This window comes from Microcebus murinus, chromosome 8, assembly GCF_040939455.1.
Source record: "Microcebus murinus isolate Inina chromosome 8, M.murinus_Inina_mat1.0, whole genome shotgun sequence".
NCBI classification, from domain to species: domain Eukaryota; kingdom Metazoa; phylum Chordata; class Mammalia; order Primates; family Cheirogaleidae; genus Microcebus; species Microcebus murinus.
In genome coordinates, this window is record NC_134111.1 from 58671433 (window position 1) to 58815611 (window position 144179).

The 144179-nt window shown below is 36.3% G+C and overlaps 1 protein-coding gene across 7 annotated transcripts; it reads left to right on the forward strand.

The window, feature by feature from the left end:
• Nucleotides 1–67106: 67106 nt before the first annotated feature.
• Nucleotides 67107–104247, forward strand: ITPRID2 (ITPR interacting domain containing 2). 7 transcript variants are annotated; one of them, XM_012785802.2, is made up of 18 exons: nt 67107–67649; nt 67969–68014; nt 71394–71443; nt 72291–72347; nt 74289–74328; nt 74414–74512; nt 75741–75949; nt 76844–77544; nt 84768–84840; nt 88121–88209; nt 89574–90785; nt 92868–92945; nt 93025–93152; nt 93540–93690; nt 94735–94800; nt 95434–95898; nt 102111–102228; nt 103100–104247. In XM_012785802.2, the coding sequence occupies exons 1-17, from the start codon at nt 67445–67447 to the stop codon at nt 102213–102215; spliced, it is 3774 nt and encodes a 1257-aa protein (XP_012641256.1). In that variant the 5' UTR covers nt 67107–67444; the 3' UTR covers nt 102216–102228; nt 103100–104247. The 7 variants fall into 7 exon arrangements, with proteins under 7 accessions (XP_012641256.1, XP_012641263.1, XP_012641262.1 ...); XM_012785809.2 differs by lacking the exon at nt 102111–102228; XM_012785808.2 differs by lacking the exon at nt 94735–94800.
• Nucleotides 104248–144179: the final 39932 nt, after the last annotated feature.

Here is a 144179-nt window from a genome sequence, read left to right on the forward strand (position 1 = left end):
AATCAGCATGACCTTTTTCATTCTTGATCAACACTTGCTATAACAGCCTTCCCTGTAGCAAAGGGAAGTAACTAGAATCAGCAACGTGCTAAATGGTTGATCAGGATGTGGGGCCTAAATCCAGGCTTATACCCAGCTGGAGTACTTGGCCACCTACCTTATGTAATTTTAGGGATTTCAAAACCCTACATGTCTGCAGATCTTTTGAGCATTGATTTGCCATAATCCTTAGTCATTATCCTAAAGTTTAGATAGACAGGGGCCTTGTCTTTAGCTGGCTGCTGTTGAAGCACCATAATCATGCATTATTATTATTATAAGAACTACTTATCAACTTGAGCGCTGAGGAGAAGGGCATTTTACTGCACAGGGAGGAAACAGGAGTGAAGGAAGAGCATGCCAGGAGCCAGATCTCTACAACAGAACACAGTAACAGTAGGGCATCACGCTAGGAGGTCTATGGTATGGGCACTTGGAAAGCATTGTTGGTCTCCCCATGTGCCCAGTAATGGGACAAGCACTGAGAGGATAATAAAGATGGTAAGACATAGTCTCTGCCTTTAAAGTACTTTCAGTCTAGCTGGGGAATTTAGGCCCACACGACCTAGATAGAACACTGTATATAACTATTATGTTATGTGGTATAGACATAACTATGGATATAGAAGACACCACAGACTTGTCTGTAGACAACACTGTTAAGAGTTCAAAGAAGGGAGACATTAAATACCTCAGGATTGACAGCATTCTCAGAAACAGCAATGAAAAATTAAAAAGAAGAAATGAGAGTGGTCAAAGAAGGGAAGAGCGACGTATTGGCAGCATAATGTACCAGTACAGTGGTTGTGTGGAAGCAGTTGCCACAAGATGAGACAAAAATGGTTTTCAGCACAATGTGGCTTTGAGCTGGCAACAACTTAGAAGACAGACTTGAAGTTCATGTGGGGCCATGACTCATACAAAACTCTGTAATTCAATTTCCATATTTGTAAAAACAAGTTATGTGGAATTTACTTGTTACCCTCCTCATTCCTGATGTGTTTGGCTCCAATAGGTTATAGCAGGCATTCCCTAAAAGCAGCTACTATGTGCTGAATTTGGCATGGCATTAAGGACTGAATTAATGGAACCTGAAAACCCTACTCTTGCCCTATGGTGAATGATCATAATATAATATTGTAACCTAAAGACATTGATGATGGGCCTATCATTAGTGCATTCTCTGTAAGATGTCTGGGATGGAGTGTCGTGAGCTGAAACGCCGTGTCTTCAGTTACTTTACCTTTGCTCCTCACCCTTTTCTTCTTAAAGTTCTTATTTTTTCTCAAACTTTCTGAGTGAATCTTAGCAGAAAGGTTAGCAAGCTATATTTAAGCTTAAGTAAAAGAATGACATCTCGGGAGGTGAGGAATCCTGAGTTTGGCCTTTCTGAATCTTGAAGAGATACTGCTTTAAGGAGAGAAGGCCAGCTCTGCTCTTGGAAATATTTCACAGATAATTGCCAATATGTTACAACAAAACCAGAGTTTTCAAAGTAAAATAATTCAATTGGTTAGAACAGGCATTTCAAAAGAATAAAATCTAAAGAATTTAGGGAATTTAGACCCATTCCTAACACCTCAAACATCAGACTTACTTCTCAGAGAAAGCATTGCCAACATTGTCTTATAGAAGAACCTACTGTTATTTAATTTTAAAAAATTAGCTTGAAATCATAGAGTGAAAATTATAAGAACCAGAGCTGGCTCCTCTCAATGCTGAATTCTTGCTTTGCTGTTTGATGTCGAATTTTGGATAACCTTCGGATTCAGTGCAGTGAAGTAAGTCTACAACAAGAACAGGCTTGACTTGGAAATAACTTACTGGCTTATAAGGAATCACCTACAATTTCCTAACTTTGGAGGTAAATGAGGCATGATGCTATTGCTTGTTGTATTTGTTATCTGGGTTTTTTCCTAGCGCAAATAGATGTTGAATAAGAATTTCTTTATTGTGGAAGCTTTGGTGTTATTAACATAATTGACTAGGACTTGGAATTCTATGAAAACAAATGCTCTTTCACCAGTTCTTGCTTTGAATGTTTGTATTCACTGAATGCTTACTTGAGAATTTAGGATCTTGTTCACTATTGTTCTTTAGGATAACTTTGAAGAAAATATTGTTATATGAAACCATGAAAAGTATTATCATGGTTAAATAGCCCAGCTTTTCTTTAATACTTTTGTGAATACTTATATTTTATGAATACATGAGCCTGTTTGAAATATTTCTTTCCATTTCATATTCTTAAGTAGAATTTTCTGTATTGAAAAGTATAAAACTAAAAAGACCAGCATAACATATCAAGGGAAAAGGATGTCTATATGAAGTGTGGGAAAAGGTTCAGTAGATATTTTCTCTAGACATTAAAGAGATGATATGTCAGACAGTTCCTGGAACACGGTTTGAGCTTTGATATATTGTGCTTGGTTGATTGACATACTGAAGAAATGGTTGCCCTTCACTGTCAAAAGTGAACATAGGATGTGGAAAGTAAATAAAGTCTGAAAGGGCAGCTTGTGCTGTAGCATTTAAAATTCGTTCTCCCTCAGTAACCACCTCCCCTCAGCTTGGTTTATAAAGGCCTAGAATGTGGTGAAAGGAATAATGGCGTTTGAGCAGGGAAAGAACGAAATGAAAGATAAGATTGGAAATGAAAGTGGGGCTCAGAGTCAGAAGCAGAAGTGTACTGTTGGAGAAAGTGGTATAATCTCAGATTTGAGAAATCTGTGGGACTACAAAAAACAAAAAAGATATGAAAAAAGTAGAACTGGAATCTGAGTCTTTGGATCCAAACTCTACACACCATTGGCTTCTCGGATGTCAGCTCTGTGTTCCCAGCTCATGGCAGGAGAGAGGGTCCTGAGGGATTGTGCTCATTACTTCCTAGCCTTGGGGGAGCTGGAACTCTGAGGATATAAAGCAGTGACTGTTTCCTGATACTGTATATCCCTAAACTCTTTTTTTTTTTTTTTCAATAATCTAGTTTATTACCTTTACTAGATTTATTTATTTATTTGTTTTAATTATTTTTTTTATTTTGGCATATTATGTCCCCTAAACTCTTTGATGACTGTTTTTTCAGTTGCCTGTGGGATGGGGGGGGGCATTTCTGTAGTGAGGATAGCTGTTCTATGATAACTAGGAATTAGTAATTACTGTTATAAACTATCAGTGAAGCTTAATTCCTTTGGGCAGAGCTTTTGGAAAACGAGATTCGAATCCCAGCCTCATAACTAATGAGATGTCTGATATGTTGGGTACAGACTCAGTGTGTTTCATTTTCTCCTTTTAATAAATAATCTCTGCTGATGTCCTGTGTTAACATTAAATCAGACCAAATATATACAACACTTTGAGAGGAATCATGCATGAGATTTGTATCTGAGATAATACAATTTATTTTATGTTTAGCACAGAAAGAGCCTCAGACAAGGCACCTGTGTATAAATTATGAAGCATATGCTATCAAGAAAGTAAATCTTCAGGCTTTGTGCCTGGTTTTGTGGGAGATGGGAGGGAGTGCAGGAAATGAGAAAGGGACCAAATAAAGTGAAATGGCCATGAAGAAGACCAAAGAGTACCTTCTTACGTGATTCTCTTGAACATCAACTAAGATTGCATTTCTGTTTCCTACATTGAAATAAAGTAGATGTTTAAGGGGGCCTTCCTTCCTTATAACATGTTAGTTGTGTCAGTGTCTTATTTACTTACAATCTCCTTGAGGACAAAAGCCATGTCTCATATTTTCTACTCCTATAAGATACATCACAGAGCATTTTACACACAGAGGGTCAATGAACATCCAGTGTGTGAATATTATCTGTTGATTTTGTCAGTTGTTATGTGGATATAAATCTCTGGTCACATGTTATTAATGATAGTGATGGTAGCAGATAATAAAAGAGGACTAGATAGGTGGCTCAGAGGGCCATAGTTTCCATATTCAAAGAAGTACTTTGAAAGGTAAAATTGTAAGAACTGCTAAAAATTCATCATTTATATCTGGTCATCATTCAAATTTTTGTGCATTTTTTAAAAATTATGGTTCACTATCATTTACAAAATATATGCTCCTCAACAACTGAGCCTACATTTCATCATCTTTAGGATGATGAATGCCAGCTCTCTTTAAAACTGTGCTTTGAAATACAGTTAGTGATGTAATTATAGGCGTAAAATTGTATCTCTCAGCTCAAAGAGAACTGCTGAAAGAAAAGCAGCGCCTTTGTGTGTCTAGAATGTCAGCGTCATTATTTTTACAGTATACTTTTGAGAAACACTAATTTGTGAAAGAAAGCATCTCAGAAGGCAAATTTGATGATTTAAATTCTCTTGCCCAAAGTGTTCTAGTGATAATAATTGGAAGAAAATGAAGGGCTGAATACAGCTTTGTGCAACTTCTTCACAGAGCCAATGAAGTGATTCTGAATTAAACTTTCAAAATCTGAAAGAAGAAAATGTTCTATGCTTTAGACAGAAAACCATAGGGTGATTGGGGAATTAGGTAAAGGCAAGCACCACAACAGCATTCTAGTGAAGTTTCAATGGATCTAGAGACTGTCAGACTAAGCAAAATCTCCTCCCACATGGATAAAAACACTTGTAGATGGCATTCCATTTTTCGAGGCACACTTAAATAGCATGTTAGTTTATTATTGTCTGGAGAGTGATGCTAGTGAAAAACTTGCCAATTTGGCCCTTTTAAAGAAATCAAAACCTAAGTTTGTCTTCAAGTCAATCATTTTTTGATAACTAAACCACTTTGTGGGCAAATCTTCAAACACGGAAACTGTCATTTGCACTATGGAGACATTTCAAGAAAAAAAATGCAGCTGTGGTTAAAATTAAGGAAGAATTGTGAACTTTAGGACACAGATTTCTTTATACTGTCTACATAACTTATTTGGGGGGCAGTATTGGGAGGGACACGAGGATTGGGGGTTTTATCCTCCTCTTGTTATTATTGGCTCTTGCCTCTCACCCCTTTCTGCCAGTAAAATAACACTGTCACATTATATTAATGATAGTGATGCCAAGCTTCCTTTGGGGAAAAATTGAGGTCGGACTATCTTACATGAATCAAGATAGAGATAAGGAGAAGGTTGGTAGCAGTGTAAACATCACCAGTAGGGGACAAGTCGGGGAGACCAGCTGGAATCTGAGAAACATGCCTTGGTAGAGGCCTTGCCCACGGAACTATTTCCAGTGGCAGGAGGTGAAGATGTCCACGCGGCTACCAACAGCTCAGGGGATGGACACTGGGGGGGGGGCATGTCTTGGTCTCATAGTGAGGGCTTCTGTGTGAGAGGATTTCCTCACTCTGAGCATGTTTTCCGGAAGGAAATCACCACCAATACATATGTAATACCTGGCAAAACAAAGGTACTGAGGAATTAATAGTTCAGTGAACAAGTGTGAAAGAGTAGAGACCTTTTTCACTGTGAGAGTTAAGTTCTCCTCTATTAAGTTAATTTCATATAGTCAATCCAGGTGTAGAATGTAATTTACATATTCTTATTGATTTTCTTCTGCTATATAATATAGTCCAGGAATTCAATATGGATAACCCTGCAAAGGGAAACTATTTTGAGTTTAAAATAACTGATTTAATAACAGGATTTTATAAATACTAATGATAGCAATAACTCTCATTTGAATGCCTACCAAGTCTTACATACTCTGCTAAGCCTGGTACATGTATTGTCTCTTTTTGTGATCACAAATAACCAATGAGGTCAGGATTAGCAACCCCCTGTATACAGGAAACAGAGACCCAGATTGTTAAATCATATGCTGAAAGCTGCACAGATAGTAAGGGACAGAGCAAGGGGTTACATTCACAGCTATCTGATTCCAAGTCACACATTCTTAGACCCTAAATTGTCTTATGAGCACAGTCAATGAATGTTTTAAAATATTTTGAGACACAGACCCATTTCAGAATATGAAATATAATTGAAACAGTAGCCTCAGCCAATGCCACAGAGATCTTCTAAGGCTGAGATGGTCCTACAAAGATGTTCCCACATTAAGTAACATATCCTACATCAGTCAATCATTGGATATGGCTCACTGGGGCATAGACTTGGGCAAGACAGCTTCCTTCTGCTGAGAGCATGTCCAGAGTTGGACACAGCTGAGAGCTGTCAGAGCCAATATCACAGAAATCTGGAAAGTGCCCTGATCATTTAAAAGAATCTGGGAGGTGCTCAAGTGCATACACTGCAATCCACCTCTGTGCCACTCAGTTCTACTGGCCTCATGTAGTATATTCTCTTCACAAACGAACAGCTACTCTAGGACTGTAATGTGTCTCCTGTCCTTGGAAAGCTTTAAGAGGAAGTTTAGAGGGACAAGCTACAATGTCAGCCCCAGCCCCTGTCCCATTCCCTACCCCACCCCCAGAGCTGTTCTCTAGGCTGCACCTGGTATTTATAATCTCCCTCATCTATTAACTCCATCTACTAGAGTCCCCTCACCCTGACCACCTCACCTTCTCGTCTTGGTTGCTGACCTGGTAGGATGACCCAGAACCTTTGTCCTGAGGAGGTATGAGCCTCTAGTTGCTGTGCCCTTCTCGGGATGTGGCTTCTGCACATGTCTACTTACCATCAAAATTGGTCAGGGGACTACTGAGAGCCCTCCTCCCTTTTCCCAACCAAATCATCTAGGTGCCCAGCACATTTTCCCTGCCCCTATTATGTAGCAATAGCTCAGTGTTCTCCTGATGATTAGAGTCATCTGCATGGCACACACAACATTAAATACAGCATCCCTGAGGGGAAAAACACAGCCACTTGTTCACGTTCCATAAAAATCCTGTTTCTGAGATTTAGGTGAAAAGACAACACAGAATTTACCTGTAGTCCCCAAGTCTTGGCTTCCTCCCCTGAGCCCAAACAACTCCTTTTCCTTGGGGACTTGGATCGGCCATGAGGTATTTATTTCTAGCCCTGCCCTATCACTTAGGTACTGGGCAAGTTTCTCCTCCTCACCCACACAGTGCTAGTCATCCATGCCAGTACTGCCACTGCTCCAGCCTAATCACACAGGGTCTCCCCACATCAATTTGACTTGTGATGTGTGGGTTTCTGGGTGGTCTACAGTTGTCCCTGGCTTAAAGATCACAGCATTAGAGAATATGGGGCCTGAAAAAATAAAATTCTCACCAGTATCTTCTATCATCTTCTCTACTCTCATAACCAAGGCTTACTGCTGGGTTAATGACACCTACACACAGGGAAAGAGCAGCAGCCCCTACCTGCATGACCTCTGCCTCCTACAAGAAGGAGCCAGAATGTCTATGGAGCATTTTGCTAGTAGGGATGACCTGTCTCCTTGGTTTCTTCTTGACTCTTTTTTTTTTTAACCTTAATTTCCAGATGGCTAATGATAGACACCCATAGCACATGCCATTTGCTAGAAAATACTCATATTTTCTGTAACCAAATTTGAAGAGGGAGGAGGAGATACTTTTCATTTCACCTGGTGATTCTCTGCATTTTCTCAAATGTGCACCATACAAATAGGAACATCCTAAGTTAAAGGTGGTTTGTATTTGGATGGTTACAGCTGTTCTCTCTATAATCAGATCTCTTAAGCTAAAGGTAAATTAATGGACACAGTCTCTCACTAAGGCTCCCCACTTTTTCTAGGTATCAGGCCAGAGCTGGAGTTTGGAGACCATTCCCTGGGACTCAACCTGCAGGGAAGCTGAGTTACAGGGGAGGCTGTTCCACCAGCAGCATCAACTTCATCTTGCCAGGTTTCAACTAGAGCCTCCAGTTCAATTCTGCCATTTGGTTTGGTTCCATAAAGACATCTGTCACCCCTCTGTCTTCTCTTCTTGAATAAAGCTTTGCTAACAAGGAGAATTTAGATCTCCCATGAGTTCTAAAGGTTCTCTAATAATGCCTTACTGTACAGTGCTCTTGTAATAACATGCTTCAACTGAGCCTGATTTTCCAAACTGTTCAATAACACCTTGTCATATGGCTTATTGCAAAAGACTCAAGTATTAACACATTTCCAGAGAACTTTTCTCCTTCCTGTTGGTACATGGTGGGCAAGAGGATTTACAAGTCCCAGCAACTCTCCTCAGTATCAAGTACACTTTGAGATGCTGTCAAGGATTTCATCACAGAAGTGAAGCCCTGGCAGAACTGAGGTCATGTGCACCTCCTAATGCCAGGCCCGGTAAACTCTCTGTTAATCTCCACATCCCTGCCCCTGAAACCTGTCGCTACTGCAACACAGCATGCTCTCTTCAAACTAAAAAATCCTTCTGTCTGCTCCCTGAACTGGACTGCTTGAAAATGTATCTAGCTAATGATCATCAGGTTGGCAGCTTCTACTGGGGTACCAATGCTTGCCTGATAACCAATTCCGCAGATGTCCAGCATCTGAGGGACTGTCTCTCAATAAATGGAGCTTGGTCAGGACCTTTGATCAGGCAAAGTGCACTTCCCTTTCCAAAAAGAATGTTGTATTAAGGTAAACTTCCTAAAAAAATCCTCACCTGCAGTGTGGAATGTCTTGGAATCATGTAATAGTATGATACCCTGCTTTTTGCTTAAAATATTTGATCTTGGACAGTACACCCCTATGCAAAAATGGCACAGTTGATTTCAGAGTAGCTCTCTACTTTGAGCTCCCTGTGAGGCTGCTATAGGACTATTCCTTTAAGACTCTCAGAAGAGCTATTGTTTAAAATTGGGGGTCTCTGAAAATCCACAGGTAATAAACTTCCTATACTTTCCACCACTACATATCCAAGACCGCCTATGTTCTGGCCTCCAATAACATTTCACTCACTCTCCTTGAAGCCTTCATTGACAGCCTCTCTGAAGCTCACTGGTCCCAGAAACACCTTACCTCATAATAAATCCACCCAAAACCTACTTGTGTAAAACAACATTCATTTTGTTTTGCTCATGGTTTTGTTTAACAAATTTGGGTAAAAGCTCAGCTGTGCAGATCCTACCTACAGCCTCTCTTGCAGTTGTAGTCAAAGGTTGGCCAGGACTATAGTCATCTGAAGGCTTAACTGGGCTGGATGTCCAAGGCTCATTCTTGCAGCTGTCAGTTGACATTAGCTGTCAGCTGGGAATTCAGCCTGGCTGTCAACCAGAGAGCCTACAAGGAGGCTCTTAACTTCCTCACATCATGGCAGCTCTAGCACTGGTACTCCTTACATGGCAACTCAGAATCCCATGTGTGAGGGTTCATATGGACAAGGTAGAAGTTGTATCACCTCCTATGGCCTACCTTTGGAAATCATATGGCATCATTTGTCCTGTATTTTTATTAGTCAACATAGTCACAAACTTACCCAGATTCAAAGTGAGGGAATGTATACTTACTTACTCCTCAATGCAAGAAATGTCTAAGAATTTTACAGCCATTTTAAAACACCCACCACAAGGGGCCTTGCTGTCATGCTTTCTTATACATTACTAGCCCTTATGATAGTGCCAGACACATAGGGATGTTCTGTAGGCATCCATTGAAATAATGCATTTGAGTAAGGAAAGAAAAGGAATTCCGTGGGTGATGCTAAAATTAGTGAGACACCATGTAAAGTCTCTACCCCTCGACCTTCAAGAAGAGAAGAGCTACTAGTATTGACTACCTTGGGTGATGTAACCACTTGCCTGCTTAAAGGCAAAGGACTGACTCTAGTGTTCTCTTGGTCCTTTCTATTCTTCGAGTTTTCTAGGCCCAAGGGAGTATCCCACATTGCCAGATCTTTTATTGGAATTTTTGAAAAACAGGTTCCTATACTCCAAGAATATTGGAGTTATAATAACCGGGTAGCAGCCTCAAATAACACATGGCAAGCAAGTGATGTGGAAGAACAATTGATGTTGTTCTTCAGGTACACTGTTCCAGGGAGCAACTGTGACCACAGACATACAGCTGGATGTCTTTCTCCATTCCACATTAGTTTGAGTATAGTAAAGGCTTTTAATTTTCTTACTCTGCTGGATACAGAGAAATTTATCATGTGGAAGAGAGCAGCAGCTATAGCAATTATCTGCCAAGACCAAGTACCTACACTCTAAGCTAGAATGAGTTTTGGTAAATGCACTTTTTATACATCATACAAAGTTACAAACAGGACAAAAGCCTTAAAAACCTTTGTTATCGTCCCTTAACACCCCCACCTAACAAGTTACCATGTTTATAAATGGAAATATCTACTGAGAAATGTCAGGCATCTTGTTTGAATCCTCTGAAACAAAACAATTTTTGTGATGCATGTATAGTGATGCCAAGAAGTCCATCTGCCAGCCAGAATTTCATCCTTTAAATACCTTGTTATGGCAGCACAAAAGAACACAATGAGATTTGTTTAGGGTGTCAGTTTTCCATCTTTGGGCTAAAAGGATTAGGCCTAAATTGCACATCATTACATAAGACTGTGCATGAAAATAATTGCTTCTTTAGTCCTTAGAAGTACTTGATGGTACTTTGGCTATAAATAGCCAAAAAATATTAATTAAACTAAAGAAATTCATTCATAGAGTCCTAAGCAGTACATTTATGAGGAATTCCAATTTCAGTTGTTATTTATTTAACAAACAAAAGTAGTGGAAATTCTCAAGTGCAATTGTTTTAGGACATGCAGGGGGTTGAGGAGAAGCCATACAGTATGATTGTTAAAAATATGGATTGTAGAGTTAGATCTAAATAGAGAGGTTTTAGCCTCTCTGGTAAATAACTGTGACCTGAGGAAATTTACTTAACCTCTCCATGGCTCATTCTCCTCATTTGTGAAATGGGATAAAAGTACTGACCTTCCTGGGTCGTTTTTAGGATTAAATGAGATCAAGATGTAATTCACCTTTCAGTGCTTGGTACAGAGTAAATGCATAGTTAACAAGTCAGATAAGAGTGAGCACACACTTTTCATAGGTTGTGTGTGTGTGTGTGTGTGTTAAAGAGATAAAGAGAGAGAGGAAGGGAGGGAGAGGTGTGTGTGAGAGAATGAGAATATTTTGGGAAGAGCACATAGAGAATATTGTTAGAGACAGTATGGATGTGATGGTAGTTGTTAACCTATTGATGATGAGATAGTGAATTTTGAAGATGTTGGAATGGAACAGGAATGGAATATCAGGACATAGATGAAGATATATGTCCTTTATCTCCTATATATAGTATAAAGCAGAAAGTCAGAAGTGTTTCTCCTGTCCTCTCCCCCTTCTATTCCTACTTCAATCCGGCTTTTGCTCACCTTCCCTCCCACCTCCCACCCTGGCCCATGAACCCAGTGTCAGAGGTCTGTCCTTTGAACACGGCTCAGCCAGGCCCAGCTATCTACTAGGTGAAACAGCAGGAAAGCCACCAGCCCATTACTTGTCCTACAATCAACTTAGAGGTATTTTCATTTTACTATGGTAGGAAAATTCAGTATAATATACAAATAAAAGGGAACTTTGCTGAGAAAGAAGAGTTGAAGAAGGAGTAGAGAAAAGATTGAAGTGGGCAAGGCCCTTCTTTCCCTTTGAAATGAACTAGTCAGGTCATCTTTGTCTCTAATTCTTATACTAATAGGTTAGGCCATTTGGAAGAGAGACATCCTGCAATATGATGCAGTAATCTTGCCTTATTAGCTGGAATAATTATTTTCATTGCCTAAGGCTTATTTCTATAATGCTTTTTTTTCAAAAACTAATAATCAAGTCTAGATATGTATATAAAGAAATAGAGTACACATGAGAGATTTCTAGTTTTTTTTTAATGCTTTCACAAAAAAGTAGATTTTTATTTCACCTTAGCACCATTTTTTTTAAGAACAATTCTTCTAACACCCTTCACACAACCTTTTAAAATATTACTTATGAATCCATGCACCTTGATAAAATGTTTCCTGTTTTTCATTCCCCAAGGCTAACATGACATAATTATTAGCTTTCAATAGGGTTAAACAATAACTACCCATGCTTACCTTTGTGAAAGAAAGGAAAACAAATATACCTTGAAGCACTGTAACAGTTGAAAAAGTTCCCATACTTTAGCTCTTCTTTTTCTTTTTCTAAGAAGAGTACAGGGGAATTAAAAAAAATCTTTTAAATATTTTCTTCACCTCTAATGCTGAACAAGTCCTTTCCATCCCTAAATTTTAATATTTCATGATTTTTAGTGGGGTCTATCTTTAATCCAGTGGAGTAGCAGTTACAATGTGCCAGGTAATACTGTAGGTGCAGGAGATATACCAGTAAACAAGAGAGATCAAAATCCCTGCCACCTGGAGCTCACAGTCTAAGGGGGATACAGAAAATGAAAAATATAAGTATAGAATGGGGCGATGCATGATGAAGAGAAAAATAAAGTAGGAAGGGAATAGGGAATGTCACTGGGGTGTGGCATGGGTTGCGGTTTTAGTGAGGGTGGTCAGGGAAGGGATTTTGAGAAGAGGAAAGTTAAGGGAAGATGTGAGGGAAGTGGAGGAGTTGCTGTGTTTTAAGCAACAGTTAGCAGGCTAAGTGCAGTCAGCTGGGGGAGAGTGAGAAATCAGAGGTGAAGGGAGGCGGGCCTGGCAATCTACCATGAAGACTTTGGCTTCTATGCCATACATTAGCCGGCAACACAGTTACGAAATGGAAGGCCATTGCAGGTCTGCCTACATCTCAAGATTTATTGTCCACCCTTCATTCTATTCTCTGGCCTAGAGAAAGCTGAGTGTATTTACCTATTTGTCCTCCCAACCAATTGCATTGCTTCCTTTTGGCCACTTTCCTCCTTTCTCAGTTATCCAAATATTCCCTCTGCTAGAGAAGCAGACACCCAGCTACCTGTGTTTCCCTGGATCAGCAGTTCTCAACAGTGGCCTTAAAACTCACTTGTGTCAGTGCCAGGAACCTGTTAAAGTGCAGATTCCTTGGCCCCTCTCAAGGCATATTCAATAAGAGTCTTTGCAATTGGGACTTGAGGACCTACATATTTTAAAAGTTTCCCAGCTCACTTCTTTCTTGTGAAGTATGAAAATTAGAATCCTAGATTATAGAAATAGCATCCTTCTGATGGGTATCCAAGAAGTTTTTAAACCCAGTGTTCTTCTTATCTCCAAGAAGGAAAACTTGGAAATATTTGGTTTGACTTTGCTCTATTTCGAGTGACTATAATCTGCTAAACTTTTATTGCTATTTTATTCAATGCTTATAAAATATTTTGTGAAGCATTTCATCATTAAATACTATCCATAAAAATCACTTTGAAAGGTTCTCATAAATTTGTGAAATATGAGACTTGATGCTTCATTTGCAAATTTTAAATTATAGTAGGATTATCTATGCTTCCATATATTTTTATATGACAGCACTGATTTTATTTATATTTGTATACTAATGTTTCCATGATAAATTATTTTTCAACAATTTTACTTGTATTACAAATAAAGGTACCCAAAAGTTGCTAATAAATACATTTATCATGCTATGCTTTTATGCTGTTCAAGTTGAATTTTGAGGGCTTTCTCAGAGTTATAGAAGGAAAATGACTGTGTGGCATAGATTGTTATAGAACTTGTAATGAGGAATTCACCTTTCCTGAGAACATATGCAGCATTGCTTTCATATTACACCCAATCTTCTAGAAGAGAGACAATCGACTGATGTTTTAAAGAGTATTTGTTACAATTTCCAGAGTTTAGCACTTTCAAATAAATATTATCCTCTCAATTTTTTGTAGATTTCATAGGCTTATTTCTCCTGCACCAGAATTTGCTATTTGAAGATAATGGAGCAAATCAAGACTGTCAGAAATAAAGAAGAAGGGAGACACTGTCATGTGCCAAGCAGATAATAAATATTTAGCTGAGTGGCTGAATCTAGTCCCTCTAAATAACATTGGTTCATTTGGTCTTTTACTAATAATTTTGAATTTTTTAGAGCAGAGAGAGGGTTTAGTATTTTGACTGAGAGAGCTATATAATGTATTGGGCTGAGACCTAAGGTTAAACCTGCCTTTTGAGCTGGAGAGGATTAGATGATGGAGTCTTTATGTCCCACTTTGGCTGGACTGTGTTTATAGTGAATACACAAAAGCATGCATTTCCTGTCAAATATTAGGATTTGCAGCTGCTGGTTAAAAATACATCCAAAGGGGCGCCAAAAGCTAAAACAAATGGTCCATACATTTTAAGAATATAAGGAAAAAGACTGGTGGATCTTTTAATAATTGCATTGCATTGCATAAAATGTCTTATAAAGACTTGCAGAATTTCTGCTTATCTATGGCTTTGGTTAAATTGTTTAAGTGAATGTGTATAACATGAATGTATTTTTCAAAAAGTTAAATGTTTCACTTTTCAAAATAATTTTATAGTGTTTTTATCAGTAAACAGGCTTATAAAAGCTCTAGATATTAGAAGTATTAGATGACAAATAATCCATAAAAAAGGGAGAAAAATTATTTTATATTATATACCTCAAAAGCCTTTATTTATATTACTTTAGATTTTTACATAGGGATTATATAGGATTTTAGAGATCCTAAATTTGAAAAGAACCTTGAAATGTATCAAGTTTGGGAGTACTAATAACAACAATGATGTTTACAGCTACATTTTGAGCACTTATCATCTGCTGGGCATTTTTTAAAGAAGCTTTACATATGTCACCTTAGTCAATCCTTACAACAACCCTATGATGTAAATATTATTAACTTCATTTGACAGATATGGGAACTGAGACACAAAATGTTTAACAAATCTGCCTGAGGTAATAGAGCCAGCAAGTAGAAGAGTCAGTAATAAGACTAAAGAAACACTTGTAAAAATATCCCAGCCAGTTCTGTCCAGGGAAAGTGTACATAGCTGTCGAGAGTGTGATTTGAAGGTGCCAGCAGGTCTACCCAAACATACCACCTTCAGCAGTTGACAACACTGCCTCAAATTCCCACCAATAAAGAAAGTGCTAAGATGTTGTGCTAAGATCTTTTTGTGCTAAGATGTTGCCTCCAAAAGGATATATCTTAAGAATATTACCAGGAAGAATTGCTCATTAATGACAGCAAAATGAGATGGCTACATCTTGGGGTAATTTGGATGATAAAAGGAGAAAAAAGAAAACAAAAGTGCAGTTGGAAATAAAGCACCATAGTATACACTTTTGTTCAATCCTGGCAAAGTGGAAGAGTAATGAAGACAGAAATGCATCCAATTTAGCTTGGGTTGGATATGGAAATTATTCATCTTAAGTTGTCTTCTCATTTGGGAGACATAACCATACTGGATATTAACAGTTAAAACTTTACCATTTGCAATGGTTAAGCTAGATTGATAGCAAAAATTATGTATGTGTAACATATTTGCTTCAGACTTTCCTTTTGAGCAGAGATTCTTAAACAGGAGTTCACATGTGGAATTCTATTGATACATAAAATTTCAAATATGTATGTGAGAATACACAGCAACCTAAGATTGTCCACATTCATTAAATTCTCCTAAGTGTACATAAATCCCTGCAAACTGTCAAGTTAGCATAAAAACAACCTAGCACAGTTGTGCTTCTTATATATTACCTAAAATTAATGCCTGCTGGAGGTGGTCTTTAACAGCTAAGAGATTATGACATACAACTGTTTTGAATTTTGTATACTAATGAGTATCTGGTGCTACATTTAAGCTGCTATTTTAGAAAGCAAAATATAATTTTGAAAATGCTTAAGATGAGGATAACATTACATACCATTGATTTGCTAGAACTATCTTTTTTTGCCTTTCACTGTATTTCTGCCTTTCACTGTGTTTCTGGGTTTTAAGTAAAGAATATGCAACAGGGAAGTGAGACAGGGTAGTCAGTAGATGTTCTTAGGAAGGAGGCAATTGGAATAGGCAGCCCATTAATTAAAAATGCTTTCCAAAATGAACAAACTGATCTGACTTTCTTGGTGAGTTATTACCAGGTTCTTTTCAGTTCTTAAAACATTTTCTTACTCTTGTGTTTAACAACAAATGTGGGCCAATTGCTGTGAGTTAATTGAAAAGGATTGTTTTCCAGTTGCCAAGAAACAGCTCTTTTCTTACATTATGCAGGCCATTATGTACACAGATCAAGCTTCCTGATTTTTCTTTTAAGGTTTAAGACTATAGGCTGCTGTGATTTAGTTGTCCCTTGAGGAGAGGAGCGCAAATCAAGAAGGCTTTCAGGGGTGTTGTTTTATTTCAACCTACCAGGTAAGATTTGGATTTCGAAATGCTGCCTTCTTCCTGTGCTTAACTGTTCCTAAATCACTTACAGGCTTTTATGTTTAATGAATGAGTAGATCTAAAATAATGATTTTTACTTGAGATAGTTTGATGTAAAATCATGCTAAGTTGATTTTCTTCCAGCTGATTCTGAGAAAAGATGGAAAAAAGAGGTAGAGATCATAATAGACGTCTGTGAGACTCGCTCTAGAGTTCGCTTACTTGGTTTCAGAGTAGTAAGTACATGTAAACCAGGGGGTTGTGAGTGTGTTTAAGGTTGAAATATTGGTATTATTGCTATGGAAGCAAATATCATTTCTATTGAAGGAGAGATTTCAAATTTTGTTTGATTGGTTCCAACTGCAAAATGGGCTTTATATTTTAACTTCTAAAAAGATTAGTTGATCTTATACCTAAGTATAAGTTGTTTGTTTCTGTTAAGAAAAACACACCTATATATATCTTCACTATCTTTTTTCCTCTTTTCTCTTACCTATTTTCTTAATGATTTTTTTCTTAGCAATGAAGATAAAATCAGGGTTCTTGCACTTAATGGAGTGCACTATAGGTACAATACAAACAAAAGAAAGCCATCCTTCATCCTCAGGAAGAAAAATAGCATTTCTTGATTCAAAGTTAGTAGCTCCCAGGCTCTCAAACGAGTGTTCATTATAAGTACTAACATGGGGCAAGGTTTGAAAAGAACTGTGTTAGTTAAGTTTGTTGGGTCAAATCATTTTCCCATTCCTAAAGAGTTCATGCTTTCAAAGGCTTGCATTGAACTCTGCAATATTGTGAATGTACATGTAGCATCATAAACTTTATAGACTATAGGTTGAAAACAGGTGTTGCCAACTTTGTAGATGAACCTAGTTGAATGCTGTTACTGATCCTTTCTTTCAAAGACTTTACCTCCTGTCTTGCAAGCATCTGGGTTTCCTTAGAAACATATTTTCTTTAAAAGGAAGATCACCAAGATGGATACAAGTCAGGTCAAATATTTATTGTCTCATTAAGTAAGTTTCCATTTGTTCAGGATTTGAAGCCATCTGAGTATAAATATGACCTGTGTAATGTGAACCCTAGTTAATGCTGGAAAGAAATTATTGCAGCATACCTTTACCTGCTATGATTTGAGTTTTCCACAAGGTAACCAACACTGGTAAGGAAACTATTACATGAAATAACGTCAATGAAGTGATAGTTGAATATGAACATGCAATCCATATATTAATTTATTTTTTCCCCTATCCCAACTGAACTCCAAACATTCATTTATTTTTAAATCGTCAAACTAGAGTATCCTTTCTTGAATTCCTATACATTTTTAAAAATTCCTATATATTTTTAAATCAACTAAAGAATAGCAGTACCATCAGCTATCACAAATTGATTACACTACATTTTTTATTTATGTAGTAGTAAAATTGAAGAATCTCATTTAAATAAACATATGATTTGTGGTTATGTATGTTTGATGAGACTTAGCACCATTTTTAGTTTTGTTGGAACTGTGCATTTCTTTCCAGGTAAGATGTAATTACACAGTTCTGTTCTAGTTTACATTCTTTTCTTCACCTTGTCAAAAGTGCTCTTTGCCCTGAAAATATACCCTTTATATTATTGGTACTATGGTGCTTAAAATATTTATACTGGTAAAATTTTTGCTGAGTTCTTTTTTGCAATTGCTAGAGCAAGGTGACATGTGAATATGAGATGGGTAGAGTGAAGCAAAAGTCAGCCTAAGACAGTATCTTATAGGTAGATTTCTTCCCATATCTAGCTCACTGTTTCTTCTTTGTTAGTACAGAAGAGTTATTGTGACATTAATAAAATAACTGTGTGGGGAATATTTAATTGTACAACAAAAAGAAATCTTGATTTCATTTCTGAACGTTTTGTTGTTGTTGTTAAATATTAACTGATATTGATTTGCTTCTCTGTGGATTAAGAATTTTGCAAAAAAAAGAATGAAGTTCATCCAGGTTGGGATGGAAATTAGTCTATAAAATTTTTGTTCAACCTTAATTAGGGAGAGACTGAATTGCACTGATAGTGTAGACCACAGTGACTGTATACCATAAAATGATAAGAGTACTTATTGATTATAGAATCTAATAGCTTTGAAACTTTATTTTGAGGAGCCTTAGAGATTCCCCAAAGCATTATATTATAACAAAGATGGGTGTGAGGGAGAGGAGAGAATGGTTAGCTGTTGGTGTGAAGGAAAGAAACCATATTTTCAGCTAGCCTGTGCTTACAGACAGCCTAAGTCTTTGACAAATCCTGCATGGAAATCAAAGATATACTGGACTTACTCTATAGCATTACTCTAATCTACCATTCAAGAAATCCAGTCAAGTATAAGGTTACTGTATATATATATATACATATATATATATATATATATATATATATATATGAGCTCAAGATGGTTTTTGATAGTCAATTCTTCTATTGCAGGTATACAGCATTTCTTTCTTCTATAATTTCAGGGATCCTTACTAAGTAGTTCATTAATTTTTTTAAACTCACCTATACTTTTCATGTTTTAAAAATTGAGATATTTATCTTATGGTACACCTTTTAAACATCATTTCAAAGATTTCTAAAACTATCATTGTGCCTTCGATTGCTAATTCCCCACATTGATATGAAATTTACCTAACTTTAGAAATTCAGAATAATATGTATAGTAACAAAGTACTTTCTTAATCTGTGCTTTCCTAAAAATACTCTCTTTATAATATTAGACTATTTGCCTAAATGTAGGAGATAAATATATACAAAATATTTTAGTAATTTTGATTGTTTTGTTGTTTATACGTAATCAGTACTACCTTCAGTCTTACTCTGATAAGCCGTGAGGAAATTTCTTTTTTTCCTTAAAATTTCTGTTTAACTGGACTTTTAACTCCTCAGTTGCAATGATACAATTTCTGAACTACTCTTCTGTGTTCTCTTTTCCATGTTTGCTATACGCATTTCTAAAACCTGAGAGTACCCTCTCTCTCTTCTCTTCCTTTTGAGCAGTTCTCAGTTTGGCAAGGTCTGAAGATATTCTTTTTAGTTGTCACAACAGAGAGGGCGGGTACTCCTGGCATCTCGTGGGTAAAGGCCAGGGAGGCTACTAACCACCGTGTAATGCACAGGACACTCCCCACAACAAAAAAGCGTTTGATTCCAAATGTAAATAACAAATCCTGCTTTACAGGTCTCACATGCCTTATGGTAGCCAAATGCACAAATATAGGTCAGAATTTTTATTTTCAGAACATCTTGAAATTTTGCCTGATTTTATTCCTTTTATTTATAATATTGACCTCAGAATCACACCTACTTTTTCACTGAAGTTGCTGGAATCTGCCGTTTAAAGTCTAGGAATCATGATTGGACTGGGTTATCTAGTTTTCCCTTCCTTGATTATTACCAGTACCAAAACGACAATGGTCACATTATCTTTAAACTGGTGTCATGTCCATATTACTAAGTAGTGCTTTGTTTGGATGACTTGTGGATTAGTTCCCACATTGCTTCTACTTGTGGATAAAAAGAAGGATTCATTAAGGCAAGACAATAATCATCTGTTTAATCGCTGTACTCCTGGATTTCTATGTCCAAAGTCATTCTTTAATAATCATTTGTTCATTCTGTAGATACTTATTGTGCATCTATCATGTTCCAGGAACTGTCTTATGTTGGAAATTCAGCAATGTGTAAGATAAAAACTCTACTTTATAGTGATTATTTTCCAGTGGAAATCAGAAAATCCAAAATTCCCTTTCCTTCAACCATTTTTGATCCTGGTCTATTATGTGTTAGAAATAAAACCATCAACAACAAAAACTAGTGCACTATAAAAGTTGCAAAGTTTTGTTCATATTTTTTTTTCTATCACCTAAACCTTCTGTTTCTTGGGAACTACCAGAACCCTTTCATTATTTTTGAACTTCACTTTCTGCACATGTCACTATTTTTGGTTAGAACTTACTTGGTGTTCATTCTAGAGAAGACTGACTGTGAAGTTAATTTTAAATGAAGGGAAACGGAATTATTTGATGAGTTGAAATAGTAAGAATAGTCAATCTAGCATTTAGGAAAAAAAGTCATAAAAGTAAAGATGGAAAATTGAGACAGGAAAGAAGCCAGTCATGCCTGAATTTTATTTTATTTGCTATGCCAAAAAAAAGAAAGAAAAAAATGAAACAAGGTGGAAAGAAAAGAGAAGAAAAAAAGCAATAATGTATCTTTCCAGTACAATCATAACTTAGAGTAATTCTTTTTCTCTGGTGGATATCTCTGCTGAATTCTTATTCTTATTCTTACTTATAAGAATTCCTTACTTATTTTATAGTTTATTTCTTAATAGTCATGGATGAAGTTACTGTTTTCTTTTCTTTTTTCTTTTTTTGACAGGGAATGGGAAGCATAAGTGAAGCAAAGTAGTATGATTACAATTTTAATATTCTGATCTTGGTATTTCTTTTGATTTTCTTTTGTAGTTTCTTTCCTTCCCTAATGTTTCTTATCTTAATACATGCAGAAATATATATATTCTCCTGTTAAATGTTCTACTGATGTGTTAAAATGTTAAAAAAAGAATATATGATGCTCTTAAATTCTCACACTTTGTAAAGCTATCAATTTTAAGTAATCATTTAACTTACTAAGATTGCATTTTCCAGAAGCAGATTCATCTTCTCTTCAAATTAGAAATAAATTAGATCTTGCCCAATTAGGGATTAATTGGTATAAAAAATTCCAAAGAAACAATACAAATATGGCTACAGAAAGTTTTTAAAAATTCTGTGAGTATATTTTGGGAGCTTATTGAAAGTAGGAGAAATTCTAATACTATGGTTTACAACAGACTTTCTAGTGACAATTTTGAAAAAGAAAATTTAATTTTATCTTAAAAGTGTTAGTAGTAACTGACAGATTGCAACGAAATTGCCTTTGTTATGCAAGCAAAACAAAGAGGAGTCACTTCTTTTTTAAAGTCCAGATTTTGCCATCTATTAGCACTCTGAATGTGGGCAATTTATTTAGTTTCCATGAACCAAGATTTTCTCTACCATAAAAATATTTATCTCATAGTGTCATTATGAAAACTAAATACAACAATATAGCTTAGTACTTGCTACAAAGAAATTATGGAGTAGTATGCTGTTCCCCATTCTTTGTAACTTTAGGCCAAGATTATTATAATTCATTCATAGAAAACATTCTAAAGGAACTTTAAATATCGTCTATTGGACCACACATTTAATGCTTGAATAATTTATATAATGTTCCTTTAATCACTAGCCTATGGTTTAATAACTCTAATAAAACAAAAAGCGTTACCTCCTAAGGCAACAGACATTTGTAAAAATTATATTGAAACATGAAATTGCCAGTTTCATAGGTCAATTTGAAAAATTTCATGAGTCAATATTGACTCATTTCACATGAGTCAACCTAATACATATAATATAAAAAGTAAATCCTATTTCCCCAAATCTCCATGATAAAAGTCTGATATAATTTGATAAAACTAGACTGTAGATATACTCTATTAGCTGTTAAGGAACATTATTTAAATGACACCACTAGAGAGATATATAGTCATTGAGAGCCCAGAGCAGGGGTTAACAAACTACAGTTTATGGGCCAAATCCAGCCCACCACCTGTTTTTGTACAGCCTACAGAGTAAGAATTGTTTCTACATTTTTAATCAGTTGGGAAAAAAACCAAAAGGAGAACAATACTTTGTGATGCATGGACAGTATATGAAATTTAAATTTCTGTCCATAAATAAAGTTTTATTGGAACACAGCCACGCTCCTTCATTTACATATTATCTAAGTCTGTTTTTGTGCTACAGAGACAGAGTGGAGTAGTTGAACTAGAAAGTTGACGGCTCATAAAGTCTAAAATGTCTATTACCTGACCCCTGTCCTGGAGTCACACTGCCTACATTCAAATGCCAATGCTGACACTTCTTGGCTGTGTGATTTAGTCAAGTTGCTCAACTTTTCTGAGCCTTAGTTTCCATATTTTAAAATGGTCATAATAATAACACTTATCTCAAGGATAATTATAAGTGCCTAGTACATCACAAGTATTCTATAAATGTTACTGTAATTATTAATATTTTTGTGGGGCACCATTGTAAATGATTTGAAAAAAAAAAAACCCTTTAGAAGCTGAAGAGCTCAGATGAGCTAGATCGTTGCATCACCATGTTATGATATGAAGTCCAAACAATAGTCATTAGCATCCTGTGGACTTAATAGTAAAATGTAACCACTTGCTCATATAAATGGTTTTAATATTTACATCTCACTCATACCAAATGGATCATTTCAAGTTAAAAATATTTAAGCTGCTAAATTTGCAAATGCTAAGCTACAAAGTAGGGGCTGTTTTCTCCCTGGGACAATGAACATCTGCTAAAACAATTTGTCCAACAGAGCATTTGCCTCTGCTGGCCTTTTCCTTTTTCTTTCTTTCTTTTTCTTTTTTAGAAATGGAAAAAGGATCATTGTTTAACTTCAACTCTTCTACTCTTCAAAACCAAGAAACAGTTTCTCTTGGGACTAGATGTTTCTAGGATTTGGGGAAAAAAAGGAGAGGGGCCTCAGTTTTTTATTTATTTTTTCCTATTTTCAAGTAAGGGTAAGGGGAGTTTTATTAGAGTGCCATATTCTTTCTTTCCTTCTTATTTGAATATTGTTTGAAAGACCGCAGGCCTTTCTAGATGATTTTCAGACTTCTGTATTGAGCTCCACAGCTTTTTCTATATCTCAGAGAGACTGGGGGTGGGGGGTAGTGGTTATCAAACAGAAGAAAAAGAGGCAGGTTTTAAATTAGAAAGGCTTTTGAGAACTGGCTCAGATCTATTATGTTCTGTTTGCAAAGTTAGAGAGGTCTAGAGGGAAGATGATCCAAAAATCTTGAAAACAAAATCCTCCCAAAGCTAAAATCCAATAGCATCCCAAAGATAATGGGTGGTTAAGTCAAACTGTTGATAAACTTCAAGTCCACGACTTATCAGTTAAGTTACCTCTCCAGCTTTTCTACATTGGTTTCCCCAGGGAAAGTTGAAGAGAGGACACTTCAAGTACTCGGCTTCATAATGTGTATTTAAGAAGTCGGTGAATAATAACTACTAGAGTTCTCTGGGTAAACCAGTTTGAATTAAAGATGCTTCTTCTTTTGTTTCCCTGCTTTAAAGTAGAGCTTCTGGTCCTTGGGGGTTACATGAAGAGCAGTGAGTCATATCTGAAATGAGGAAGGGAAATTTGTCAAATTTCATGTTGATTTATAAGAATAAGCATAAAGGGTTGTTCACAGTATTTCGGGGGTGGGGTGGGGCCTGAGAATCAAATGTTTCGCATTGATTAGTTTCTATTCTCAATAAACGAATGAAGACCCTTGCTGTATTCAAATAGAATGGATTCTGCCATATATAAATTATTACCGATTTTTTGTTTTCTACTTATTTTTACTTAATATAATGATCAAGTATGTAAATAAAAAGAAAATGTCCAGCTAGCAAGTCAAAAATATTTTGTCACCTGCTCTGTATTTTGCGAGTCAGTTAAAATCTTTAGCATTCTTTGGTACGGAGGCTTAAGATGCGTGTGAGGCAGAGGGAAATTTTCCTCTGAGTGAACTGTTAGAATCTTTTGGATGATAGTCAAACACTTCTGTAATTTCCTTCACCATTTTTAGTTCCCTTTGCCAACACTTATTTCAAGTATGTCTCAGGAATGTCAGTAAGATGCCAGATATTATTCTGAATGCTGTGTTTTAATATAATATCAAGCTAAATTTGTTCCTAGAGAATGCAGAAATAAAGATAGAGTGGTTTTTTTTTTTCTTATCTTTTAGCAAAATGGAAAACTTTAATTAAGGACCAAATGGAGCTTTTGGTCAGTCTCCTACCTGTGAAAGTAGATTAGAAAAGAATTTTTATCCTCTGGCTACTGGCAGTAACAGATTCATGTGTGGTGGGGAAAAGAATTGAGTAGAAGGGAAACCAGAGTTAGACTTATCATTTAACAAATGACCAAATATTTGGTCCAAAGTCAATGGAGTTGTTTTGTCCTGATATTGGCATTCGAGTCCTGCTCATGTAAACCTTTTAGGTAATAATTTTGGTAATATTTAATACTTTAGGATCAACTTTCTATGGCTATTTCTTAAGTTGAATAAATCTGTGACTCAAAATTCTACTATTGTCACCGTCTCTAATTCAGTTAAGCAAGCATGTGAAGTTTGTTGTGTTGGCACCAACAAGCATAGGGAAAGAAAGAGCAGAGAGAGACCTTATGAAATCATCTTCTAATCCATACTAAAATCACTTAAAATTGATGGTTCCTAAGTCAAAGGTTTCCAAAGGATTCATTACACCTGCCATTTCAGTATGACTAGGCCTGTAACAATAAAAGGGCTTGCTTGCCTTTCTGATCAAGAATCATTGCAATATCAAACAAAAGATGAATTCTTTCCTAAGAAGCTTATGACTAATTCAGGTCTCTACAAGCATTCCAGGAACAAGATTCTTTTTGGTTACCAAGATCATAATAAGTGTGATTTTGGCCCAGAGGCTTAAAAAGCAAAGCACATATGCTGTGTCTCACTTGTTCTGTGGGCCATTTCTCTTTTTACTCTTATGCTCTAGATGCTTTATCTATCCTTGTTATATTGAAAAGCAAGTCCAAGTATTTTTAGCTGCCTTACTTGAATTAATCTAATATATTTAAACTAACAACAAAAATATATTTAGCAGAGAAAATCACCCTGCTTTTTATTTTCTAGCTCTTGTCCCACTATTTTTGGTTTTGTGACCTTGGGCAAGTCATTTAAATTCTCTGGATCTTAGTTTATTCTTCTGTATAAAATGAGAGAATCAATCTAGTTGACTAAAAGGGTTTCTTTTAGTTCCAACAGTCTTATACCCTGATCTATCATGAAGCAAAATTGAAACAATTCTGTGACCTTTATCAAGAAGAAAGGACAGTGGGAGGGAAATATGCTAGGAATGTTTTCTCATTTCTCCCACTCCCACAACTGCTGCGAATGGCTCAAGTTGGTGACCCGAAATGTTATTAATTATGTTAATTACTAGGGTGAAGTTTCATGCAAAGCTTATGTATTTGAAACTGAAGAGGAGAGATATTTTAAGCTGTAATCTTTTATTTTTCTCATTTTTGACCAGTTTCAAGGCTTGAAACCTATTGTTTTTGAATGGAATGCTGAATAACATATCATATATTAGTTTTTCAGGAAATAACAGCTAACTGAAGTTAATAGATAACATTAATATTGACCTCTTCCTTCTAATAAAGTATGATTTTTCATCTTTTTCCCCAAATGTTTGTGATAAATATGCCTACTGTTCTAAATGCCTTGTATTTCTCTTCAGCACTCCTTTGTTGAAACATTCCCGAAAAGTCCAAAATGCTCATATTCCAGTGATAAAATACTGCTAAAGATTTACTTTTAAAAATTCCATTCCATGCACACAAATAGAATATTTTCTCAAGTTTGACTCTTTATTGATGGCTTTGAGGATGGGGAGAGGAAGAAAGTTTTGTTGATAAACCTCCTACTGCTTTTCTTGAAATTTCCTCAAATAGCAGGCATATCCAGAGAGAACTATGGCTATGAGAAAACTATTGGAGAGGTCTGATAACTATAAAATATTCTACTTTGGTCAGACAGTATAATTAACAGATTGGGATAGGAAAAGGAGCTAGTTATGTTTCATTTCCTGTATTTTTATGTCTAAAAACAGAACTGTTTTGTCCACTTCTCATTTTGTGGAACTATTGCAAAAATTTCCTGCCATCACAAATGTTAGAGATAATGAGTTTTACTTTAAAGTTGTATGTGGAAAGCCTACTAAATTTATGCCAAAGTGCCATTGTCGATTTTGTTTAATATGAAAGATCTAGGAGAGTATCTTTTATGTTAGATAATGTTAGGAACCAGCCTTGGTGAGAAGTTAAATAATATTTCAAAGATAGAAAAAAAAAATCCATTTTAACTTTCACCTGATTAGTTTGGCAGGCTGATGAAGGTTAGGTTGGCTCAATGACACCACTGAGTATTGTTTGTTATTCATTGCAAATAATCGTGCATGCCAGATAATAGATGCAAGAAGAGCCAGTGACCAATTGAAATACTCGTGTTTGTATTTTTCTGTCACTACTGAAAAAATATAATTTAAAATTTCCCATACAATCTATAAAACCTAATTTATACAAAGTTAAAAATGTATCTACATTATAGAATCAAAATAATGTAAACAGTGTTACACCTTTTATTAGTGGAATGAATATACAAATTGAGAGAAGACTCCAAAAGTACATATGGCTTTTAACTTTAAAAAAAAACCAAAAAACCCTTTTTCTGATGTGTTTTCAAAGTACATTCTGTTAGATCTTATTTGAAAATTAAGAGTATACTATAGATTTAATCTCAGCAGGGGGAGAAAACAATCTAATTTTTCATTAGAGTTCCTGTGGTAACCACAGAGAGAGCTAGTAACTTGGTAAATACAGCAAAGTCCCCATGGACCTGTGAAAATAAGGGATATGTTTGTATAAAAGAGTAACCGATGAGGATGATTTTTAAGTATATCATTTATTTTCTAAACTGCCCTGCTTCAAGGAAGCCTCCTTGGAGAATAATTCAAACAATAAGAAAACAAAACTTTAAAAATAAAGATAAAACATGTTAATATATTAATGTTTTTTTTTTTTCAAAAAGTAGGCTTAGTACATATTCCAAGTAGAAAGAAACTAGATTTATACTGGAATTTAGACATTTTCATTAATTTAGGAGTCTTAATGAAGAAAAATCAATATATTGCTGAACTAAAAAGAGACTCATAAGATTAAAACTTGTCCAATATTATTTCTATACCCTGATAAATATTATTTTGTTGTTCTAACACTCAGCTGTTCCACCATTTAATTGGTACATTTCGTACATGATACAGATAATAGCTCTTTTGATACTCTGCACAATTAAATGTTTGTCAAAGATAACCTATATTCACAAATACTTCCATTTTTGCACAGAAAGGAAGAGGGAGAACATTCAGGAGTTAGAATTCTAAAAAAGACAATTAAAAAGATTCTCACCTAAGTGTTTACCCATGGATCGGCTGTCTTGGTAGTCCTAATGATCCAGCTTGCTCAGAGTTTTGCAGACCTACAATAGTTGAATAAAAATGGCCACCCTTTTCCCCCTACCCTGGGTCTCAAAAATAGTGCAACCTTGTTCCCTACTGCCATCTCCACCTCCCACTCAACTCCTCTTATCACTGTCCCCATCTATCCATTCTGGATGAGCCCAAATGGGAAGCACATGTATTCTCATTTATTCCTGTAAAATGCATTCACACCAGGCAGCTGGGTTGAAGATTTGGCGTATATTCTGAGATACAAGGAAGTTATATCACAGCACAGTGTGGACCATAGCATTAAACTGAACGTCAGACATCCCTACTCTTTAGTAGGATTGGCCACTTGCCAGCACTTTTGCTTAAGGCTTAGCTCTGAATGTCTTGCTGGGCCGTCTTTTTTCCTTCTGTTGCCCCCTTACTGCTTTCCCTCATCTTAGAACACTTGACAGATCCAACTCTAGCTGATGCAAAACATTCTTTTTACTTTGTTATGCAAGCGATATATTTTTCTTTGTCTAATTTTTAGCTCATTTTAGAAAACCTTCAAATGCAGAACCAAAGATGTCTTACCAAGATGTTTTTGCTAAACTAAGCAATTTTTTCCTTGGGGAATTCTGTCCCCTGTTGTTAACCTGTCCACCCCACACTGCCACCCCACCCTCACCTCAACACAAGGTTTTGAAGAAGACTTAACGTGTTCAAGGCCACTCAGCCAGCAAAGTATTAGGTTTTTGAAGGGCTCTTGGAAGAGACCTGGGACCCATTTCTCCCTGTTCCTTCCTGACAGCAGCCAAATCCCCAATCACAAGTAGTGATTCTATACTACTTGAAACGCCTCTTTCTATCTTCCCTCTGCCGCTACCCTAGTCTAAACCATCATTATTTTTTCACCGGTATAAGTGCAACACCCTCCTAATCTGTTGATGGGAGAAAAAAACTTGCCTTCTACCAACTTTGTTGATTGGGGGTGTGGGGGCAGCTGCAAATTAATTGACCATAGACAATTAACAGGAGAAAAGTTTATTTTCACATGCATGAGGTAGCACCCCATAAGAAGTCACTCCCTAAATAGTTAGGGGTGAGGGTTTATATACCAGCTTAATAAAGGGGAAGTTTAGGGCTTCAAATCATGGAAGGTTCTAATTAAGACTGTTTACACAATTTTTTGGAATGCCCCAGTGCTCAAGGCCAGTAGCCTCCCTGCCTAGAGAATCCCCTGGAAAGGTGATTTGTGGCAGCTGACTCTACTTCAGGGAAGTTCAGATGTTTTTCTGCATCTGTTGTAGCTCAGATGTTTTCACTTTGAAGGAATCTGTACACCACTTGGGTGGGTTGTTGATGCCTGTACCATCCCTCTACATCCAGTCTTGTTCCTCACAGATCTGTTCTCCACAGAACAGCCAGAATGATATTTCTAAAACACCTGATCATGGCACTGCCCTTCTTAAAAACACTTCAGTGGCTTTTCACTGCCAAGGATTATGATTTATAATCCTAGATTTACCAACTTGCCTAGTAAAGCTTAAAGAACAAAAGATAAAAATTGTATAAATCCAGCCTAGTTGGCTAGAGTTGATTTACATGGCAGGAAAGGTAAGACAATGTGGGTAAATTATAATGTGCAAAAGAGTTAGTCTTTAGTACCTTCCCACATCTGTGTGTGTTTCTCAGATTTAACTTCTAAAAATCACTGCTTTGGGCAATGTGCCAAAAACCAAATCTTTTTCTCTTTCCTGAAATTTTAATTAACATTTCATGCCTTCAGGGCCTTACTGAAATGCCTGGCTAATTAGGTTCATAAGCTTTTTCTTATGAGCGTTAATAAGTTAATATACTATGAATTTTCACATATAGTGTTTCTATTTTACTAAGTTATTTCATGACTTATTCCACAGGGTGACCTGTAAAAGGCATTTCAGACTCTAAAGCAACACACTGAGGGGAAAATTTGAGAAATGGGCTTTTGCACTGCCTATGAATTGAACTTGCCCTGGAGGGAAGAATTCTGTTGCCTTTGTGTAATGTGAGCCCCTCAGGAGTAGGGTTCAAGCTCCTCTATATAACCCTATTACGTGGCACACCTTCAGTGGACCAACGGTGGTATTTTGGTATCCAGCCTGAATTGGTATTCCTACTTGAATCAACCATACGGTTTTTTAAATAGCTTTATTTAAATAAAATTTACAAGCCATAAACTTCACTCACTTAAAATGCATATTTCAGTCGTTTTTTGTGTATTTACAGAGTCATGCAAGCATCACCACTATCTAATTTTCAAACATTCTCATCATCAGACCGGGTACCACTAGCAGGCATTCCCCATTCCTGTCTCCACTACCCCAACTCAGCACTAGGTAACAAATAGTCTATTTTCTAGATGTACAGATTTCCATATTCTAGATCTTTCATATAAAAAGCATCATAATATGTTACCTTTTGTGACTTGCTTCTTTTACCTAGCATAATGTTTTTAAGGTTCATCTATGTTGTAGCATGTATCCACCCTTCATTTCTTTTGATTGCCAAATAATATTCCATCAAATGGATATACTACACTTGCTTATCCATTCAGTTGATGGACATTTGGGTTGTTTCCACTTTTTGGATATTATGAATAATGCTGCTATGAACATTTATGTATAACTGTTTGTATAGACATGTTTTCAATTCTCTTATGCATATATCTAATTGTGAAATTGCTGGGTCATTTGATAATTCTACATTTAACAATTTGGGGAACTGCCAAACTATTTCTAAAGTGGCTACCCCAGTCTACATTTTCATCACCAATTCATGAAGGTTCCAATTTCTCTGCATCCTCACTGATACTTGTTATTGCCATCCTAGTGGACATGAAGTGGAATGTCATTATAGTTTAATTTACACTTCCCTAATAACTAATGATGTCAATCATATTTTTATGTGCTCATTGGACATTCCTATATCTTCTTTGGAGAAATTTCTATTCAAATCCTTTCTCCATTTTAATTGTTTTTTTTATCATTATTTAGTCATTAAGAGTTTTTAAAAATATATTGTGAATACAAGTTCATTGTCAAATATATGACTTGCAAATATTTTCTTGCATTTTGTGAGCTGTCAACTTTTTTGTTGGTGTCTTTTGAAGCACAAAAAGTTTTAATTTTGAGGATGTCCAATTTATCTATTTTGTATTGCTTATTCTTTTAGAGTCATATCTAAGAAGCCATTGCCTAATCCAAAGTCATAAAGATTTACTCTTGTTTTCTTCTAAGAGTTTTATACTTTTAGCTTTTACTTTTAGGTCTATTATTCTTTTTAAATTAAATTTTGCATAAGGTGTGAGGTAGGGGTCTAACTTAATTCTTTTACATACAGATATCCAGTTATCCTAGCACTATTTGTTGAAATCACCTGTGGTTTTAAGTCACAAATAAGGAAGCTATTAAGTTCACAGTTATGTTAGTAATTTGTCAATGAGTATCCTAGTAAGCAAATTCAACTCTGATGGGCTTCAGGTATCATTATTTGGTTCTGTAAATTTATGTACTGTACATCTATTCTTGCTTCTGAATATTTTGTGGGTGTTGTTCTTTAACTACCCCCAAAAACATCTCAAATGTTCGGATGCATTTCTTAGCTCCAAAGGAAATCACTTACTATATTTAAGGTGAAAATAGGTGAGAACTTTCAAAGTAATTAATCTTGACCTATAAAGAACTTAGCAATTTATCCATTTATTCCCTCTATAAATATTTATTGAGGACCTACTATGTGTTGTGAGTATACTATTGAGGCTATACTAATGAACAAAAACATAGTCCCTGTCCTCAAGGACCATGTTCTAGAGAAAAGTTAAAAAAAAAGATATGCAAATAGATACATAATAGATCAGATGTTGATATGTGCTATGTGTGCTATGAAGAAAATAAAATCAGAGTAAGAGGTTAGAAAGTGACTCAGAAAGAGATTGCTAGTTTATAGGGAGGGAGTGGTCAGAAAGGTCTCTTTTATGAAGGTAACATTTAGGCAGAAACTTGAAAATTTTATGGAACTATTTATGCAGATATACTAAAGTTTCATACAATCAGAGCAGTAAGTGCAGAGATCTGAGATTGTGCTTAGAAAGGGTTTTGCCATAATGGATTATACACTGTATCATACCTAAGAAGACTCAATTACGATGATGTTTGAAAATTCAATAAATGTTTAAACTAAGACAACCAACAAAACATTTTTCTACATTACATTTTGCGTCCTTGAAGAAGCATTATTTCTGATGCTGCAACTTCAATCCAATAAGCTTTATTCAATGCCTATGGTGATATTTCCCAAGGTCTAATCTGTGGACTACGTTTGTGGTTCTGAACTTTCCCCAGGGACTTGACAATGATTTGGGTAATTAGGGATATTTAGTCAGGCCTCAGTAATTTATGATAACTAGGTTTATATTTTGACAATACAGAACGTAGTCAACATTGTCACTGGGATGACTTAATTCCACCGAGCTATATGTTGTGGAATCTGGATGGTTTATACACATTCTACCTTGGGTGTCATCAGTTATGACACACTGGGTGTGTGCAGTGTGGTCACGTCATCACCTATGCCAAATACGGTGATTCAGTGACTCACTGGAGTTAAGGTAGGAAATCAGACATTGTTGCCTATGTACTGTGTTACTACTGCATATTAATAACCAGTGAGAAGACTTACTTGCTACAAACAATTCAGTGCATTTTACAGCCACTACTTTTTCTAGTCATTACTTTTCAGGAGCAATATCCTGAAAATCAATGCCCAACCTTTCTCTCTTCATCCTTTCCCATGTCTTTGATCTCTGTATCAGATTACCTTAGGCTGTTGGTCAATCCTTAGTGGCCTGAGTATGTGAAAGCAAAATGATATAATACCTTCCATATTTAGACTTGGAATATTCCAGAATGTCCTCAAATCTTCACATTTACTAGACAATCCTAGGTGTACTCAGACTTGTTCTCCATGTTTTGGCAGATAAAGCAAACATCCCTTAGTTTCAATATTTCCAAGTGGTACTGCTATCAAGTCAGTCTGTGATTGAGGCATATACACAGTAAAAATGTTTAAATTAAAAAAAAATTAAAATGCAGTTAGGGAATGCTTTCTTGCCTTTCCACCATATATATTTAGTTTCTATCCACCGCTGAAAGTAAAATAATCCTTCTTGCCCCTGACCTCAGTTAAAACTGTTCTTTCTTGCCAGCATTTCTTATGTCTTATTTTACACATTGAATTTTACAGATGCCCCTTGCCTGCCATGACTTATGTGCATATCCTGCCTGTAGAGGGTTCTCAAAAAGTATTTATTAATTTATTATTACTTAGAATTATTAGGGAGATAAATGATTCTACAGGGTTCAACTTTTCTGTTTGGGATTTTTGGTTTTGTTTGTTTAATTTAGTAAGACTTTGGTATAAAAAAATAGGAAAAGATGAATGGGAAGATAAGTTTAAAGTGCGTTATTCCTTTAGGAACATTATTTTTTTCAGTTTTACCTGCCCTATGGTCAGAAATAGAATTCAACTTTTTAAAAAACCATTGTGTTAAGTCCTAATGGCTATTTCCTTTAAATGTGGCTGAGGGGACAGTCTTTAAAGGGTGTTACCAGCTTTAAACTTTGCCAAGTAAGGAAGGCGGAGCTGTGTGAGAATGAGACTTTGTTTAATCAGGTTGTATAATATTTTGCTGAGACATGTTGGGAAAAGCAATCTAATATAATGTGAACTTAATATGAAATCACAGTCTAAAGTGTACCTTATAGAGATCTTTTGCCATCCTCTTGGAAATTTACATAGCAGCAATGTCAGGGAAAATTAACTCTATTTAATATATACATACAGGCCTTTCCCTAACATTTGTGTAGCTAGAAAAAGAGTACAAATACAGACTCATATCCAATATATCAAGTTATAAATCATGCTAGATATCTTTAAATGAGTATATTCTATCCTCCTACCTTAAAAAATATACCTCCAGGCAATGTTTAGATTTAGAATTCTTTGATTCCTTGCAGCTTCAGATTTAAAAAGTGGAGGTGCTAGGAGAGCCTGCCAAATCTCACAGCCCAGGCCCAATTTTCTTTCCACCCCAAGCTGCTGCTTGCAAAATGAGAGGTCTCAGGAACCTAATGTGGCCACCCTGCTTACATGTCCAAGCTCTGTCCAGCCCCTGCAAACAGCTGCCACCTGGGCATCTCTCAGCTTGTCTCACTTTCATACAAAGAGACAATCTGTGCTGGGAACAGACTTGGGGAAGAAGGTGAAACAGGCTCATAACCATTTGGTGGGGGATGGGAGGGGGGATGCTAGGATTGCGGGTAACCAGAGAAGCAAAGAGGAAAGCATGGCTCAGCTCTGCGTGGGCACAATTCTTTGTTTCTAGGATTCTTTGTCCTATTCAAAGGGTGGTAGACAGAGGAAGGATAGAGAGATTCCCTGAAGCAGAAGATGTAGAACAGAGGCTCTCTTTCCTGAGAAAAAGAGCCACACTCTGTATGTGTGCATTTGTGTGTGTGCGTGTGTGTATGCACACACATATATACATCAACTATGCCAAGCCCTGTTGCTTACATATCTTTTAAAGATATGGAAACTTTAATACATAATCAGGTATTGACTATCTTATCTGAGGGAGAGGTGTAATGGTATGGATGATCCAAAAGAATGAATACAACACATTTGTTGTTGGATGTACTATGATGATTAGTTGACTGTGAATATCTAAATACTTCATTATATGTGTGTGTGTGTGTGTGTGTGTGTGTGTGTGTGTGTGTGTGTGTGTATGTAACAAGACTGAAGCCCCTCTCAGAAAGGCCTGTAAGCTGTCAAGTTTCCCTAATCTACGTACTAGAGGATCAACTTCACCTTGCTCCTTGTTGCTGCACTGCACTGTGGGTATGAGGAGTGTTAAATGCCACTGAGCAGAGACTAGCAAAAGGCTGACTTGAGGATGCCCACTTCAGCCAGATTTCTCCTCTCTCATTGGTGGCTTCACTTACTCGTTCCTTGAGTGTCCTTGCTCTTTTTGTATGTGTGTTGAAAGGAATTTTCTTAAAACTTTATAACCCTTTAATCCCATCACCTGCCAACTTTGGCAATGGAGAGAGTTGAAGCTCAATCTTTAGTCTTTTGGACAAAAAATATTGAAGTCCTAACTGTATTTACTTTTGTGATAGGTTAATGTTGAGATAAGGTAATTAGAAAAAAATGGAACATGTGAGTAAAAAAACAATACTTTTTACATATGAATATGAATTTTTTTAAGAAGTAATGTTTCAGCTAGCATCTGTATTTCAGGAGTAGAGAAGCCAAAGACTTGAATGTAGGTAACAGGAGAAGCTGTCAAAGCCTAAAAGGGGCAGCAAAGTAACCCTTAGTAAAATGGCATCAGATGTTTGAGCAAATATTACAAATACATGTATGTGGACTATTCAGTCATAATGCTATATTTAATAGTCTCACTTAAAGTAGTGAATTGAATCTGTTGTGATCCGATTTGCCAGAATTTGCAATGAGACAAGGTATTTGATATTTTAAGTGATCCACAACCTGAACTGTGATCATTGTAACTATTTGTGGGTTTCCTTATTACCATGTTCTCAAATGTTTTATTACTCTGTGAAGAAGAAAGAGGTTAATTGGCATATATAAAAAAGCAGAGGAAGTAAGCAGGGGCGCAAGCTCCCTGGGGACAAGGATGTCCTGTTTGCTCACTACCCTATTTCTAGGACCTAGAACCTAAGTAGCCCACAGTAGCGTAATTGGTAAATATTTGTTAGCTAACAAAAGAATAACAGAATTAATGGAAGCAATTTATATCAAGTACCAACTCTGGCCCAAGGGTTAGTGGTTTAGTAGGACAGTGTTTAGTTTGCTTAGTGTTTTGTGTACAGTGTGGCATTAAATTTTCTGTTATAAATGAAGAATGAGGTTCAATGAGGTTCTATAATTCACTCAAGATAATCCAGCTTGTGAAATGATGGACTTACCTATCAACTGCTGTCATTTTATTTCTATTCCCTCAATGTTTACACATCTTACAAATTTAAATCTTGTTAGCTCTAATTGGCATTTCAAGTGCATAATAGGTATACATAGTCAATAACTTCCTTTCAAAGCTAGCAGCATGGTTTGAAATAGGAAAGTCAGTAGTTTGGGATCTAAAATCACAAAACTTTGTGCCCTAAGTGGTCTTGGTTCCTCTCAGTGAGAGGGAGAATTCCTGGGCCAACTTCTGACCTTTTTTGTGTGTCAATCAGTGATCAAAAGCCTGTGATGGCCACACATAGCAGGAAGAACACAGTAGGGCAGAAATCAAATGGCTTCTGCTCTTTACTGTCACTTGCTCTCCTGAACCTTTCTTTCCAACCCGCTGCCTTCCTGGACTCTGGGCTTCAGTTACCCAGAACAATAGTCCTTGCCAGCTAGCGCTTGGCCTTACCTGACTTCCCTGGACTCCAGCCTGGAGTGTAACAGCTTCGTGCCACTCCCAGCCTTGTCTCTACCTCCCATACCCTTCCTGAGGCTGGTTAAGTCAGTATCTGCCAGAACCTACCTGGCTAGTTAGACTCCTATGTGTGTTGTCTTAGGCTGGGTAACCTCAGAAACACCTAAGCAATGAATTGCAGAAAACCCTAAGAATTCTTTTAAAAATTGGAAAATAAATTAGCTTTCATTCTAAACTGTATTTTCTGTTACTGTATTATAATACTGCTGTGGGTCTGCCCTCTGTTCATATAGGCCTGAGAGATGAACTTTTAGGAATATAATGAGTATCTAGTGACTACTTTCTTTTATCTGCAGGTATCTGAGAGCTGCAAGAGGACTGGGGGATGTGTGTGTGTGTATGTGTGAATAGTATCACTTTGGGTTGTTTTGCTAAGGTGTTAATATTGGTTTGAGCTAAAATGGTATGATCTTGCAAAGAAACAAAATAATATCTTCATTGTAACTACTGATCAAGCCAAACAAATCTATATCAGATACTGTTCCTACTGTAAACAACAAATATCTTTACATGGGATGATATAGTGACTGCCTGGTTTAAAGAGAACAGTTTAAAACATTGTCACATATTTCTAATGTGTTTAGGGAATTGTTTCACTTGTCAAGGACAGTGACAAAGGTGGGGGGAAAGAAAATGTTAACTGGCCTTACCTAACAAGAGCTTCAGTGATATTTTCTATACTATTTCACTATAAAATGATGTGTATTCAAAAAAAATTCTGTTCTTAAATGTGAATTGTATTATTATAAAAACCATTTCAAAGTCCTAATGAGAAAGGTAATCAAAGTGTTTTCTAGTTTATAACCCGAGAAACTAAACAACAGGCAGATAAAATCTGGGAAGTTCTTCAACTGAACTAATTTGCTTAACATCTGATATTAAATATTTGATTAAATTTTTGCTCCCCAAGACTCAGTTTGGAATAATAGACAATGTTAATTTCAGAATGTTTCAGGCACTAAAGGTACTTTAATGTTGTCACTAGATTGATCTTTGTAGAAAGATATATTTTTAGAGTATGTCAGAACTAAAACTTGGCATCTGGGAGTTTTGTGAATTCACTTGAAGGTGCTATGGCATATGAAATGAGCAATGGAGTGGGATCAAGAATTCTACTCTCTTCTGGTTTTAGCTTTGCCAATAACTAGTTTGGTGAGCTTCGGCAGGTCATTTGACCTCTTCTGGTCTTAAATTTTTCTTTATAAATGAGGGGCTGGGCTCTGCTTTCTAAAGTCAATTACAGCTATGATATCATGTGACTTTTCTAGAAGTTTCTTTCAAAATATTGCTTGCTTATTTATGTCTGGGCCTATCTTAAAGGTACTACTGGACCTTATCCAATCATAGCTTCAGCAAACAATACAGCCACAGAAAGGCTACTTGCGTCACTTGATTTTATTTTTTCACACTCAAACAATACCTGGCAAACAAAGACAGGTTTCTGAATTGTGATTGGCACAATGATACATGGTCAGCTGCACTGAGAATTGAAGCAAACTATATACATAGTCAGGGTGCAGAATGAAGGTCAGGGCTGATCTGCATCTACCTGCATTTGTGAACCAAACCAGTGTTGTGAATTGTGGGACAAATGCCAAAATCCAACAGTTTCAGTCCTTTCCTACTCACTTGGCTTTTCTAGTAGAATACACACAGCCTCAGTGACTTTTTCTGGCTCTCTCCCTCCTAGATCTTCTAGGGAATTTATTACTTTGGTCCAATCTTTATTCTTTGCACTTCCTCATTTCTGTAACATCACCTAGCCTTCTACCTTGACTCTCACTCTCCTCTCTAGACCTTAAATTTAGTCCTAATACAAGACATATTCCTAAATCATTTGCTCTCCTGTGTTAGAGTCCCATTCCCTTAGAGTTTTCTCAACTTTAATTGTCATTAATATGTGGACATCTCCATGGTCCACATCTTCATCTTTGTTCACTTTTGTACAATTTAAAACTAGCTGTTCATAGGCTAAATTCTTTTTTTTTTTTTTTTTGAGACAGAGTCTCACTTTTGTTACCCAGGCTAGAGTGAGTGCCATGGCGTCAGCCTAGCTCACAGCAACCTCAAACTCCTGGGCTCAAGCGATCCTCCTGCCTCAGCCTCCCAAGTAGCTGGGACTACAGGCATGCGCCACCATGCCCGGCTAATTTTTTGTATATATATTTTTAGTTGGTAAATTAATTTCTTTCTATTTTTAGTAGAGAGGGGGTCTCGCTCAGGATGGTTTCGAACTCCCAACCTTGAGCAATCCGCCCGCCTCGGACTCCCAGAGTGCTAGGATTACAGGCGTGAGCCACCGCGCCCGGCCTCATAGGCTAAATTCTTATTCGTTCGCTCATTTATTCAACAGAGCACATACTATAAAGGGATTCTTTTAGGCACAATGAGGTATTTGAGGATTCATTTTTTTTTTAATATGTCATTTCCAGAAAGAATTGGTATGTGATGTGCCTTAATACTTGCTGGATGTTTAGAAAGCATTCTCAGTTTTGTATAGGTCTAAATTAGATATTGTATTTTTAAAAAGCCAATGGCTCGTGATTTGTTTATGATTTAGAAGTTATTTAGGGGAAAGAGTTTAAGAATGAGGCTTTTGGGTTTTTAGAATGTATTAATGTTAATTTCAAAGAAATCTTGCTCTTATATTAATATATGTAAAATACAAGCTGCTGATGTACTGCCATTACATGAAACATGTCTGTTGTTGAATTATAGATCCATTTCTATTCACTACCAGCAGCCCAAACCAAATCTCCTCATCTCTATTTGTTATATTATAATTCCTCTGGTCATCCATCCTTAAAATATTAGTGAAACCCATGGCTCTTCCCTTTTCCTCTTCCCCTGTACTTCTATATCTTGCTAGACATTGAATTCTATGGATTCTTGCTTCACATTATCTTTCAAAAGTACCCCTCTGCCCCGACCCAAGTCAATGTTCTCACACTCTTCATCTTGCAACACTGCAGCAGTTTTATAGCTGTAGTCTCAATTCCATGACTCCCTTTTGAATCCCTACCGAAACCTTCCAGCTGAATCTTTGCAAAGCACTTTACAGAACACTTGTATCATTAGTAGCTCTCCAATGACTACATAATGAAGTATAAACCCTTCAGTTTCAAGACCCCACACTGAATTATCTAATTTCTTCAAGAAAAGTTAGATTGTTATTTTTAGAAAAAGAAGGATTATTTACACTAAAATTTAATGTAAGGGAAATTTTGGTTCTTAGTATAGTTGTTTGTTTGTTTAATCTTCCATCTGCAAGTTTGTTGGGAAGTAATCTTTCTCTGGAGTCAAAGAGAAATAAGAATAGAACAACTATGGAATAGATTTTTAGAGCAAATAGACTGACAAATGGAACAAGGATGTAGAAAGTATTGGGATCTAGGATTCCTATCTGAGCAAGTTTGTGGACCTCCTAGATAACACCAGGATACCTAGAAAGCCTAAGGAAGTAATATCTTGAAAGGGAACATTTAATATCAAAGTCAGACTAGAAGTGAAGTAAGAATTTAATATGTTTATATATTAAGGCCTATGAGAAAGACTTATGGGTTATGGTAAGAAAACTATAATTATTCTAGATATTTGACATTGCTCCTTGATGTGGAATGAAGTACTTTAAAAACACATTTTAAGAAGGAACTGTCGTTAGCATGATTCTTTTTGAATACATACAATTTACTCTCAATTTCCTCTAAATAGAAAGCAAAAGTACTGCCTCATAAGTCTTTCTGAAGCTGAAAATACATGAAAATGAAGATCCTCAAATATAACATCCTTATCTTATCCAATAGAACTGAAAACTCAATCCAATTATTTGAACCACACTCTATAAGTTATAAAACAAGGTGAAATGCAGTGTAGAATTTATGACTGTTTTAGAGTTAAGCTGTCCAGGTTCACATCCTTTCTATGCCCTTATTCCCTATATATCCCTGAGCAAGATTAAATTACTTAATCTTTCTATGTTTTAGTTTCCTTAATTATAAAATGGGTACCTACATACCCCATAAAGTTGTGCTGAGCAATAAATGAGGTCATGCATGTAAAGTGCTCAGAAAAGGCACTAAGTACATATTTGAGTACTTACTACCAACTCTACAAAGTAAGCAGTGTTATATCTATTTCACAGATGATAAACCAAGCCATAGAGAGATTAAGACTTGCCCAAAGTAACACTGCCACTAAGTGCTACAGCCTCCACTACTCCAAAATCTTTGGTCTTTCTCCACCTTGCCTCATTGCTTCTGTATTGCTGGAGATACGATAATGGATATGACACAGGCCCTGATTTCAAGGATAATGCTTTAAATAGAAGGAAAAACAAGAAGTGAGTGGACAATTCTGCATAGGTGCTCTGGTAGTACTGGCAACAGGGCATTTAGCCCAGACTTGAAGGGCTGCGGTTTGCGGTTAGCTTACACAGAAGTTTGCAGCTACACCAGGTCTTGAGGTGCGGGTAGGAATTAGGTCATGGGCTTGAGTCGGGTAGAAACTGTCTTAAGCCAAGGAAACATCAGGCAAAGGAGTGGAGAGGTTGTTGTATGGGCAAAAGTGCAAAGGCTGTGAGAGGACACAGAACATGAGTATTTGCAATAGGTCAGGGAGGCTGGAATATGGAATTTGGGGGAGAGGTGAGGCCTCATTTTAAAGGGATAAAGTCTAAGCAGTTCTCTTTCACCAGCTATGGAAATACAAGTCAAGGAGAAGAGGCAGTACAAATGCATGTACACACTGCTACCAGACAGTATCCTTAGATGTACAGGCTCAGGCTTATATACATTGAAGCATAGATTAAAATCATTTTATATGTAATATGTGCCTCTGACTTGAGTAGGTCAGATGTGTCAATAGGTAGTATATACCTTGCAGGGAAAATAATTTTATTAACAATTGAGAGAAATCTCCCCTACTTCCTGCTTCCATGTACTCTTTCTTAGGAAACTTATCTACATTATGAATATATGTTCAAATTCCTTTGTTTCTAATAGGAAAGCATCTTCACAACTTGTGTGAAAAATATTATTTTTAGTGTTTAACCGTTTTCACAGCAGTAGATCATCTATAAGCCATGTTACACTCAGTGCCTACAGAGAAGCGGTAGTTTAAGGGTCACTTTAAACTGTACTCCTAAAGATAGATTACCTAAAGGTAGATTATCAGTGGGTTTCAACAGTCAGTACAAGTTAACTATTAAAAACAATTATCAAGAAGTAATTAAGGCTGGGTGCCGTGGCTCACGCCTATAATCCTAGCACTCTGGGAGGCCGAGGTGGGTGGATTGCTCAAGGTCAGGAGTTCGAAACCAGCCTGAGCAAGAGCAAGACCCTGTCTCTACTAAAAAAGAAAGAAATTAATTGGCCAACTAATATATATATAGAAAAAGTTAGCTGGACATGGTGGCACATGCCTGTAGTCCCAGCTACTAGGGAGGCTGAGGCAGAAGGATTGCTTGAGCCCAGTAGTTTGAGGTTGCTGTGAGCTAGGCTGATGCCATGGCACTCCCTCTAGCCTAGGCAACAAAGCGAGACTCTGTCTCAAAAAAAAAAAAAAAAAAAAAGAAGTAATTAAAATACAAACTTACTTGGGCACTTTAGGAAATTTCAGCATAGTAACGTCTTAACTATGAAGGACAACTCTGTACATGGAAAAGGTAATCCATTTAATGCCTCTCTGTATAGTTTGTAGAAAACTTATTTGTATGGTGCCAGAATGTTGAGAAACCATATATTTTAACAATATTATTATTAGAGACAGCACAACTCCTTGAGATGTGGTTTCTAACTGAACCAATAAAGCGTGTACTATGTGCCACACACTGTGCTAAGCCCTAATGAGAGTAAGATATAGTTGTCACCACAAGGAACTCCCTTTATATGGATAAAATCAGAAAATATTCATGCTGTAATAGGATAAGTAGTAAAATAGAAGTATGTATCAAATCTGTATTAGACTTGAGAATCAATAGAGGATATCCCAAAACCTGGAGAAAAGAAAAGTAATTAAGCAATTGGGTATAATTTTTTTTTCTCCAGTAGTTTGATAAGAAGGTTGAATCATGTTATATAGGTCAGGGAAACATCTGATTAGCACTAACTTGTCTAGTGTTTGATCCTAATTCAAATAAGTGATAACATTACTGGAATTGTTAGTTTTCTTATCTTTGAAACACCCTGGTCTCCCTTATTGGGGCTTTAAAAATGCAAATTTCATAATGTTTACTGCTTAATTAGAAATGTTTCCTTAGATTATGTAATATATCATAAAATATTTTTAAAGTTAAGCCAATAGCTAATGTGTGATAGTGTTCCTTGGAACACTTGATGTGGATATTAAGATTTATATAAAGATTCCTCCGTCTGAGACTCTGAAAGCTACAATATATATTTCTCTAAAACTATGAAGCAATTTTTTGCTGCCTTCAAAGCAGAAACATTTTAATGTCAATCTGTGAGCTACTTGTGGTATAATCTGAATTCTTTAATTTATTGTGAATAAAACACAACTTTTAATACCAACAGTGTATACATTAACATTTTAAATGAATATTTTTTTGGCTAGCCTGAATCAGAGCTTATATTTTCCAATTTACATGGAGAATTTCACATGTAGTGTTTCCTTGACTTTCCCATGTAAAGTTGACACCATCTTCCATTGTCAACAAAGCTGTTGATTTCTTTTTGCTGTTCTAAACAAAACAAGTGTCTCCTCTTTAACTCATTTCTTTTTTTCCCAACTTTTTAATTCCTAATAATCACATGACAGTGACACTGATTTTATAGTAAATCAGAGGGATTATTGGATATGGGATATATATTTCATTTGAACAACTAGTACCTTCCTGTTTTTCAAATTATAGAAGAGAAAATGGGCCTGGTTCCATATACTTAAACATACAATGTTAAAATGTACCAGATTAATTTCAAATACATTTTCTATTTATGCTAGAATTAACTATAATAGAGGGTCATAAATGACAGCTATGTCTAAGTCTCCTCATGTTAGAAACATAAAATAATTTTCATCTATTATAATATTAAAAAGGCATCCTGATATGTTTGAAGGTAAGTAATGCCCATTTTACATATGAATATTTCATGTTTATAATCTCATACTACCTTTCACTTATTGATGGAAATGCTTCCAGTTTTTAAAGTGCTTTGTACTTGCTTGATCCTTACAATCCTTACAATAACCATAGAGAACGGGAAATGTGGTTCAATAATCTTTGTTAATCAGAGAAAATGGAAAAAAATGGTATGTTCCACAACAGTGGTCAGCAAACTATGGCCTGAAGCCCAAATCTGATCAACCACCTGTTTTTGAAAACCAAGTTTTACTGGAAGACAGCCCTGCTCAGTCATTTACATATTAATTATGGCTGCTTTTGTGGCAGAACTGAGTAGTCGTAACTGGAACTGCAAGGCCCACAAAGCCTAAAATATTTCCTACTTGGACTCTTGTGGAAAAGAAATTTCTGACCTGTTATACAGCAATTTGTTCTTAAGAATCATATTTAAGAAACAAATTTAAAACAGTTTTTATCACCTTATGATGTCAAAATTAATAATAATGTGTGCTACATTACATGTAGATTTTCTATGAGAAATCTATATGCTGTAAGAGGTGAAATATAGAATTCCACAGAATTTAATGTTGATATTTTATTTTACAATAGAGGAAGCAGCAGCATGTCAGTTTCCTTTTTGTTGTTGTTGTTGTTGAGGTGGAGTCTTCTCTGTCTCCCTGCGTAGAGTGCAGTGGCATCATCATAGCTCACTGCAGCCTCCAACTCCTGGGCTCAAGAGATCCTCCTGCCTCAGCCTCTCAAGTAGCTGGGGCTACTTTGTATCACCCGCACCACCACACCCAGATAATTTTTCTATTTTAAGTAGAGACAGGGTCTCACTCTTGCTCAGGCTGGTTTCAAACTCCTGAGCTCAAGCAATCCACCTGCCTCAACCTCCCAGAGTGCTAGGATTATAGGTGTGAGCCACGGCACCCAGCCTTGGAAGCAGCATGCCAAAAAAATGAACGTTGACATTAAGAGAAATTTTGGTTTGTTGATAGTGATGTGACTAGCATGAACTCAGAAGTGCAAAAACTTAGTATGGCACGCAATTCCATTCTTATCAGTTTTTTAGGTTGACTTGCACTAAGCTAGTTCTTAATAAAACCAATTACCAAATAGTTCTTGCAGCCTTAGAATATGTACTAAGATGGACTTAGCCTTCCTTTTGGACATCTTTTTCCTTTTAGGGGGTTTTACACTTGAACAAAACTATCTGGCACTTTCTTTAGAAATGTCCTATTCAGGCTGGGCACAGTGGCTCATGCCTGCAATCCTAGCACTCTGGGAGGCCGAGACAGGGATCACTTGAGGTCAGGAGTTCAAGACCAGCATGAGCAAGAGTGAGACCCCCATCTCTACTAAACACAGAAAAATTAGCCAGCTGTGGTGGTGCGTGCCTGTAGTCCCAGTTACTCACGAGACTGAGGCAGGAGGATTCCTTGAGCCCAGGAGTTTGAGGCTGCTGTGAGCTAGGCTGATGCCATGGCACTCTACTCAGGGCAACAGAGTATGACTCTGTCTTAAAAAAAAAGTCCTCTTCAGATGAGATGTGCTATATTTTTTGATATATAAAATTGTACCAATGATAAATTCTCACCAATTAAACATACAATGAACTAAATATGTATTTTCTGAAAAGGATACATAACATCAAATTATTATCTGCTCCTTGCTTTTCTACTTTTAAAATATTTAACTTTGGAGAAATTAGAAAAACCAGACTTTTCTTTATTATTGCTGGAAATTTGAGGGAAATTTTATTTGGAATATAAAATAAATAACTGATATAGATAAAACACAAATGTATAGTCAAATTAAGAGATTTTTAAAAATGAAACTACAGTGTTTTAACTGGCAGGATGCTTTGCTTTAGTTTTTATTTTGATGTTTTTGAGTTATTTAAAAATACTGAAATCTTTTCCTTAAAGGCACAAACAGAACATCTTTCTAAAAAGGAATATGAAACCCACGTTCATCTTTCTTTACGTGGCCTTTCTATTCTTGTGGGTCTTATCAATAGCAATTATATTCAAGTGTTTATGGATGGCATCTTTCCCAAAAACTGCATCTGTAATATGTCTTCTGAGCATTACCTTTATTTACTCATTTTTCCTTGTAACTTACAGCTTAAGACTACTAAAAACATTGATGACCTAATAAATTCAAGGCACTAATATAATTAGGGAGAAAATCTTATTTGACAGTCTCCATTAGTTTGGTGCTAGGTATTCATCTCCCAAGGAATGGTCAATAGGGGCAGAGTTGAATAGAGCCAAGATTTTGAAAAAATTCCTATTCTATCTGTCCAGTTTCCACTCCAGCTTATGGCTCAATGGCTTTAGCAGCTTTCTAGCTGGTTCCCTTTAAGAATAAATATAATGTCATAATGGACACAAAAGCTCAATTGCTCTCTGTGTTTCTTATCTTACTTCTTTACCTTTCCCCTAGCCTTCAGACTTTGCGTGCCCTGGTCAAAATTTTTCTTCTCATTCCTGCCAGATGTTTTATATTTTTTAATTGCAGTGCTTTTAAAGCTGGCTGATGTTGGTTCTACAGGAAGAGGGAGAGAAAACATGACCAGGAATCTCTCATTGCTTCTCCAGGCAAAAAAGTTCCCCTTTGATTCATTTCAGGTCTCACTTGCTTTTTGATATTTTTAAAAAAGTAATATTAAAGTACTTGCCTGTACCATTAAGATAATAATTACTTTATATGCAGTTTCTTATTGTCTTAATTAGTTTGCAAGTTTCTGGGTATCAAATCTTAGTACTCAATTTCTATCTGGGTTGAGTAAAGTATCTTGTACAAAAAACATAGCACAACTATTAATTGAATGAATAAAAATGTACATGGACTGAATATTCTTTTATCATTTTAATTGACACAATTGTGTATATTTATGGGGTACAGTGTGATATTTTGATACATGTATACAATGTGTAATGATTAAATCAGGGTAATTAACATACCCCTCACTTCAAACATTTATCATTTCTTTGTATTGAGGACATTCAAAAAAGAGGAAATTCTGAATATTCTTAATTCAAGTATATTTAAATTTTTTAGATAACTTTTTAGGATTAAGGGCACTATCGTGAAAAAGTTAAATTTTCACTAAGTTGCATAATTTTATGTATAACTTATTTCCAAGTTTAATTCACTAGAAATAATCTTAACAATAAATATTTATAACATTATATATATGCATATCTAAGTATATATACAAATATACACATAGACAAATTAGCTTTTCTATTGGGATTTTCATGTTATAAATCTATTTTGTAAAATGAAAAATTTTACTAAAAAATCTAATGGTATCAATAGTTGTTTTGATAAGGCCAAATTTACAGTACTTTTTTTATTGCTAGTTGAGTCAAGTTAAGCTAATGGGAAAACCAGGAATTCTAAAAAATTTACAGGCATTGGCAGTTATATGAAAGTACTCTGCAGTTAAAAGAGGCAACAGTTTATTTAACAGGTTGCCTGAATCAAGTGGAACTTACTGTTTTGGTATTTTGCCTGCCTTTTTTTTTTTTTTTTTTTTCCATTTACAAATGAACCAGTGCCCCATAGAAATAGTTTTTAAATATAGCCAAGCTGAAATGTCCTAATTTCACCAATATATTTTATTAACTGGAATGGTAGTACTTTTTAGTGGTATTTGCTTGACACTGGGTTTGTGTATTTCTTCACACATTCTGTGAAGTGAAAACTTGCCAAAGCAAATATCTGAATGATATTTATACCAGATTGTTTCTATGTAGGAACACTATGTTACCCTGCTTGCTTCCTTGAAGTAATACAGAAGATTAGAAGTTGTGAATGTTGAATACAAACTTTGCTTACTTTTTAAAAATGCTATCTTAAGGTAGAATTTTCAAAACTGAAATTTACTGATTACAAGGTCATCACAAACCAGAATCCAAATAAACCACAATAATTGTTCAAATTGTTAATTCTAATTTTTAGCTAACAGTATAAACCAATTTTTTTCTAAAGAAATATCTAAAAATATTGGCCCAGTATAACAACAGAACTTCAAAACAGTCTAGGCATGAATATTTTTTTGTTTTCCATTTGTTTTGGGTGCTGCTTGCATTACGAAGCTTTTCAGCTAATGTGTATGACCTCTGACGATCAAGTTCATTGCTCTAAAGGTTGATGGAAAGAGATTTTGCTCAAGCCCGTCCAGAGAGAGGGAGGCAGAGCCAGGGCCAGGGGTTCTGCATTTCTACAAAGTGTCTCCAGAATTGTCAGAGGATCCTCAGGAGCTACCTGTGGAAGGGCCAAGTGGGCAATTCCTCACCTCTCCCCTCACACACTGCACTCTCTCTAACAAAAGTCTCTCCACTGGAATCTGTTGCACATGTTTGAAATTCCAGGTAAGAATGAGTTTGAAAAAAAGAAATATGTTTCTAAAAAGCAAATTTGCATGCCACCGAATTATAATATGTGTTATGGGGAAAAAAGGGGGGAACTGTCTTGGGGACCCAAATCTGAAATAATGTCAGTGTTGGTAGCTAAGCATGAGAAAAGCCTAGAAATTGCACCCCAAAATAAGGAAAAAGGGGTCCTAAATGTACTTTTTTAAAAACAAATAAAACCTTTTTTTTTCTTTTTTTTTCTTGTACTTTAGCTGACTTTAGTGTGTTTAGTGTTTTAGGAAATTCAAATTATACAGAGATGAACAGTGAATAAATAAAGTTTGGTAGAGAAACTTCTAACGTACTTCCAGAATGTATGAACAGCTGGAGGCTACTGAAAAGCCCAAGAATAAACTATTTAGATATCAGAACAATGGAATGCTAGATTGACCTATTGACAGTAAGAACCCGCCCACCTGTGTAAGGACTAAAGAACTCAGAAAGGGCCTCCTGGAAGAGGCAGATCTTGAGGGGCTCAAGTAAGAGTAGAAGAGAAAGGAAAAGGCATTCTTGGCGGAGAGAAATGATAGGAATGAGGGTGGAGGGGAAGAATGTTTACTGAAGAGAAAGAGGATAGATCTGAATAGAGAAGACTGTTAGTGGGATATATGCTTGAATTTGTAAAATGGGGTCATATTGAAGAAGGGCTTTGAAGGCAAGTAGAGGACATTGCATTTAAAGTATGCATAGGGGATATATGGCACTGCTGTTGAGACTCAGCAAGAGTGGTTTAGGGCCAGCAGCTGGCAGTATGTTCTGAATATTCAAGGGGCTTTTCTCTTACTGTCTTAAATTTCTGGTGGTGGAAATAATTTAATTGTGTATCAAAAGATGCTAGATTGCTATGCAACCCGTAGACACACATGGACATTCTACACAATTATGTTGCCTAGAAAAAAAGCTTAGGAAGCATACACCAGTGACCTAATCCATCTCTTTTATGTCAGATTTATATAATACATATAATTCTTATCACCCCTTTTTAAAGAAGAATTTGGAAAATACATTAAGAAACTATGCTTGTGGTAAGCTCTATTAGTTGAGACATGGTATTTGAAGTAAAACAATCTTTCTTAGGGCAGTGTAGAAATAGTAGTATTCAAATATATTTAAAAAAATGGATATTACTAAAGAATTAAAATTGGAGAAAGAACTTAGCTTGTTACCAACTATGTAACCAAACCAAACCAAACCAAACTGGGGTCTGCTCACATGACGCAGTAAAACCAGACACCGGAGAGAGTTACAGTGAGAGAAAGAGGCATCTTTACTGCATGGCACCACGCAAGGAGAAAGAGCAGCTAACGCTTATGACCCGAACTCCCCTGTGGCTTGCTTACAGGACAGCATTTTTAAAAGGAAAGGGTACATTTCAGGCAGGAAAATTATATATCAATATATAGAAGTTACAGATAGGTGTGGCCTCAAAAGGTGGGATATCCTCAAGTAGGGGTCATCAGTGGATTCTGAGATTCTTGCATTAGTGGAAAGGAAGGTTAACATGGGTGGGGTTCCCTCCAGGCCCCTCAGAGAAAAACTGGGGACAAAGAACAGTGGTCAGAGTTCAGTCCTCAGTTCCTCTTTATCTGCATTTTCCATCTGATGGGGGTTTCTGAAAAACAACTCCTGAGTGTATGTTAAGATACCATCTATTAGTTTCCATATGGAAACAAAAAACCTCACTCTGGCTTGCTTGGAGGGCCACGGTTCTCATGAGGTTGCCTGTTCACTTAAGGCTAGAAAGGTGCTTGGAATTTCCCCAGAAGGGACTCCAGATTTTCCTTTATTTCCATGTTTGGGGGCCCAATAGCCCCTCAAGAGGGGTCCTTGCTCTGTTTCATCCTTTGGAAGATTTAAATTAAATCATCCTAGAAAGGTCTTTTTTTATTTGTAGCTTTTATTTCTGTTTCTTCATTATGTAAGAGATAAAGACAAAATTTTACCTAATATAAATTAATAAGTAATAATAAGGAGGAATCAGTAGACTGAAAATATCCTTCCAAGGTCAATTCAATGAAAGATCCTTAGAGTTTATTAAATGATTATTAATTTTTTAAGGGGAAGCAAATAAACCAGCATTTTTTTTTAACTAGCAGGTCCTGATATATAATCTCAAATGACAATTATCCTACATAAGACTTTTTAACTTCTAAATATAATTCTTCAATCTCCAATGTCTTTAGACCACCTCTTTAAAATGTTAAATGTTTCTTCTTCCTTTTTCTTCTCTCAAGTTCATTGTCTTTATTTGGGGGTATGTTTGGGTTTGTCCGCATGCATGTACCATGGGGTTTTCCCCACTAAAATCTGATACAAAGAAAATTATTTTTTCTCTGGAGCAAAATCTTTTCCCTTCTTGGGACTGAGCTGATTTTTCTGAATGAATACCATGATATGCTTGTTGGGGGTTTTACATGGGAAGTCTGTCAAGAGGTACATTTGAGTGAGAATAGTAGTAATTGGACAGTATTTAATGTGAATGGCTTCTGTAACTACTGTTTTTGTTTTTCTTAGATATGCAAGCTAGGAAAGAAAGCTGAATTGCATTTAGGGAAGATTGTGTCAGAAAAGGGAGAAGAGTAATGAGGTGACTAGAGTTCATAGCATAATTCTGAGAAGTGCTGCTATGCCAGATGACAATGTGGATTGTAAACCTCTTGGTTATCTCCCCTCCATTTCCCACTCCTGGAAATCTTTAGCAAAATTGACTTCACTTTCTCTGGTTTTGTGTGTCTGGATCTGCCTTAATGGTGGGCATGGGGAAAAGACCAGAGGCTTCTTGTGGGAGATAATGCCCCTCTCTGGATCACTCACTAGCATAAATATACACACAGAGACACACGCACACATGCACCCAAATGTATACCACCATGTAAAAAGGCTCCTATCTGTCAGCTCAAGCCATTTCCCCATTGAACAGGGGAGATCATAAAACGTGCTCCATTCTTGAGTCACAGTGGTTAGACCCATAGTAGAAAACAGAACTTTAAGAATATTCATAAACTGTTTTGGGCTTCTAGTAATACTTTAGAAATGGATGGAAAATGCCTACTCTTATTGTTTCCAAGGCCACACAACCTGTATAATCGTTTAAAAAATTCCCATCATTTATCTTGTTTTCTTTTACCTGAGATTAATTTGTTCTTTTTGGATATTAAAAGGCAAAACTATATAGTTTTATGGATAATGAATAACATTTTAATTTTTACTTATAACTCAAGAAATGTTATGTAGAAGTTACTGAATTACTGCTTTTCATGATGGTGTTGATATGAATATAGCCCTGTTAGTTCTTAAAATAAGTGACTACTACCAAAAGAAGCCCTTTATTATATTATTAATTTTAATACTGGTTAATCTGTATTGTATGGCTGAATTTTTAGGGGCTTTGCCAAGTAAGAAAATATCTGCACCACCCTTACATCTTTTATATCACATCTTCATTTGTCCTAGAATAACAGTAATATTTTCTGAACTACAATAGATCTTAGCCATCACTCAATCTAGCTAAACTATGCAAATGAAGACATAAACATGTTATGTACTTTGCAAAAATAATTTTTATGGATTACTACACAAAGACATACAACTATGAATTCTTAAGAGATAGATATATTTCATACTGAAGAACTTTCAAATAGAGACTAAAAGACTAATTAGAATTTCTACATTGATACTTAACAGATGAACAATATATGTTATCAACTTGCTGAATGAAAGGGATGATAAAACTCAATTTGTTAGTATGCTTTTCACTATAAGTAACAGAAAATGCAGAGAGAACTGGCTTAATAGTAAAAAACAATTTACCCAATATTAAAATGTTTTGAGTTAGAGTGGTTCCTGAGTTAGCTTATTCAGAAGCTTAATTACTTCTTCACCGAGCTAGAGTCTTTCAACTTATTTTTGTCATTCTTAGAAACTAGAGTTGCCAGATTAAATACATACATCACTTAAATTTGAAGTTCAGATAAACAATGCATGATTTTAAAAAAGTATATCTAATGCAATATTATTTGTCATCTAAAATTCACATTTAACTTGGTGCTGTGCATTTCTGTTTTCCAAATCTGGGACTTTATTAACACGTTGGCTTATCTTCTTAGGCTAGCTTCCCTCATGGTCACAAGAAGGCTGCCACAGCTCTTAGTGTCATATATAGATGCCAATATCCAGTGGCATAAAAAGAATTCTGTTAGTAAGGAAGAAGGTGGAGGAATGATAATTTGGTAGGTAATCAACAATATAAATCACCAAGGCAAATCTGAATTTATGTTCACTAAAACATAGTTTCCTGTCATAGTTAAGTATTTAATTCTGTACTAAGATGTAATTTACCCTGTCTTCTGATTCAGGGACAGAAAGTTGATTGACTATCATATTTATGCAGAAGTTTCTGTCTTTTTCTTCAATTCTGTAAAAATTTACATTTTGTTTTTGAGACTCTTTGTTAGCGCTGGGAAAGTCCACATCTGAAATAATTAAGATAATTTTTAGTGAGTATTCTGAAATAAGAGAAGGAGATGGCTCATTTGCACTTTCCCCTTTTCTGCACTATCCTCAGGGCACATATTAAGTAGTTTCCATGTTCACAGCTGTGGTTGTTTCCTTCTCCCTTAGGGTAGTTGTTCACATTACCCAAATCCCACCTCAATTCCCTGTGTCCCCTCCCTCCTTCCACTCTGCCCCCTTTTAAAACGTGTCCATAATCTTCAGGAACCTATTTGTACTTAAGTGGGAATGGTTTCAAATGGGCTAGATAAACTAATCTGTGTTAATATGACTATGTTAATATTTACTTTGTTAATGTGTTGGACTTCTGAGGTAATTTAAGGCTTTAATCATTTCTGAAGTTCAACCCCTTTAAAAGCTCTTCAGGAATGCTGCCAGTTCAGGCATCTTAGTGGCACAGCCCTTTCCAGCCACACTCACAGGGGTAGGTGGCTACAAGAAAGGGTTCCCTCAATGACTCTGCTGTCTGATCATCAAGGCAGTCTGGTCTCTTAACGTACCCCATCTTTTATTCCCTCATCAGACTCACTGCAATCCACTGGTCTCTGCTGCCTTCTTCTCCACCCCATTCCCTGCCTCATCCTGAGTGATTCATACGTGACTTCAGTATTTATAGGGATGCCCCACCCAACACCCTAGACTCGTAAATTCTTGACCTCCTTGCTGCACAGGCCTTTAACTCCATTGGACTTCAGTGTTCTGCTACCACACCCCAGGCCTCCCTAGTAGTCATCCCCAGAAACTACTCACCTCCCACAATTACACTTCAAAAACCACGCTGTCTTAATCTGAGCTCCTGCTCTTTTCAACTATCCTTCCTCTTTACTTCTATCAGACAAGCTACTTAAACTCATAAGGAATCTCAGGAAAACAGCAAAGAATTAAGCCTCTGAGCCCCTCTACAAGCCTGCCTACTTCCCTCCCACTCTCCCTCTTCTATCTAACCTGAATTCTGTGGCTTATCTCAACAACTAAGCCCTCAACTTTCTCCATATCCCAAACTTCCATCAAACTCAATCTCTGAACTTCTATACTGGATGAATCTAAAGATTAGTATTTTGAAATTCAACACATATGTGCCTAAACCTGCTAGATTAAAGCCATATCATGCCAGGTAGGCCCTCTAGGATGCTTGCCAATAGGGAGGCAGCACTGCATAGTGGTTAAGATCACGAAGCTCCGTTCCTGGCTCCTCCACTCACTAGCTGGATGTCTTTAGGAAATAGCATGACCACTTTGTGCCTCATTTTCTTCATCTGCAAAATGGGGATAATAATTGAAGACACCTCACAGGTATGTTATTGTAAATAAATGAGCTAATATTTATAAGGTGCTTAGCTGTTGAATGATAGTTTTACTTCTTCCTTATAGTTTTGTTTCTATACTTAATAACAGCTATTCCAAATCTTCACTCTCTTTAATTCTGCAAACAGCTCAGGCACCATCACTTCAGCAGATGATCTTGCTTAATTCTCAGGGTACATATAGGTCATTCATTAGATGTGAACGCCTTTAAATTATCTACCCCTAAAAATTTAACTACATTGGTGCATTGGTATCTCCTTCCCATCTAAGAGAAAGAAATAACCTTCAAATATTAATTTTCCACCTCTTCTCAAAATCTTATTCTTTCAAATATCTAACCTTTTCTGTGTATATTTAACCTTTCTCTCTACTTGTTCTTGTCTTTGACCAATAATGTTTCATTCCCATGCATCCCCACCAAAAACCAATAAAAAATCATTTTCCAGCCATATATTTCCTTTTAGCTATATCCCTATCTTTATCCTTCCCTTTATTATATATATGTGTGTGTGTGTGTATGTGTGCATATATATATATATATGTATGTATATACACTTACAGTTTTTACCTTACCTCTGTTATCACTGTGTTACCGAGAAATAGTAGTAATTGTAAGAAGATCTAACACTAAAATTAACTGGAAGTAAACTCAGAGGGGTCAGAACTTTAAAACTTGGCTTTTTCCCAACTTTAGCCAGGCATAGACATTTATGATTTTGAATGGCCATATATTTGTATAATGGCTTTCCTGCTCTTTTGTTCTATATTAGCCAATTAATTGTTTTATTTTTAATACCCCTGCTATTTCCTATTTCTCTTCTGAAAGGAACTAACCTCCAGGTTCCCACTCTAATCAAGGCTTCATTCTTTATGACTTCAGCATAATTATTGTCAAGGTCAGCAATAACATCTATCCTGCCAAAGCCAGAGGTCAATTCTCAGTGTTCATCTCAATCAACTTCTCAGGAAGTTGGTAGGGTTGATCATTTCCTTCTCTTTAAAGCATTTTTCAGTTACCTTTTGGACACTACCTTTTCTTGGTTCTCTTCCTACCTCACTAGTTGATTTTTCTCAGCCTCCTTTGCTGGAATATCCTTATTTATTTGCCTCTAAAATGTGGAATAGCCCAAGATACTGTCTTTGGATATATCCTCTTTCATTCTTCACCAACTCCCCACTAATGGTCTCAACTAGTCTTTTAGCTTTAGATTAAAGTTTATGACTTATTAATTTATATTCCAGTTCAAAATTTTCTCCTGAACTCTATACTCATGTTCAAGTTCCTATTCAACACCTCCACTTGGATGTCTAACAGGTTTTTAGACAGGATGTTTAACAGGTTTTAAATTGTGTCAAATTTAACACATTCAACAAACTTTTTTTCTCCAACTCAGTCTTCTTATGCCAGTATTCTAGTTGCTCACCTCAAAAAACAGAGTCATTCTGGAATCCCTTATTTTACAAAACACTTCCAATCCATAAGCAAGTCCTATTGGCTTTATCTTCAATATATATCCATAATCTCCACCATAATATGGTACTTTCCCTCTCTTAGCTCCTACCATTCTCTCCTAACCCACGGAGACTATAGGAAATCTCAGAAACACAATAATAAAGCTGGTAAAGAACAAAAGCCAATGAAGGAAACTGAGAAGTAGGAAATCGGAAAATATAAGATCAAGAAAGAAATGAAAAGAATAATTAATCCTACCAAAAGTTGTGAGGGTACCTAATATTAAATGAAGGCTGAAAAATACCTGCTGGATTTGGTATTTTAGAGGGCATTAATGATTTTTGCCACAGTATGCTTGGAGTAGCTTACCTGGGAAAAGGAAGAAGGATGACCAGAACATATAAAAAGATGACTGTTTGGTATTAATTGTTCAAAATATGCATGTGTGTGCGCACATACATGTATCATATTTAAGCCAAAATTTTATCTAGAGTTCCATCTCTGATCTGTATTTCTGAATGTTTGTGGCTGCATTTCCACCAGTATGTGTTATAAGCACCTCCTATCTAAAATATATAGCAATGCACTAATTCCCTTTTTTCTATCTTGTTTTCCTCACTTCCAAATTAACTCCCAATACCCAATCCTTATAAATTCTCTATCATGTTGCATGATACCAATACCTACCAATTCACCCAAAGTAGAAAACAAACCTTAGGGATCATTCTAGTTCTTTCTTTCCACTAATTTCTAATATGATCTTAGCCTCTATATCCACTGCCCTCACTTGAGTCTTTATCAACCTCTCTTCCACCCCCTCAACTGATAAGCTTCCTCACTGGTTCCTTTGCCTGAGGATTTCCCATGCCCTACTCTTTCAACTATACAGTTGCTAGTTATCTTTCAATAAAGCACTTTAGTTTAAACACTGAGAGCTGCTTCCTACTTCCCACTGTCAATAATAAAATCCCTTATAATAGCGTACCAAGACCTTGGAAATTGGCTTGCACCTACCATTCCAACCTCAGTTTATGATAGTTCCCCATTTGTCTTAATACAATCAGACTGAAGTACATTGCATGAGGTCATGCATATACTTCCATATACTCTTTCTATTTCTGGAAAAGTAGCTAGAGCTTTCAAAGTTCAAATAATACCCCCCCCCCAAAAAAAATTATAAATGTAATTTTTTAAAGTTTGGAAAACAGCCACAATGTTGCCACATTTAACAGAACATATTTGTTCATTTCCCTCTCAATATTCCTCTATGAAGTACATATTTATACACTAAACATATAATATTGCATAATTTTCTCATACATTTATTTTATTTAGCTATTCCTTGCCATGTTGCATAAAAATAATATCAAAAGTAACAAAGCATCAAAACATCATTTTGAGAAAAAGAAAAATAAAAAAAGGAAAAAAAGGGTAGGGAAAAAATAAAACTATAATAAAGTTTAAGATTCATACCATGAAGAGTTACTCATCTGCCTTAGGCGAGACACACATTTGGCTCTCCATTTTTCTAGCAGTCACTATAAAAACAAACTTTGTTAAGTTAAGCAGTTTCCAGTGCCCATGAGATTTTTAAAAAATGTCCTGGTAATTTCAGCTGTTCTTGGAACAAATAGTGTAAAAAGAAATTTAAGGTCCTCCTAAAGAGAATACAGTGTCATACTAACAATGTTTGGGAAGATTTCTTATGAGATAGTCCATTTTCATCATGTCTTTGCTCATATTGAGAATCGACATAAGCAGGTTCCCTTGCATGAATCACAGTGATTTTGTAAAAACCATCTTTTAGGAAATCATTTGATATTATCAAGGTATCCAGCTCTTTGTTGGTCTATTATAAATCATGGGTAAAGGTTAATATATTGAAATATATATTAATAACAGGTATTAAATATATATTAATATATATTAAATAGTCATAGTAGTAGCTGAATTTTAAAATTCTTTAGAAAAATTTCTGAATATTCTCTTCAAGTTAGAGTTTTAAATAGTTATTTAGTAAAATCTTAAAATTGCAGGTCCTATATCTAGCAGCTGAGGCTTGCTTCGAAGGCCAGATTTTAGGTTGAGAAGCAAAAATTCCTCACTTTCTGGTCATGAACATGGCTCCCCTTGGGAAAGTCCTCTGAGTACAAGAATGTGGCTGGGCAAGGATATGACAGTCTTGGGCTTCTGTCTCTAGTGGAGAATAGGATGTTACCCTAGGAGGACTCAAACACAAGTTTAACATACTCAGGTGTGCAAAGACTCTGTCCCCAATCTTGAGTCCTCTCCAGAAATATCGCTAGGTGAAGCTATAAGTGAAGTATCAACTTCACTAAGGAATTCTAATATTGCATGCTAGAAATAAAACCTGGATATTAAAATATTTATTTTGCCATTTTCTAAGAGTTTGAGAATATTTGATAAAAACAGTTTTTTTTTTAAAATCTTTGCCAATATCTATGTGTATAGGGCATGTTTATAGGTTCATATGGAAGGAATAGTCTTCTGACTACAACCTAGATATGATTTATCTTATATATTTTCTCTGCTGAAATGCACCTAACTTGTTTAGATACATGGTTATATTTTTAAGATATTTTAAATGACATTGTACATATCTCAAGGCAGATCTAAGATAGCCCTTCTTAGAGATGGAGGGGAATAGGGTTATTGTGTGGCTGTTAAATAGATATATCTCTATATCTATATGAAACGGAAGGTTTATCAAAGAACCAACTTATCAATAGAGGATTGTGGTACTGCATAGTATTGTATGGAAAAATCTATGGTAAATTTTACTCATGTCTCCATTGTAAGCACTGGCATGATAGACTGACTACATCAGAGTTAGTGCCCTCCTTCCTTTTTTTTTTTTCCCCTAAATTCTGCCCCCCTCCCCACCCTGCTCTGCCAGAGCTTCAAGCGTGACCAGTCTTCAAGTGGTGTCCCCTGCACCCACCATGAAAGTGTGTATGCTTCCCCTTCTCCCCCCTTCCACCTGTTCACCTCCTTAACTACTACCACACCACACCACTGCTCACTCCTACCATGCTTAAAATGGCTATATGAGGTCTAGAGAAAGTGATGTTTGCCCTCTGGTTTTAACTTTGACATAGCTACTTCAAAGGTCATCAGCATATGTGATTGAACTAGTATAGTCAGGGGCCTGCAAAGGATACAATAGAATTGAACCTTTTAAACGAGGGGTCCTCAAACTTTTTAAACAGGGATCCAGTTCACTGTCTCTCAGACCGTTGGAGGGCCGTTGGAGAGTGCGGCGCACATTCCACACATGTGCACTGTGGGCCCGGGACAAGTCAGCTGCTAAGCAGGACAGGCAGCCAGAGCAGCAAAAACCTGGAGAGCTAGATAAATGTCCTTGGTCAGCCGCATATGTCCCGTGGGCCGTAGTTTGAGGTTGTCTGTTTTAAACAATATTGAAAATTTGACATACCATACCATATTACTAGATTGTCTCCAGAATTTTTTTCTAATGGCTACATTTTATAGAGCAGCTATATCACAATGTAACTAAGCCTTCTCTTTGATTTTACTATATAAATAAGACTAGAAGGAACATTTTTACTCACATAGTTTTTTCCTTCTGTATGAGGTACACTGTAAAGCCTGTAAAAGAAAGAGCTCGCTGCATCATATTAGGAAAAGGAAAAGCAAAATAAGAAAGAACAAAGAAGAAAAAAAGGAGGAGGTATGAAAGAAACAGGAGGAAGAATGAGACAAACACCCAGAAAGGCCTCCTTTGTGGGGAAGAATTGCAAGACAAGCTTGTTTGGGTCATTACTGTAACACAGAGGTTTTGCAGTAACTGGCATAGTGTGAGTATTCAATAAACATTTGGTTGAATGAAGGAGTGAAAAATGGAAAAATAAAGGACATATATCTAATAACCAGAACTAAATTCATGCTGGTATCCCATCCGGATGTTCATAAACTTGGACCCACATGAGAATGGGTATATGAGGTTTCTTATTTCTTTTAATTTGTCAAGGAGAAAGTGAAGGTGTGTCCTGCATTTATCCAGAACTCTCCCGATCACAGATGAGGCTCCTCACAAACCTTTTGAGTGATTGTTGCAAAACTTCTGAGAGTATGTGCTTGGTATAAATGATTTTGGTTTATAATCATTTGCTATTTGATGATTAATGCTTTAAAATGTATTTATTTTGTCTGCAATGTCTTTGCTTATATCAGGTTGCTCTAAAATATATATGAAAATGTTTATGATTTACACTAATATGTTCAAGTTAAAATGTTAAAATTCTTATACAGTGATGTGTAGTTTAATGACAGGGACAGGTTGTGAGAAAGGGATTGTTAGGTGATTTCATCCTTGCGCAACATCACAGAGTGTACTCACACAAACCTAGATGGTAGAGCCCCCTACACACCTAGACTATATGGTATAGACTATTGCTCCTAGGCTACAAACCTGTCTAGCATGTGGCTATACTGAATACCGCAGGCAACTGTAATATAATGGTAAGTATTTGTATATCTAAACACATACAAATACAGTAAAAATTCAGTATTACAATCTTATGGGACCACCATCCTATATGTGGTCTGTCATTGATTGAACATCCTTATGTGGCACTTGACTGTAATTGCTGCCAAAGCTTCCTTATAAAATTATTGTGTGGTAGAGTGGGAGCACACTGAATGGACAATGCGTATTCTTGTCCCTAACTAATTCTGTCATTAATTAGTTGGCTGACCTTGGGCAGGCAACTCAAAGTTTCTGAACTCAGTTTTCCCTTCCTGTATAGTGAGGGAATTATAGTAGGCAACTCCTGCCGCAGGTTTCCATACACTTATAGGTCACAGGATCCTCTGCCCACCAGCTATCAGTGAAGAATCCCCTCAGTATGATGAGACTAAGTGAATGCTAATGTTTCTCTAACAGTGGGCCTGGAGTATTACAAGACAGTACTCGCACATGGTTAGGTTAGAGCATAGGCTTTGTGATGGGGAGAAGTCCTGGTTCAGCTCCGACACTAATATGTGGCCTGGGGCAAGTATTAACCTCTCAGTTTCCCTTTCTGTAAAATAAGAATAATATAAGCACTTATAGAGTTTTTGTATTAAACGAGACTGTATAAACCCAGCCCTGAATACAGTGTCTGGCACAAAGCAAGCACTCACTCAAAAGCATCCATTTTTAACATTGTTATTTCTGTGGCTCCACTGAAATAACTGTTTTTCTAGTAGCCCTTCTCCAAACTGATTATCAGCACTATTGCAATTATAGTATTTAGAGGGTTTTAAGGTGCCAACTTGGGCTGACTTGTTTAAAAAAAATTGGAAAGACATGGTCTCAAGGGATCTGTAAAAATTAAGCAAAACAACCTGTGTGCTGACCTTTACCCTGAGGTTCTTTTATTTAATAACAGGCTATTAATAAATACAACTTGAGCTGTTTGATTAGTACTAATGTAATCCAGGCCAAGTATGCTACCTAACAGCTGTAATAAACTTTTTTGCCCTAAAGCCAAAGAAATTTTGATGGAAATTTGCCTCACTTTTCAATTTGTTTTGAAATGAGATTATGGAGAAGTTCTTAGTTTGAGGTTCTTATAAATAGATATTAAGCTCCTTTAACTTTTGTTCATATATAGAATACATTTAAATAAAACTAAATGAGATAAAACTTTTAAGGATGAAAGGGTACATAATTTAAAAATAATAAGAAAAAAAGATAAAATCATTCCTAGGTGGGCAAAATAATTTTTGAAGGCTATATAAGTTGTTATTTTATAATTTAAAAACAATGACTTAATCATAAGAGAAAAGAGAAGGAAAAAAAAATTCCCTCAAATGTGGGAAACTAGAGTACTTTGCTTTGCTCTTAAGTACAGCAGGAAATATCTGTTTGTTTATTATGACCCTAGTACTTCCATAGCCAGATTAACTTTCAAATAGAGTTTTCATTCCTTTTACCAACAATTGTCACCCTGCCTTGTGGAAACTGATAATTTTCAGGGAGTTCAAGGAGAATACTTGCGTAATTAGTAGTGCCTGGCTTGTTCCCACAACTTGGGGATGGATCCTTTGTGAACAGGTAATGGTTTTAACCATAGGATCCCCAAATAGCATGTGTTAACTGGCTCACAATAATGTGCTGGGTCAACCTATGTTAAAGATGATTTGAGGGACTACACAATTTTACAGAAAGAGTTCTATGTTACCATTAAATATTTAAGAATGTCTCCTTATTGATCCTAGGTTTCTTTTACTTCATGAGATGTGAGCCTCAACTGATCTGTAGCAGGCTGTTGAAAAGTAATCACTGGCATTTCTGCTAGAAAGTTTTCTACAGGATACAGGGTAAGTAATGTTTTATAGACAGATGAATAAGAATCTACACTGATTTATAAATCTTGAATACCTGCATGTTAAATATGCAAAATGTATCAAGCCATGGTTGTAGACTTTATCATAATTCAATTTTTAAAGTTTCTTAGAAACAGGCTTATTATTTTGTTTTCATAGCTCTATTTCTTTAATATTTTATTGTCTGGTTAACTCTCATGGGACTTCACTTATTTTAAAAGCAATATTGAATTTATAAGCAATTTTCTACTGATTACCTATACCTGCTATCTGTCAAATATTAATCTAATCAAAAGAATGGAGTTATTAAATATATACATTGTATAGCTTCTGAATTAAAGACAAAAAGGGGGATTTGAAACTGTTGATAAGCTGCTGTGGATCTACTGGCTGTGCTTGTTGTCCTTGTTTTAATGTTCTACCTGCTCAACCTGGTACTTTTTAGTTGGTGATGGGAGTTGGTGGAGTTGGATATAAAGAAATAGCCAAAAATGGTTTACCAGAATCCTGTCTGAGTCTGACAGAAGCCCTGCTCTCTCCCCATTTTGTCTACCCTCAAACTTGCCAAGCCTTGTTCGCTTTGGCTTTATTTTAAAAATGCATTTCTGGTGAGTGAGGAAAGGTTTTGTACTGTGTTTTCAATGACTCACCCAAAATAACTCCATTCAACTTGTAAATGGTCCTGTTCTGAATGCAGATTGTGTTTGTTCTGAGATGGGTATGAAGGAGCTGCAGAAGGGAGATTAGAGAAGGGAAATGTGGTGGGAGAGGCTGGTACAATTTATATTTATTCAAGTTCAGGCACATACCAGGATAATTGTTATTTTTTTAAGACATTGTGTGTGTGCATGTGCATGTGTGTGTTTTAAAGAACTGTTATGAGGTCTACACCATTTAAAGTTTTTTTTCAAGTTACATTGGTATTAGATACATGGTTCTAGTAGGAACCATGTTGGAACTAGTTCATCTAGTTCCAACTTTCTTTTTCCGAACCTTCATAAAATGTAGAAGAGATTTACATGCAATTATATATTAATAATTCCAAATATATGCATAGTGAACTAAATCATATACATAATAAAACAGCTAGAAGATAATCTTAAACATGAAAGAAAAAGTATCTCAATAAATTGATCACATAATAGGACAGTGTTAACACTTGGAAGTTCAATAATGGCATACTCCTGTTTTGTTGTGTACTACAGAAAAATCCTTACTATTTAATATCATCTGGCACAGGTATAAACTGAACATTGGATATGGATAAATATACCTCTTTAAAGCTTTTATGATTCGAACATCAGAGATCTTTAAAAGCAACATTTTAGGGCAGGACTGACAAGAAAAAGGACTGACCCAAACTTGAGAATTAAGGCTTCACAGATGGAAAGCCAAAATGTTTGTAATTTCATGTGTAACTATGTCCAGTAAAAAGTATTTCAAAAGCTCCTCTGAGTTGTTTCATAAATTCACAAACAGACCAAATTAAGTTTATTCTGTTACATAATCTTGCTCCATTCCATTGTTGATGAAGAATAGATGAACCATTCCTACCTGTTGCTCAGAAACACCAGAGAATTGAGCTACTAAAAAGAAAACAAACTGGCCACAAGGTTTCACTGCAGAGAGGGTACATTTAGCATTATGTGGCAACTGAAGAAACTGTGATCTGAGAATAAGGAATAAAACTGACAAGCCTTTAATGTGCAAAGTAAGAAAGTATTAATACGTCAACTGATAACTTAGTTTGTATAAGTAACTTGTAAGGCAAAGTTCTAGAGGTATTACCTGTTTCTTTTTCTGGTGTATACTTGGGGAAATTAGAGAAATCAAAATAATAGATTGTTATACTATACTAATGGTTCCTTATGAGGAAAAGCAACTAATCCTTGAATTTTTGCTAATGTGGAAAAACTCTAAGAAGCAGCAATAGGTTGGAATTATAAACCTGAAACGTAATTTTATCACTTTAAAAATATTATACATACTATAAGCAGAAATACTAAAACCAGAAATACTTTAACAATTAACAATTGTTTACAGGAATATATCAAACAACCAATCTAAGTCTTTATAGTTCAATGATGTGATTTGTAAATAAATCTCTGCCAACTTTTTGAAGAGTTTACTCTCATGTATTAATATATTAATATTTTCATTCTCTTCTATTGCAAATTATTCTACTAGTATCCTTGAAAATATTAATAGATACATTGAGGAGCCCAAAAGATTTCCTGTTGAAATCAATTTCAGAACTACTGGATAAAAAATTTTAATCTTTAAAAATAAATTTTGAGAACCTCTCAAATTTTTAGCATTCATTGTGACTAGGTTGGGAGTGGAAAAAGAGAAGGGAATACAATAGGCAGTGCTTTCCAAACATATTTCATATAGAATTCCTTTCTCCAGGCAACTCTATTGAAATATAAAATGCTACTCTGTTTATTTAACCTGAAATTTTACTTACCTTAATCCTCCCAGCTCCTTTTTGTCTTAATAACTTAAGTAATTAAATCAAGAATAATGTTTCACTTATGATTTAAGCCTTTCCATTTCAAACTACCTGATTCAACCAGGTATATTTTTTATCCTAGCCAGAACCAATTTTAAAATACAGCTACATAACCATGATGATAGATGCCATTTACTAGTATTAGAATAATTCCCCCACAATGAAATAGATTTATTTTTGTCTTCTGCAATATAATTCTAATAAGCTATACATAGCACCTACATTATTTCATGTCATTCTCACATTAACTTAGGAAGGTAGTTATTACAATTGCTATTTCAAAGATGAGAAAAGTCGTGGCCCAGAGATACCAGCTATCTTACCCTAGGCCATACCACTAGGAAAAGATTCAGTCTAACACCAGAAACTGTACTGTTTCTACTACATCATGCCAGATGGAATTACCCAGATTTAATATAAATTTGTTTCTTCTTTCATCTTGTAAGCATCAGTGACTCAGACAATATTCTTTTTGTAGAGCTGCAGTCCCCAACCTTTTGGGCACCAGGGACTGGTTTCATGGAAGACAATTTTTACACAGACTGGGGGTGGCGGTTCAGGATGATTCAAGCACATTATATTTACTGTGCACTTTATTATTATTATTACATTGTAATATATAATGAAATAATTATACAACTCACCATAATGCAGAATCAGTGGGAGCCCTGAGCTTGTTTTCCTGCAACTAATGCTGCTGCTGATCTAACAGGAGGCAGAGCTCAGACAGTGATGCGAGCAATGGGGAGCAGCTGTAAATACAGTTGAAGCTTCAGCTTCGCTGGCTTGTTTGACACTCACTTCCTGATGTGTGGCCAGGTTCCATGGACACTTATCCGTAGCAGGGGCTTGGGGACCGCAATTGTAGAGCTTTGCAATATAGATTTGCAGTTGGTCTCCAATAGAGTACTTTTTTGGAAGAAAAATATCCTTGAAGAAGAAAATGTGTAGACTCTTCATGTATAGCATTCATTATTGGATAAATATTATAAAATACTTTGGCATTTTAAAAAAATCTCAACGTTTGAGAATATGATGAAATTCCTTACTTTTCAAGGCTATTTCAAGAATTTCCTTCTCTATTATTTCTGTTTCCTCAACATTTTGCATTAAAAATTGCCATGAAGCAGAAAACATACTTTTGGGCTACTGGAGATCCAATAATTGCTGTAGTCTAGTCTAATGTAACCTGGATTTTTTTTTCCTTTCTTTGTTATTTCACTCTGGTAGTTTGATTTTAAAATATAAAATATGGTTCGTTATTGGCTTTCTCAAGAGTTCTTTGTTGCTGTTGTCTACAAGTTTATTTTAAAAACTGCAAAACTAAATAAAATATAAAAATAAGCATTATAGAAATAACATGAAGCAGATACTTTATCAATTTAGGTGTTTATTCTGAAGAACATAAAAAATAGAAAATAGATGAAGTGTACTCATTTTTCCTTTTGTGTTCAGCACTGTACTTAAAACTGTAAGGGGTACAGGAAGAATACTGAGGAATGTTCTTGGATCTCTCACAGTTTACAGTCTGGCTGGTAAGCCAAACATACCCTCTGGGGACAGTCATATTATTTACTGCACAATTCAGTCCTGAAATAAATGATATGGACATTCTGTTGTATATCAGGGAACTGTGGGAGGGATATGATCAGGAGTGGTGGAACGAAGGAGTCAAAAAGTTCCCGGTCAGGTGGATTTTGAAAGTCACCAAGGTATTGGACAGAAACAACAGGAATGAGTTCAGAGGCAGGGACAGAGAGTCAGCCACAGCACGTGGAGCAGCAGAAACACAGCATGGGATTCATAAAGGCCCTGGATGAAACTGTGAAGACAGCATATTTTGTGGCGTTTGACCAGCCCTTTCAATGCCTTTTCCGTAGGTACTTTACTCTCTATCTCACGTTCTGCACAGGCAGCAAGCTTCTGACCTATTTTGGAGGGCCTTTAACCTGTTAGCTGTATCCTACTACAGGACTCTTGAAGCCTGAGCGGGTCTTACAGGTTCAAAGAAAAGTTCTCTAATAGTAAAACTTCAAGCCATAGAGATATTAGTATCACTGTTCTAGCTCCACTTACATTACTTAGTAACTATATAAGGCACTGAAGAATATTATAATGGTTTTAAAAAGCTGGTCTTGATTTTGGATTTCATCTTGGGGATGTTAGAAAATCATCAGAAATTGTTGATTTTAGTAAGAAATAGAGAAAGGGGCATTCTGGGAATTGTAAGCGGGAAGCAAAGTGCTAGAAGGGAGATAGGAAAGAATGAAGGCAGGAAAATCAGTGTGCTATTTTAGTAGTCTATGACTTATGTGTAAATGCCTGGACAAAAACTAGGCACTATTTCATCCCCAGAGCATTCCACATTCTAAATTCTCTAAAAATCATGGTTTCCTTTAGCTATCAATGACAATACACTTAGTCACTTTGTAACTTGAATGTTTCCTTTAGGAATTTTACCATGTTCTTTTTTTTTTTTAAATTTTATTTTAATAGAGATGAGGTCTCGCTCTTGCTCAGGCTGGTTTCGAACTCCTGACCTCCAGCAATCTGCCTGCCTCGGCCTCCCAGAGTGCTAGGATTACAGGCGTGAGCCACCGCGCCCAGCCTGGGAATTTTACCATGTTCTTGATTTTAATTTAAAATGAAATAAAATAACTTCTTCCTTAAAATATTATGTTCATGCAAAAATATTCTTTTCAATCAAGTTAAGATCAAAAAGTGTTCTAACTTGTTCTTCAGAGTACAGCCAAGTACAGTAAAATATTGGAAGCCTTCCTTTTATGTGTAGGTAGTTTAGATGCAACATTTAGGGGAACTTTGTTGACTGATGTCACACTGGGTCTGATTTGGGATACAATTTGAGTCTTCTTGCTGATAAGATTTTAAAAATAACAAAAGGGAATGCTGAAGCTCATTTTAAAAATAGTTCTGAACGCTGACATCGTTTCTTTCTTGTAATATCTTGTCTCACCAAAATCCAAGCAATTATTTCTGCATTGTCCCTATCATTCTTTGCTCCATTTTTCTACATCTATGTCCACCTTCAAAGCGAAATTTCCAGAGTATTCTTTCACAATTCACACAGAACACCACCACGATAAATAACATTCTTAAGTCTGAAAGTAGCACTCCACGGAGCTTGGTCTTTTCCAGTTCCGAGATTCTGTCAACAGCAGTCATGCGCCTCTCAGTCATCCTTACCCCAAATTCCTTGGACACTAAATATCTACGCTGAGGCGACTCTCCGGAGAGCACGTTTCGGGGAGCCCAATCACACGCTTCTTTTCCCGCGGGGGCGTTCTGGGAGACTAGGCCCCAACTTTAATTCTAATTCTGGATGAAGGCGGGAGGAGCTGAGAGGAAGACCACTAACTAACACCAAACCTCGCCGGCTCGGCGGGCAGCAGCAGGGGGCGGGCCCGCGCCGCGCCCGCCCACCCCGCCCGCCCCGCGCGCCCCCGGCCGGAAGGGGGCGTGGGCCGCCGCCGAGGGAGGGCGCGCGCTCGCCTGCGCCGGGCCGGCCGGGCGCGCCGGGCGGAGGCGGGGGCGGGGGCCGCGCCCGCGCTGGGCTCCCAGCTCCCAGCCGCGCTCCCTCGGGCCACTCGCGCTCCCGCGCCGCGCCCGGCCGGCTTCATGTGAAGCGCCGGCTCTCCGCCCCCTCCCTCCCCTTCCTTCCCTCCCTCCCTCCCTGTCCCCTCCTCCTCCTCCTCCTTCTCCTCCTCCGGCGCCCGTTTCAGCTCCCCGGGGCCCCCTGCCCGGCCGGGCGCTGACAGCAGGGGCGGGGGTCCCCGCCGCCGCCGTGTCTCGCGCAGGCTCCGGCTGCGGCCGCGGAGCCCCCGGCGCGGCCATGGACCGGCCCCCGTCGGCGGAGGCGGAGGAGGAACTGGAGTGGCAAGTGGCGAGTCGCAGGAGGAAGGCCTGGGCCAAGTGCCGCAGCTCCTGGCAAGCGTCGGAGACGGAGGATCTGTCCACAGAAGCGACGACGCAGGACGAGGACGAGGACGACGAGGAGGACCTCCCCGGCGCGAAGCTGCCGGCGGCCGCGGGGAGAGGTCGGTGCGCCCGCGGCGGCCGCGGGCCGGGAGTCTCGCGCGCGCGGGCGCCGCTGAGCGTTCGCAGGGCGCCTCGGGTCTCGGTAGGCCGGGGGGAGAGGGGACACTTCCGACCTTTAAACGCGCGCGCTCGGGAGGCGTCTCCGGCGTCCGCGCGGACACCTGGGCGCCCTCTGGCTCGCCCCGGACGCACGCCGAGACTCGCTGCTCGGGCTGCGTCTTGCCCGGCAGACTTTCCCACCCGGGGTGGTCCGGGCTGACCCTGCGTTCCGAGCCCCTCCGCGGTCGGTAACGAGCTGTCCCTCGCTGTCCCCCGCAGGGAACGTGCCCAACGAGAAGATCGCCATATGGCTCAAGGACTGCCGGTGAGTTCCCCGCGCCCCGGAGGCAGGTCCCGGGAGCCGCGACGCCCAGCCGGGCCACTCGGCCGCGTCCCCGCGGTCCGGGGCCGCCGTGCGCCGAGACCGGAAAGCGAGCCGGCGGATAGCTTCCTCCTCCCGGCGATTAGCCGTGCGAGCGCCGCGGCGGCCGGTGAGCTCGTGGCCGGCCGGCTTCACTCTTGTTAGGGCTTCGGATGCCTGTGCGTGCTGTTAGCATCAGAGATCGGAGACCTGATGATCGTGCCGCATTCTGTTTGTTCTGATTTTATTTGAAAGGATCCTCACATTTCACAGGATATTTTATTTTGCTTTTGTTTGGCATCTGTACAACTGGCATCATTTTCCTTTGAGATGTGTTTTCGGCAAATCTAATTCACTTAACTACACTAAATGGGCTTTCCCTTTATTTCTATTCATTAGTTTTGTTTAGGGAGCTGTTAAAACTAGCTGACTTTGTACTTGTGGTTCACCTCTTGGACGTGGATTTGTCAGATGGCACTAGGATTCACAGAAGGGAAATAGAGCTTTGAAAGCACTCAGACTGCTTAAGTCTGTTTAATTACATGCTTTGGCAACGGCTACAAAAATGTTTGATAAGATACAGAGGCGATGAATCATATTGCAAGTAAATCTGACTGCAGTAAAATATGCTTGTTTCATATTTTAATTGTTTTTTTTTTCCAATTTGCTCCTTGTAAACTCCTATATGAAGAATGTAGATTTTTATCTTTTGTTGGTGTTTACTTCTGAGTGTATTTTTGTCTTGTCAATTTAGGCGTTTCTTAATATTTTGTTCAACTACTAGAGTTAATGAAGTTTTTTTTGTGTTTTTCTTTCTTTTTTTTGAAAGTGATTCTCATATACACCAGTTTGTTTTTCTCCCTTAAAAGCAGATAAAATATTGGCTATGTTAATGCTCGATTTTGATGAATTGATTGGAGCCTTACTGAATACTCTTCACAACAGAACTCCTTATCTTTATGGAATACATGGAATTTCTCTTTAAAGATGCACAAATATACTGCTTGAAGTCCTTGGACACCAGATTAACAATCTAGCTCTAATTTAACCCCCTGCTTTTCAAATTAGGAGAATATAGTGTTAGGTGGTTCCACTCAGAACATGGATCAAAAAATCGTATTAGTGTGCCACTGGTTCATTTAATTGTAAAATATGGAAATAGTATAAAATTTAAAAGATGCAAATTTTTAAATAAATATCTTCAGGGCCTTTTAGGAGAGATCTTGTGAAACAGTATCTTTCAAGTTTTCCCTTAGAAGTGTGTCCGGAGAGGATTTGTTACTTTAACTCAGGTCTTTTAAACCCTTCCTTCTTACTGTTGATTTAAATACAGTCTTAAGTACAGTATTGGTATTACCCTTGGTATCTTAAAACAGGTTTAGCATTCAAAATAAATTCATAGTGTTTTATTGTTTAAATTGAAGTATATGTTCAAAAGAATTAAAAAAAAATTAAAAGCAAGAAAAGAATCACTTCATTTTATGATGTATAGGAATTAAGATTGTGTAAGAGATCTTATCAAATGGACAGTAAATAAGTACATCTTTTAAGAGAAATTTAACGGGCAAATGTTGACATTCAGTAGGACACAATCATCCCTAAAAGTTCCAGAAGTTTTGTTGTTAATACTTGCTCATGTGGGCAGATTCTGTAGTCTTCTGTTCCTTCTCTCATAGGTTTCCTTCTTGTTTCCTACAATTGCACCTATTCCATACAAAAGCGTCATTCATTTGTACCCAGGAAAGCTAGAACAAATAGTCTTTTAATGTTGGCTATAATATCACAGATTCTACTGCTGGGATATGTTGCAACTGTATTTTTTTTTAATAGCCATTTAGGTTCCTTCCCAGAGTTGGGCATCTGTGTATTTTATACATTATGTACAAATGACCTGAAAACACCATTTTCCACCTTGATAAGTTCTCAAATATTCTGTGTTGTTTTTATTGCTGTCCATATCCTGAGTAAAGATACTATGTTTTCTCTCCTTGAAAGGAATCGTTATTTTGATATTCTTTTTTTTTTTTTAACTAAGTGGAAACAAATTTCTTGAATTAGTATCTAAGAAAGAATAGAGATTTTGATGGAATTTGGAAGGGAACAACTGGAAGAAAGAGTGAGATTTGTTTTCAAAGGGGAATGTCAATTCTGCTTATTTGCCATTTTCTGTTAGCACATAGACCAATAGAGACATCTGTAGACAGAATAATACAGTATTTTGATCTAACTAAGAAAGTAACCATCAGGGAAGAAGAATAGCTTTTTAAAGGCATAAATTAGAATTTTATTAAAATATATGCAAAAACTTAAAAGGTTTTGTTACTCTCTTTATGGTCATTGCTTGCGATTCTTTTACGTTTCAAAAGCACTGATTTTCAAAGAACTGCTATTGCTTGTGTATTTGCTTGCAGAAAGTTTTAATATTTAATTAGCATTTCAGTAATGTTTCTTTGAAACTGATATTTTCATGATTGGCCCTAGGTCTGATGTGAATTTTTAACAAGAATAAATTGTTACTAAAGAAAAGTTTGTATCACAAAATAGAATTTTCAAAATAAAACAAAATGTTTTTTATTATAACTTAGTTTTGAGAGGATTAAGAGTATTTTTGTGTTTGAAAAAATAAATTTCTGGGTCATCTCTTTTTGAACTTTACAAGAATGTGAAAAATTTTAGTAGTGGCTAATTCTTAATACTGATTCTCAAGCCAACTTTCTAGTAATTTTCAAAGTTAAACGAAGACTATATTTTTCAGTTTAAAATCAGAAAGTGAATCGCAAGCTTCTCCATTTATATGGAAAGATAAGAGAGGCAGTAGGTGGTGCTCTGAAATTCTAGTGATTAACAGATGAGATTTAAGGAAACTGTTAAGCTTTGTTGCTAACTAGACTGAACTTTTCAGTGTTCAGGTTAAATTACCTACTGCTGAAGATTTGTTTTCTTTTACAGTAATTCTGTTTTCTGTTTCTATGGAAGGGATTGAGAGGAGCAGCATTTCCCCAATGCCTACTGACATTCTCTTCTCTCTCTCTCTCTCTTTTTTTTTTTTTTTTTACAAATTCATATCATTTGTAATTGCCATTTGTGCTCTTAAGTGCTCTTAATTGCTGGCAGGTGAAATGTGTGATTAAATCATTCCTAGTGAACTGACTTGACAATAGGCATTTGCTTAGTTAGTAGAATATTACTTATGTAATCCAGTTGCATTCCTTGTGTTATGGGAGGAGAGTTAAACTGTGAGTAGAAGCTTGCTTAGTTGTAACCTTTTAAGTAAGACCGTATGGTGACAGCTCTCCAGACAGCTTTTCACAAGACTAAGGCTTGTATGTTTATGTGGTTTCAGTACACCTTTGGGAGCCTCACTGGATGAGCAAAGCAGTAGTACACTCAAGGGTAAGAGCAAGTTGCCTTTCTAAATCTGTTCTTATGAGGGTCTTATTTCATTTGTCCTCTGGGTAAAAGTGTGTATGTGAACTATAAAAAATGATGTTCTTGTTTATAAAATATGTTGTTCTGAGCTAGAAGCCAAAAGAAGCCTTGTTATAAACCATAAAACAGTGGTGCATTTAAGCAAATTGCCAAACCTTTTCACAATGTGAAACTTATATTTTTATTGTCCAGTTAGACATTATAAAGACTAATTAAATATAGAAATATGATATGTAAATATAAGGAAAATATACATTGAACTAAAGTTGTGTCGACTTTAGTGCAGCATTTCTTTGCTTACATTAACTAAAATTGCCACACCTGAAATTTTACCACCTGTGCAAGACAGAATTCTAAAGTTCAAAGTACAACAAGAATGTGCAGGTAGTGGCAAGGCATATAAAAAACATTTACAGTGTCAGGAAAATCTAGCTTTTGTGCTCCTGACTTAATATGAGGTAGGTAAGAAGAACGATTGCTTCAGGGTCTGGTTCTCCATGAAACTTTTGGCTAAGATATGTTATCTAATTGAACATCTTCAAAGATATGGTAAGTATAAAATAGGTTGGAGATCGGCTTCTGAGAATTTTATGTGGCTGCAAACATATCTTTACAAAATAACAGTTTACACTTCTTGAAATTGTATAATCAGAATAATTTCTAAGTCTATTCAGGTCTGAAACATTTTACTGTATATTATAAAATATTTTGCTTGGTCAATTTGTTTTAACTAAAACAATCATCATATATGGAGGTGGGGAAGAACAGAACACCAGGATGAATTTTCTGAATTTTCAAATGTTAATTTCAGGTGTGCTTGTGAGAAATGGAGGAAGTTTTGAAGATGATTTGTCATTGGGAGCTGAAGGTATGTTTGCAAGAACTGTATTTTTGTATAGTTTTCAAATAATAAGAAATGAAAAAGTCGAGTGCTTTCAGTTTATGATCCTCAGAGCAAAATTCAAAGATCTTAAAAATGAGTGAAACACATTTCACAGTACCTTTTTTTAACATGTTTATAACCTAGCCACAGCCTGTAGGATACATGTAGGAATGGCTCTGAAAAACCATTGAGAAATGTCCATCTGTCTTCCTTGGACTTAAGTGCTTAAAGGAACTGTGTGTGACGAACTGTAGTAACATAACTAAGGGAAGAATTGTCCTAAAGAAGGAAGGAAACTTAAATATTTATACATGAAAAAACGAAATTGAAGCTTATTTTTAGTGCGAAGGAGACTTATGTCATACTTACAGCTGCAGCTTGTCTTTCTACATTAAAGTATCTCCTTTTCCCCCTTCCTCTTTTTTCTGACTTTTAGAAGATCATAGGACAAAGGCAAAATAGCAGAGTTGGTAGAATTTAATTAGAAATCATTGTGCTGGTATCTGTTCCAGACTGCATTAGCATTTTAAAAGCGTTGTGCTATTTTTAAGTTGTCACAGGTCATGTAATGTTTTCTAGTGGATTCATAATAAAGCTTTCCACTATGTAAAAACAAGAATTTTTAATTGTTTTACTGGTATTTTAAAAGCTGTTTTATAGCTCATTGGTTGTGCTTTTATTTCATCAATTTGAATAGGCTATTGGTAGCTGTATAGCTTGGCTGTTAATGTGCTTCTTAAAAAAAAGAATTAAGAATTTTATTAAGTCTTTAAAACTTTTAAGTTGATGATAATGAATTTATCCACTGAGTTTAATATCCTCGATCTTTTGTTGTTTTAAATCCATCTGTAAGATAGATAACTTATTTAGAATCTTCTAACATTAGAACTCTAGAATATGTGAATATATTAGTTTTTATTATTTCTGTCCGTGTATTTTCAAGGAATAAACTCTGGAAAGAGCTTAAGCTTACTGCTTCCCAATCGGTACAGTTGAATATGTTGTCAATCCCTTATTAAAATGCAATTCAGTATTACTATCAATAGCACTTTTGATATCTATTTTGGTAGTTTTATAATATTGAATAATTTTGTTGGAAACCAGAACCTAAAAAGGAGTCTCATAAAATAGTGACGGCATTATGTTGTTTTACTGAAAATTATTTCAGGACAATTTTCATTCATTAAGTAAATATTTACTGAGTGCTATGTGTTAGGCATCTTTGTGGTGGATATACAAAGGAACAAAATTGTCATTACTTTGCAGTTTGGAGATGAAAAAAAATCAAATGTGCTGAAATAGATGTCTGTAATTAATTCCATTCTCTACATTTGTCTATATAAATTTAACTCACTCTAAACATTAACACTTAACTGTTTAGAACTTGTTAATCTAGGATAAAGTTGAAAGGCAATTTTTAAAAGAAAATTTATAGTGAAATAAGTAGAAGTTTTCAAGTTATGTGCATGAAAAATCAGTTGTAACCTTAACAAATCCACATTAGAAATTGATGTATACTATTGCCACACTTAATGTTAAATCATGCTTTGCTCTTAAAGTATTCTTCATAACAGCTTTTATATTTAATTATCAGTACCACATATATGCTGCATTATCTTCCTCATTACTTATTTTTAACCTGATAAAGAAATTTAATGGGTTATCTTATAGGTCTTTGTACTTTAAGCTCTCAAGTAGAAGTAAGTTTACATTGCTGAAAGACAAAATCACCCTTCAAAAGCTACTGGGACTATTCTTATTTATCTGTATATTACTTTTAATTATGCAGATTTAATGAGCCAAAACAAGAGTTTGACATATTAGGCATTTAACTATAATGTAGTAATTTGCTTTCTTGGTAATTTTATCACAGTCGTTACAGTCCTACTAACAATTGTGCTCTACATTTATTGTTTTTATCTGTAGCCAACCACCTCCATGAAAGTGATGCTCAAATTGAAAACTGGTATGTAGCTGTTCTGTTGTATTCCTTTTTAAAAATGAAGAACATTAATGAAAATAAAGTTTATATAATCTGATTGTCTTTATAGCAGTAATATCTTGGCCAAAGAGAGAAGATTACAGTTTCATCAGAAAGGGAGAAGTATGAATTCCACTGGATCTGGGAAGAGTAGTGGGACAGTCTCAAGGTAACTTATTCTGAAATTATGTGGAGTTACATTGTGTTACAGATGACCTACTCTTACCATTTTTTTCAGTCTTAGATTTGATATTGGTAGTATGAAATCAAAATGAACTCAAAGTGTTTCCTGGACCAGAACAACTGATAGGAACTGCTTCTTTTTTTCTTTTTTCTATTTAAAATTGAGATTAAATAAAAAGCAGATAGGTTTATTATGCACTAGAATCCATAAATGAATACTTTGAGCCACATCAACAACCTGAAAGAGGAACTCCAGAGTGGTGTAACTTCTAACTGTAGAGAATGAAAATTCTCCATTCTGTTAGGGACTTAAGTTAAAGCTGACATAAAAAGCAGAATAAATCTTTCTAAGTTAAAGCTTGATATTTAAGCACATTTTATTTCAACTAATTAAGCCAAATATATTTAAAATACACAGTATATTAAAATAAGCTAATATGTGTGCCTGTGGAAGCAGTTTAAACTGTTATCCAAATTATTGCATTGGAATCTGAGCATTTTCTCTGAAGCAGATTGAAAATCCTTCTGTTCAAGTTTCGTCTCTAGTTTTTCTGTTTTCTTCAGTGAGTCTTAGAAAGCTTGGATTATCACTGGCATCAGAGGGAAGAGATAATAAGAATTAGGGCAAATAGTTACCTTTGTGTAACTGATATTTTCCATACCTTACTCCTCCTACTTCCTGGGTGGTTAGAGAAAAGTTGAAAGTAAGCTCCTGTCTCATTTTTCTGAAATCAGTTTGTTACCTTTATTGTCTCTCCTACGACAGAGGTAGCAGAAAAGCTCAAGTTTCCCAGAGTGTCCTTCAGTACCAGAGTTCTACCAACTTCCTAGTGAATTTTCTCTTTTCATTTCTTCTTTAATCTATTTATTCCTTCTTCCTCATCTGTTCTCTAAGTGTTTTAGCTGCTTTACTGGGAATCTGTTTAAAATGACCAAAAAAATAAGGTGAGGAATTTCTCAGTCTCTGAGTGTTCCTCGGGGTTATCTACCCTTTCCAACATTGGCAGCTAGAGAGAATGGACCCTTCCTAAGGGCTGTACATCCTGTCAGTACACAGTGTATGGAGATGGTGAAATAAATAATAGTTTAAAGAGCAGAAGTTGAGAAAAAGATTTTATCACAGGAAAGCAAGAATATGTATTCATCTGTAATGTGATGTGGACTATACATTTATTTTACATGTTCATGTTTCTTTTTTCTTCTTTTTTTTGTAGTGTGTCAGAACTATTAGAACTTTATGAGGAAGATCCTGAAGAAATTCTGTATAATCTTGGATTTGGACGTGATGAACCAGATATTGCTTCTAAAATTCCTTCCAGATTTTTTAATTCATCATCATTTGCCAGAGGGATAGATATTAAAGTATTTCTGAGTGCTCAGATGCAACGGATGGAAGTAGAAAACCCAAATTATGCCTTAACAAGTAAGGTCTTTAAGTGTTAGCATATTATTTTTAAATTATAGCATCCACAGAAAAATGGTCTTATTTTAGTAATAGCACTGGAATTTTAGTAATAGCACTGGAAAGTTAATCGGTGAGGTTAATTAATGCAATAGTTATCTTATTCGGAATTTTTATTATTTTATTAATAGTGGTTAACTAACCTATTCTTTCCTTCCTCCCCAGTTCTTGACTCATTTAAGTGTTAGGATAACTTACTTGCAGAATCTTCTCCTTATCTCCAGATTGCTCTTGTTTGCGATGAAAAGAAGTAGGGAGGGGCCTTGTTAACCTTAAATGAAATCGGTCAATTTCAGGTGCTTTACTGTAAATCTAAAATAGCACGACTAATTTGATCATTTTTATTCATATTATTTACTCATACCTTTGCTTAATTTTTTTCTGTTGACCAAAAGTTTCCAAAAATAGGACCCCCTACATTGTTCATGGATCAGTTCTAAGAGGTCTATATAGCTATATATATCCCCCGCAAATAGGTATAAAATAGACACATATGTGCATTTTCTTAGGAGAACATTTTGAAGAGTCCTAAGAGAGTCCAAGACTTGAAAATGGAATCACAGGTGTAGATCAATAACTAGTTCTTTCGGTTATAGTCAGTGTTACCATCATGCTTTGTGTTTATTGCTGATTTTTTAAAAATATAAATTCTGGTATTCAGAGTAAAAATCTTCCTTCTTTTTCCCACCCAGTAAATGTAGAGAAGGTTTCAGTGTTAGATGAGGAAAAAATATGGTTTTAAAATCTTTTCGGTCCAAGTTTAGTTACTAGAATTTTTAACAGTATATGCTTAGTATATGTATATATTTAAACAGACATATACACATAATTAATGTTTTTTTTTTATTTTGGTAGGCCGTTTTCGTCAAATTGAAGTGCTTACTACTGTGGCCAATGCATTTTCTTCTTTGTATTCCCAAGTCTCTGGGACTCCCCTGCAGAGGATTGGAAGTGTGTCCTCAGTGACCTCTAACAAGGAGACAGACTCACCTCCACCTTTAACTCGAAGCAACACTGCAAATCGTTTAATGAAAACACTATCAAAACTAAATTTGTGTGTTGATAAGACAGAGAAAGGAGAGGGTAGTAGTCCTTCCCCGACAGTTGAAAAAGGAAAGATTCTAAATGTTTCAGTGATTGAAGAAAGTGGTAATAAAAATGATCAAAAGCCTCAAAAAATTGTGAAGAAGAAAGATTCATCTTCTATGTTGGCTACAGTTAAAGAAGAAGTCTCAGGTAGTTCAGCAGCTGTTATGGAGAATGTTGATATTGATAGACTTTCTGATGAAGCAAATAATAATTTTAACCAAGAAACTGCAAGTGAACAAAGCAAAGAAACTCAAAGTCATGAGAGTAAACTGGGTGAGGAATCTGTAATTATAGAATCTGATTTAGGTAATGATTTCAACCTTTCCAGCCACAGCGAGCTGGAAAATAGCAGTGAACTGAAAAATGTCCACATGTCCACACCTGAAAAAGAGCCATGTGCGCCACCGACTATTGCATACATAAAAAACATGATGACACAGCAGAAGGACTCCTTCGAGATGGAAGAGGTAAGTGAAAAAATTATTGAGACTGGTTCCAGATAGTGAACTAAGGGGGAAAAAAGTACCAAAAATGTTTATAAAATGAGAAGTAGCTAATAGGTTTATACTAGAAAAATTCATCCTAATTCTGACTCTCCGGGTCTATGTTTCACAAACCACGAAGTGGGTGACAGCACTGTGTGATATCAAAGTAATAGACAGTTCATCAGGTCCTCCAGATCTTCTGTCATCCACTAGCTGATACTTGAACCTTAACCCCCTTTTCTCTCTCAAGGGTAAGATTTTGATGTTCAAGAAAACCCTGAGAGAGGACATTTAAATTCAAATCAATATCAGCATATTAGTTATAAAACACTGGCTTTGAAATGAAACGGATTCGGATTCTGCCTCTGCCACTGAATTGCTGTGTGTCTTTGGAGAACTTTTCTTAACATGCCTCAGTGGTGCGGTTAAGTGGAAAGAAGGCTTTGAGGATGGGTGTTGGTATGTGACTGGAAAGATCAAGATCATGCGCACTTGAAGGGGAGGATAGGGAACCTTGAAGGACGTTTGAAAGGCCACTGAGTAGGGTTCTTGCAAGCCCAGAAGACCAATGTTTGGTTACTTTTGGTTATCCAGAGATATTCCTGCTAGTTGACATAAGTTTTGAAATGGACAAGATAAAGATACTCATTTTGGTGAGGTTCAGCCAAAACTGCTTTTGAACAGTAGGAGTTGATACTTATTAGTCAGAGCTATGTATAATAATTCGAGGCGGGAAAGTTTATCAAGCACCTGCCCTATGGTAGGCATTGCACTTGGCCCTTGAAATACTCTATCTTAGTCTGTGAGGCACATAGTAGTGTTCTTACTATACTTATAAGGACACTGAGGCATGTGTGCTGGTGAAGAGTTGTGGCTATACATTATATAATGTGTAATTTTTCTTTTTTAAATCTATTACAGAAGGTTAGTTTTAGTAGTAGTTAACATCTCATTAATTTAGGGAACTGGAAAACAAGATAGTTGATTCTGTCCATAAATGTCCTCTTAGGTGAGCGTGTCTCTTTTACATTAACAAAGATTGTTTTATTTATTGCAAAATTTCAATTGCTGACATAGCTATCTACCTTTTTTGTCGGTTAGTACTTTAATTACTAAAAATGAAATAAAAAGGGTGCAGGAGCAGCCCTTTGGAATATTTTAGATATTCTTGTGAGCTTTTTCTTTTGCATCTGTATATATTTTTATATTTCTCCTATTACCATAATTCTTGATACAATTTATTTCTCATCATAGTATGAAAGTACTATATGATGACTACATTAAAACTTCTCTTTGTTCTATTTCACTCTTTGATTTCTTTTCTTTTTTACTTTGTTTTGATCTAAACTTGTCTCAGCACTCAGAATTAAAGTATAAGTTCTTGCCTTCCATTAGGGTCCCTCTTTTATAACAATTAGATATGAAAGTCGGTTTCCTTGTTTTAATACAATAGCAGAGTATTAAAATCTAACCAAATTATGTTAGGTAATTGCAAATCGGATATTGACAACTCACATTAAACAACACTCTTATATGTGTATTTTCAAAGAAGTCAAAGCAGTTCCTTTTTAATTTCTAGAATTCTGAATTATAAGCTATAGGTTTTTGTGGTGTGTATGTTTTAACTTTAATTTCTACGATACCATACACAGAAGGTCTTTTAAACATTAATAAAGTGCTAGATACACTTTGGTGGCAAGTTAACTGTAATGATGAAAGGCTATATATTTTTTTGCCCCCTCTGCTGGCAAAAACAGTTAATGAAGAAAGTAGCTAAGTTGATGTGAACGTTTTAAAGTGCAAGATTGCATGCATCAGTGGTTGAAGAATAATGGAAGATTTTTGTTTTAAAAGAAAGAATATATGGCCAACCATAGCTACATTGTAAATATGAGGAATTTTAAGAATAATGCATCCTTATTCTTCAGATATATTTAAAGCATAGATAAAAACCTCCGAGAATTGTGTTTTTATCCCTTTGGGAATTTTAAAAAGAGCTTGTAGAACAATGGATAAAGAAGGGAAATAATGTGTTTCTTTAATTTCCTCTTCTGCCAAACATTTGAATCATATTGACAAATGAAGAGAACAATCTTACTGAAGCAAACTTTTAGATCCCATTCAAAGTAGCTTACTGTTTTTCTTTTGGACCCCTTTCAGTTGAGGTTAGATTCCTGTTGGGAACTTTCTTCCTGTGAAAACAGTGAGTAACTATAAGTTAGAGCTCTTTTTCTCTCAGTGAACCAGTTCTCAGATTATCTGAACACCAGATGCTTTGGGAAGCTAGGTAGGAAAAAGTGTTGCAGATGGGGCTGTGTGCATGAAGCTGCCTAATCCGTCTAAGACAGGAGGTAAGATCTGACAGTCACCAGAAGCAAAAAGAGGAAATACTTAAATGTAAAGAGAGCTAAATAAAATGACAAGACTGATCCTGATCCGGGCCTAGAGAACGAAAGTGGCCATTTCTTATGTCAAAAAAGGAAAAACAAACAAAAAGGCCAGAGATTATTTTCAATTAAGAGTCAACTTGCTTTATAAAAAATGTTTTTTAGACTATTTAAAATGTTGCAGTGTATCTGAAAGTTATACAACCCCACTGTTGAATTTTCGCATCCTTAATGGCTTGCTTGGGTAATTCTCGCATTCTTGAATGGCTTATTTTGAATACATCATGGTAACTCTCTGAAGCAAAAGATTAGTGTTAATAGTATGAATAACTAACAGTTAAGCCAAAATGACCCCACTCAAGCAGTTGTTTATCTACTAGGTGTAGAAACAGAACTTCTTAAGGGTCATAGGAAGGTGAAGTTTTGTCTCTGTATCTGTGAATAATTTGTCGTGTGGCCTTGTCACTCTATAAATGAAATTTATATTTAAATATAACCATTATTGGATGTATACATAATCATCTTTTTTAAGCTACTGAAGTTTAGTAATTGTTTCTAATCCTATCTTTATATTAATTGTTGATTGAACTAATAGGATTCTTTTATATTTATTGGTGTGACTTAAAATAATCCCCAATTAATCAGATATTTGACAGATAGTTAAGTTGTTCCTTTGGCCTTCCAAGTTTAACTGTATGTTTTTTGAAGATAAGTGTGTGCTAGAATGTGAACTCTAACACATGACATATGCACAGATGTCTGTTACTTCAAAGCCCAATTAACTAGAGTTTTGTTATTTGATATTTATCTAAAAAACTTAAGGTATCTTTTTTAAAAATAGGATTTACGTGACAGTAAAAATAAACTATATATGTGTGTACATGTAAAAATTTGAGAGCATTTTTAAGATTAAAAATTTATAAGTAATTATAGAATCATAAATTGGCCCAGAAAGGAATTTTTTTTTTTTTTAAGAGATAGAATCTTACTCTATCACCCAGGCTGGAGCTGGAGTGCAGTAGTGCAGTATAGCTCACTGCAGCCTTGAACTCCTGGGCTCCAGTGATCCTCTCCTGCCTCAGCTTCCCAAATAGCTGAGACTACAGGTGAGCGCCACCATGCCCACCTGTTTTTTTGTTTTTGTTTTTCTTTTTAATATTTATAGATAGTGCCTCACTCTGTTGTCCAGGCTGGAATGCAGTGGCGTGATTATAGCGCACTGCATCCTTAATCTCCTGGCCTCAAGTGATCCTCCTACCTCAGCCTCCCAAGTAACTGGGACTGCAGGCACATATCACCACACCCAGCAAATTTTTAATTTTTTTGTGAAAATGGGGTCTTGCTATGATCCCCTGGCTGGTCTTAACTCCTGGCCTCAAGTGATCCTTCTGCCTTGGCCTCCCCAAGTGCTGGGATTATAGGCATGAGCTACTACTCGAGGCAGAATCTTTTAATTTATTTTCCAGTTTTCTCCCTTTACAGACGAAGAAGCATTTCCTCCACCTCCCACACATGATATTATGTTATAGCAGTGGTTCTCCACTGTCTTCTTGAGGGACATAATATTCTCTTTGATACCAGTGCCTGGGGCAGGGGGGATGGATGGGGGGAGATCAGTAGGGGATGAAAGAGGAATCTCCTGTTGAACCTCTTTATTACTTTTCTGTTTCAAAGTACTTTCACTTATAGTCACAATTGATCATTCTAAGGACCTGTAAGGTAGGAGTTTTAGCCTTTATTTTGAAGTTGAGAAAACTGAGATAATTATCATAGATAATTGCCAGAAACCATTATCCAGAAAGTCGCATGAATAAGACTTGAATTTAGCTCTTTCTATAGACTGGCTGGTTTTAACTATACAACTTGGCAGAGGTCAGGCTGGTTGGTATTATCAGGCGTTGGGCAGGAACTTGTCATCTGATGTGCAGCCCTGCACTGTGCAGCCCTGTACTACTATTGTGGAAAAATAATGTTCTCTTTTGAGATGTCATTAAAAATTAGAATTGTAACTTTTAAAGCTCTAGTTTCGATTTTTTTAAAATTATTTTTATATATAGTATATTTTATGATGATAAGAACTATATAGTGTTTCTTTAAACCTTAGAGGAAAGGTTGCATTAGAACATCCACATGCTTCTGTTCTGTAGAACACAGTACAGTGGTATTATGCCTAGAAGATGCATCTTAGTCAAAATAAACAAGATAGCTGTTAAGAAACCAAAGTGTGTGCCTGTTATGTTAGCAGGACATAGATTCAGAAAGATACAGTGTTTGTTTTATGAGAAAATTTTTTTAAATGAAGTTACCCAAATGTATGAGTTACTCTAAAGCTGTTTTCATACTTCTTTAAATCCCAAAACACTGAGGCCAAGAGATTTTATCATTTTGGTTTAGTGGATTTTTCGCCCATTTTTATTATGAAAAGTTTAAAATGTAAAGATTAGAGAAAATAGTATAATGAACACCTATTACTCATCACTCTATTGAGTTTTATTTGGCCATTCTTTTTTTTTCTTTTTTTTTGAGACAGAGTCTCACTTTGTTGCCCACGCTAGAGTGAGTGCCATGGCGTCAACCTACCTCACAGCAAACTCAAACTCCTGGGCTCAAGCGATCCTACTGCCTCAGCCTCCCAAGTAGCTGGGACTACAGGCATGCGCCACCATGCCTGGCTAATTTTTTCTATATATATTAGTTAGCCAATTAATTTCTTTCTATTTATAGTAGAGACAGGGCCTAGCTCTTGCTCAGGCTGGTCTCGAACTCCTGACCTTGAGCAATCCACCTGCCTTGGCCTCCCAGAGTGCTAGGATTATAGGCGGGAGCCACCACGCGCCCGGCCGTGGCCATTCTTTTTAATTTAATGAAAATTGTACCTATAGCAAATGACCAGAGAGTTCTGCTGAGCATTTGAAACCATTGAATAGGGAAAAAAATCTTGCTACATAAATCTAAGTTCTGTATTTGCTTCATAATTCTCTATGGTGTACCCCATCTTGAATTTGACTGCTTGCTTTTGCATAATTATGATCAATAATAAAATAAGGTAAGAAATTCACCTGTTATCACTAGCATGTCTGTTTCTCTCTTCAGCAAGTAGGTAGTATGATTTTGCTGAGTAAGAATGATCTTAACTTTAGTAGTTTTATTATTAAATATGACCCTCTCAGCTTTCTTATTTATTCCTTTCTTGCAATTAATTATGGAGTTTGTAGTGAAAGAGAGGGGAGAGAGAGAGACAATAATTTTTTTTTTTTTAGCCATAGAGGAAAAGGATAGTACACTGAGGATACACGTTTATTAAAGTTATAATATTTTGTGATTATAATTTTATAAGCCTAAGGAACTAGAATATGTGATAATTCCTGATGTATCATAATGCTATGCCTAAACTAAGATTCCTAGAACATAAATAAAGAGGCATTTGGATTTCTGTTACAGTTCTTTGATATGGTTGATATTTACTTTATAGCAAACTCTTTGAAGTAGGTTGGGCCTGAATAGAGGCTAATAATAGACCTTTTGTTGAATATAAAAAGAAAATTCATTTTGTTCCCTTGCACACAAAACAATGGTTTTCCTGTTGAACTTGTGTCTGCTCCTTAGAAGAATATACTATGATTTTTACATAATGACAAAGAATAGTAGAACCTATTTTACATATCTGATTTATAGATGATGGTTTTAAATAACCAGTATGCTGTTGATTTTCAAAAGATTCATAAACTTGAGTTCAGGAAACTATGTAGTACAAAGATATTACAAATCAGAACAATTTTTAAATTGGCTAATAATATCTTTAACCTTTTGGCTTTTTTTCATGTTATTCCACTCCTACTCCTATGGAATATTTCTTATTCTTGAATATATTCATAGCTCAAAACTATCAGAGTTTTAACTAAAACCTCTTTGCTATTTGCTCTCTGATTTATTCAAGGTTGGAAACTCATATATTTGGCTAGCTTGCCTACTTTTTTAGGATGTTATTTACTATTTAAGTACTAATCATTACAAGATCAAATGATGGAAATTATTGTACCTCTCCCCCCTCCAAATGTTTAATCTTGATAGAGAGTTAATTATGTTAGAATCGAGTATTTGCAGGGTAACGGTGGTGACTAGGAATCTGAAAATTTCTAATTATGTAGTTGTGCAGGTAGAAGAAAAAGCACAAAAGACAACTTTTGTAGTTTTGCTACCGTCTTTGAACAGAGTTTTCAGCAAGGATTTATGGCTAATTTTAGTTCTGTAATGAAACCTGCTTTTCCACTTACAACTTATGTCTTGAAAGAACATTTGTATCAGGACAAAGCAGTCTTATACATGACTGGTTTTTGATAGGTGAAAATTTGGGGGATTTTAGACAATTTTGCAATAGTAGCACAGTGTTCCATTTTCAAAGATCCAATACTCGTGCATTTGCTTTGATTGCATGTTGGTCATGGTGTGCTGCAGTGAATGCATTAGCATTTCTCCCCGGATTGACCCAACTTTGAAGTTTAACATTTAGAGAAGAACTTTTTCTTACAGATCTAATTTTCATCTAATAGCAAGTTTTTTTAATGAAGTGGCTTATATATGCAGTTATTGTTCTTTGTAAGCTGCAAACTTGAGTGCTATTGTTAACTGGAAAGTAGATCAGAAAATTGAATTGTGGAACATTTTAATAATTTTGAGACAGGATGTCTTTAAGTATATATATAATGCTTTGGTGTACTTTTAGTTAGGTTGATTCAACAGATGGTTGGTTATCAAGAGGTTACTATTCTTCCTTGCCCTAGATTCTTTTAGTTTTAACTACCTTAACATCTTCTTTAGGTTCAAAGCACAGAGGGAGAAGTGCCTCATGTTCCAGCCACTTACCAGCTAGGTCTTACCAAGTCAAAAAGAGGTAAGTTGAACAATACCCACTACCTCCTGAGCACACTTTCAAAGTGTTGTGAGTTGATTTGGAAGAGAGTTTTACGTATCTGTATTTGTAGTACCTGTAAATGTGAAAAGATTAAGAACACAGGTAGGCATGCTTCATTATTGCTTGGTTATAGATTTTTTTGTATTTTCTTGAAGACTTCTCTGCTTATAAACTAATTAGTTTGCTTATTCTGTAATGACCTCTTTACACAATTTTGTGTGCTCTATATATTTTTTCAGTTTCTACATAAGGGCTGTATGGGAAGTAGGGCCACCTTTTACATTGTTGTGATTGAAATATGTACTTTATCATCTATCTCTAGGGGTTTATTATTTAAATATAGCTGTTAGGTTTAATATACAAATATGCCTCTGACAAAAAACACCAATTTTTCAGCAGTAGTTAAGCCTAGTTAAATTCAAACTGTGGATCAAAGGTGAGTGGCTGTAGATATCGTTCTTCTCTTGAATTATTAATTATTGACCAAAGAACCTTTGAATCCATTCCTTTCACTTTTAACTTGCAACAAGAAAAAAATGTCTGATCCTTAAATTTACAAAGCTTTTGAGATAGAAAAAAGGAGAGAGGAAGAAGTTAAAATGACCACCAAAGGTAGGACTGTTTTATTTTTAAAATTTTACACACACTGAACCACCCTGTTTTTTTTTTTTAAACACAGATTCCTATGTATGTTCTTAGAATAGGAAATTACATGTTTGTTCTCTGAAATTACTTTGTAAGAGATAATTTGCATATAATTTTTCTTTCATTGCAATATGGCATTAAGAAACAAGAACTGCACTCTCACTAGGTCACTACAGTTCTGACCAGACACAAAACAAGCTTTCCTGTTTAATTTTCTTCCCCTCGTAAGTTCATAAATGCATGTATGTGTTTCTGAGCCGAGTTCAGGGCTATCAGAGTCCTTGCTTTAGGCAATTAGACAAGGGATACATTGGAAAAAGCAGATGTGTCAAAAGGAAGATAAAAAAGAATAAAATTACTTTATTTCAAGAGCTGTTTTTGTCATTTTGAAAGATAGCCTGTCAAATTTTGATAATGGGCTACATAAATATCTTTGATCATAGCTACAGAGTTAGAATCACAAGAAATATATTTACTTCAAAAGTTTAGTAAGAATGCATACAGTACTTTAGTATTGCAAATTTAATAAAATTGCCTTAATCTCAAATCCAATCCAATATTCACACACTAAGGCCCAGAGAGGTTTAGTAACTCAGTTTATTTTGCCAGCTAACATTTGATAGATGTGTTGAGAGAAGTCCATCAGTTTTCTTATTATAGAAGACATACAGCATTTTCTTTAGCAGAAAGTATACAGTTCTGTTTTGGTTTTTTAATGATTCTAGACAAATAAAATTTCCAGATTTTTTCTCTCACTTTAATGTTTCCTCTAACTTCCTAGTTTTTAGTTAGAAATCACATTTTACATCTTCAGGACAGAAATCTAATAATTTTTAGTTCTACCCTTTTCTATTGAGAATTGTGTTTTTTGGAAACAAATATCTGACTAAAGAACCTAGATTGTGATTTATATTTATAGTTTATAAAATAGTTCATCTACATTCTACTTAGTTGCTGAAATAGCCATCTGAGATAGAAGAATTACTCTTCTTCCATTTTGCAGAAGAGAGAAGCTACTGCTTACAATGATAAAATGCAGCAGGAACATGAATCCAGGCCTCCTTGTTCTTTCCTTTGCCCAACACCTGTTTTGAAGCTTAAGCAGTCTAAATATGACTAACCTATGTGAACCCAGACAGGGCTCAACAGCTGTGAGGTGAACTCAGCACAGACAACTCTGCAGCAGATAAAACAGATCTTAGCAGGGAACCCACGTCAGAGCTGCTCACTCTGGCTTCCTTGGGCACTCAAGCAACTGTCCTTTGCCCAACCACATAGGGGATTTCACTTCTAAATCATTTAAGTGACTATTTAATTCTATTATTGCTTTAAGGAAATAGTTATCATTGATTCATTCAGCAAACATCATTTATTGTCAGCTTATTTTAGCTACTGGGATACAAACAACACTAAATAAGGTTTTGCTTTCAGAAGGCTCACAATCTAGTTTAAAAAAAGACATAAATATATAGTGATAACTGCTATAAGATGTTAATTTTAATTAATACAATGGTAATTAGTACTGATGGTAATAGTTTATTGTAATTCAGTTTCACAGTTATTCCATTTTACCTAGACTCATCAAGGACATGGAGTGATTTCTTATATTTCATTAGGCATTTTTAAAAAATATCACAACAATATTACAGAATTATTCTAAAATTTTAATGGGAAAATTATTCTGTGGAAACTGAGTCTTCAGTGGGATACTTTTAAAAACCAGGTGAACTTTAATAGATTTTGGATTTTATTCAATCATATTATCTGGTTCTTAATATGGATAAAATCTTAAATGGTTTTGATAAACCTTTTTTTTTGGCATATTGTTTTTGAAGTTCCACATAACTGTGCTGTCTCATGAAGCACAGTTCATGTAATAGTAAATGTAATAACTGTGACTTCTCTCAATATGGTAGTTGTTGTATGTATGGAATGTGATCATGCTTGCTGTGCTTATCTGGTCTATTTACTTATGTAAAACATTTTTTTTTAGGTTATACTAGCCAGGAATTAAGAGTTTCGAGGCAGAAAAATAAACAGAAGGATTTTATAAGATTAACAATATTACCTGTTTGATGGAGTTTCGTGTAATTGTTATGAAAGAATTGTTTCATAACTTAACAAATATTTGTACCATTTGAAACATCAGAGACAAATTATTTAATTTATTTGACTTAATTGTATTTTTATTTTCTTGTTAGGAAGATGATAGAAAGTTTGACACAATATACTATACATTTGAACTTCTAATTTCACCTCCTTACATAATGGAAATGGTTTACTTTGGAACTTCTGTTTTTATTAGAGCCATCTTTTGTTTTAGCTAGCTGTCCTCCAAGGATAAGACATTAATTGGATTTTCCAAAATAGTTTTACTAAAGCTTAATTAACAACTGAATACTGAGAGTTTCTGATGAAAGATTTGATTCAGTTTTGTTTGAATTTGAGTTGCCTCCTATGCTTTGAAGCCACAATTTTGCATAAGTAATGCACACTTTTCTAAGAAGGAATCTATTTTGTATATCTTATATCTGTTGAGAGTCATATATCTGTGATAATATTGCTCTCAGTGAAGTCTTAGCAGTTTTGTATAATCAGACTTTTTTATTGATAGATCATCTATTACGAACTGCAAGTCAGCATTCTGATAGCAGTGGTTTTGCTGAAGATTCAACAGATTGCATATCCCTTAATCATCTTCAGGTAAAATTTTCTATTGTAATAGGCACTAAACTTCATAATTTTAAGATGATTTTTCAGTAACTATATGTTTTAAGACTGAATCTGTCTAATCTTTATTTTTCAAATGGCAGAATATAATTCCTTCTGGGACGTAGATGTTGTCTAAGCATTTGACTACAAATTTTAGGTTTCACTAATGCTTTTCTGACTATGAAAGAAAAACTTCTCTTTCTTAATTTTTGGACCACTAGTAAACAGATTATTTTGATTATTAACCTTTTTTGGTCTTTTATTGTTCTTATTTTTTTCTGTCATTGTGTTTCACTATTTTACAGTAAATTGTCTTATTTAATAACTAAAATAAGCATGGATCTATAACTTGCTGAATGTTATACTGACTTTTCTGCTAGACTGTATTAGATAACCCAGAAAATAGGCATAGCTTTGTCCTCGAGGAGCTTGTAGTCTATATGTGGAGTACACAGAATGTATACAAAAAGCATTTAAAACACCTAAAAGCAAGTTCTAAAGGAAATTGTGATGACCAAAAAACCCCCAAAGAGCCTTTAGGAACATAGCATTTAAGGGGTAAACATGTAAGAGACATATCTAAGGAAACTCAGAAGGAATAATCAAGCAGACAGAAAATTGGAGGATGGATGAGAGACTTTGAAAGGAAAGCCGTGGCTGTCAGGAGCCTTGGGAGAAAGTAGCTCTGATGGGGTCAGTGACACAAAATCGTGATTAGAGAGTAAAGCAAGGGTGAGGAAAAGAAGTTAAAAATGTTGACCATTTTGTCAAATAAGGAAGGATGGTAGATCTTTTTGTCTTGTTAACACAGGAATAATTTAGGGAAGTGGTTCAGCTAAGGATGGAACTATATAAGAGAAGTAGAGTTTGATCTAGAAAACGCTGGGGTGAAGCTGGGGAAATACCTGGGTCCTGGGGAGAATGTGATTGGAAACACAGGTTGGAGGGATTAGCTTTGAATAAGGCAAACAGTTTCCTTTCAGAATGGAGGGAAGGAAGGAACGATGGGGAGAGATATGGGGAAGTTTATAGGTGTTGGGGAAGAACCTTAAGAAATTTTTGTCCATTTTCTCTCTGAGTCAGTGTCATGTGTTAAAAGGAGAGGAAGAGGGTGTTGGAAAGGGGATTTAAGGAAAATAGTGAAGATCTGAAATAATTGTGAGAAGTGAGAGGGAAGGGGTTGCAAACTAGGGGCAGTAAAAACAGTTTTGAGCAGTACTAGGTCTACAACCAAAGTGGGAAATGGTAAAAGTATAGAAGCATCAGATCAATTTGGTATTTTGTTAATGATGTTTTTTACTTGTTTTCTTCACACACACCCCACCCCCACCCCCACCCCTGTTTTCCTTTCACAGGTTCACGAGTCCTTGCAAGCCATGGGGAGTAGTGCTGATAGCTGTGACAGTGAGACAACAGTCACATCATTTGGTGAAGACCTTGTCACACCAACAGCAGAAGACCAGCCCTGTTTTAATGAATCCGTGGAGGAGTCTCTCATTCCCCTTCAGAAGGGAATGGAGAAGGCAGCAACAGTTGCTGAAGAAAGCAAGTCAGACAGCCAGGATTTCCCTCCATGCCAGGCCCTTGAGAATACAGGAAAGAAACAGTCCACCTGTAGTCCAGGGGATCGTGTTACTGAAATTACTGAAATAAAAGAGGATTTGTCTCCAGCACAGACGGTAGAGCTACTGAGGGAAGCAAGTGCTGAAAGTGATGTGGATAAAAGCAGTGAATGTGAATTTACTCAATATACCACACATCATATTCTGAAATCTTTGGCATCTATTGAAGCTAAATATAGTGAGACGAGCTCTGAAAATGCAGCTGGGCCTCCCTCTTCTGTGGACAGGGTTAATACAGCTTTGCAAAGAGCTCAGATGAAGGTTTGCAGTCTTTCTAATCAAAGAATAGGGCGCAGCTTGATAAAATCGAAAGATCTGTTAAAACAAAGGTACTTACTTGCAAAAGCTGGCTATCCTCTAAGAAGGTCTCAATCTCTGCCAACCACCTTACTGAGCCCAGTAAGGGTTGTGTCCTCTGTCAATGTTAGGTTGTCTCCAGGAAAAGAGACCAGATGCAGCCCACCTTCCTTCACCTATAAGTACACACCTGAAGAGGAACAGGAATTAGAAAAGGGAATAATGGAGCATGACGGTCAGTCTTTAGTCAAATCCACCGTTTTCATCTCTCCATCATCTATGAAGAAAGAAGCAGTGTCCCAGAGTGAGGTGACCCAGTTGGAGGAATGCCATCACAGAAGGACTCCTACCTGTTCACAGTTTGTTCCAGCACCCATATCTCAGTCCACCTGCTCCCTTCACTCCATCCACTCTGAGTGGCCGGAAAGGCCCCTGTGTGAGCACACAAGAACTCTGAGCACGCACAGTGTTCCCAACATATCAGGGGCCACCTGCAGTGCCTTTGCATCCCCTTTCGGGTGTCCTTACTCACATAGACATGCTGCCTACCCTTACCGAGCGTGCTCTGTGAATCCTCCTTCCACCATAGAAATGCAGTTGCGAAGAGTATTGCATGATATTAGAAATTCTCTGCAGAATCTTTCACAGGTATGAAGAAAAGCATGTCTTTATTAAGTATATCTTTTTTACTTTTATTGCTCCAAGCACCTCTTAATTCCCTCAGAAGTGGGGACCCATCAGGCATGAACTCCCTGAGCTTATTTTCTTACACGTCTAAACTTAACCTATATCTGTCCTTTTTTATGCTTCCCTCCTATTTCAAGGGAAAAGCCATAACTAATCCTGAACACAATTAATTTCTTTGCTACTAATCTCCCTCCCTTCCTAGAGGAGAGATTTTGCTCATTAGGTATCCTCCCTTTTTTAGCCTATCCTCTATTATCTTTGTCTTAGTCTAGAATCTTGTCAGGTTGTACCTGTTATTAAAAATGTTCCCTTTTAAAGTCCTTTCCCTCCTTATCTCTGCCATTTGAATGTGTTAACCATCTTTTCTTTTTCTAAGTGTTTTTCTCATTGACTTCTGTGGTACTATGTTCTCCTGATTCTGCTCCTGGCTCTCTGGGCTAAGCCTTCCCCTTCTCCTAATGACCCCTGATGCTGGTCTTCTGGCACAGAATTAGTCTTCTTCCAGTGGGTTCAAATACTGGGACTACTCCAGAACAGAAAAAAGCAAAAAAAAAAAAAAACCAGGTAAAGTGTGAATTTGATTCAAAATGCTCAGTATGTCTTGTCACTTTTAAAGTCAACACCCTCAAGTTTATTAGTAGAGTGGAAATAATTTTCAAAAACTTTGAAAATAAATAGGCTGTCATGTTTGCTTTTCACATTTTTTCTGAATCTCTCTCTGAACTTACTTGCATTTCGACAATTAAAGTATTGAAGAAAATGTCAGTGTAATGATGATTGTGTTCAATGCAGGTGTCCCGGAATGAATGTAATATGTCTCTAATCATGAAATAGTAGACAGGAAGCTACTGTAAAAGTAGAAAGCAAAGTTGTAATTTTTCAAGTTATAGTCAGATATACCTTCTTTTAATATACGTGGGTTTTAGCCTCGTGACACTTGTCTCCTGATGGCTTTTAGTCTAACCAAAATGTGGGTGTTTCTTCTTCCTCCTTACAAAATGTAGTTCTGTCTGTGACTGAGATATACACCCTTTCAGCTCACATTATGTGGAGCCGGGGATTTCCAGGCCCCTGTCCACCTGCACCCTCACGGTACACTTCACTTTCTAGGCCAGCTTGTTCTGCTCTAACTGTGGTCTCTACCTCTTGGATGTGCTGTCAGTAACTCAGCCAACGAATCTCCCCACATCCACCCTACCCTACGCCAGCAGACACATGCTCTCTCCATCATGTGGCCTCTGACTCGTGTCTCTAGTCTCACTCTGGAGGTGTGTGCTTTGGCCGTATTGGACCACATGCAGGTCTCTAAATAGTTGTACATTCTTAGGTATCTGCACATGCCACTTTTTTTTTTTTTTTAAAACCTGGAAAGCCCTCCCATGCCTTTCTTTGTATAACCAGGTCCTATTTCCTGTTCAGCTCAAGTGTCAGGACTTTTGGCAAAGTTCACCTAATCCAAATTTTTGTTTGTTTCCATTATAGTACTCCCTGCTCCCTATATTTTAATTCTTTTTTAACTTCTCTTTCTTCTTCTTTACACTATGAGAACACTTGAAGGCTTGAGAACACCTTTTATCTTTTTATCTCACTGTCTGAAATAGGGGCATATAGGAGAAGCTCCAATGCCTAAGAAGACTGTGGTGATTGCTTGCTGCTCTCTCCAGCCTAGCCAATAATTACTGTAATCTCATGATGACATTTACAACTGCATCTACATTTTGGGGTTTTTTTTTGTTTTTTTTGTTTTTCTACTTTCTCAAGGCAGGAGGGAAGTTCTGTAAGACATAGATGACATAGATGTGAACTATACATTTTCCTTTGTTCTTCCTCCCAAATAATTTGTTTTATACCTGAAACAGCTAGCAGTAATAGGTATCATTGGGGACTGTTTTTTTTTAATCCTGCTTACAATATGAAGGATTTTTTTGTTTTTTTTGTTTTGCCTCAAAGAAATATGTGGGCCCCAAATTCTGCCTTTTTAACACGTTGAATAATTTGCAAGTAGCCATTTTAACATTGATTTTTAATCTTACTTTTTTGAAGTACCCTATGATGAGAGGACCAGATCTTGCTGCTGCTCCATATAGTACTCAGAAATCATCTGTTCTACCTCTTTATGAAGTAAGTTCTTACTCAAATCTTTGTGTTACAAAATAATTTGTATGATTTAGAAGTATAATTTTGGTATATTGCCTTTTAGAATACTTTTCAGGAGCTCCAGGTAATGAGGCGGAGCCTGAACTTGTTTAGAACACAAATGATGGATTTAGAATTGGCAATGCTGCGTCAGCAAACCATGGTTTATCATCATATGACTGAGGAGGAACGGTAAAAGTTCATTTTCACTCAACTTATGATTTTTTAAGCTAGGTTTTATTTCTACTGCTGTGTGCCCTGTATCTGTTTTGTGAACCAGTGTAGATAATGTTAGGCATATATAGTGCTTTACCAAGTGAACTTCTCTACCTTCACTGTGTTAAGGAAGAGGGTGGTTATAATATGTTTTTCAGCATTTGGGATATCTGTGGGAAAGGATGGAGGAAGAAAAACTGATGTCCTATTGGAGTCACCTATTGTAGTTGATATTGTGCTAATTTATAGAACTTGCAAATTTTCATACCTCTGTTAGTTTATAATAATGATCAAAAGAGTCGTGAATAGGAGTCATCACCAAACTGCATTTTTCAAGCATTGTGCCTGTCACCATACCCGTAGATTCGAAGTCGATCAGCTCCAGGGATTGAGAAATTCAGTGCGCATGGAACTTCAGGACCTGGAGCTGCAGCTGGAGGAGCGCCTGCTGTGCCTTGAGGAGCAGCTGCGCGCGGTGTGTGCGCCTTCGCCCTTCCGCTCCTGCGCACTCACGGTACGCTGCCCTGACAGTGGTAGGGAGATGTTTCACAGAATTTAGGACACGTGCCTTCCTTGCAGGTCATTTATTTTAATGGTATTAAAAGCATGCAGGATGTTTAAGGAGCTTTTCCACAGTCAGTTGAATGTGCAAGTTGTGGTAATTGTTTTAAATGTTTAGTATATTTAGAAATATGTTAAACATTTTTAATGATAATTTTTGATAATAGGAAAGAATAAGGGTCAGTACAAAAGTTTAGTGTTTGTAAAGGAAAAACGAGTGAATTATGACTAATTTTAAATTTTAATCACTGCATGTTACAAAGAACACAAATATATATTTTACTCAGTCTTTTTTATTTCCTCTCTTGCCTTTAAATAACTGTCCTTTTTAAACTTTTTCTTTGTTTTGGATTCTTTTCCTTTATGTTTTTTAAGGTATCAAATGAGATATTTAGATAGGAAACATACATACAACCCAGAGAATAAAACTGCCTTTATTTTGTACCACTTTTCATACTTCTAATGTTTCTTTCCATGAAATTTGGACTTCAACAATTATATTCTTATTCTTGCCAGTATCTTTGAAGTTATAGAATATGTTGCTTTGAAAAGGTGCAATGATGAATTTTTCTTTATTACTTAATACTTTAGCAATGCATTTGATTTTGGTAAAAATAAATGGATATGTACACATACACATGCATATATATGTACACATGGAGTAGAACAGAGTAAGAGTGTGTGTATACACACAGATATATGTATAGCATCAAATAAGAATATTCTACATCATTAATGAATATATTTCCCATGGTTTTGATCTGTCATTCTGAGAAAGATGTGTTGGTGGCAGCAGAGAATCAGAACATCCTCTATGCACTTTGTATCAGTTTTCAGTTGCAATAACACATAGGATCAATGACAGTTGAGGGTGACCTAGGTGATATAAAGGGATGCTTCAGGGCACTAATTAGCCAATTTATTTTATTATCAAACTCTTGCAATTTGAAAAAAATACAGAGAGATAAAGATATAAATATTGTTCTTACCTTTCCAGGGAATGTGTGGCAGTAGAAGCGCTGATAACTTGTCATGCCCTTCTCCATTGAATGTAATGGAACCAGTAAGCCTCTCTCCTTTTAAATCACTGGGGAAGGGAATGATATAACATTTCATAAACATGCAATTTTCCTAGTGTTTATGAAATGTATGTTTATTTCTTTTACATACAGAATTTGATAAGTTACAATTAAATAGAGTGGAAGTGAGTTTGGCATTTCTGAAAGTCCATTAGTATCTAAATCGCTGGAAAGCCAGCTTAATTGCAATAGTGATTTATCATCTTTATGACCTAAAGGAAATAATGTCTCATAAAAAATATTTAATTTTAACTCCAGGAGAAATGTGCTATATTTTAGACAAATTGGTTTATTTGGGACAAAAGCATTATGAGTAACTGTTTTGTTTTTCACTAGTTACTCTTCCTTACAAGTAATTTGGACACCGGTGTGGTAACAAGTAAAATTTTGTCCCACTGAGTATTCTAGTTACCAGTTGTATTGCTTGATTTCATTGGGAATTTAAATTTTACTTGCTGTTTTTGCAAATGAAATCGAGTAGTCACTAAATTAATGAAACACAGTAACTTTACAACTTGATGTGATTTTGGCAATAATCACAGCTAGGCTTTATACCTTCTTTTTAACTACCAATCTTAATTTCAAGAGAGAAGAATAACAATTTTTCTGATCTCCAGGTCACTGAACTGATGCAGGAACAGTCATACCTGAAGTCTGAATTAGGCCTGGGACTTGGAGAAATGGGATTTGAGGTTCCTCCTGGAGAAAGCTCAGAATCTGTTTTTTCCCAAGCAACATCAGAGTCATCTTCTGTATGTTCTGGCCCCTCTCATGCTAACAGAAGAACTGGAGTACCTTCTAGTGCCTCAGTGAACAAACCGAAAACCCAGTCAGTGGCAAGGAAGAAAGTATTCCGAGCATCAGTGGCCCTAACACCAACTGCCCCATCTAGAACAGGCTCTGTGCAGACACCTCCAGATTTGGAAAGTTCTGAGGAAGTTGAAGCAGCTGAAGAAATCCCAGAAGTCATAGGAACTAAATCTGAAGTGGAAGAAGGACATGGAAAACTCCCAGCAATGCCAGATGCTGAGGAAATGCATAAAAATGTAGAGCAGGATGAGTTGCAGCAAGTCATTCGGGAGGTGGGTAAAAATCTGTGCTTAATTCATTTATTTGGATATGTGTATTAGAGGAGATTTTTAAAAAATTATTATGGGCATATAATAGTTGTATATCTTTATAGGGTACATGTGATGTTTTAATGCAGTCATACAATGTGAACTAATCAGGGTAATTGGGATATCCATCACCTCAAACATTTAATATTTCTTTGTGTTAGGCACATTCCAGTGCCACTCTTTTAGTTATTTAAAAGTATACCCTAACTTATTGTGATTATAATCACTTTGTTGTGCTCTCAATATTGTTCATTCTATCTAATCAACTGTATTTTTGCACCCATTAACCATCCCCACTTTATCCTCTTCTCCCTGCTACCCTTCCCAAGCTCTGGTAACCATCATTCTGCAGAGGAGATTTTATTTGAATGTTAATTATTTATAAGATATTCTTTGAGTCACAATATTTTGTAATTTTCAGGGAGCTTTTAGATTCTTCCCCACGGATCCAGTTAGTGTCTATTATGATATGTTTGTAATGGCAAATTTCATACTCCAGTGTGAAATAGTTGCAATTTTTTATTCACTATGGTGAGAAAAGTGTTTGTAGTGCTGGAAATAGATAAACATGTGACAAATTCTTTGGACCTTTTGTTCCCAAGAGGGATTACAATTGAGATTTCTTCCAGGATTAAAAGCTGCATTTTATGGTTTCAGTTGACATGAGAAAATGGTGTTGTGATTTTAATAAGCATAAAGAATTTGATCTCTTTGGTTTGTTGGGTGGGGAAGTGTAGAAATTACATGAGTTGTTCAAAAGTTGAAATGCAGTAAGAAAAGAAGGTGATAGCAGCGTGAGAATCTAGGTGATAGCAGCGTGAGAACCTGAAGCATCACCATAGTTCTAGATCACCAGAACTGCAAAAATTTAGAAGTGTTAGTAATCAAAAGTTGATAAAATTAGTAAAATAACTCTTTTTAGCACTAAGATCAGGTAATAAGGAGTAGTATGCATCATTTAAAAAGGGAGAACTCCTTTTTAATGAGCCATCATATATAGGTACATGTTGGTAGCTTAAGAGTTCCTTGAAAATAAATACTGTCAGTCCTCCTGTAATAGGATACATGAGTTCCTGAGAATCTCTGTGCTGTACAAACTCATGCAATAAAGACCACAGGGTTTATGGGGAAAATAGAATTGCAGGCATAATACTTATAACTTTGTCAGTGACATATTAGAAAGACAAAAGATAGAAACCTAATGAACACAGTAGCAGTTTTATGCAGTTGACCCTTGGTATCTGAGGGAAATTGGTTCTAGGACGCCTGCAGATACCATAATCCGTGGATGTTCAAGTCCCTTATATAAAATGGCATAGTTTTCGCATATACTCTGTGCACACTTCCCGTAGAATTTAAATCATCCCTAGATTACTTATGATACCTAATACAATTTAGATGCTGTATAAATAGCTGTTAAAGTTGTGTTTTTAAAATTCTTGTACTGTTATTTTTTATTTCAAATATTTTCTATCTGCGGATTAAGTCCACAGTTGGGGAACCTGAGGATATGGAGGGCTGACTGTACATGTTAAATGGTTAAGAATTATATGAATATTACAATAAATATGGTAGTTACCTTAAAAATCCCTGAAGTTTGTGGAAGTGGGCTTTGGAAATGTTGCAACTTGTGAGTTACTGTGAAGGAGGGTGGACTGAAATCTGACAGAAAGTTTTAACACCAGATGGGAATGGGTGTGGCTCATAACAGATAACTGAGAGATAGCTGGTAGATGTTTAAGATGTGTGCATTTTGTGTACTATGTTCCTAGGTTCATCCAAGTGCAGTGTTCTGTGTTCATGTAGTGTTTCTTATGGATGAGATTGCATATAAGCAAACATGAAATTTGCATTATATGCAAGTTGTTTCCTAATATTTCAATCAAGTTAAAACAGATTCACATTTTCAAAACTAATGTTATAGCAGAAGCTATAACTACTGTTATAGCTACATGTCTGTAATTTATTTTCATGACATGACTCTACCATCTAAAAGTTTTAAAAGTGTAATTCTACAGATTTTTTTTCTTTCTTTTTTATTTTTTAGAGATGGGGTCTCGCTCTTGCTCAGGCTGATTTTGAACTCCTGAGCTCAAGCGATCTTTCTGCCTCAGCCTCCCAGAGTGCTAGGATTACAGGCGTGAGCCACCATGCCTGGCCTTACAAGTGTAATTCTATAAATTTATTTGTCCTACAAATAGAATTATTTTTATAAGTTGGTTGTGGCTGGCTCATGTCTAGCAAAACTCTGTACATTCACTCTGCCCAGTTTGGTGTGCCTGTGATTAGTAATCCTTTCCTGTTTACATGTTTTATATGAAAGATCAATTTTTGAGTGAAATAATGGTTCTTTTCCACACTACATTTGCTAATTGAGGAAATAGATTTTAAGGTAGCTTTTTTTCCCCCCTGGAAATTTGATGTTTTTGTTTCGCTTAGCTTGCTTTAGTTTGAAAGTTTTGCTTGAAACTTTTATGTCATTTGTTTGGTGCAAATATTCCCTTTAATGCACACTTGAATTCTAATTTTTAAAGTTATGATGGCCTGATATGTGCTTTAAGTAATTTCCTGGGAGTAAAGCATTCACTTTAGACCAGAACATTTATTCTTTGGCCGTTAGAGCATAGTATTAAAAAAAGTCAGTTGTTCTTATTAGGCTTCCTTGGTCCTAGAGAATTAATCATTTATAAGAACCTCCATTAAATATGAAAGCTTTTATGATTTGCAGACATTTAAACTGACATGCAAGGCAAATGTTTGGAGAATTTTTCAGAATTTGTTACTAAACCCATTAATTACAAACTACTTAGTTCAAAGTTTGGCATAGTTTGAAGGAAGTTGGGTTTACTTAAAAGAGTACCATGTACTCTTTTACTGTCTACATAGAAGGGCTTACCAACCAAAATATATAGAGATCAAGGCATAAGAGGAATATTATTGCACTGAAGAAAACAAATTCTTTTGAAGCACTTTAAAACCACATATTAGATAAGTTAGTTTAATGCCAGTTATAACTTAAAAAAATTGTTTTTAATATCACTTAGATCAGTTGCAGTGGTTTTCTGTTAAAGTTTGTTTGCAAAGTATTTAAAATTCAGAATAGTTTTTATTCCATTCATTTCAAATTGCTGATCTTGTTACTTAAATACACATGGTACTGAATTCCAGTCTTTTTTTAAGCTTAGTGTATCAGCTATCAAGATAATTAAATTAGATTCTGTTTTCCCAGTAAATTCTGAGCCCTTAACCCCATTAACAAAGCCTCCATTTAGAAAACCAAGATTTAATCTTGGGTTGAACAGTTTTGCAGGTGAGGATTAAATATGTTTGCCAGGCACTTTCAAGGAAGTTTTCTCATTGCACTCATGGGTGCATGAAAACAATAATATCTGTCAGGCCTTTGTTTCTTTCATTGCACCATAAGTGAGGTTTTTAAAAAGGGTGTTTTCATTGTTTATAATGTGTTAATACAGTAAGAATTCTTTTTTTGAAAGAGAACATTGAAAGAAAGTCCTTTCAAACATTTAATATACTCATTCAGTACTAAACTTTTGTCAGATTAAAGATACCCCTTTTCTTTGCACATTGTGAACGCTGTAGTAGGAAAAAAGTACCTCATCTTAAAATTTGCGGTCATCTGCGATGCATACAATCAGTGGCCTGAAACTGTTTACAGTTACTTTAAAAATGTATGTATATGTGTAAATAAAAAGTACTTAATAGAATGAATGAACATGTGCCTACAGAAGCAAACTCAACAGAATTAAATGTCAAAGAGTAAACATAGATTGCTTTGTGTTTAGAGAGTTCTTCTTTGTTTATTCAAGTGCCTAGACTTGGTTCATGCCTTTCAGAATCTTTATTACAGTACATCTGACATGTTTGAAGCATGTATTTTAGTAAATACACAGCTTGCCCATGTATGCTTATTGAAACTTTTTTTAGTGATCACTTAATATAACGGCTGCCACACGGTAGGCACTCACTAGCTACACACGTCAGATGTGCAGTCGGTCTTTTTATATTGTCGATAAGCATTCCCTTCTTAATCTCAGGTAGTCTCGTCTTCAGCCTACACCATTGTTTGGAAATTGTGCTCATACAAGTAATTTTATCCTCAATCCCAATGGAATTTTCTCACTCCTATCCTTCCAGCCTCTCTGTAGCATGGGAGACTTTGAATTTATTTGTCCATACATTTATTCCTTCAATAAATTATTTAATGGCATTTTGTCATTTTCAGTGCTGATCTCTCTGTAGTTCTTTTTTCTTCTTTCTCCTCTTGTATCTGATATTTGTCTCTCGTGCTCTTTCGCTCTCTTATTGACTCATCCATTTAGACATTTATTGCTTACTGTATGCAGTTTATCAAATTGATAAGTGAGACCTGAGCCCCTCCCTGAAGGAGCTCATAGTACACCTTCCATCTGACCTCACCCTTTCTGTCCTAATTTCCTTCTACACCCCAGAAAGAACTGTCTTGTCAGTCAGGCTCCGTTATACTCCCCTCTCATCCAAGATTCTCTTGCTTTAAAGTTTTCAATCTCCACCATCATATGAAATAGTTGCAACTTTTCATGACCTACAGTGTAAAGTCTTCCTTCTTTGATAATATTTTTTTCCTCTTCTAGCCCATGATAATCTTTTCAAAATTCATTTTGTATTCATCTATTAATAGATTATAACATGTTTGACTACAGAAATTCTTGTATGTTTTATTCCAGTAATATTTGCACTCCAGGAAAAGGCTGGCACACGTTTTTGTAAAGAATATTTTTTGGCTAGTTTTTTTTTTTTTTTTTTTAGAATGATGAAGAATGATGGAATATAATAAAATTACCATATTTCAGTGTTCCAGATTCAGCATATTGTATTTGTGTTTATATACTATGGCTAAGAGATTCTGGTTTTTAAAATATTTGTATCCAACACATACTTATTTAAAAAGTAAATCTGAAGTCCCATGAACTTCAGAAACTTTTGGTGCTGTTTGAAATCTTGATAGAAGATAAAATGAAAAGCTTGTATTTATTTAAATATATTCCAGTACAGATGGTTGGTCGCTAAGAAGCATTTTGTTTCTATGAATAACTGTGTATAAATCTTATGTATTGTGTACCAGTTTTGCATGACTGATTAATACAGAGCCATTTTTGGAAAGTCTTCAATTAAGATGTGTTCAAGATGTACTTAGGAACAGTTTAGGAAATAGATCATTCTGGCTGGATACTGTGGAAATGTAGAATTTTTAAAAGCTGGTGGAGAGTGTCTCGAGTGCTAATTTAGAAGGCATTATCAGTTTTTTTTCAGGAAATAAACATTTAAAGCCGTCACAAGGGGCTATTTAAGGTGATGCTGTGTCATGAGAGAGAAAAGTTGGGGATAGTCATATGTAGGCTTGGACATCTGGAGAAGATCCTGATAGAATGAATTATCATTGCCCCAGCTCTGTTTGCCTTTTCCTACGATGACATGATATGTATATCCCTATCTGAAGCAAAAGCTTTAGGCAGGTGACGACTGTACCATACAACTAAAGAAAAGGTCATTTCTTTAGCGTTTACCGTGGTTTGGAGGACGTTTTTGTGTTTTAAAATAAATTGTACTAAATGATAATTTTTTCTTTCCATTTAAAATGCACGAGTTAGTACAATATATAATTTCTTACAACTTCTTCAGATATTTAGCTTTCAATTGGTATAAACAGGTATTATACCTGTATATTGTTTTGCCACTAATGGGTTTTTTTTTTAAAAGCAGTGAGAGCACTTGTATATCCTGCTGATTAACTTTCAAAGGTAGATGATAATAAAAAACATTTAATCAGTCTTTCCATATTATTTTGTGTCATGAGGTAAAGTATTTACTAGAAGTTTTTTAATCTATGAAATGACATTTTCTAATGTTCTCAATTTAAGAATTGTGATATTTTATAATCTAGTTAGCCGAGTTATGCCGGATCAGAACTCAGATTCTGTCCTGGGTTTGAGGATAGATCGACTTGATTCCCCACTCCCTCTCTGTATTGCATGCAGGTTCACATAAAGGTTGTAGTTTCCTCTGTGGTTTAGCTGATTGCAGAAATTAAATGCTATTTGTTTTTTTCTAAAAACGGAGAAAAAAAGAATTACACTCATATTGTTAAGTTCTGATTTTTCTCTTATTTTGCATTCTAGATTAAAGACTCTATTGTTGGGGAAATCAGACGGGAAATTGTAAGTGGACTTTTGGCAGCAGTATCTTCAAGTAAAGCATCTAATTCTAAGCAAGATAGTCATTAAATGGAAATTATAGGTAAATTTTTCTGAATTTTTTTGTTTAAATAGAAATTAATACTTGGTATTTTATTCTTTGTTTCCCTAGTACACAAGTGTGGTTCTCTAGCTAAATTTTGATTTTAGAATGTATGTCATATGTTATCCTACAGTGTAAAAACCACATACAATCCTATTTGAAGTGTAAGCAAGTCAAATCTCATCATACTAATCTTGAGGGAATTATCTATATTGGGTCATTATAGTGGAATTTTATTGTAGTAAATAAATCCTGGAGTTGGACTTCTAACCTGAATCTTTAAAAGCATTGATTATAAAAGTATTTTAAAATGTGCAATTCATGGAACAAGATTTTGAGAATCAAAACTTTGTAGTATCTTTCCTAATTATTTTATCTTTTAAAGAAACATATCCCATAGATCCATTTCTAATTATAATGTATTAAATAATTATTTTGTGTTTTACTTATTAAAATGAATTTTATTTTCTCATAGGTCTAATTTCCATTTCATAAAAAATATATTAAAATTAGTATTTGGTGAATGCCAAAAAGAATAATATGCTTTGGTAGAATCATACCTTTAGTAGAACTAAAAATATTCAGCCTATAGCAAGAAAACAAAAATGTAATTTGAAAAGTATAATACATAATTTCAACTGTAGAAATGGGAAAATATTTTGATAAACTATGTCATAAAGCAACTAATGAGATTTTTTTTCCCCAAAGCCATGAATAAAAGAATTAATTCTTAGGAATATGTATGGAAATCACAGGAAGATTGTGTTTATATGTATGTATATTTGAATAAAATTCTCATTCGCCTCTAAAAGAATCTTTTAATAATAGTATTTGAAAAATGTTTAGAGTGGACTTCTCTTTCTTTTTTAAGGTTGGCATGAATCCTAGTAGCTGTGTAATATTGGAGGTATCAATAATATACACTGGTGGAGGTGTTACTTGTGCTTCAGAAGATACTTGCTGCTGAGCTGGGCTACTGTATACAATGTACAGTGTGTATTTCTTCTATGCCTATCTTTTTAAAAAACCTATGTAGAAACTTAGGCACTTTGCTCTTTTCTAAACTATCAAAATTGTAGCAGTTTGAAAAGCCTAATATTTATTTGTATGTCAATATTTTTCATTTGATTCTCTATTAGAATTAATTATAAAACTTGAAGACATCCAGACTTATCCAACTTATAAATAACATACTTCTTCAGACTAGCTTCTTAAAACACTGACCTCTATGAGGTATTTACTGTGCAATAACTGATTCATTTTTTGAGAGCTTGAAGCAACCAATGATTTTCCCTCCACTGCTGTTAATTAGTGTCACTTCCAAGAAGAAAAACTGTTGTGTTGTATAAATTGCTTTTAATTCTTGAGGAGGTTACTAATAGCAGTAGGGTAGAATTCTATGAGGTTACCTACAACTACTTAATGTTCTTACACTGTAAGCCTTGTTGCCTTACATAAGACAAATGTAATTTTATTATAGCTTATGTAGTATTTTTCTTTTGGTAATGTGCCTTATGTTAAACACTATGTACTTTTTGTATTGCCAGACTTCTTTATTATAAGGAAATGTCTCTTCTTCTGTCTTTTAGACTCAATGATAGGGTATCATCCAAATAATGAGGCCTATGACTTGAACAGATAGAAATGAATAAGCTGGTTTTTGTTTTTTCAAAGTGGAAGTAATTTACATTTGTTCTCATACATAAATGATTTTAATTCATTTTTAACCAGTGAAAACTCTTGTTTTTATGGGGGAGGGGGAAGGAAAGTGGTTTCCTATTTGGTTTTATATATGTTAATAAATGTGTAAAGTAACCAAATGTTATTAAAATTATTCTTTTAGCATTTATAATTTTCAACTCCTATTATGTTTCTTTGTGTGTGATATTTTAATCAAAGTGGTTGAGATGTTAACAGTGTTCTTTGAAAGAATATCAAAGTTATAAATGTTTGCAATATCACACAAAGGATGATTCTAAAAACAAAATTAAAACAATAAAGTATTTATTTTGCCTAAAATGTTGTTAGTGGTTTCTTTTCTTGAACTGCAGTGTGAAGAATTTGGATTAGATTTGATGAATAACAAATAAGGTGCAAAAGAATTGCAGCATACAGCCTAATAGTTGTTATTTTCTTTTCCTAGAGAAGTGTCTATGATGCTTTCAAAAATGCAGTTCAGATAGACCACCTGGGTAAGAGGGCATGGACTAATGCCTCTAGGGCTCATCTAGTTCTGTGGTCATAATGATTACCATCTGAGGCCAAATAAAATTTCTCTTTAAAAATGTACTGTCTCAAAAATTAAGCTACAAAGAACAGATATTAAAATATTCTTTTACTCTTTGTTCAAATTATTCAGCAATTTAACTAGTTGATTCTAACAGCAGTAATAGTACATATAAACCAAACACCCCATTTACTATTAACAGTAGTACAAGCATCAATGATTTATAACTACTCAGTTTTGTAGCCACTTTTAACTTCATTTTTGACAATGCAAGATACCCAGAATTTGATAATAAAAATTAGAGATGTAACAATTACAATAATAGGCTAAACTAATGGGCAAATAAATAATATAGGAATGAACCTGAACACTATTAGAGTTTTATCTTCCTTCTGCCCATTTTAAATTTTTGTGGACTTCATGAAGATTTGAAAGGTATTATGTTTGAGCCAACATGCTAGCTGCTATACAGAAATGAAAATTGAAAGCATCTAAAAACAAGATGGAAAAACAAGGCATCTTTTAATTTATGGGTTGGTTTAGAAGTATCAAAGAATAATAAAAAGAATTTGAGAAATTATAGGCTGAGATAGTCAGAGAAGTCTTTATTAAGGACAAGTAGTTTGAGTGAGATCTTAAAGAATGGGAAGTGGAAAGGATAGGGTTCAAATAAAAACATTAGCAAAGTTTATCCAGAATACATAAATTGAGTTTGAATTACCTCACACATGATGAAAGCAATGTTCTTAAAAATCCCTGAGGCTGAGCCGGGCGCGGTGGCTCACGCCTGTAATCCTAGCACTCTGGGAGGCTGAGGCGGGCGGATTGCTCGAGGTCAAGAGTTCGAAACCAGCCTGAGCAAGAGCGAGACCCCGTCTCTACTATAAATAGAAAGAAATTAATTGGCCAACTAATATATATATAAAATTAGCCGGGCATGGTGGCGCATGCCTGTAGTCCCAGCTACTCGGGAGGCTGAGGCAGCAGGATTGCTTGAGCCCAGGAGTTTGAGGTTGCTGTGAGCTAGGCTGACGCCATGGCACTCACTCTAGCCTGTCAACAAAGCGAGACTCTGTCTCAAAAAAAAAAAAAAAAAAAAAAAAAAAAAATCCCTGAGGCTGGGTGTGGTGGCTCAGGCTTATAATACACTTTGGGCAGCCCAGGCAGGAGGAATAGCCTTGAGGCCAGGAGTTTGAAACCAGCCTGAACAACATAGCAAGGCCCCGTTCTCTACAAAAATTAGAAAAATTAGCTTTGTAGTGGCGCATGCCTGTAGTCCCAGCTACTCAGCGATAGCCTGAGGCAGGAGGATCCCTTGAGCCCAGGAGTTTGAGGTTGCAGTGAAATATGATTGTGCCACTGCTCTCTAATGCAGGCAATAGAGTGAGACCCTATCTCAAAAAATAAAAATGCCAAGTTGTCCATAGCTTATACATGTGCTAAGCCTGCACAAAGAAGGCATGGCAGAAAAAGAATCTTGAAATGGTGATTCAGAGCTTTGGAATTGCTGTCAATGATACACCATTGTCAAAAATGGGCAGTTTCTCAGACTTGGAATATATGTTGTTCCTCTAAGAATATTCAGTTGAGTTTCAGTAACATTTAAAATGTGCACTTCCTCAGTTAATAAAGCTCAGTTGGCCATTTTCAACCTTTTCAAGGAAAATAAGAATGTAGTAAAGTGCACGTAAAAGAATGTCAACAGAAAGTAAATTGGGGAGCTTCCTGGAAAAATGCTGTATTGCCCATGTTCCTCACCTGTCCGAATGAGAGTGCGGTGCTAGGGAAGGAGTCAAACAAAACAGAAGCATAGGATCTCCTTTGTTCCTTTTCCTCTCCTGGAAAGGCAAAAAATTATAGCACTTCTAGGGAAGCAGAAAGAGAAAACATTCCATCTTTTTATAATTGAAGCTTTGTAGTATGGCTGTTATGAATATTGAAATTTAATTACCACGTAATCTAATTGTACTCTAAATATATAAAGTTAAGATGTCATATCTAATTAATACCTTGTCTCCTATATGGTTTTATATTTCTGTTTATTAAATCAGGACGTTTACCTTTCTTCTCATTTCTACAACTGATGTTCTGTTACTCATTGAATAATAGTTTATGTACAGAATATCAGCGTAATAAGGAATACCGTCAGAAGTAATAAGCCATAAGTGTGGCTCACACACAGGATGTCATCACACTCAGCATACGTTAGGAATATACTCAAAGATAAGCAGGCATATCAAACAAACATCAGGGTCCATTTTCCTCAGGAGGGTCTCTTTGGATACCCCAAAGGAAACTAAATCTTAGGTAAACAATTAGCTTACTTGCTCACTCCATGATAATAGGACATACTTCACAGAGTTGTTAGATATGAATGTAAACGAACTTAGCACAGCACTAGGCACAGCTCAAAGACCGTGAGCTGTTATGGTGGGGGTGATGGGTAGAAGGAGGGTAACCGGTAGATGAGGTATGGCAAATTAAGCATTAAATAGAAAGGACAGAATATGAACTTACAGATCCAGGCCTGAATTTTTCATCTTTATTGTGTTCTTTCAAGCAATACAACCAACAACTGGCAAAGGATCCCCTGATTCTGCTACTATGTAAAGGGTGAACATTATTGGGTTTCAAATTTTCAACAAAAATATTGTTCTTTGGAACAAAAATACCTGCTCATGGATATCACTTAGATCAATGCCTCTCAAACTGTAACATCCTTACAAATCAAATTTTTAAAAATGAAGATTCTGAGTCGGTCTGTGTCCTACTTTTTGAGGTCCAAATTTCTGCATTTCTAGAAGCTCCCAGGTGAGGTGGATGGTGCCAGTTCATGGACTGCATTATAGTAGCAAGGATTTACAATAGCAGGTCTTACTACCTGTCTGCCAGATGCTTTGAAGGAAGGAATTTGTTAAGCAGGAAAGAAACTTTTTATTACAGCTAAATTTCAAAATGAAGAACAAATGTAAGCACAGCACATAGGAAGGAGGACCCACCTAAGGCATCATGAAAATGTACAATGGTACAGGAAGGGCTGTGTGGCCGGAGTAAAGAGCTATTTTGCTGTTGTTGGTGGCAAATAACAGATTGGATGTTGAGAAAATGCAAAGATAGTCTGAATTCTAGAATCAACCAGTCAAGAAGCAAAATGAGACCCTAAAAGGAAAGAATTAGTCTAGAGATGCTGCAGAAAGAGAAGATCACCTCTAGGATATGGAATTTGTTTACAGTTATTGGTGTTTGAAGAAGCTTACCATTACTTTTGGAAAGAGATTAGTGATTAAAAACATTACAGCTGTGTCAAACACATTATAATTCATTATTCGTGTTCCTGAGTTCATTGTTTAGTAAATCCATGTACAGATGATTCATGGTTTTGTTTCAGTACTTCTCAAATAATTCCTTTTATTATTTCTACAGTTCCAAGGTAAAAAAAACAAACAAACAAAAAAAAACAACCAAAAACCCTTGAAGTACTGTAAAGCAAATATTGTCTGATGAATCTATTCACAAACATCTATCATAACCCTGTGCCTGGGCAGAGACTGTTTTTAATAGCAACACCAGTGTCATCAGTTAAATCTCAGGTGTGAACGTCTTGATTTATGTTTGGTCAGAATGTATTTACATTGTTATCAACCTATTGATACATGTAAAATATTGACATTTGAATAAAATAACGTGTTTGCCCAGTCCTCATCATCCTGTGATGACAAATGATGATAGACATGTTTTTCTGTCTTTTTCTATCAGGTGCTAGGCATGGCCCTCTCCTAAACCTCATCCACTAATATCAGAGAGTCCCCAAGAGTTATTCACACATCTTCGCAGCAGTCCTCATAAGTGAACGCCAAGTACTGTCCTCTTCTCTTGCTCTCTCTGTCGAGGGCCCCAGAGCATCCCTAGTCATCCACTGTGGTGGTCAGTGATGATGACCGGTGATGATGACATCACACTGTACGGAAGTGGAGAACGCGTTTCCGTTGCTCTGTCACCCCTCACGAAGTAGGTGGCAAAACATCCTTGGTTACAATTCAGCTTTCTCACACGAATCCCCTATGAAAATATCTTTGGTTGTTTCTGCTTGCATGAAAGCACTTGGGACAGGTATTTTACTGTCTGTCCTTCCCATCCTGTCCTCCTTGAGTGCTGGCATGCTCTTTTGCTTTCTGCCAAAACACTCTTACTTAAATCAACTAATTCAAATCTACCTTGGCTAAATCTTAGTATGGACACAGGGTAGATACAAACCCCTCCTGCTTTTAGAAACAGACAAGCGTTTTAAGGACAAATATTGAGCATGCATATTTTATTGTTTTTCTATTCTGAAATCTTATCACAATTAGACTCACTGAACATTTAATGAACAACTATTGAGTACAAGGAACTAATGATGAAGTTAATTTTGTATGACCTATTTTACCATTTACTAATTTACTAATTTTATTTTTATTTTTGGGGGGTAGAGAGATCATCTTTAAATGATAAACATGGCTGTCATTGTTGCCTAAAAGTAGAGATTTTGTACAATGATAATCGTCACATTTATAACAGCAAAATTTGGAAACTGCCTAATTTTTCTACTAGAGAAAAATAAACAACTAATGGTATAATATTTATGTGTCAATATAATATAACCAAATAAGTATTTTGGAGAATTTTTAATGACATGGGATAATATTTATGATATGTTCTGGGTTTTTGTTTTTTTTTTTTTTTCAAAATATGAAGGGGGTATAAATGTTTTTGGTTACATGGGTAGTTTTTGTAATGCTTGAGTCACCACTGTAAGTGTGCCCATCATTCAAATAGTGTTCATTGTACCCATTAGGTAGGTTTTTGCCTCTCCCCTTCTTTCTCTTCCCCCCTCCTGGATTTCCACTGAGTTTTACTTCCCTCTGTGCATATATGTGCTCATCAGTTAGTTCCAATTTAATATCCAGTACATGTGGTATTTGTGTTTCCATTCTTGAGATACTTCACTTAGGAGAATGGTCTCCAGTTCCAAATTGATGGGCATTGGGGTTGATTCCACATCTTTGCAATTATAAATTGTGCTGCTATAAACATTTGAGTGCAGGTGTCTTTTTGATAAAAAGACTTCTTTTCCTTTGAGTAGATACCCAGTGGTGGGATTGCTGGATTGAATGGTAGATCTACTTTTAGTTCTTTGAGGAATATCCATACTGTTTTCCATAGAGACTGTACTAATTTGCAGTCCCACCAACAGTATATAAGCATTCTTTTCTCTCTGCATCCATGCCAGCATCTACTGGTTTGAGACTTTTAGTAAAATATTCACAAGCTATATATCTGATAAAGGACTAATATTCAAGAATATACAAAGAACTCAACCAAATCAGCAAGAAAAAACAACCCCATTAAAAAATGGGCAAAAGGCATGAACAGAAGTTTCTTAAAAGAAGATAGACAAATGGCCAATAAACATGAAACAATACTTAACTAATCAAACAGGGAAAAGCAAACCACAATGAGATATCACCTTACCCCAGTTCGAACGGCTTTTATTAATTCACTCATATTACTAGTATTTGAGTCAAGTCTTTCAAATTTCACTAAAGTGAATTTTTATTTGGTATAACTTATGATTATTGTTGTTTTTCAATTGGTATATAAGATGCTGAAAGCAAAAGGCAAGTAACATCACAATTCATCAGGTATAATCTAAACCCTTTTTTAGAGTAGGTATTAATTCTCTAGAGGAGTCTTTTCTTTGGTCCATTCTGGTTGTAATGCCCACAATGGGAAAGAGAAATGAATGAAATGACCCATAAATCCCTCGATTCTGTATATACATTTTGGCAGAAATTATTTTTAGAGGGGCATAATAGCATGGAAGTAAACCTAATCCACTATCAGAAATTTATGTGGGATATAGTATACAGTTGTAATTATCATTCATGATTTGGGGTACATTTTTCCCAAACAGGCTTAACTTCCCACAGGTTTTCGATTTATGTCCATTTATGTTAATTCTTGGTTAATGGATTAACTGCATTATAGCAAAGCTGGCTGCAAAGTAAGTTTCTCTGAAATACTTTATACTTTCCAATTAATAACAAAAGTAAAGGGAACAGAGGAGGAGGCAGATGGAGTAATAAATAACAGCCTGAATTTAGATCTTTTGGTGAGAAAATACTTCTATGATGGAAAAATCCCAACCACAGATATAGAGCAATATGTATTTTTAATAATATATTCTCCATTTCAGCATTACCTTTCTGCTCTTTTCTTCTTTCCCTTCAAGAAATTCCCTTGCAGCTTTAGGTTATGTGAAAAAAAATTAAAAAGAAAAAAAAAGCTAGTTCTTTCTGTGATCTGGCCTGTGCATTTGACTCTGAGTCCTGAGCTTGCTAAACACCAAAGACATCTATGTTCACTTCTTTGTACAAGAAAATATTGCTAAAACATATATAATTGATGGGGGTAGACAAATATAAGCATCAAGAGGTCCTCTATAAACATAGAGGCAGATAGGCCTCAACTCCAGACCTAGCTCTGCCACTTTTTCACTTGGTGCCACTAAGTCTCACTTTCCTGTAAAATGGTAAGTAATAATAGCTACCTACCTCTGGTTTATTGGGGAGATTAACAAGGTGTAACAGCATAAGGATATTTAGTTAGCTGCCTAGAATAGGGTAAGGGCTCAATAAATATCAGCTATTAGCAAGAGGTAATAATAATAATGGTAGAAGTGAAATAAAAAAATATAGCTGTGTATTAAAATATCAAGATAAAGTATTAATTATCTGAGTGTAACATGAGTGAAAATATAATTGATTTTATTCAAACTTTATGTTAAATCACTAAATATCAAAATTGTGTATTTGTCCTGCCTAAGCTTTACTTAATTCAGGAAAAGTTCAATGTTGGGTACTTTTTTCCAGAAGTTTCTCTCTTTCAGTATTTTTAAACATACACTTAATTGGCACCACAATAAATCATTCATTTGGGTAGTTGCCAATGATGAAATGCATTATCCTGTATCATTTATTTAAAGGATTTGGGGCTTCAGAAAACTGGCATCCTTAGTTGTGGCTATTTGTAGCTTTTTTGTTTTATATAAGAATGCCTTGAGACTAACATTCTCTTGTCATTATCTTCTTGTTTTCTTTGTTTCTCATTTTTAAAAAAATAAATTAATGAACAACTGAGCTGAGAGTTTTAAAAACTCTCTGGCATAGCGATTCTCAGCTGGGCAAGGGCAGTTGTCAGAATATGTGTTGTGTGTTTATGTATATGTGTATGAATTTATACACATGTACATGGGCATATTTTATTCAATTTTATAACCATATTTGGAAAATATTCTTGGAAAATTTGAAAATGTTCTTCAAAAATATTCTTTGAAAATACAAACTATAGAAAAGAGCCTTTTAAAATCTGAACCGGTAAGATATGAGTTAACATAAAGTTGAGAAAAAATGTTTAACAAATTGAGCCACTTTATACCTTCTATTACTATGAACTCAGAATTAAATGGTTTGATTTGTTATCAACGTAGAAACACCACAAATAAAATACACTCTCTCCAGAATGCCTTGTAATTATTTACTTTTGAAAGCTTCTGCTATTCAGAATATTAGAATTCTAACTGATGTGTGCTAGCCAACCGATTTTCAACTTGATATAATTCGGAAAAACACAATCTAAAATTGAATAAATACGCAACAATTAGATATTGCAAATAATTTGAACAACAATTTTTTATGGCACTACCATGGAACAGGCAGCACCTTCTCGCCAGAGGGAAGAATGCACAGTTCTGGATCAGCGGTTGTGAGGGAGTAACACTTACTTGGCCATGACTGTGTATCTTAGAGACTGAGGATCAGGTAGTGTGGACACCACTATTTCACAACCTTGACATCTCACTACAAGCAAGAATAAACTTTCAAGAAGTGATGGCCACTGCCAACTTCCTGGTTTCTTTAGTCAAACAAGGAACATTTGGGCATCTCCAAAATATTCTGGCACAATTGTAAAAAAAAAAATCTCATAAGCAGTAAGTGCTTTCTCCCAGCCCATCTATCAATGTCTTTATGTTTGGTAGCACAAAACTTCATAGTTATTTCTCTAAAACTTAAGAGGCTTCTAATTGATTATGCTGGTCTATAAACACAACTATAAAAAGAACGTTACCATATCCATATAAAAACCCCTGGTTTGGTGGTTATTTCATTATTAAATATATATTTGGCTTCTCCCTGAGAAGAAATGTGTGAGTGGTTTTACATACTTAAGACTAATTCTACAGATTTGAAATACATAAAAATATATTTATCAATTATTCCATATATCATTTCCCCTGACAATATTGTATATAGAGATTATGTCATGTGAAGCATATGCCATTTTAGATTACTTTTTACTCTTTCTCCATGTTGAAATAGCTAAGTAAAAGGTCCAATTCCACTTAGCAAATATTTATTGTCTATTATATACCAGGTACTATGCTCCTTTTCACCAAGTCCTGAGGCTCTAATTTCTTCATAACCTCTCATCTCTGCTGCTAATATCTTAGTTCCCTCCCTCTTACTTCCTGCCTGAATTATGACACCATTTCCCACCTGGATCTTTCTTCCTACCAGAGTCTGCCTGTAGTCTACATCCCTCCATTTTGTTAGAGTGATTATTTTAAATGCTAATGTGATCCTGTCACCTCCTCACTCCTATTGCCCAATGCCCTACACCAGTGATGCCCCAATGTTTCTGATTCGAAGTTCAAATGCATTCCTTTCTAGCTCTCCAAGCCTCATTTTTTGAAGCCCTCGATATGCAGCTGTGGTTCAGTCACAGCCAACCAGGCTGCTCCATGCTTCCCTGTATGTGCAATTCTGCCCTCTCTGCTTAAAAGTCCTTCCCCTTTCTTCCAGTGCCACCCACACTTCAAACTTCTCTTCTTTCGTGAAGCCCTCTGTGACCCATCAAGCACAAGTCACTATCTATGTCTCAAATTTATCTAGTAAATACTTTTCATGTATATCTGTGTGATTGTGTATCAGCTTTATTGAAACATAATTCATATACCTTATAATTCACCCATTTAACACATACAATTTATAGGTTTTTAGTATATTCACAGAATTGTGCAACCATCATCATAATTAATCTTACAACATTTTCACTGCCCCTAAAACTCCCAGTACCCACTAGTAGTCACTCCCCATTTCTCCCCAACCCACCCTTACCACGGCCATAAGTAGCCACTAATCTACTTTCTGTCTATAGATTTGCCCATTCTGGACATTTCATATAGATGGAATCATACACAATGTGTGAACTTTTGTGATTGGATTTTTCACTTAGCATAATGTTTGCAAGGTTATTCATGTTGTAGCATGCATCCGTACTTTGTTTTTTTTTTATTGCCAAATAATATTCCATTATATGAATATGCCCCCATTTCGTTAATCTCTTCATCAGCTGATAGACATCTGGATTGTTTCCTTTTTTGTCTATATGAATAATTATGCTATGAACTTTTATGCGCATAATTTTCAATGGACATGTTTTCATTCCTTTTGTGTAGACAGCTAGGAATGAACTAGCTGGGTCATATGGTAACTCTGTGTTTAATATCTTGAGGGCCTGCTGGCCTATTTTCCAAACTGGTTGAACAATTTTACACCTCCACCAGTAGTGTATGAAGGGAACTGGAACTTTTATGTTCTTGATGAACTTGTAATTGTCCATTTTTTAAAAATTCTAGCCATCCTAGTAGGTTTAAGGTGGTGGTATCTCATTGTGGTTTTGATGTGGACTTTTCCTGAATAATGTTCAGCGTATTTTCATGTGCTTATTGGCCATTTGTTTACTTTCTTCAGAGAAATGTCTATAACTCTTTTAATCATTTTTTCTAAAACAAATTATCTTTCAATTACTGAGTTAGGAGAAATCTTTACATATTCTAGGCATAAGTCCCTTAGACATACAATTTGCAAAAATTTTCTCTTATTTTATTGGTCGTCTTTTCACTTTTTTGAGGTGTGCTTTGAAGCACGAAAGTTTTTAATTTGGATGAAGTTTGATTCATTTTTTTCTTTTGTTCCTTGTGCTCTTTGGTGTCATATCTAAGAAAACATTGCCTAGTCCAGGTCATGAAGATTTACTCTTATGTTATCTTCTAAGACTTTTATAATTTTAGCTCTTACATTTATGTCTTTTGTCCATTTTGAGTTAATTTTTTTTTTTTTTTTTCTTTTTTTTGAGACAGAGTCTCGCTTTGTTGCCCAGGCTAGAGTGAGTGCCGTGGCGTCAGCCTAGCTCACAGCAACCTCAAACTCCTGGGCTCAAGCAATCCTGCTGCCTCAGCCTCCCAGGTAGCTGGGACTACAGGCATGCGCCACCATGCCCGGCTAATTTTTTATATATATATATCAGTTGGCCAATTAATTTCTTTCTATTTATAGTAGAGACGGGGTCTCGCTCTTGCTCAGGCTGGTTTTGAACTCCTGACCTTGAGCAATCCGCCCGCCTCGGCCTCCCAAGAGCTAGGATTACAGGCGTGAGCCACAGCGCCCGGCCCATTTTGAGTTAATTTTTGTATTTGAGTTAGGGGGTCCATCTATTTCTTTTCATGTGGGTATAGTGTATATATATATATATATTTTTTTTCATTTATCATCATACTATATTGCAATTAATGTCTTCCTAACGACAAAATGGTCTATAAATATTTGTTAAATGGAATTGAACTAGATGGGAAATATTGATCTTTTTTCCAAACTATTAAAAACAATAGATTATTTTGATGAGATATGTAAAATTACTTAAATTTTAAGGTAATGCTGTTTTACAAGAATATGTTTACTTTCAGAACATAAGGATTTACAAACTGGAGGAGATCTATAATGTACCTAGACATATTCACTCACTGTCACCTCTGACCAAGACCTATATGGAGTGTTTAACTCCTCTCCGTAGTTTTGACATCAATGATAAAAAATATATCCTCTAAAATATTAATTTCCCTATGCAATCCTTTTTTTACTCAGTGTAGCAGATTGTATTTTTCAAAGATGGGTTCAATAAATCTCCTATCTCACATACTCTTCTAAAACTTTATCATTCCCTCATTAAGAGCTAGAATCTATATCCCCTACCCTTGCAACTATCTATTTGCAGCCTTTGTGACTGGTTTGAACAACAGTGTGGTGAAAGTAATGACCTATGACTTTAAAGGTTAGAACTTAAAACAATCAAGTGCACTTTAATCTGATTCTCTTAGGATACTTGGTTTTAGGATGCAGCCACCGTTCTTTCAGGAAGACCAAGAAGCCTGGGAAGAGGCCTATGTGAAGAAGACAGAAGCTCATGGCCTTTGTCCCTTGCTGAACTCTCAGCTAATAGACAACACCAACTGCCTACCATGAGAGTAAGTTATCCTGCATGTGGATTCTCCAACTGCTAGTCAAGCCATCCTAGGTCATACTGTGTAGAGTTAAGGCAAGTTGTCTCCATTAAGCCCTGCTTGATATACAGATTCAAGAACAAAATGAATAATTGTAGTTGCTTTAAGCCACTAAATTTTCAGGATAGTTTACGTATCCATAGATAACTGTTAAAAATTTTGGTACCTAGAAGCGGAATGCCACCATAACAAAGACCTATATGTGGCATTGTCTTTGGGACTGGACTATGGGAAGATGCTGGAATAGCGTTGAAAAGACTGTTAGTGAAAGCCCAATGGTCTCAAGTAGAGTGTTACTGGAGACCTAAAAGGCCTTGAGGAGTCCTTCAGTGAAGGTTTAAAGGAAGGTGAAGAAATGTTATTGGAAGCCAAAGGAAAGGGAATTCTTGCTGGGTTATGGCATAGAGTTTGCCAATATAATCATCTGCAATAATGTGGTAAAGAGGAAATATACTTGTTAAACTCAGTGATCTAGTTAAGAAGAATTCTAGGCAGAATATTCAAAATGTCGCCTAATTTCTTCCCTATTGCCTATGATAAAGTATGAGGCAAGGGAGATGAGCTAAAAATAAACTTTAAATATAAAAGAGCCACAGGTTGCCAGGTTTGCAATAAAATTGTTTCTCGCACCCGGATTCTCTAAAAATCATTACTAAATTAAAAATGGCTGTGGAAAAGGTAAAATCGAGGGTGCATCTATACTATCCTTTGTTAATACCTCAGAAGGATTTAACAGAGTGGCTCACAAAACATTTTAAACAGGGGAAAATTCCTTTTAAGAATCTTAAGGCTTGCCTGGCCACATCTTTTCTGTTACACAATAGGGCATCTAAGACTTATAAGGGCTTTCTCCCATAGCAGTCACAAGGGAAGCCCAATAGACAGGGCTTATCTTGAAGAGCTTTGCAAATTGGGTTTTTGTCTAATGGAGCTGATTGTCAATTGACAAATAAGAAATCCACAAGGATTTTTAAAGAATTTATTAACTTGAACTGAAGGCAAGGCAAACAATATAAAATAAAGAGGCTTTTGGATCCCCAAACTTTTAGCATTTGGAAGCAGGCCTACTCACTCTACTTTTGTGTTGCGCCAGATTATTTATTGCCTTGCTTGGGTGAAGTATTCTCCTTTGTGTGTCTTAAATCATCATGTTTCGGTCTTCAAAGGACATTTCTTATTTCTAATATTACTGGGATTTAAAGAATAAGATGCTGTTTCCAATCCATTACTTTAGTAGGTTTCAAAGGCTTCAAATAAACTGTCACTCTTCAGACTGAAAAACACTAGACCTTTTTTTCTTTCATAATGTAGTTCCTTCCTACCCAATAATTATCATCCACATTCCTCCAGCAGTTTATGATCTTCTTCTGGCTTTATTATGTATTTCTTAAAGTACATCAGCCAGAACTACACTTAATGTCATAGAACAGACATATGCTGCTTTTGTCAAATGTCAAGACAATGTTGTACAATTTGTTTGCCACAGTGCTCTTTTTGATGGTCATGGAGATTGTATTATCTTACTAAAAGTGGTATAATTAAAAGCTTACTTAAATATCTTTAGTCATAAATCTCAGAACAAGGTGGTTACAGTGTTAACTGCCTGTATTAGGAACAGTTCATGGATTATGGGAAATAAAGTAGGAAGCAAATATCTTACCAAATGTGGTCAGTAGAAACAGTACATATTGGCAAAACCCTGTCTGAACAGTGATGTAGGATTATTCTATGTGTTTTCTATTATTCGCACCAATGATGTTGAGTTTGAGGAGGTGGATTGAAGGCTAAATATATCTGGAACACTTCCTTTTGCAGCATTTGGCATTTGAGGATTGGAAGCTGGTGTTGCAGCAGGTACATATTTGGGATTGTCTCAGACCCTGTGTGTCTTTCCCTGTGCAGCATGCATTTACAGTGTCAACAGTAACTAAGTAAGTGCCAGTTGAGCCGCCTTCTTTGTACAACAATCTTAATATGGCAAACACAAAGACTGTAGCCCTGATGATAATTTCCAGAGTGAAATGTTCTCAGGATGAAATGGAAAAACATCAGCAGCTCATCTTTTTCTCTGTCATCCTTGTTTATGAAAACTTAAAAATGTGAATGAGCTTTCCTTGTTTGTGTTTCCCAAGCTTCATAAGAACTCATATGGAATTCTTCACTGTGAGTTAGCAATTCTATGCATGTTCCATGCAAGTGGCTTTCCACTGTTTGAAACCACTCATTTTTGCTGGATTGAAAGATATTTACTTCAAAGAAGCAAACCCAATTTGCTCAAATCATTAACTCAGGACCTAATTAATATTGAGTGATGGTTTGAATATCACTATTTAGTTCCTTGTCATTTAATTAGTCCAGTTTCATACAGTTTAACATAGTGAGTGTCAGTCAGATCTTTATTCCTAATTTACTGTGGCAGGGGAATTTTTTTTGTGTTAGTTTATGTTTATTTGTCTAGTATTTTTCTCACTCCAATTAGAAGACAAGGGTCAAGCCTTATAATCCTTCCCACCACTGTTGTGATATAGGACTGATTCTCCAACACCAGAGAAAGATAGGCTGCTGTCTTGGACTTTGTTATCCTCAGTACTCCACCCTAGTCCTCCTCTTTGACTGTTATGTAAGAAAAAGCACCACCACCACCATCACCACCACCACCACCAGATAGCAACAACCTTTATGTTTCAGCATCCCTGTGGAAGTGGATATGGTACAGACTGGGTATTCTTAGATGAGACACTCACTGTTCAACTTCAATTACATTTATAGAACATGACCTAAGAAAAGAAGGACTTCCTATAGAAAGAAGACCACATGCCCTTTGTCTACCATAGTTCTCAGGGAGATGGAGGAATGACCTGTATGAACTTCAAAGTTTACATAAAAGGAAACAATCTAATAGAACTTCCTATCACTGGACCAGAAGAAAGTTAGGGACTCTAAACAAAGGACAAGGGACAAAAGAATTGGGGGGATTTCTTAAGTTTGTAGTTTTCCCATACTTGTTTTTCATATCCATCTGTTTTCCTAAAATGAATATTAGTGATATGCATAAGTTGAAAAAGATCTGTATATAGGAGTCCCCCTTTATCCATGAAGGACACCTTCCAAGAGGTTCTGTGGATATGTGAAACCCTGAAATCACAGATAGTACCAAACTCTATATACATTATGTTTTTTACTACATACATATACGCATGATAAAGTTTATTTTACACATTAAGCACAGTAGTAGATGAACAATAACTACTAATAAAATAGAATGGTTGTAATAATGCACAGCAATAAAATTTATGTGAATGTGGTCTCTCTCTCAAAGTGTCTTATTGTACTGTGCTCACCCTTCTTGTGGTGACGTGAAATGATAAAATGCCTACCTGATGAGCTGAAGTGAGATGGATGATGTAGGCATTGTGATCCTGGATCATTGAGCCAAGACAATTTCCAAGGTTGGATGTCAAGAGCAATTGATGTCAATGACTAATGGGCAGGTAGCATATACAGTGGAGATGCTGGTCAAAGGGATGAGTCACATCCTGGGCAGGAGAGAATGGGACAGCAGAAGATTTCATCATGCTACTTAGAATGGCATGCAATTTAGAATTTATAAATTGTTTATTTCTGGAATTTTCAATCTAAAATTATCAGACCACTGTTGACTAACTAAAACTGCTGAAAACAAAAGTCCAGATGGAGTGGGGGACTGCTGTACCTGTCTTGGAGATCAGCTGGTGAGACTATGCTCAGTGTTTAGACATTCTTAGGGGAAAAGCCCAAGGAATAGTATGTGACTGATCTTGTGAAAAGTCAGTCTATCTCATGAAGGTTGACTGGTCCTATGACACAAATGAGGTGGGTTTTTAATTCATCCATTGTGAGTTAAATGTGAAGAAATGAAGATTTATTTTTATTTCAGCATATTATGGGGGTACAAATGTTTAGGTTACATATGTTGCCTTGCCTCCTCCCCCCACCCTGAGTCAGAGCTTCAAGTGTGTCCATCCCCCAGATGGTGCACATTGCACTCATTATGTATGTATATACCCATCCCCCCATCCTCCCTCCCATCTGCCCGATGCCCTGTAAATGTTATTCCTATATGTGCACTTAGGTGTTGATCAGTGAAACCAATTTGCAGGTGAGTACATGCGGTGCTTATTTTTCCATTCTTGGGATACTGCACTTAGTAGAATGGGTTCTAGCTCTATCCAGGAAAATACAAGAGGTGCTATATCACCGTTGTTTCTTATAGCTGAATAGTACTCCATGGTATATATATATACTACATTTTATGAATCCACTCATGTATTGATGGGTACCTGGATTGTTTCCACATCCTTGCAATTGTGAATTGAGAAACGAAGATTTTTAATTCTCTAAAACTAAACTTACTCATCATGTCCATTTGCATGTGATAAGTATATCAAACTACAATTTTCAAAAAACATTAAAAACATGACTCTTCTACAAATATAAAATTTTAAAAATTGGTTGAATTAATTACTTAGGAAACTAGAAGGATATTAAAGCTAATTGAAAAATGTTCAGGGTAAATAAACATTATAGTAACTAGAAAAAAATGCTGGAATAAGACCATTAAATTAAAATTCAAGGGGGGGATTGGGCATTTATTGAAACCTTAAAATCTGTACCCCCATAATATGCCGAAATAAAAAAAAAAGATGTATGACATAACCACACACACACAAAAAAAATTCAAAACCTTGAGTTTTAATCTTTTCTACCAGAAAGAAACTACATATGTTATCTACAGGGCAAAATGCATTTGAAATGCTATTGGACAGAAATCATTTGAATTGCTATCAGTTTTCTAAAAATTAACATTTACTTTTTTAGAGTTGTAATATACTTTAATTAATAGAAAATTAGTTGAAACAAAGCTATATAGCCTTAGAGAATCAAGTTTTGTCTCTATTTCCAACTTTTGAATTTTTCCTTTTAGTGTGTTCACATAATTAATTATATTTTCTATCAAAGTGGGAAGTATAGGGTGATTACTTCTGAGTTGTAATTCCAATAAGCAGTGACATAACAGTATTTTCAATAATATTTTCTACACACACATTTAATGTCAGACACTGTGACTGTAACTTTTGCAGTTTGAGGTGTGATAGCAAAACTAGCACAAATTCCTTCTTCCCAATTTCACACATAGGAGATTTGTTCTTACTGTAAATCTTAGCAACCTCAGCATGCAATTTTTTTTCTTTCCTTCTTAAGTCAGGAACTTTCGCCTTTTCACTTAAAGGAAGCACTTTATGGCTTCTCTTTGGCAGAGCCAAATTGCCAACATCACTACTCCTAAGTTTGGGGGCTATTATTAAATAAAATAAGGGTGACTTGAACACAAGTGCTGTGATACTGCTACAGTGGATCTGATGACTGAGACGGTTACAATGTGACTCAGGGGCAGTTAGTGTATCCAGTATGGATACACTACAAAAACAGATTGCAAGACAGAGCAGGATGGCATGAGATTCCATTTTGCTACTCCAAACGCTGTGCAATTTAAAACTGATGAATTGTTTATTTCTGGAATTTTCCATTAATAATTTTGGACCATAGTTGACCATGTGTAAGTAAAATCACCAAATATGAAACCACACATAAGGGGGGACCACAGCCCTGGTTTTCAGCAATTTGATTATGCTTTGCCTTGGTGTGGCTTGAGCTTCTTGGATGCAATTCTTTGTTCTGTGGGTTTATACTTTCATCAAATTAGGAATTTTTTTAGTCATTATTTCTTAAGATATTTTTTTCTGTCCTCCTACTCCTTCTGGGATTCCAACTATATGTATATTAAATTTTTTATATTGTTTCCCAGGTCTCTAAGTTTCTGTTCTCTCTCTCTCTCTCTCTCTCTCTCTGTCTATCTCTCACTGCCCCTCTCTCTCCCCACTGCTTTGTTTTGTTTTCTATTTATGTTTTCATGTTCATAGAATTTTTTTTCTTTTGCAGTATCTAACCTGCTATTAATATCATTCAGTGAATTCTTATTCCCAGTGTTGTATTTTTCACCTTCAGAGGTCCCATTTGGTCTTTTTATAGCTTCCATTTCTCTCCTCATTATGTTCATATTTTCCTTTGAACTTCTGAACATATTTATAATTTTTATAATAGCTGTTTTAAAGTCTTTGTCTGCTAATTCCATCATGTCTGTCATTTTTGGGCCTGTTTCTATTAACTAATTCATCTCCTGGGTAAGAGACATATTTCCCAGCTTCTTCATATTATTAGACACTTGACATTGTGACTTTTTGTTGTTGAGTGCTGGGTTTTGTGGTATTCCTTTAAAGAGTGTTGGACATTGTCCTGTCAGGGAATTAAGCTACTTATGGATAAGCCTGGTCCTCTTGCTTGTTTTTCAGTTTTTAGTATATCAGTTTTTTAGTACCCTTTGTACTAAAGGTGGTTTAACTAACCCCTGACCTTTCTGTTTCTCTATGGAATGCCCTGTATATTCAACAACATTTTTCCATTCTCACTGGTGGGAACTCACATGATTCCCAGGTATATGTGAGTTCTGGGAATGGTTTGGTTTATAGCTCCCTAATAACTATCCTTTCCTTTCCCTGGCAGTTGTTCTTAGTCTGGCTTTGTTGAATTTCACTCTGCCCTACACAGATTGCTATTCCACCAAAGACTTAATGCTATCTCTATGCAGATTTGTAGAGCTCATTCATTCATGGCACAGCTCTATTCTCTCTGGTAATCTGCTTTGCAAATTCTAGCTGCCTCAGTCTCTCTTATCTCTGATTTCTGTCTCCTCAACTCAGTGCAGCTTCCAGGATTTCTTCTGGTTTTTCCTCCCTGTGCTGCAGTCCAGAAACTGCTGGGGCAATCACAGGGTTCATCTTATTTGGTCCCTTTTTCTAAGAGAATACAATTCTATCTTGTTGTCCAATGTGTAAAATCAGTTGTTTCATATATTTTGTCTGGTTTTTTAACAATAGTTGTTTTCAGTGGGAGGGTAAATTGTGTAAGCAGTTATGCCTTCATGAGAGGATGCATCATTTAAAAAACAGAACAAAATAACAATACTATGCCAACAAAAATACTGTTTTCTCTTACCTAAGAATAGCATGATATATTATATTGGAATAGAATGCCAGCAAATGGTGTAGCAGTCACTATGTCTGAGGAAAGGAGACTAACTTCTATTGATTGCAGCCCCCCTCAGCTCCTGCTAATGCTTTGGATCCTAGCAGATTTTTTATGATTCATATTCATCCTCTGGTTTGGGGGACTTTTCCTTATGGTCCCTGCTGAGTGCCGCAACAACTCTCACTTGGGCATGTGGACACTTCTGCAGATGGGAGTGAGGCAGCTGCACACCTGGTGCTCTTTTAGGTCTTCTTAGTATAAATAAGCCCCCCTTGCCAGGTCTTCTTTGTGGCACCCACCCCAGTCTGGCATAGAGTACTCTATGAGGCTTCCTTCAATTGGAATTCCAGGCCCAGATTAAGGAAAGGGTGTTTCTGCCCTTCAACCAGAGCTTTTTGAGAGTTTTCTGTCATCTAGTTTACTGCCCAGCCCACCCCACCTCCACCTGGGGGGGGGAGGCAGGGCAAGAGTTCCTTTGAAAACTCGTGGATCACTCACTTGCTCTACTCACTTTCAGAATTCTCTGCCTACCTAAGAAAGGTTTTGTTATTTTTTGTTTCCTTTCTTTGGGCTGAAAGACTGCTCTCATGTCATCTCCTGTATTTTTACATTTAAAGATTTTTAGCCAAACTATTTTCTCAAGTAACTCCAGGTTTTATAAACTTTTTTACATCTTCTTTAATTTCTTGAGAGATTAGAGCAATATCCCTCATAGGCAAAATCAGAGGACAATTCACTTGGCATTTGATTGGGTCACCTCAAGGTATCACCTCTTACTACAAAATCAACCAGTTTCCTATGATTCAGTTAAAACATCTTGACATTCCTTTCCCAAGTTTTCTATGTATCTGGTATATTCCCTGAGAGGCTCTGATATTGCCTTTATTCTCTTCTTTTTGGAGTTTTCATTATTGATTCTGTTTTTGTTTTTCTCGATAGTCCATTTATAGCTTCCTCTCAGAACCATCAGAATCATTTGCAAATATACTCACTGACATTTTGTCCTGACATGTTAGAATTTTGGGTGAATAGACAAATTAGGTCTTTCTGGAATCCAACTGAAGCTGGTTGAAATGACAGATGGGAATTATTGGCTCATAGAACTGGAAGTTGACATGTAAGTTGGCTCCAGGGTTGGGTTGAGTCAGCTGCTCAACAGTTTCCTTTCATCTCCTCTCTGCATCTTGTAGGGTCAGCTTCCTCTGAAACTGGTTCTACTTTGTGGTCACAAAACAGTCGTGTCAACTTCCATGATGATGTCCTTCTCCACACACGTCTCTGGAGGAAGAGGGAATCGTTTCCAGTAGTGTTCTCAGAAGAAGGAATTTTTTCCCCAGAGAACCTCTCCCTTGATCTCATCAGCCTGAATCAGTCATGTTGGTAGAGGTAACTGTGGGCAGGGAGAGGAATCATGTTCACTAGTTTGGGCTCCAGCTACTTGCCCTTCTGCCAGTGTGAGATGCCCAGTAGTGGTGAAGCTATCTGAATGAAAATCTGGGTAGTGGCTAAGAAAGGGGGGAATAAATATTGGAGAGAGAACCATAATGTCTAGTATCTCTAACTATTCAGAGAAGAATAAATGTCTTGAAAGTAAAGAAAAACATACTAAATACTTATGCTAGGCTTTGTGCCAGGGACTGGCATATGTGCTGATGTTTCTTTCTATGTATTTCTGACACTTTGGGGGTACCTGCTCTGACTCTTCTGTGAGAGTTTCCCTGCCAAGATGAATGGGCTCTTATAGCCTGTTTGTTGGATGAAGCTGATTGGATCACGGATCATTATACGGTCCACATGAAGCCAATTGTCTTCCCTCTCTGGGAATTTTGAAGTGGGTTTCAAACTAGTCAGATTCTGCTGATTGTGGAGCAAACATATAACACTGGAAGCTTGAGATGGCCATTTTTTGTATGTGTGATAGAAAAACAAAAGAGGCCAGTTCAGGCAGAAAGAACAAAATAGATTGTGGCAGAAATTAAGGTGGTATTTGGCTCAAAAGTGGGAAAAACAGAGATAAGCACCTTTGGTTTCTGATGACTTTCATATTCATGGTTCTGCTGCTCCTTGAGCCCCTTATTTGTGCAGCAGGTTTTTAAAATGGAGCCCAAAGACAAAGAACAATATAATAGACTCCAAGGAACAATTCTCTTGGCCGCAGGCAATGACCCAGAGGCTGAAGTGAGGTGCTAAATCCCATGTGCGGGCTTTGCTAAGGCAAAACAAGGTGGTTCTGCCAGTGTGGTCATGTTCCCCAGCTAGCATAAGAGGTAAAAGATGGAGAGTAGAGAGATTTTTTTTTTTTTTTTTTGGTGAGCTTTGAATAATTTTCTCTGCCACCTCCTCATAGAAATAGTAGAATGCTTTACCTTTAGCTCAAGCTGATGAGAGGGCGTTCATGGGAACCATGAGGAGGTTGGGATATCTGTGTCCTGGAGATTGAGGGACATAATGGTGTTTGACATATGTCTGAAAAGTCTGAAGTCAAGAGGTATAAAGAATTCACTTGGGGGTAGGCTGCACTTTCACTCAAATTGTCTCCTGGTGGCAAAATGAGACCCTCACCATCCCCACTCCTGCAAAAGTGAGGTGACTGGGATTATCTTAAAAGGGACACTCTTCCAAAAGGACTATCTCTGTGGGTTATGATACAAGAAGAAATAGTGGGTTGCTGGATGTTCAGAACAGCCACTCAGAGGAAGGCACTGGCAGTGTCAGGACAACTGTATTGCAGATCTTTAGTGAGGAGCACCAGAGAACCAACAAAGTGTCCAGCCAAGGAAGGGTCTGCAGTCCAGACAGCTCTGAAGCTACATTATACCAGCCAGGTTACCTGGCCCCTGCCTCTAGTCCCTCTCTCCCTAGTCTCACTTTGGAGAGGCCAGACTAAGGCTCACACAGTGTGGGAGGAGGCAGAGCTAGGAACTGCTTAGGAAACCAGCCACGCCCCCAGCCCCACCCTGGGCCTCCATGCTGGGAATGGGGAAAGCTTGACCCTGAGTAAGAGTTTAGATATTTTAATTATTTACTGGACTGGACTCTAGTTTTGGAATTATTAGACTAGACTAGAATGTTTAATGCCAAAACATTACCTAAGAGTCAACACAAAAGCTATGGACCTACCAAAGTTTTATCTTTAACTGTGAGAAATAATACATTCATTTTCTTTTTACATTTTATCACTGACTGTGGTATCATATAATCATTTTAACAACTCTGTGAGGTAGCTATTATCTCAGTAGGAATTCCTTTCTCCTCTCTGTAATTGAGGAAACAGGCTCACAGAACTTAAGGAAGTTTTCCAAGGTCCCATAACCAACAACCAGAAGAACAAGACTATGAAACATGAACGTCTGACTCTAACATTCATTCCCTTCCTACATACTGCACTGTACCTCGGGGACCATCAAAGAACTTAAGAATTTGCAGTGGGCAATATTTTATCAAATTTGGGGAAATAAGGAGTTTTCATGGAAGGGGAGTGGCTCATGAAGTGGACTATAGAATCACTAGGTTTTTAGCAAACAAAGATGAAAGAAAAAAAATTCTAGAGGAGAAGTGATTAAAGTAAGAGTTTAAAGCTGGATAGGGTATAGTCTAGGAACCGTGGTAGTCTAATGTGTGTACATACAAGGTCTGGGAAGGGTTAAGAGGAAGATAGGTCTGGAAACATTTGGGGGCAGGAGAATGGTAGTTCTTTAACATCGTGTTTCACCTCCATCCCTCTACTACATTTTTTTTTTTTTTTTTGAGACAGTCTCACTTTGTTGCCTAGGCTAGAGTGAGTGCCATGACGTCAGCCTAGCTCACAGCAACCTCAAACTCCTGGGCTCAAGCAATCCTCCTGCCTCAGCCTCCCAAGTGGCTGGGACTACATGCATGTGCCACCATGCCCGGCTATTTTTTCTATATATATTAGTTGGCCAATTAATTTCTTTCTATTTATAGTAGAGACGGGGTCTCACTCTTGCTCAGGCTGGTTTTGAAATCCTGACCTTGAACAATCCACCGGCCTTGGCCTCCCAGAGTGCTAGGATTACAGGTGTGAGCCACCGCACCTGGCCTACATTTGCCTCCTTATTCTTTGAAGAAAAACGAAGATATCCTTTTTGTATAATTTGGAAAGGAGAGATTAGTGCTAGAAGGTCACATGGTAGAAGGGAAAACTGCAAGAACTTTTGAGATAGGTAGACCTAGTTTCAAATCCATTACTATTACAAGAACGTACTATTTCTGAAACTCAATTTCCTTGTCTATAGAGTAGGAAAATTTCCCCAGTGAGGGATAAATAAAATAGGATAAGATGAAACAGATACATAAGATAATTGTGTGATCTTAAATAAATCACAATGTCATGTCTCTGCCCCTCAGTTTGCCCATTCCATTATGTTTTCGATGACATGTTATATCAATGTTTGAAATATTTCACAACGAAGATTTTTTTGGGGGGGAGGGTGGACAATGCTCAGTAGATGTCAAGTTTAGCTTTGTGTGTCCCCAAAATTAAACCTTTCATTATAGTTACATAAGAAAGGTCCTTTGGGTAAGGGTATGAGGACATTTAAACTGAAAGTTATATATATTAGGCATGATGATTTTTAATGGCCTTATTTAGAATCAGTAGAAAGGTACTTAAGGAAGGTAGCAGTTGTAGGCTTTCTTTTCTTAGGAAATCAATACTCATAAAACTCAAGGTTGAAAATGAGAATTAAAAACCACAGTGAGTTTATTTTAAAACATGTAGCCTATCATCTTTATTTTCCCTTTGGATAACATAGTGTTTATACCCTGAGGTCTATTTATGTTGCTGCAACTCTTTTGCTGACTTTGAAGTGAACTTTGTATGGTGCTAGAATCAGAACGTTAGGGCTTAGAGATCATGTAGTCCAAACTCTCTAATTTAAAAAGAGTAAATTAACATCAGAGAGGAAAGTGGATTTCCTTGACATCTCCTTCATTTCCCCCGAGTTTCAAAAATCTCTTGTTCTTAATCACCAGGCTCAATTCAGTGAGGGCAAGAGCCTTCCTTGTGCCTCCCCTACCACAGCCCTTGTTCTTCTACTCAACCTAAACAGTGCCTGGCACTTAGCAGGCATTCCATATACAGTGCTTTAAAAAAAAGAGACTGTACTTCCCTCTGAACAGAGTATTCCACTCTCACCCAAGGCAGATTAGAAACTCTCTGGCATTCTTGGTGTGGCTTAGGAGAACTAGTAATCATTGGGAAAAAATAAATCAATAATAAATATCTGCTCTCCCAAATACATGCCTCATGGAGTTGCCTGTGTGCACAACAGCTTCACAGAGAATCAATGCCTGCAATTTAAAGCATTTTACTCTTGCAATTTCTCATCTGCAGATTTGTTTAAAACCACTATTTCCTCTACCCAGGGTATCTTAATACATGCAGCAGCTTTCATCCAAGTAGCAAGCACACAGATTTGTTACCAAAGTTTAGGATCAGTTGGCCAGAGGACTGCCTATTTCTTCCTAGGGTCTTGTTGAAGTCCCAGAAAACAAATTTCATTTATGCTTATAAGTCTGACTGTACCAAATAAAGTTACAGTATTTTTACAAAAGCTGTATTCTTTTGGTGTGATTCAAACAAAAATTAATTTTATTCATATTGTTATTCTTTTTTTTTTTTTTTTTTTTTTTTGAGACCGAGTCTCGCTTTGTCACCCAGGCTAAAGTGAGTGCCATGGCGTCAGCCTAGCTCACAGCAACCTCAAACTCCTGTGCTCAAGCAATCCTGCTGCTTCAGACTCCCAAGTAGCTGGGACTACAGGCATGTGCCACCATGCCCGGCTAATTTTTTCTATATGTATTAGTTGGCCAATTAATTTCTTTCTATTTATATAGTAGAGACAGGGTCTCGCTCTTGCTCAGGCTGGTTTCGAACTCCTGACCTCGAGCAATCCACCTGCCTCACCCTCCCAGAGTGCTAGGATTACAGGCGTAAGCCACCGCGCCCGGCCCATATTGTTATTGTTAAGGCTATGTGGATTGGACAATGATTCTTGGACAACGAAAAAGAAAACGATTAAATAGAACAAACCAACTTAGAGGTAGGTTTTATAAGTTTGGAGGTTTATTTGTCTGAAGGGGAGATAGCTAAACCTTGACATAGGCTTCCTGTGTGTTACACAAAGGAGAGACCAGCTGTTTCCCCTCTTTACTGGGGCGAGCCAAATAGCAATTATACTTAAAGGGCAGCAATATACCCTTTTACTGGAACCAGATAAATTTCTGGAGTTTCTACAATGAGGAAAAGACACCTCCATGGAATTCCTTTTATCTGTTTTCAAATTCCATCTATCAAGACCAGTTATGCTGCTAACACCAGCTACTTCAGGTCTGATCTACAGCTGTGGTTTCCAAACCTATGGTGCCCAGGCGTCACCCACCTTGCTAGCCCCCGGCAGTTAGTTCCAGGGGCACCGGGGAATAATTTAAATGTTTGAGAAAAAGCACAGCGCCATCTGTCGGACATCATGCCAACTACCGTTATTAAATTGGAGCTTAATTATTTAATACTTGGAACTGATAGGAACTTCTTTGGCCTAGAGACATGGTTGAAACATTGACTGAGATGTTACGGATCTACGAACCCAGAAAGTTTGGAAACCTCTGACCTCTGATGAAGAGTTAAGAATTGTCAGAAACATCACAATTGACAAAAGGGTTAGAAAAAAAGTTTTCCAACCATTCTACCTTTCTGTTTATTGCCTACAGACTTCCCCTTTATGCTCTCAGCCCTATAAACAAAAGCAAACATCCACAGTCAGGAGCAGGCTCCAGCTTCTCTGGCATTTATCAGTTTATTGTCACTTCACTATTATGAACCCTTTCTATGATCCCTTCATATCTCTATCTACTGATAAATGGTATTTGTCTGAACATATGTATATAAAGAGATTTTTTTCCCCCTAAAGTTGTCTCCATGAATGTTTTTTTATTAGGTTAAGGACATGGGTTTCATGTTAACAGGCTGTACTAAGATGGAAGCTGTGGGGTTCTCAATTCCTACTTGAGGACCATCATGGGCAGAAGTGCCCATGCAAAATCAGTCTCATCCTAGTGACCTCTGTCAACTTTATAAGTTCTTTGATGACTTATCAGTCCATTTATGAAACAAAGAAAATAATACAGATGTCATTGAGGTTTTGTGTTTATAAAATATTCTAAGATGCTCGGATGAAAGGTGTGACTCACAGGAAATGCCAAATATGAGATAAATCATCGTACAAAGTCACAACTGATACCTTTCAGTGTGATGGAAACTTGATATTTGAAAACTCCCTTAATAAGAATCCTGTTTTCATCAGCTGTACCTTTTATCTGAAATTTGTCCCACATTTCTATTCTCTTTCCCATATCTTCAAATTGGTTGACATTTAAAACCTGAAAGGGGGTCATAGAGCAATTACTTAAGGGAGACCTGCACAAATATAATCTCCTTTCCACGAGGTAAAGGTCGTGTGTGTGTTTAAATGTGCTTACCCTTCCCCTCCAGGCTTTGTCAATCGAGGAAATAGATGTTACGAAAAACCTTCTGATTGTTTTATGTCAACACTTTCAACAAAACAGTTCTATTAGGATCTGTGAAGCTTCCTATTTGAGAACGTTTTCTGGGCAATATATGGTAATTCAAAGAGATCAAAATAAATCTCTCCATCTTAATTCACACAAACCTTCTTAATATACTTTTAAGACATGCCCATGCTCAAGTGACATTTGAGGGAAATTTGAATTATAGGGAGGATATTACGCATTTTTTCATAAATAACACTTTTCTTAATTGTTAAGAAGAAAATAAAATGATCTTCAATTTTAGTATACAGAGATAAGCATCATTGAAATGTCGGTGTGCTTTCGTCTTTTGTCTACGTATATTTTTATGTTTTATACATTTTTTGGTTTTATTCATTTTATTTATACTTCCTTGTGGTAATCTTAATTATCATTCACTCCAAATTAAATCAATTATGAAATGTATAACATCTTTTAGCATATGTTTTAAAAAGCCAATTTAAGATTACTTTAGATACTACAAGTGAATTGAAATTGTGAAGTATAGGTCTAACATGTATTATTTTTGAAATTTCTATCTGAAATGTTACATAATTTTATGTTTATCGACTCACTCTGTAATTAATTCTAAAGCTCACCATCACCAGCTGTTCATATTGTTAAACCTTAAAATGGATTTTGGGTAAAAAAAGAATTTCATCAGCTGTTTGAATTGGAATAAGTAGTATTATGTGCTTTTCCACTGGATAACTGTGCTAACTCTTATCAAGCAAGCTCTTGAAATCCCACTCAATTCATGAAGCCATCTGGGCTTTATCCGGGACAGGTAGTAATTTCTCTATTCTCAGCCACTTAAAAATATTGAGTCCTTTTAACTTATTGAATCATAATATGCATTCATTCCATTGTTTATACATACAATTAATAAATATTAATCAGTTCATGGCTAGTCCTACATAAAATTCATGAAATTAGATTTTTGTCTGCTCAAAACTATTAATATTTCTATTTTGAATATTCTTTCTTGTCTTCCTACACCAGGAAGTGGTGATCAAATCTGATAATGCCCCTGGTGTACCTGAAGGATCTATCTCTCATGCCCCATTCAGCTGCACTTTCCAAGCAAGACTTGTACTTGGGACCTTTTCTGAACACCATCCCTTGCCCTAACATGAGTCTTCTAGTGGTTGAGGTTCTTGTCGGATGACTGTGTTGCTCATCTTACCATTGCATTTGGCTAATGTGCAAATAAAAGATAAATGCTTCCTGAGTCATGCCTCCAGATTGGGTGCCCATTTAATTAATGGAAGCCTCCAAAGCTTAGTTCTTAAGAGGGACTAGGCAACACAGAAAGTAGAGTTAAGTATTTTTAAGGGTAGCGGGGGAAAGAAAGCTACATGCATGTGGTAACTGGGGTTCCAATATGCCTATTTTCAGTCTGATTCTCAGAGGCTGACTTTGACCCAAGAATGTGTCATGTCCCTAGCAAGAGATTTGTTGAGGAAGTACTCCCAGAAGAAACCATAAAGGCTGAGGGGAAGTAGGACAGGGAAGGAGAAGAAGCTAAGCAATGGAACAATTTCAAGTCAAGTCCCAGCCTCAGCCTGATCCTACAGGGAACTGTGCATAGGAAATTACATTTCAGAGTTTGTCCTGGCTTGAGGGAAAGGAGCTGGGCTTTTGCTCTTTCACACCAGTCAGTCATTGGCCACAGGTCGCCTTGTGGGAGACATAAACTCCCTGGCGCTTCCCACTCTGTGGAAGTATGGCCAAAGGGACTGCAGTAAGCCAAGGACAGTCCCCTGAAGATTATAGCTGTAAACTGTTAAAAGTACAACATACAGAAGCTGGGGTTGGGCATAGGAATCTTAAGGAGGACGCAAGGGATGTAGATGGAGCAACATCTGTATACACTGCAATGACATGAACTTGAAAGGGAACATAGTGAATAAACAATGTCTATGCAGCCATGACATGGGCAGTGGGTTCTTCTTCCTGAAGGTTATTTGCAGCACCAGATCAAAATACAGAATAATACAAGCACCCCCAAAGTCTTTTTGTACCCTTTCCTGGTCAATAGACCTTTGAAAAGGTAACCAATATTCTGATTATAATTAGTTTTCCTTGCTTTTTAGCCTTTTATAAATAAATCACACAGTATGTGCTCTTCTATGTCTGGCTTTTATATTCAACTTACTGGGAGATGCACCCATGTTGTAGCATCTAGCAGTTGTTCATTCTTTTTCATTGCTCTGGAGTATTCCATTATATGGCTGCTTCACCATTTATTTTACTGCGGATGGACATTTGGGCTATTTCCAATTTGGGGCTATTGTGAGTAATGCTGTTATAAATCTCTTTTAAATATATTTTGAGGCACAAATGTCTGCATTTCTGGGTGATATGTTGGGTAAGTACCTGAGAGTAGAGTAGATTGCATAGACTATGCATATATTAAGCTTTAGTATATATTGTTATATAGTTTCCCAAAGTGATTATAGCATTGTAATGCCCACTAGTAGTGTATGAGAATTTCAGTTGCTCTACATCCTTAACAATACTTGGTAGTCTCAGTCTGTAAATTTTAGCTATTCTGGGTGTGTGGCTTTTTTTTAAACTGTCAGTTAATTGAATACTCACAATTAAAGATTTTGTAAGAACTTCCCATGAATCTGGAAATCTCATTTTGAGGAAAGCTGATATTGGTGAATAAATACTCTCCCCACACATAAAATGGATGCTAAATATTATTTATTATTTGTTGGCCTGATAAACTTGTTTTCTATTTTTAAGTCATTTGGTTCTGAATCAACAAGTTCTCTCTTCTATTGTGTATTCCTAGAAATCAAGAGATTTTTCTTTTTGAATTTGCTCTATACACAGCAAAATTTAATGCTACACAACTTATCAACTACTTACTACATATCTTTTACAGAAAAAATTTTAGGTTGGCTGGTCCTAAGCCTAGAACTTTCTAGCTCCAATTTAAGATTGAGGCACCCTAGCAAAAGTATGTGGGACATTTGTGGGATTGTGAAGAATAGGAAATGAGTCATTTTAGTATCAACTGCAAAAAAAACCCCTTATATTTTAGGTGAAGAAGTATCAGACTATTAAAAAAGTTGTAATTTTCTGTAGATTGAAACCTCCTAGCAGGCAGGAGGGAGGGGCTGACTGACCATGGACTATAGTTTGAGAAAGCTTTGAGTAGTATACTTGTCCTCCCATATCAATGTCACCATGTATCCTTTTACTAGTATGACTATCTTTTAAGTGTTGTAGGACTCTGTGGTAGCCAATTTATGATGTTTTCAATTTAGATAGTCATGCTGTAGAATTAGAGGCCATTGTAGGAGGCTCCAATGATAAAAAATAGAAATGAGCCTTTTGATGGCAGATTTGTTCCATCACGATTTGTATGTTAATTTTTCTCTTTGTAACTGAAAAAAAGTCTTGAAAAGTAACAGATAAATATTGCCTCAAAAATTGTGTATATCTATATAAAGCATCTGCCTTCAGTCCACATGAGCTCACACTTTCCTTATCAGTTAATGTCTTACCCAACATTTGTGGAATTAGCTACAAAGTAAATTATAGGGAAATGGTGGCTGAAAGGGAAAGAAACAAAGATTGTAGTGGAGAATTGTCTGAAGGGAAACAAGAGCTGCTCAAAAATCACAGAAAATAATAAAAAGAATAAGTTTTTCACAGTTTTAGGATAAGCACAAAGCCTATGGCTTCTATCTGGAGGCACTGTTAGATCAATGGTCTGGTAAGGTCTATGGATTTCCAATACCTAATTCATAAAATCATACAGTGCGTAAAAGGGAAAGAATCTTGGCAATCTTGTAGTCCATGTTCTCTTACCCAAATGGAAGAACTGGAACTCAGCAAAGTGTCAAGAACAATCTTGATGTCACTCAAAAAGTTTTCCATTATCCATTTCCATCATTTGCTCCAAACACACTCTCTTCTCTCTTCTTTCCAATCTCTCTCTCTCCTCTCAACAGTTTCTGATGGTGTTTTCCACTAACAGAAAAATCAGAATTCTCTCTTTCATGAGCCACCATGTTTTCCAATTTTTGTGCCCATTCTTATGCAGTCTCTCTGTTAGAGGCAAGGACCCTCAAAGACCCTCAACTCCCCTATGACTCGTCCTATGCACGGACTTCGTCCTGGAAAATTCCAGCTATAGCTCCGAGAAGAATGCATTCCATGATGTGCTGACCACGGGATGCTCCAGGGAGTGCTGACTGCAATTGTTCCCGACCACCTGCCAGGTTGGAGATGAGTAACCAGTCAAAAACAGGATACCGATAAGACGCTGATTGGGGCTGATTAACCCAGACCCAAGCCTCATCGTCGCCCCACTCTATTTTTTTGTTTCTATTTCCTTGTTTCTGTATGCTTATAAAACCTACTAAGAATCTAAGTAAAGCAGACCTTGACAACCATTTGCTTGGTCTCGTTCCTTTCTCTCGCTCATCTCTTTCAGGCAAGGTCCCCCTTGACCCCCGCGAGTAACAGAAGGTCCCGCGGGCTGGGACATCTCTCCACTTACAGATGACTGGGCTGGGCAGTGGGATTACTAAGAGGTTGCTACTGCCAGCTGGGAATTACTTTCTAACGGAGGAGACTCATGTAAACAGAAAACACTTACTCTAATGTACAATGCCATAAATTCATGAAATTTATGAACCAAAATGTGCCAACTCCCCTTCTGTGCCTGTTGGAATTGCAGAAATTCTGTTAAAATACATTGAAATGACAGAAAACATTTTAGTAGTTAATAAATTCATACGAAGTTTTAAAAGATGAATGAATGCAGATAAGAAATGTTAAGGGATTCTTGGAAGGTAAAGAGCAGACAGAATCATCCTATTGGAGCATCAGAAGAGAGATGACCGTGGCAAGGAGGCTGTCGTAAAAGGTACTACATTGTTACAGCAGCGTTTCCTTAGGAAGCTGTGGAGAAATATCAAGCTCAGATTGAACAAATCAAAGAGTGGGAGGGGTCCCTGGGCCAGCTATCAGGGCAAGTAATTAAAGACTTAATTTGAATAATCTGAGCCCCACCCTCCACCTTCAATAAGCAACAGCTGGCACCAGCAGTGTTGGCTCCAAGATAAGCCTAGAGGACTGTTTGATGTACAGTAGTTTCCCTTGGAGAGTCCCTTTTATGAAGGCTGATGCTGGAGATACAGGGAAGCAGAGCCTGAACTAACTTGGAACCTTCATGACCACTGCAAGAAGGGAAAAGGAAGGAGAACCATTGAATCCCTTGGTCCACAGACAAATTTTGGAGAGAGATACTCTGAAGTAGGGATTTGATACAGGATCCTCCCAGAGTAGACAGTATACCAGGTAATGTACAACAACTAGTGGGGGTGATGAGCCCCCAGACCCTAAAAAAAAGTTATTTGTATGCCCTATAAGTTTTTCCATCATGGTCCTCCTGATAGTCCAGCCAAGGCAAGCTTCTATATGCAGAATTTATATTCACCAACAGTAAAAGAGGTTCTCATTTGATCTGATGAAATACATTCTAACAATCCTATTTGATACAGATGCTCAATCATAAATATAAATAGCAACTCCAAACCACAAACTTGTGAAGGTATTTAGCATGACAGCAAGTCATTCAAAATATTGAAAAGATCCAAGAGTTTCTGAGTAGCATGAATAGAGAAATATTACTCACATTTAGACATACCCTAATGTAATTTCAGAATACCAAGAATAAATATAAAATCCTCAAAGTTTCTCAAGAGAAAAGAAAGTCAGATTGCTGATGACAGAGTTCTCACATTGACAGTGAAGAAATAGTATCAGTGTTCTGAAAGAAAAAAAAAATACTAACCTGAACATCTTAATTCAGCCAATCTCGCTTATGTGCGAGGGTGAGAAAAAATCATTTCTAGAAATGCAAAGACTTAGAAGGTTTAATACCTATGAGTCATTTCTAAAAAGCTTACTAAAGAATACACGTTAGTAAAACAAAAATCAACTGAGGCAAAGAAGTGTGATACAGGAACAACAGTGGGCAAATAAAAGATGATTTCACCATGGCAGGTAAATGAAGGCTGGGGAAAGGGTCATGCTAAGCATCTTGTTTGTTTGGAGGTGGATGTAGGCAATAAATGTGCATTCATCTACTACACTAATTATTAGTATAATTCATTTTTAAGAGGGCAAAAAACAATGTATGAACAAAGTCTTGCAAAATCCCAGAAGATGGAGTGACAAACCACTTGGAGAATTCTGGGAAGACATTTCAGTGGAGGGGGCATTTGAACTTGGTCTTAAAGGAAGGGGTGTTTGCTAAGTAGCAAAGGTAGGGCAGAAGGATGCTCCAAGCAAAGTGACTGCATGTGTGAAGTGACCAGCTTTGTGAAAGCGCATGGGTTATTCAAGACAGAGGTAAGTTCAGTGGTGACCATAGGGCTCATGGCCTGAGATGTGCCTACATAATAAGGTTTTCAATTTTTATTTTCTATGAAGCACCAGATGATGAGCTAAATTGATTTCCTTATCATACTTTCTTAATTACCTTGTCCTATCATCCATTTTGTTCCATGACTCATTATTTGTACTGGAGAATAAGATGCAACACATTACAACCTGCTAGAAATTTCATGTTCTTTCTGAATTAAGAATGACTATTCACTTCCAAACTCATTATGCATATATTACACAAGCAGTATAATGAGTCATATGTTAATTATACTTTTTAAAACTAAGGAGTCAGGAAATCATCAAAAGTATATAATATTTCAAATTCTTAAGAAGCAGAGACCTGGGATAGCACTGGTGATCCCTGAAACAGGTTGCTGTGACATAAACAGGATTAATAAGCAACTTCGACTTCTAGGCCAGATCATAGTCACTCTAGACTAACATGACCAAGAACAGCAGCAAACGCCCTAAGACATTCAATACAGGTTTCATGTTCTTACTAAGACATTTGCTTTTGCTGGAAGTGACTCATTCTAATCAGTAAATTATTTTATTTTTTAACGTTCCATTACTTAAGATTACTTGTGGATGTGAATAAGCCTACACTGTATGTGGAAACATAGGCAAACACTCAAGAACAGTCTTTTTTTCAGAGTTTAGTCAGAGCCAGAAGATTGCTAAATTGCAACAACATGAAGCCAAAAGTTGCAATCATTTTATAAAGAACTTACTTTTGTTTAAATGGAAGTTAGAACTTAGAGAACATACACAAAGTACTAAATATCTATATATACCATTTACATAGCAGATATGGAGGTTACCAGAAAAACAAGACAAAAGAGGGCTCTTCATCAAGATTTATAATGAAGTGAGTGCTCAGCTGTCAACTGAGAGCTAATCATTTGTTGAGGTTAAAAGTCAGAAGAAAAGGAATTTTTTGGCAAAGTAGATCTTTCTCTGACACTGAGAATACATAAAACAATTGGGTGCCTTTCACAGAGATGTTCTAATCAAATGCATTTCTTGAAATAGTAAAAACATAATCAGTATAAACACACCTATCATATAATGTATGGGCCCAGTGACATCAATTTTCCATGAGACTTTCAAATCACATGCATATTTAATTTACATTTACATCCTGTTTTATTTTTAAAAAAAGATTTGGAAAAGGTTGTCTAATCAATTATTATTAGCACCAACTTTCTATTTCTGGGGATTATTTAGTTTGTGTCTTATGCAGACATTTAACTCCCGTTTTTTTCTTCCCTGTATCTTGCCTTTTAAACATTCTCCTAAGTATAAGCATTTTACTCAAGACAAGAAGACTTAGGGATAAGAGTTAAAACTCTTAACTTAGTTAAGAGTTTTAAAACTCTTAAATCAGTCAATTATGCCACCTTGGGGGGGTTATTATAAGGATTTTATATAAAGTTGTGTAGAGAGAGATTTAGGTAAAAAAAATCACTAAGGAAAGAAGAGTCTAGAATTGATTTAAGTCACATATATGCTATTTGTCACGCTTTCCCACAGAATTGCAAGAGATAGTCATGAATATTAATTAAAACAACGTACAGAAGATTACACTCTGAGAATATTTCTTACTTGATATTTGTCTATGTTATATAAATTCCAATTTGCATTCTATAGAGTATATTTGCAGGTGCAAATGAGTTGAACAGAAGATGCTATTAAAACATTTCACAGAACAACCAAAATTAAATGAAAAAGTCTCATCTGATTTTTTTATATTATCATAGAACTCAGATTCTATTCTTGTGACAAATTGTAATTAGAAAGGACTTTGGTCATACCCCTGGCATAAAGATTCGGTATCCACTCTGAGGTTGGATTTTTCTAGAATTAAGATAAGTCTGAAGCATCTCAATGTTAGCCTTGTCTACAGAATGGGCTCTCCCTGGAATCTCTCTGGGGAACCCAGATTTTCCAGTTGTGCTCTGGGGTATTGAGAAACTATTTGAGAATGTTCAAGCATGAAGGGAAAAATGGGAGATGGACCAAAACACCCACAGAAGGTCACTTTGCAGTTGGAAGAAGCTCTTAGACTGAGAAGTATAAATCAGAAATCTTGCTGGCCCCCAGAGAAGGTGAGATAGGCTGGCAGCTGCAGCTGGACTGGATGTCCCTGACCTTCCACGAGCTGTATACCCAAGTAACCTTTGAAAGAGTATGCATATATTAAAGTGCTTCACCATATTAGGAATACAGAATACCTGTCTTCAATTGTTTAAAATTGCCTCTTAGTAAAGGTAGTACCCCAAATGCTTTTCTCGATACCTGAAAAATAAATGAGTGGACTTAAGAGTCCACTAAAATTTTGATGACTATCAAGATTGTGTCAGACAGCAATTAGATGGGGCTACAAGACACTGACTTTAAGTGACTCTTAAAACCATGCTTTGAAAAATTATGAATCTAAAATCTTGGGGGTAATCGAGGTCAATTGCTCTCTATCTGGGATTTGATTAAATGTTTGGAAGAACTAAACTAGAGATAGTATATTTACTGACTATTTATTTGTTCCCCATTTTGTTTTTGTCTTTTTCAGAAAATTTTGTCTATTCAAGATTCTCTTTTGAAAGAGTCTCTAAAAAGTTGAGACTGGGCAAGGCTTTGAGAGAATTTGTTCTTTCAAGTCTTTGCTGTTTGGTAAGTAATACCAGAATGTATTTCACACTCTGACTACATCATTGATACTACGTAATACTATTTACATTTCCTTAAAGTTTGAGGAACTTCATCTTCAACCCTCTTCATTTTCTCTCTCACTCTCTCATTCTTTTATTGTTTTATTCTTTTATTGTTTCTTTTATTGTTTCTCTTTTAACTATATAACAATAAAAGTAAGAATATGTTGCATTTTTTATCCACTTTATCTCTAAGTCCATAACTTAGAGAAAGAATCAACAAAACTAAACTGTGAAAATAATAGTAATTTAACAATTTAACAAACTCTCTTAATTTGTTCCTAATTATTATTGTAGTTTTATGCATTATATAGTGTATGTCAGCAAGTTTAATGTATAAAGGTCATTTGTGTCCCTGTAATATTGCTTTTATAGGCAATTGTAAGAATGTTAAGGACAATGTTCTTTTACATTAAGTAAGTGAGGTAAATTCAATTGTCTTGGAAATAATCTCATCCAAAGAAGATTGTCCTTAATTAGAAGACAAAGCATATCCTTTGAAAATATCTCTGATTTAAAGGAAAGTGTGAAAAATCTTTTTGTTTCATGAAAATTAAGGCCTTTTAAAGAAAATATTAGTTTTAAAATTATCTTTGCTATTCTGCTAGTTAATTTTTTATTATAAAATTAATATGTGCCCATTGTGTAAGATAGAAAATCATAAAGAGAAAAGATATGACCTTTAAATCCACCATCCAGAGATAACCCATATTAATATCTCAGAATATGTTCTTCTAAACTTTTTTTGCTTGAGATGGGTTCTTGTTATATTGTCCAGGCTGGTCTCAAACTCCTGGTCTCAAGTGATCCTATCCCCTTAGCCTCTGGAATAGCTTAAATTATAGGCATGAGCCATTACACTTGGCTCTCTTGCAAACATTTTTTCACACATTACACCAAAAATATAAATATGTGTTTGTATATGTCAATATGTGTTCAATGCATGAGCACATATAGATGTATATAAATATATAATGAGATTATACTAGACACAGATATACGATTTAGTAACCTTTCTTACTTAACTCTACTTAACAATACATTGTGCAAAATTTTTGGAAATTGTTTGAAAACCGTATCAACAACAAGAGTGAGACTTTAGAAGTCATTCTGAATCCAAACTAAATAAAATCATATCATAACATTATTTTATCCCATTATGTCATCAAAAATTGTTAAAATTTGAAAGATTTTACAAATAGATTACTTATTCATTAATTTATTTATTTATATCGTTAAGAAAGATAAGCATGTCCATGGCCTCCTAGAAAGTATATTGGCCTACCTATTCAGGAATCCTGAGTAGTAATTCCCACACAGAAAATAGATGTATAATCTGAAATAAGTTGCCTACATCTTATTTCTCCTCAACTTAAAACAATCAACAACAACAACAAAATATGTATATATTTACAAATTCTCCCTCTCTCTCCTCTGTCTCTTATGTATTCTTAACCTCTCCCTCCACTAGCTACCTCCTTATGATCCAGGATGTACTTGAGTCTTGTTCATCTATAAAACAAAGCTAAAAATCTTCACTCCACTTCGCTCTTGCTCTTACTCTCTACTGTAAGGACCTGTGTTTGAAGGAGACTTTCTTTTAACTGCTAAGGTTTTTTTAAGAACTAGTCTAATTTTTTTTCTTTATTTGCCCATCTCCCACTCTTTTCCCTCAAGCTAATTACTAAAATTCAGTGAATGCTTTTTAATTTTCATAATTACATTCTCTGCAGTTTGGCAGTGGTAATCGCAGGTTTCCTAAAAAATTTCTCTTCAACCTTGATTTCCATATTACTATTCTTTCCTGGTCTTCCTACTCCTCTCACTAATCTTTTTTTGTTTCCATTTTGTCCTCTTTTTTTCCCCTGTAACATTCAGGTTTCTCAGAATTCTATACTTCCTTCTCTTTGCACACTACATACAGCTTGGACTAATTTATCTATTCCTATGTCTTCAAGGGCTTATTTGACAATGGTTCATGTATTTATGTGTATATCTTCCAGGCAGACCTCTCTTCTGGGTTATAAACTCATATATGAAATAGAAAACTGCAAAAATAATACTCATAATTTTGGAAGTATCCAACAATTACTGAGTGTTGACTATATATATACCCATGTTCCAAACTTGGTGGTATAAACAGCAATTATTTTTCACACTCATAGTTTCTGCAGGTCAAGAATTCAGATAAGGTAAAATGGGGATGCCTTGTTTCCACTCCGCTACATTGATGGCTGGAACACTCAACAACTGGAGGTGACTCACATGGCCGGGGGCTGGAATTTCTGGAGGCTTCTTCACTCACGTGTCTGTGTCTTACAAAGTGGCTGTGATGACTCATTGTCTGGGCTCAACTGGGGCTGTTGACTGCAGTCAATATATGACCTCTGCACGTGACTTGGTTTCCTCATTGCACGCCACCTGGGTTCTGAAAGAAAGTGTCCCATGGCAGAGTATCTCTAGAGGAGGCAGACAGAGAAGAGCAGGAGTGCTTTTCTTTGCACCCTCATGTCTAGCGTGTCAGTTCTGAAGACTCAACAGCCAGGGTGACTTGAATAGCTAGGGATCAGAGTACTCTGGGGGCTTCTTAACTTACATGTCCGGCACCTGGGCAGGACTGACTCAAAGGTGAGACTCAGTTGGGGGTGTCCATCGGAGTGCTTCCCTGTATCTTCCATGTGGCTTTGACTTCTTCATGGTGTGGGAGCTGGTTTCTGAGAGGGAGCATTTATAACGTAGCCTCGCTAGTCAGGAAGCTTCGCTTTCTTTGTATTCTGTTGTTTACAGCTGAGTCACTAAGGCCAGCCTAGATTCAAGGGGAAGGGGGAGCAGTAAGGGCCATATTAGAATACATGGAATGGAAGATATTATTGCAACCATCTTCGCAAAATTCCATCTGTCCCAATCAGGCAGTGTGCTACGCACTTTCCATGAATTATTTCTCTGAATCCTCATACCAATTCTATGAAATAGTTAAAAGTTGTATCCTCATTTTAAAATTTAATTTTCACTAATTTTAATTATGAGACAATGTAAGGAACATTTCCATCCAGATGGCTCACTTGGGCTAACCCAAGTCTAGAGTAATTGATTTTTCTATTCTACATTCTCTCTTTTAGTGAGCAGTATACCCCCATATGCAGTTGCTAAATCTGAAAGTGTAGATTCACCATTCTTCCATCTCTCTCTGTTCTTATCACCAAAGTCCATTAAATAACTATATTCTGTCCATCTCTCTTCTGTCTTCATCTTCACTGCTATTACTTTAGCAGTGAAGTAACTGCTTTTGTCATCTCCTGAGGAGATTTGGTATGTTTTGTTTGTTTTTAATTTTTTTTGTAAAGATGAGGTCTCAGCATGTTGCCCAGGCTTGGTCTTGAATTCAAGCGAACCTCCTGCTTTAGCCTCCCAAAGTGCTGGGATTACAGACCTAAGGCACCATGCCTGGCCTTTCTGAGGAGATGTTTATAATATCCTCAGATGCTCTTGTCTCTAGTTGTCCCTTTCAATCTGCCTCCTCATGGGTACCACAGTGACCATTTTAAAACTTAAATCTCTCTAGTTCTATTCATTGCCTTCACAGTAAATCCCACATTTCTTTGCATGGAATACAATGCTGTTGTGTCTTCCTCTAGCTCAGGGATGGAGTAAAACTGGTTGAGTGTGAATATCATGCACACACCATCTTAGGGGTGATGGAGCCTCTAACTATTTAGAAATCACTGCCTTGTTTACAGAGGGCAGCTCTGTCAGGGGTTGTTCGTGACTTTGTGGATATGAGGGCCTAGCATTGCAAGACCTTGTAAGTGTCTGGCATAGAATGGGATGCTTAATAAATATTTGTTGGATGAATGAATAATATTTATGAAAGTATTTGGAAACTAATACACCTCTATGAAAGCTCAATATAATGGCAATGTCCCATTTCATTCAATAATCATCTTCCCAAAATGAAAAGCAGGGAAAGGCTAATGTTAAGCTATGGAAATTGATAAAAGTAAAAGTTACCAAAGTGAATGAAAAGGGGGATGGGTAGAGAAAAGGTGAGAACAGATTTCAATTCTTCTTCACATTACTCTTGTGCCTTTGCTAGACCTGAGCTGAAAACTCTTCTTAACAGTCCATATGGTCACTCTAAAAACTCTACGGCCCCCTGGTCCTCACTGGATTATAATTGACTGTGTCCCCATGACTTTTCTCTTCCTGGCCTGTCCATTGAACTGTTTCCCCCAGGGGGGCATCAACAAAGCTTCCCTCAAAACAGGCCTCAGTCCTGTAAATGCCTGCAGTTCCCTCTCTCTGATGTGAACTCACCGCTGTAGTATTATGGCCGATATGGACTTGCTATTCTTCATCGGTTTCTGGTTTTCTTCAGTAAAACTACCTCAACAAGAAATAAAGATTAAAAATAATTGAGTGATGACCCAGGAAAATATTATACATTAAACAAAATAGCATTTGTCCATAG

What these genes read in the sequence shown, in the direction of transcription:
- ITPRID2 (XM_012785802.2), top strand. Translation starts at nt 67,445, where the DNA reads ATGGACCGGCCCCCGTCGGCGGAGGCGGAGGAGGAACTGGAGTGGCAA. An exon ending in GCCGGCGGCCGCGGGGAGAG is followed by an intron (nt 67,650 to 67,968) that starts GTCGGTGCGCCC and finishes TGTCCCCCGCAG; the next exon opens with GGAACGTGCCCAACGAGAAG. An exon ending in AGTAGTGGGACAGTCTCAAG is followed by an intron (nt 74,513 to 75,740) that starts GTAACTTATTCT and finishes TTTTTTTTGTAG; the next exon opens with TGTGTCAGAACTATTAGAAC.